This window comes from Silurus aristotelis (assembly GCF_946808225.1).
Source record: "Silurus aristotelis genome assembly, chromosome: 14".
NCBI lineage: Eukaryota > Metazoa > Chordata > Actinopteri > Siluriformes > Siluridae > Silurus > Silurus aristotelis.
Genome location: NC_139587.1, coordinates 9,951,571 through 10,095,749, shown reverse-complemented (window position 1 = coordinate 10,095,749; position 144,179 = coordinate 9,951,571). Strand labels below are relative to the sequence as shown.

The window sequence follows — 144,179 nt, the reverse complement described above, 5'->3', positions numbered from 1 at the left end:
TATCTGCAAGAGTGAAAGGGAAAGTTTAAAGGACTGTGGTGGGACCTTCTATATTTTATGGTTTAGAGACAGTGGCATTGACTAAAAGACAGGAGCTGGAGCTGGAGGTAGCAGAGCTGAAGATTTTGAGGTTTTCTTTGGGAGTGATGAGAATGGACAGGATTAGAAATTAGTTTATTAAAGGGGCAGCGCATGTAGGAAATTTTGGAGACAAGGTGAGGTAGGCACGATTGAGATGGTTTGGACATGTGCAGAGGAGGGACATGGAGTATATAGGTAAGATAATGCTGAGGATGGAGCCACCAGGAAGGAGGAAAAAAGGAAGGCCAAAAAGGAGGTTTATGGATATGGCAAAGGAAGACATGCAGGTGGTTGGTTTGAAAAAGGCAGATGTAGAGGACAGGGGGGTATAGAGATGGATGATCCGCTGTGGCGACTCCTAATGGGAGAAGCCAAAAGTAAAAGAAGATTAAACATCAAAATTCTGTTTTTAAACTGTTTTATGCTAGGAAATACTTCTAAACTAATTGCCCATGCTTAGGTATGGCACAGCTAGCATGGGGGTGGAAATAGTGATAATGTTAGGTATCTGGGCTTATTTGCCTCTGGTATCTGTGGTTAAATTTGAAATTTTACCAAATGATACTGTATAAAAAAAAAATTAAAACAGTGTAAGTGAATATGTTTCAGTACACAATATATTGCCATCAGCAACACTAAAACTAGTATCAACGCTATTAATATTGCTTGCAGCCAAAATGTAGCACTATTTGCAAAATTTCCATATATACCATTTGTGGGAAAAAAAACATATTTGATTGGCTTATTGTCAGGAATCCACCTGCCACGCCCCCTTGCTGTGGCTGTCATTGCTTCCGCGTGCTCCCAAGCTCTCAGCTCAAATCACGCACACCGGGAGCTTGTTATTCACTCTTCCCAAGCTCCTATATAAACTGCTCACTCACCCACGCTCTCTGTCCGCTATTGCATGTTCATGCCCGTCCGCGTGTGCCGGTGTGTTCGCGTATGCTCAGCTCCGCTACGTGCCGTTTGACTCGGACTCGGACTCGGACTCTGTTTTCCGGATTATCCCTGCTCACGCAGGTATTTGTGTTGGCACTGCCTTTTTGTTTAAATAAACACTGTTTGCTTTCACTTTGGCTTCCGCCTCCGTTCCCTCCTGACAGAATAACGGACCGCGAAAAGGAATAAAAAGAGGGACACAAAAAAAAAAAAAAAGAGAAAGAAAAAGACATGATCGGACTGATGCCGTCGTCCCGGTGCGAATCGCACCTCGGCGGTCGGGTGCGCTCGGCCGCGATTCAGCAGCGGTCAAGCCCCGCCTCCAGGAAAACCCGGAAGCTCGCGGCCGCTTCTCGGTCGTACTTGGCAGCGCCACGCCCCCTCGATGACGTCACGGGACTCCCGGCTCGCTTCTCCGGCAACAGAGCTGAATGGGGCGAGTTTTCACGGTGCGTGAGTGACTATATGGATTCGAATCCATCCAGTTTCCCAACGGAGAGAGCCAAGGTCGCGTTTGTCATTTTCTTTTTTGTCGGGGGTAACTCTCTCTCTTGCCTTAGAGCTATGGGACGCAAATGGAGGTGTGTTTAGCTCGTGCACCCGGTTCCTCCAGCTTCTCACCAGGGAACTCGGTATGGTCACGGCTGATCTCTATCTCCTCAACCCCGCCTCCGAGAGCACGGTTCCGCACGTGAGTCTCCTAGAGATCTCCGCCCTGCTTCAAGACCTCCAGGAGAGCTCGGCTCTGACTCAGGTTCTCCAGGGGATCTCCACCTTGCTCCAGGCCATCCAAGACGGCTCCGTTCCGCTCCAGGACCTCCCGGAGCTCTCCACTCTGCTCCAGAACCTCAGAGAGAACTCAGCTTCGCTCCAGGTTCCCTGAGGAGAGCTCAGTTCCACCTCAGAACCTCCCGGAGAGCTCGGCTACGCCCCAGGTCCTTCCAGAGAGCTCCACTCCGCACCAGATCAGCCCGGAAAGCTCGGCTCCACCACAGGACCTCCCGTAAAGCTCGGCTCTGCCCCAGAACCTCCCGGAAAGCTCGGCTCCGCCCCCCGCACCTCCCGGAAAGCTCAGCTCCGCCCCAGGTCATCCTGGAAAGTTCGGCTCCACCCCAGGACCTCCTGGAAAGCTCGGGTCCGCCCCAGGTCTCTGCTGAGAGCTCCGCCCCGCTCCTGGCATCGGCTGAGAGCTCCGCCCAGCTCCAGGCTCCTCCAGAGAGCTCCGCCCAGCTCCAGGCTCCTCCAGAGTGCTCCGCCTCGCTCCAGGACCCTCAAGAGTGCTCCATCTCGCTCCAGGCACCTCAAGAGTGCTCAGCTCTGCTCCAGGCACCTCAAGAGTGCTCAGCTCCGCTCCAGGACCCTCAAGAGTGCTCAGCTCCGCTCCCGGTACCTCAAGAGAGCACCACTCCGCTCCAGGTTCTCCCACGGAGCTCCTCTCCGCCTCCGAGCGACCCCGTGAGCTCCTCTTCGCCTCCGAGCGACCACGTGAGCTCCTCTCCGCCTCCGAGCGACCCCGTGAGCTCCTCTCCGCCTCCGAGCCACCCCGTGAGCTCCGCTCCGCCCCAGTGTCCAGCGGGGAGCTCAGCTTCGCTCGTGGATCTCCAGGCGAGCCCCTCTCCGCTCGTGGATCTCCAGGCGAGCCCCTCTCCGCTCGTGGCTCTCCAGGCAAGCCCCTCTCTGCTCGTGGATCTCCAGGCGAGCCCCTCTCCGCTCGTGGATCTCCAAGCAAGCCCCTCGCCGCTCGTGGATCTCCAGGCGAGCTCCTCCCTCAGAGGGCGCCATCATACCTCTAAGACCCTCTCCAGGCAACATATCGCTTCTGAGTTCCTGCAACCGTGAGGTCTCGTCCCAGAATTACGCTGGAGAGGACATCCAGCCTCCAGAAGCGTGTAAGGCTGGCCTGGCAGTCCCAAGGCCCTCAGAGGGGGAAAACACAAGCCCGGGTCAGAAGGGAAGCACCGTCGTGCGTCGGTTCCTCCAGCTTCTCACCAGGGAACTTGGTATGGTCATGGCTGATCTCCATCTTCTCACCCCCGCCTCCGAGAGCACGGTTCCGCACCTGAGTCTCCTAGAGATCTCCGCCCTGCTTCAAGACCTCCAGGAGAGCTCGGCTCCGACTCAGGTTCTCCAGGGGATCTCCACCTTGCTCCAGGCCATCCAAGACGGCTCCGTTCCGCTCCAGGACCTCCCGGAGCTCTCCACTCTGCTCCAGAACCTCCGAGATAACTCAGCCGAGCTTTACGGGAGGTCCAGGGGTGGAGCCGAGCTTTCCGGGCTGATCTGGTGCGGAGTGGAGCTCTCTGGAAGGACCTGGGGCGTAGCCGAGCTCTCCGGGAGGTTCTGAGGTGGAACTGAGCTCTCCTCGGGAACCTGGAGCGATCCACCCCAGGTCTCCGCTGAGAGCTCCCCCCCGCTCCTGGCATCCGCTGAGAGCTCAGCCCCGCCCCTGGCATCCGCTGAGAGCTCCGCCCCTCTCCTGGCATCCGCTGAGAGCTCCGCCCCTCTCCTGGCATCCGCTGAGAGCTCCGCCCCGCTCCTGGCCCCTCCAGAGCCCCTCGCTGCTCCAGGGTCCCCAGGCGAGCTCCTCCCTCAGAGGGCGCTGTCATACCTCCGGGACCCTCTCCAGGCGACATATCGCTTTTAAGTTCCTGTGACCGCAAAGGTCTCGTCCCAGAATTACGCTGGAGAGGACATCCAGCCTCCAGAATCATGTAAGGCTGGCCTGGCAGTCCCAAGGCCCTCAGAGGGGGAAAACACCAGCCCGGGTCAGAAGGGAGGCACCGTCGTGCAGCTGGGCCTCTCCGAGGCGAACGGAGCTGATAAAGGCACTGTGGAAGGCCCAGTCACCGGCCACGGCCCTCTGATAGTCTGGGACCTTTTCCGGAGCCACCTGATCAGGAGAGCGCGAGCCCAGAGACCTCCACAAGCGACTCTGTAGACCCGGAGTTCGCTGAACATGACGTCTCGCTCCCGAGCTCCTCCCACGACGATGTCTCGCTCCCGAGTTCCTCCCACTGCGACGTCTCGCCCCAGAGAGCCACAGAAGCCGGGCTCCTCTGAGGAGGACAAGGCACCCCAGGGGTTCTCCGTGGGTGTCGTCTCCCGGCTTCCGTACGACTCCAGGGGATGCACTCCGTTCCTGGCAGCCGCGTTGGACGGTGCTCCAGGCCTGGGCCCTGCTGTGTCCATGGGCCCCTTCCGGCTCTCTGCAGGGGTGGGCGCCTTGCCTCGGGCCCTTCCCGGCTGTTCCTGGCTCCACGGCGGTTCCGGCCGGGTCCCCTTTGAACCTGGAGGATTGGGGGGGGGGGCCCTCTTCCAAGTGCCCTGGCCCGCCGGGCTGGTGGTGGGTTGGGGCGTCCGGACTCTGTTTTCCCGATTATCCCTGCTCACGCAGGTATTTGTGTTGGCACTGCCTTTTTGTTTAAATAAACACTGTTTGCTTTCACTTTGGCTTCTGCCTCCGTTCCCGCCTGACACTTATATCTGCACACATCTGATTTGTTTGATCAAAATTTTCCATTTGGAAGGTGCACTATTTAGGGTGAGATGGTCAGAAAACTCTTTTTGGAATCATGGAGGAAGAGAATCTATAGTGAAAAAAGTTAAATTAAAACTGAATAACTATAATTAACAAAAGATACAGATAGAATTTAAAGCAACTTAACTAGGAAGAAGGTGGTCTTCATTTATTTTATAAGATCATTTTGTGTCAGCATAAGGCAACTATACCTTTAGATGCATCTAATGTGTTTATTTTTGCTTTTTTTGTATTTAGTCTCCTATCTTGCCTCTTCCTGTAATACATACATTCTAGGGTTAGGATCTGACTCTCATTTCCCAGCCTACATCTTTTTTAGCCCAGTCTTTTTCTCTTCCTTGAACATTCCTTTCAGGTGAGGGTGAATTCCTGCTGTGATTGCTATCTACCTTTTTTCCCTGTGTGAGTAAGGATTTGCCGTTTTTACCCAGACTGCAGGGAAAGTGATGATTCTCAGAAGAGAGATAATGCGTCACCCCTGCTATCAGAGCCAAACCTGTCTGAATGCAACCGCCAGTGGCAAAGGATAAAGAAAAGAGAATCCCAATAGTGAGACAGGCAGATACTGTAACCTTTTAAATAATCACCACTGTCTAATGGGCATATTTAATTAACCTTGCAAGTAAATTAATAACCGTGCTAAATGAAGAAGAAAAAGATTTTTGATTACAATTGCAAGTCTTATGGGATCCATTTCTCTTTATAATTGTGCAGAAAAAAAAGACAGGAATATTTTTTCTTCTTTTTTCCCTTTGGAAAAAAAGCCTTTTTAGTTGTTTATTTGAATGTTGTTAATATATTGGGTGATTGCAATTTGTTTCTTAATGGTTAATAAAATTGGGCTTTGTTACTTGATCCTACTTGAATGACAATAGAAAATCCCATTTTCTTTGAAAAATATGGATTAATATTTACATTTCTTTATAGAGACATTTTCTTTTATTGTAATACTTTTAGATGTCTTTAATTAGTGCACTCAATTGAAGTGGACCACTGTGTGTAAGAATTGATATGCATGAAATCATGTCTTCTCATGGTTTTGACTGGAGTTAGGGAAGTGCCAATATTATATATTTTTTGTTTCATTCATTCATTCCAACTTTTTTCTTAACAGTACTGTATTTAAAATGTTCCAAGTTTCAAGATGTAACATTTGCCTTTGCTAATGGATATGTGATGCTGCTTCAAAACTGCATCAACAAAACATTAAAGGAGAGCTCTTTTATGCTATTTTGCTAATGGGAAAGCCTTAGTTGGACACTAAGGTTTGAAAAATATGCTGAAACAGAAGCAGTTGTTGCTATTCAGACCTGTGCTATGAAAGGTGATTGATTTTCTGGGCATCTCATTCAAACTATTAAAATTACCTGAATGCACCTCAGACCACCTGAGGTTGGCAGTTTTCAACTGCATCTAGTTCCTTTATAACAAGCACTGGCCCTCCCACATGCATGAGCTTACATACATCCATAATTGGCTATAGTGTTTCAGTTTCATTTGTTTATAAATAATAGCTTGAATAATTGTGATTTACCTGACAAATTGGAGTGCTGCACTTTATGTGATTTTATGCAATACAATTTGATGTAGTAAAATTATAAATACAAATTTGGTAAGAATACAATGTACTTTATTCAATTGTTAATGTATTACAATTTACTAAATAGTAATTATAGAAGAAATTATCATTATATCCCTAATGTGAGGCTGTCTTTGTATTAAATTTAACAGTGAGACTTTTGCTCATTAGAAATCTCATATTATATCAGATTGTGTTTTCGGGGGCAAAGTCTGCTTGAGTGTTTGATGTGTTTGGTGACACATGTGGAAGCCATCACACCTGCTAACACACCATCCTTGAGCCTCCTAAATTCAGGTGTTATTCATCTAAGCAATCACACATAAAGCCAGTTACTAGGGGGAAACATCTGCTGCAGACAGCTGTAGCTCTATAATTTAACCTAGAATATAATGATAATTTAAATGTAACCATACTAGGAATATGTGTGGAAAGAAATCTTGTGTTCTCATCCACAGTACAAAGTCAGAGTGTACTGACACAGTTGACACTAGGTAGGTCAGAACTTGCTTATGTTAGAATTTGATTTGAATGTATAAGGCACTGCCCTTGATTTAGACAGATTAGAAATTAACTCTTTCTAAAATAGTTAATTGTATGTGATGAGGATATTGATGTTCTAAAATTTAAAACAAGTATTAAATAAGTAGTGTTTTTACAATTCATGTATATTGTATAGATACAGTACTTATTGCAAATGTAAAATATATAACAAGCTTGTAGAATTCAAGGGTTATATTTATATTAATAAAATTTATATTTAAGTTTGTAATCTTGCGTACCAGTGTTGATTTATTCATTACTAGAGACTCAAAGCACTTTTGTACGTCGCTCTGGATAAGGGCGTCTGCTAAATGCCGCAAATGTAAATGTAAATGTAATGTCTTTGGTGTGATAGTTTAATTCATATAACATCACAATAACAAACAAATGTGTTTAGAATCTAATTGAGAAAACGTGACATTTGAATTATGAATAATTATACATTTGGGGTTCTTTCTTAATCTTAGTCTAGCCTGTATATAGCTAGCACTTTGCCCAAATTCCCATAGGGGCTGCGTTCCAATCAAAGCTGAGAAAAGGTCCTAGAGGTGAAAGGGGATAATTATACAAAGTAGCAGTGTGTGGAGACAGTCTGAGTTTAAGGCACTAGTGTAGGTGTTTGAGAATGAGGAAGATAAGAAGCACCTCTATTTTTATCTGAGGTATATTACAGCAAGAAACATACTAAAACTAATAAATATACTTTAAGCAAAGTAGATCTGAATAATGCCACTTTTGGCAAGCACACTCCACAGGTGGGACAAGCCGAATCTTCTCTATTAATTGCTTAGCGTGCCAGGGGGCTAATTTGTTTTGGTTAGTCGATAGGGTCAACTGCTTTAAAAACACATATTACAAGACTACCACAAGATTGGATTACATTATTTAAATAAATACAGGGCAATTTGTCAATGTCACGTTAGAGGAGCTGCACTCCCCCCCTTGTTCTCATTCCCTCGATTCCCTCTGGCTTCACGCCCCTCTGGCCAACAACAGGAAATGGTAATCTTGATTGCATTAACCTCTGTTAAAGCATGCTGACCTGTATTCTCTGCCTGGCTACAGATAATGTTCCCCGAGCCTCATTTATCAATCGCCAGCATGAGCATGTTTGATTCTTAACTTCCTGATATGCACTGAGTGACAGGAGATACAGCAACATGGTCATTTCGATTTTGTTTTGGAGTATAAGACAGCAGACTGAAGTTAGTTTTGTAAATATTACATTCTGTCAGTTATATCTGTGCTATGCTTAAAGAAACAACAGGCATAATTGATTAAAGCCATGCAGTAATGACATTATCAGTATAACTCAGAATGGGATTATGACCTTTAACTACATAAAGCTGACATTTTTCACAAAAAAAGGAATTTCAGCCTTTCAAAGCTCTCTGTTGTATTAAACAGTTGCACAAGGTCAATGTATTACATTAACATTATAGTGTTGATAATTACTCACAAGCAAATGCTTTTGAAAATAAATGATTGATTTATTTTTTTAATGAGTGCATTTTTTTTTTATTTTTGTACCAGTTTCACATTCTGAAGATTTTCATTTTTCACAACTTTGTCAGTGTGAAGTTGAAGAAATATACTAAATATTCTGATATTTGCTTCTTTTGGAATGTGTTGAGAGGGAGAGTCTGCAAAGAAAAGAAGAAAAGAAGAGTTTACAAATGTATTTAATTTCTTTCTTCCTGGGGTTTAAATTCCCTATCCAGATATTTTCCTTGGCAAAGTAGCTGATCCACAGAATTGAAGCTTTTTGTAAATCAGAAAAAGAACATACATTCATATATAATTTTTTTTTTACTTTTTTGGATGTTATTGATCAGTACATCAACCCTGAAAATGTTTTTAAACTATCTTAGAAAAATATTTGATATCAAAAATTCTTGTTTAACATTTGATTAACACAGCAATGCACATTTTATAGAGCAATGCTAGAAAATGTCTGAAAGATATTAAAATCCATAAGGTGACAGTCCAAGTTTTACATCAGGCAAGAAATCCAGACGATTAATATGAATCCAATCTATTTTACAAATAACCCTGTAGACAGCAGTGTAATTACTACAGACAATCAATTACAAAGCTTTACTCCTATTCAAGAGAATGACTTAATTTCATTTATTTCCTCATCAAAATCATCAACCTGCATTCTCGATCCCTTGCCTAAAAGTTTCCTCAAACAGATTATTCCAGAGGTAATTGAACCTCTTTTAAAAATAATAAACTCTTCCATTAGCACTGGTTATGTACCTAAATCCTTCAAAATGGCCCTTATCAACCCCCTAATTAAGAAACCTTAAGTTGACCCATGTCAGCTGTCCAACTACAGGCCAATATCAAACCTCCCCTTTATATCCAGAATTTTAGAAAAGGTTGTAGCACAGCAGTTATGCTCACATCTACTTAGGAATAACATTTTTGAAATGTATCAGTCAGGATTTAGGCCCCATCATAGCACAGAGACGGCTCTAATTAAGGTGGTAAATGACCTGTTATTGGCCTCTGATCAGGGTTTTGTCTCTTTACTTGTTTTGCTCGACCTTAGTGCAGCTTTTAACACCATTGATCATACTATACTGATTGCTAGACATGATAAAGTTGTTGGAATAAAGGGAACAGCTCTCTCCTGGATTAGGTCTTTTTTGACTGATCGCTATCAGTTTGTTGATGTAAATGGTGAGTTCTCCACACTCTCTGAGGTAAAGTTTGGTGTTCTGCAAGGATCTGTCTTAGGTCCACTGCTTTTCTCTTTATATATGCTGCCTCTGGGTGAAATTATACATAAACATGGTATTCGCTTCCATTGCTATGCTGATGATACACAGCTGTATATTTCAGCAAAGCCAGATGAAAGAGATTAGCTTAACAATGTTGAGGAGTGTGTAAATACATTAGACAGTGGATGCTCGATAACTTTCTTCTGCTCAACTCAGATAGGGCGGAAGTACTTTTACTAGTACCACATGCAGCTAGAAGCAAACTTTCTGATTACGTAGAATCTCTGGATGGTGTTTCTGTTTCAGCGTGTACAGCAGTCAAAGACCTTGGTGTTTATCATTGACCCTAGTCTTTCCTTTGGGGTTTATGTGAATAATATTACCAGGATAGTCTTCTTTCACCTTAGAAATATTGCTAAAATGAGAAATATGATGTCGTTACAGGATGCAGAAAAACTAGTTCATGCTTTTGTTACATCTAGATTAGACTACTGTAACGCTTTACTGTTTGGGTGTTCGAGTAAATGCATAAATAAGCTTCAGTTAGTTTAGAATGCAGCAGCAAGAGTCCTCACTAGATCTAGAAAATATGACCACATCACCCCTGTTTTATTTAGTCTACACTGGCTCCCAATCAAATCTCGCATTAACTTTCTTTCGGCTTCTCCCATTAGGGGTCGCCACAGCGGATCATCCGCATATTTAATTTGGCACATGTTTTTACGCTGAATGCCCTTCCTAACGCAACCCTCCCCATTCATCCGGGCTTGGGACCGGCACCGAAAGTGGCTGGGGTTGGTTCCCTGACCGGGGATTAAACCCGGGCCGCAGCGGTGAAAGCACCGCATCCTAACCACTAGACCACCAGGGAACCTCTATATGGTGGTTGTTTAGTCTGGAAAAATTGATTAGATAACACAATTTTTTATTATTTGGTATTGATATATTAATATGTGAGGTCCAGTTACGAGCACGACACTAAAACAGTTAGTAGTAATGGCTACTTTTTTACTGCAGTACATGTTAGAGCCCTTTACTGTAACTTGAGGATGGGTTCCCTCTTAAGTCTGGTTCCTCTTAAGGTTTCTTCCTTATGCCACCTCGGGCAGTTTTTCCTTGCCACAGTCGCCACCGGCTTGCTCATCAGGGACAAACTTACTTAGAAAGAACATATTCATTTTTTATCATCACATTATCTGTGTAAAGTAAAGAATTGATTTAAAAACAAGTCAAATCTTTTTATTGGTAATAACCGTCTATGAACATTATGTGCCAAATAAAGCTCTTTGTAATTTTTTTTCCATTATTTTGCAAGTTATTGTTTTAAAAAACATGGCAATTAAAACATTACATCTGTTATTTGTAGTTTAAAATGCAACTGGACTACCAGCACAACTGAAAAACATTCATTTGAATGCTCCTATGCACAGTAGATACAGTAAATACACCACTTACAAAGGCTAAGATGAATTGTGGTCACAAAATTGACACAGATATTTACTTACCTAATATTAGGTATTATTAGTTTTATTAGTTATTAGTAGTATTATTAGTTAGTGCATAAATTAACCTAGAGAAAAGCAAATATATTTAGCATACAGAATATTTCATATTTCAAATAATTGTAATTTTAATGTATTTCTTTATTGCACTGTTGTATCATACAGTTTAAAACAAATCAAACAACAGTTGGTTCAATAAAAATATATGATCAACATGGCAAAAAGAAAAAGAAAGAAAAAAGTTTTTTTCTGTTGTCTGTTCTCACTAAGGATGGGAAGTAACGAAGAACAAATTCTTTGCTACTGTACTTAAGTAGATTTTTCTGGTATCAATACTTCACTATTTATTTTTTGGACAACTTTTTACTTTCACGCATTACATTTTGTACACAAATATCTCTACTTTCTACTTTTTATAAACCAGGCTCAATACTTTAGTTTTAATCTGTTTGGTGACATGATCAATATTTTTTCTTCTAATTGTGCATCATTTTTCGCCCATCAACTGATTTCTTGTTATTAAGCAACTTTTTCAACCTACCACTGCCGTATCAAATCCTGGCCATGATGCACCACAGACACAGGCTAGCCTACGAAGCTAACAATAAGCAAGGCAGAAGGCAACAAGAAGTATGGCTAATGTGGTCGAGACAGAGGGAGTCAGCAACGTAAAAATGTCTGAGAACAGAGAGATTCCTGATCACCATCATTTTTTCTGCTTGCATTGTATATGGTGGTTGTTTACAACAACTTTTTTTCGGCTTCTCCCGTTAGGGGTCGCCGCAGCGGATCCTCCGCCTGTTTGATTTGGCACATGTTTTTACGCTGGATGCTCTTCCTAATGCAACCCTCCCCAATTTATCCCGGCTTGGGACCGGCACTGAAAGTGGCTGGGGTTGGTTCCCTGACCGGGGAACCTCTATATGGTGGTTGTTTAGTCTGAAAAAATTTATTAGATAACACAATTTTTTATTATTTGGTATTAATATATTAATATGTGAGGTCCAGTTATGAGCACGACACTAAAACAGTTAGTAGTAATGGCTACTTTTTTACTGAAGCTGTAGTGTTTTCCTAACAAGGTTAATGGCATACAAATGTAAGGATTATAATTTTGACATAATTAATAAGGACAGTTTCTGTACATGACACTTTCTGTCTCTTGATATATTCACACCAATATAATTTACACATCCGGCAGTGACAATAATGCCTAAAATATACTGTAATATTTGCATAATTTTTGTACTCACGATATACAATCACAGAGGTCATATTTGCTATGTGGTGCTTTAGTAACAAACCCATACTGAGAGATGGGGATGTACAAAAGTCACTGTGTGTACATCTATAAGAGAAACATTTAAAATAAATAATCTGAGTATACAGTGCTGATCAAATAATTTTACCAAGTAAAGTCTCTCAAAACCCTAATTCTCTCAGATGCTATACATACAGCTGCTAAGGTACACTGACTAACATATTACCACAAGGTCCCAATATACCCAGTGTACTGCTAAACCATGGCTTTGCCATACACATTTTTTTGTTAAACAAAAAAATGTAAATCACTACAGCCCTGATATACCGTTTATATGTAAAAAATAAACTGGAAGATTACTCTTACATTATAGTCCATGAATGCCCTTAGAAGACACAGTGTTCTCATAAAACAGGTCTCAGCCATTCACACTACATGCAGATTTATTAGATATATTAAGAGCTGAATATAATTTTACAACTGCAAATTAGTGTATATTACTGGTGCTAATCGCCAACACCTGTCGCACGTTATCTTTCCCCTTTATAAGTTACGGTTCTGACCTCACTTGCTGAAGGATCTACTAAGTTACTACAGTGATCTACCGGACTCTTGACCGCCAGCATTCCCCGTTGGTTCAGGCTCCTTGTCCCGAATGCAAAGGATTATACTCACTTTGTAGATTATACCCGCTTTACGGATTATACCCACTATACGGAATGTACCTGCATTCTGAATTACCCCCGAGTTACGGTTGGTAACTCTCCCAGACTCGTGTGTGTGTGTGTGTGTGTGTGTGTGTGTGTGCTTAACGTTAAATAAGTTACTCTTGCTTCCTACGCGTGGTCACTGCCATGACAGAAGATCCAACCAAAATCCTTACCTTCTGCATTTCTCTTGTCTGAGGAGGCTCTTTCATGAGCCAGTAAATTGTGGAGTGCAAACGGGAGCAATTTTGGCTCATATGCCAAATTCATCGGGCAATTCACGGGGAGGTATGGGATGATAACTGCGGACCTCCACTACAGTCCCCACCGCTCTGGGAAGATCCGGACCTGAATACCGATGACAGGAGGCGCCAACCCAAGCTCCAGTCTCCAAGCTGGGGGTGCCACTCAGTTCTTGAGTCCCGCTGGGGGTGTTGCCTCACCAGAGACAGTTACCAGGAGCCACGAAGTCGTCTTACTACCGCCAGGCCAAAAGGAGTGTTCTGCTAAACATGCCGCTCTGCTCCAGTGTTCCGTTGAGGATGCCGCTTTGCTCCAGAGTTTTGCTGAGTGCGCTGCTCTGCTACAGTGTTCTGCCGAGGACACTGCCACGCTCCCGTGTTCTGCCAAGGATGCCGCTCCATTGCAGAGTTCCGCCGAGTGCGCTGCTCCGCCCCAGGGCAACAAAAAGGATGGCAAGCCACCGCCAGGCTGCGATGAGGACGTCAAACTACAAGGGCCCTTCGGAAGCCCCATCGAACTTTACAGTTCCTCAGAGGGCGTCGCTCTGCTCCAGACCTCCGCAGAAGGCATTGCTCCACTTCAGGCCCCCGCAGGAAACGTCGCTCCGCCTCAGTCCCTGTCCGACCTCAAGGATGTTTCAGCCAGGGGCAGTTTGCAGCATGCTCCGCAGTTCCCGCCACTGGCACCCGACCTTCCTCTGTTCCTTGGTGGTGCAGGCTTGTCCAGGACTTCCCTCTTCCTAGCCTCCTCCTTCAGGCCGATTCCAAAATAGCCTAAAAATATTTAAAGTGGATGTATTACACTGTACCATAATTTGATTTTAGTTGGCCATATTTGTAATCTTCATCTGAAAAATTGGAAATATAAATAGACAAGAGTAGCATGTAATCTGTTATATCTACATGTATAAGCACAGCCTCAATAATGCCTTGCTTCTCCAAGGCCAATCAGAATCATTGTGTGATCTCTTTTCCAGGTTTAATGATCCTAGTTTCAAATAAACACAGATGAGACATTCACTCTACACTGATAGTTTTCAATTTACTTTTTGTACTGATATATGTATCATAGACAAGTCCCCTAAGGGAACCACCTTCTAGAGTAGCTGGAGCATGAAATAAATGTAAAAAAAATTTAAATGCAAAAACAAACTTTTTAAAGCCTACACATTATCATGTTTTCATTAAATGCATTATATACAGATTATACGACATTATAAACACATAACAGTCTTCCATTAAATCGGAATTCAAACATGAATACTTTTAGGGCATCATAATATAATCGCTGTCGCTGATCACTTTCAAATTTGTTTATTAGTTGTTCTCTATATTTAAAAAAAAAATCTATTAATTCTGCTTTATTCCTGACTACTGTATTGCTTATAAAATAAAGAGTATCAGGGGTTATTTACACCCTCACAGTTCACCCTCACAGTGTTCACACACTGTACCATCATCTCTATCTCACACCCAGATCCTCACCACTGCTCCAAACTGAGCCATGTTTTATTAATTAACAACAAGGAATTGAATTCTTAGAAATATTTTAATAGTCTATTAATTAAGTTAATGAAGTTAATTATCATACCTGGCTTTTAGAGCTGGATAATGGAGGTTCAATGTGTTGACAAACTGCATATAGTAAAACTTTGCTCATAAAAGGAACATGTAGAATTACTGAAATAGATCTCAACCAATCAAAGCCTTAAAATGGGTGCTATAAGAAATTCCAAATTAACAGTGTTAAATCAGTTTCAGATGTTTGTGGTGTAACTGGACATCAAGTTAAAAAACTAATTTCAGCTCCTCTATTATAGATAAATGCAACCACAGTTCAGGAATTACGAGGACACCTGTCCTGTCCCTAGTACCCACACCGACACACACACACACACACACACACACACACACACACACACACACACACACACACACACACACACACACACACACAAACAAAATTGGTTTAATGATTTCTATCCAAATTAAAAGCATTTACAATCAATTCATATATGGAATTTGGTGATCCAGAGTTTCAGATACACTATTACTGTATTTCTATCACAGTACAAAACAATAGTATTACAATGAATATAAAAGTAATTTAGTAATTATTTAAATAAAACTTTTTAATTTTATTTTAGATCACTTTCTTTTCACTTTAAAATATTGTGCCTCAAAGTTTTTTCAACTTGATAAAGTTGGACAAAATCTATTTAAGTTTATCTTGACCTGGATATTGCCCCCATATGCATATTCCAGTCTGGCCACAGTTCCTGTTTGTACATGGCACCTGTCCTCACAAGTGAGCTTTTGGATATTTCACCTGAGAGTTTGTCCTGATACCCCTGAGTATTAGACCAGACTAAAGTAAACTTTCACAAGTCGCTAGAGAGGAAGGAGGTCTGAGGGAGAGTGAAGGATTTGATGTAGACTTTCCCGACAAAGGGATATTCAATCTGCTCTGCTGAGCTGTAGCCAATCCCTCTCTAGCTTGTTTTGCTTTTCCAGATGAAAGGGTAACCAGAGAAGCTGACAAGAACTTTCTTTTGCTCACCTCCTGCTTGTGCCCAGGAACTGGCACAAAGACATGTTGTTGTTGGGGTGTATTTTAACCTCGCTGTTTCTTTTTCATTTAGCAATTTCCCCTTTGGGAGTAATCAATTGACAGCGATCCAAAAATACAATACAGATGTGCCTCTTATTTGATCCACTCTCAACTTCATGAATATTATGTATTCATGATTATATTATAATTCATTTTAACCCAATGAAACTCACTAAACTATGTGTGGAAATGGAACAATAACTGTGAATTCAAAGCATGTGTTGATGTTTACTGGCAGTTCATGAATATACTTTTACAAATGGTATTTTTAGTTTCTAATTTAAATGAGCATGCCATTACATATTACTGGAATTTTAAGAACATCAAATTACCATCAGGGATATGTTTTAAGTTATAGATTCTTCTCTGTACATGTGCACACACATGCTGAAAACTTTACAAAAGATGATGATGTGGATTACTATTGACAATTAGTTTTGTTCCCTGGACCTTTCTCAAAAAAGAAAAATTTTCAAGGTTCAGCATAGTTTCTAAGTGATGAGGAATGCTAATCGTTGTTAACACAACCAGAATTACATAAATAATCTACGGTTTTATTTCAATTCTCCAAAATGCCAGAGCGTGGTGATTTACAGTAACACTTGTATAACCAACTCCTCCTAGGACTGACCAGAAGTGCATTTAGATATGATTACTGCGCTATCCCCACTGAAAGGGGCTTATAGATTTTAAAATAGGTGCATGGTAATGCTCACGAAGCAATGGCACAGACATAGCAGCACAGCTAGGCATAGCAAGGATTGTTTAGGTAGTTCTGCTTTATAGAATAGAGTCATGAAAGCAATTTGTATGACCTCTGGATTTGGCCACAGGGTGACTGCTGCATCATCAAGGCAATAGTGTATGGATTTATCACTGTAGGTTTGCAGCTCAATTACTTTTCTTGATTAAGTAAATGCTATCAAGCCTTTAAAGAAATCTATTTGTATATATTAATTTGAAAACCTCTATGGGCTTGTAAGGTGAGAATCTAATAAGCCACTCAGTGACTCTAGAACAAGAGTGAGGTCCCAGGTATTAATCTTGAAAAATGCCATATTTAATAGTGAAGTAGCGCCTACATTTACTTGTCTAGCCAATAGTACATATGTTTTGCCAAGCAATACCAAAACATACCATCAGTCTTAGAAGTAAATATTTTTGAGTGGGAGACTACCAAGGCATATCATCCATTGGAATGAGCCACATAGAGATACTTTCTGATGGGGTATAATCCAGAAGAAGAAAGCCACTGGATGGACCTCAGGCATAAGCAAGACTCTGTGATATGTAGTTTTCATACCAGACCAAGAGCCCCATCTGACCATGTGCCACCCCGGTGGTTGATATACATTACATTAATTACAAATAAATTTGTGACACTGTGTATAATGTAAATAAAAACAGAATACAATGAATTGCAAATCAAAAGTTTTAAAAAATATGACATTTTAAATGAAATGATAAGGTAATTTAAGGTGCAATAAGGAAACTTGGAAAAGGAATTATTGTCCAAATTGTCTAAATTGTGTCTGATACAGGACTTGACTAGCTGGTCAAGAGACCTGGATCTTCTTTCTTGTATTTTAATTTCATAATGTGGCAAATGCTTTCTGTTGGTTAAAAAAAGCTGATCTGCAGGTAGGCCAGTCAAGTACCTGGATTCTTATAATACAAAGCTATGCTGTTGTAATTCATGCAGTGGTAAAATATACTCTAAACATGTATATACCTATCAGCATTGATTGGGCATTTCCAGATGTGCAAGCTGACCATGCCATAGGCACTAATGCACCACCATACCATCAGAAATGCATGCTATTGAACAGAGTGCCAAAAAGAAGCCAATCAATTCATTTTACCATATTTAGGGAACAGTTCTTTTTTCTGAACTCATGCACTGATTTTCATTACAATCTGAATCAAGTATGTTTTTGATGGAGTGCCACCTGAGGGTCGGAGGATCATGGGCATCCAACATTGATTCCCCCGACCCCCCCCCCCCCCCCCCTGCCTCCTTTGCACACAGAGATTCCTGCAGATTCTTGGAATCTTTTAATGAGATCATATACTGTAGATGATTCGATTTTCAGTCTTCACAATTCTATTATGAAAACCATTATTCTGAAATTGTTTCAAAATGTGTAGTTTCAAAATGTGTGTTGTTTTTTGCAGATTGGTTAACCTCAGCCCATCTTTACTGCTGCTAGACTGTGCTTCCCTAAGATAATCATTCATTACCCAATTGTGTTCCTGATCTGTTGCCAATGAACTTAATTAGTTATAAAGTGTTTCTCCTGCTTTATATTTTTAGTAACACTTAATTTTACAGCCTTTTGTAGCCCTGCCTCAATTTTTTTGAGACCTTATTTTTTGCTTAAAATGGTACATTACCTCAAATGAAACATTTGGTATGTTTTTGCTTTTTTTTTTTTTTTTACATTTGTAGTTGGGGTTTTGTTTGACTATCACACATCTCCATTTTTCTTCCAATTCTAGAACTGTCAGTGCTCTCTAACTGAAGTATGCATTACATTTATTTTGGAATGTGCTGTTTTGAACATTTACTGTTCATTTAGACCTGATTGGTTAATTAGTCAGTAAGCTGGGTCATTGTAATTTAGAGCACACCATGCCATCAGTATTAATTTTTGCTTGTCTCAAAATTCTGAAACCTGTTTTTTTCTTACATAAGTCATCTTTCGATACAGGACCAATAAAAGAGTCCTTGTATTTTGGCCTGTGTGAATGACTGCTGGGAGTGCAGTTTTAATCACATAAATCAATTTTATTATTTTTCTGCTGACTAAAATCTAATGTTTCTAATCTAATGTAAGTAGCAACATTTTCATTCTGTTGCCTGTGAATATCAAGAAACTTAAATACATTTTAGTCAAAACAAAAAGTAATGCTTACTGCTTGAAAAGCATGTGTGGGTTGTGTGTGTTGCACCTCATCAGATCCACTGAAGTTAATATTGTGGGAATCTGCACTAATCCAATTTACCACAAAGCCCACCATTCCAAGTGAAAAGATAGAATACCAAATGAAAGAAAATCATGTTTATGATAAAACTCTGCATAAACCTTTTTTTAAGGTAAAAAAAACTCTTGACACAGAAAGTATGCTCTCAATAACTAAATAATAATGATTAATATGTTACATGTATCAACAGTAATCCAGAACATCACATAATGAAGGAAAAATTGGATGCAATGCATAGTTTATTAATAGTAAAAACATTCAAACATAAAGACAAAAAACTAGATGAAACAGTGAACAATAAAACACTGAGGCAAAGGATCATGCTAAACACCTGAATAACCAGTAACATAGACAATAAAAAAAAAGTATTGTATAAAAAAGAGACAGGGGCGCAATACTGAGGATGAAGCTGCCAGGCAGGAGAAAAAGAGGAAGGCCAAGGAGGAGGTTGTCCATGTGGGGAGGGAAGACATGCAAGTGGTTGTTTTAAAAGAGGCAGATGTAGAGGACAGAGTGATTTGGAGACAGATGATCAGACGAAGAAAAAAGACCAGACGTACCAGACAAAATATCTTGAAACTTGTATGAGTTGGATGCACAAATGCAATGAAGAGCTGGCAGTGGTCACAACAACAACCCAAAGAAGTGAATCTTATCCACATAAATAAGTTGTAGTGTAGCATTCTAGGTGAAGAATACAAGTGAAGCAACAATCATCACATTGTAAACCCATAGGCAACAAAGTTCAGGGTAACGCCCAAAGGGGGAGTGACAATCTCAGCAATGACTGAAAGAAGGGAGATGGCAAGAGGAGGAAGTGAGGTGCACGACAAAGTACAAGTGGGAGGAGCAATGTCCTCAGTGGAGCAAAAAGGCAGTGCAATGCACACAAACAAGTAAGCAGTCAGAATGATATCCACAGCTAATTATGAATGCAGATTCAATTCAATTCAATTTTTTTTATTTGTATAGCACTTTTAACAGTGAACATTGTCTCAAAGCACCTTTACACAAAAAATGTGGTGATAAAGAATGAATAAGATGGTATGTTTGTCCGAGCCAGTGGTGACTGTGAAAAGGAAAAACTCCCTAAGGAAGAAACCTTGAGAGGAACCAGACTCAAGAGGGAACCCATCTTCTAGGTGGCACTGAATGTACATTTTTTACAGATAAATGATGGTGAGGTGTGCAGTGATTAGATGCAAACTGTAGTCCTGAGTAGTGTAGCAGACTGTTCACATTAACTACAGTCCAAATTAAAATCCAAATCCTCAAAGCTCCTGTTCTTATTTCGTAAATTCATGGATCCCCAGGCCGTTGATGAGAAACCATCCGCAGCTGCAGAGAATGGCCTCCAATCTAAGAGAACATCATCCAGAGGCAGGCCAGGACAAAGTGGAGAGGAAAGGAAAGGAAAGGAAAGGAAAGGAAAGGAGAGGAGAGGAGAGGAGAGGAGAGGAGAGGAGAGGAGAGGAGAGGAGAGAGAGAGATAGATAGAGAGAGAGAGAGAGAGAGAGAGAGAGAGAGAGAGAGAGAGAGAGAGAGAGAGAGAGAGAGAGAGAGAGAGAGAGAACTAGTTTTGCTGCATCCTGTACATCATATTTTTAATTTAAGCAAAATTTTCAAGGTGAAAGAAGGTGGTCCTGGTAATATTATTCACATGAGCCTCAAAGGAAAGACTAGGTTAAATAATCACATCAAGGTCTTTGACTGCTGTACATACTGAGACAGAAACATTATCCAGAGATGCTTCTGTACGTAATCGGAAAGTTTACTTCTAGCTGCATGTGGTTCTAGTAAAAGTACTTCCATCTTATTTGAGTTGAGCAGAAGGAAGCTATTAAACTCCAATGTCTAATGTATTTACACACTCCTCAACATTTTTAATCTGATCTCTCTCATTTGGCTTTGCTGAAATATACAACTGTGTATCATTAGCATAGCAATGGAAGCGAATACCATGTCTATGGATAATTTCACCCAGGCCACTAACAAGGGTCAAGGTCAGGTTTCTAAATTAGGGGGTTGATAACCAGTTTGAAGGATTTAGGTTCATAACCAGTGCTAAAGATAGAGTTTATTATTTTTAGAACAGGTTCAATTACTTCTGGAATTATCTTTTTGAAAAAAAAAACTTGTAGGCAAGGGATCGAGAATACAAGCTGATGATTTTGATGAGGAAATAAATTAAATTAAGTCATTCTCTTGAATAGGAATAAAACTTTGTAATTGATTGTCTGTTATAATTACTGTGCTACCTATAGTTTATTTATAAAATAGTTTGGATTTATATTAATTGTCTGGATTCTTTGCCTGATATTTTCTTTATTCTACTTTATTATTAAAATAGTTCATGAAATCATTACTACCTATTGATTGTGTGCATGTTAGTGCAGTGCTTTGATCTTCTGTTATTTTGCTATCGTGCTGAATAGAAATATAGGATCATGCTTGTTATTTTCTTTGAGAGTAAAAAAATATGCTGATCTAGCAGCACTAAGAACTTTTCTATAACTCAAGATGCTCTCCTTCCATGCTATTTGAAATACTGTCAATTTGTTTTGACGCCATTTACGTTCTAATTTCTGAGTGGTCTGTGTTAAGGTGTGCATATGATCATTATACCACGGTGATCATTATACCACATACCATGATCAATATCATTTTGGTTTTTCAGACAGGTATCTAATTAATGTCTACCATTAACATGGTAACGTGGTGAGGTACTAATGCAATGACTGAGGCAGATATTAAAAGAAAGCCTTGCCCTTAAAATTGCTCCAAATATCTATAAAGCCCACATTGTTTGTACAGCACCACTCGGACATCCACAGTTCAGCGACCATAATCTTACACACCTCTATAATGTTACACTTATATGCCTTTGACAGTCAGAGGTTACTATCATTAGCTCCTGTGTGAAAAACTGTCTTCACTACCTTAGTTAACTTTTTGGAATGCTGGATAGAGTTTTGTGCACACTCTGCCTTAAGAAAAGAAATAATTATTTGCAGAACACTTGATGGTAAACGCAGTACTGGGTAGGAAGCACTCTATTTTTCAAGGTTTTTTGATCGTCTCTCTCTCTCTCACTCTCTCTCGCTCTTTCTCTCTCTCTCTATCTATCTATATATATACACAGACAGACAGACAGACAGACAGACCTTTATTGTCACTGCATAGTAGAGGTACACAGCAACGAAATTCAGTTTAGCATCTACCAGAAGTACAAATAGTAGCAATTGTGCAAAGTGCAAATAAATATTTAAGTATATGTGCAGTATGTAAATATAAGCCAAAATAGTTGGGACACTGAACAAATTGTGAATAAAAACAGAATGCAATCATTTGGAAGTTTAAAATTTCAATATTTTATTTAGAATACAACATAGATGACATATCAAATGTTTAGACTGAGAAAATGTATCATTTTAAGGGAAAAATAGGTTGATTTTAAATTTCATGGCATCAACACATCTCAAAATAGTTGAGACAAGGCCCATGGCATCCCCTCTTCTTTTTGTAACAGTCTGCAAACATCTGGGGACTGAGGAGACAAGTTGCTCAAGTTTAGGAATAGGAATGTTGTCCCATTCTTGTCTGATACAGGCTTCTAGTTGCTCAACTGTCTTAGGTCTTCTTTGTCGCATCTTCCTCTTTATGATGCGCCAAATGTTTTCTATGGGTGAAAGATCCGGACTGCAGGCTGGCCATTTGAGTACCCGGATCCTATGTGGTCTGGCATTGTCATGTTGGAAAATGCAAGGCCTTCCCTGAAATAGATGATGTCTGGATAGGAGCATATGTTGTTCTAGAACTTGGATATACCTTTCAGCATTGATGGTGCCTTTCCAGATGTGTAAGCTGCCCATGCCACACGCACTCATGCAACCCCATACCATCAGAGATGCAGGCTTCTGAACTGAGCACTGAAAACAACTTGGGTTGTCCTTATCCTCTTTAGTCCGGATGACATGGAGTCCCAGTTTTCCAAAATAACTTAAAATTTTTATTCGTCTGACCACAGAACAGTTTTCCACTTTGCCACAGTCCATTTAAAATGAGCCTTGGCCCAGAGAAAACGCCTGAGCTTCTCTATCATGTTTAGATATGGCTTCTTTTTTGACCTATAGAGTTTTAGCCGGCAAAGGCGAATGGCACGGTGGATTGTGTTCACCGACAATGTTTTCTGGAAGTATTACTGGGCCCATATTGTGATTTCCATTACAGTAGCATTCCTGTATGTGATGCAGTGCCATCTAAGGGCCCAAAGATCACAGGTATCCAGTATGGTTTTCTGGCCTTGACCTTACGTACAGAGATTGTTCCAGATTCTCTGAATCTTGGGATGATATTATGCACTGTAGATGATGATAACTTCAAACTCTTTGCAATTTTTCTCTGAGAAACTCCTTTCTGATATAGCTCCACTATTTTTCGCCACAGCATTGGGGGAATTGGTGATCCTCTACCCATCTTGACTTCTGAGAGACACTGCCACTCTGAGAGGCTCCTTTTATACCCAATCATGTTGCCAATTGACCTAATAAGTTGCAAATTGGTCTTCCAGCTGTTCCTTATATGTACATTTAACTTGTCCATCCTCTTATTGCTACTTGTCCCAACTTTTTTGGAATTTGTAGCTCTTATGAAATCCAAAGTCTCACTTTAAACATGTGATATTTTATCTATACTCTATTGTGAATAAAATAAAAAAGTTTGAGATTTGTAAATTATTCCTTTTTTATTCACAATTTGTACAGTGTCCCAGCTGTTTTGGAATTGGGGTTTTTTATATACAGTGAGGAAAATAAGTATTTGAACACCCTGCTATTTTGCAAGTTCTTCCACTTAGAAATCATGGAGGGGTCTGAAATTGTCTGAAAAGACATAATCTAAAAAAAAAATCCAGAAATCACAATGTATGATTTTTTGACTATTTATTTGTATGATACAGCTGCACATCCCTGTGGGATGCCGATGTTCAGAATAAGGGTCGAGAAAACATGTTGCCCAACCTAACAAATTAAGGTCTGCAGGTGAGAAAGTCCAGAATCCATCTGCAAATGGAGGTGCAGATACCCAGGTCACTGAGCTTATTGATCAGTACAGTAGGAAGGACTGTATTGAACGCAGAACTAAAGTCAATGAACAGCATTCTGATGTAGGTGTTGTTTTTATTCAGGTGGGTGAGGGCTGAATGAAGAGCCGTGGAAACTGCATCCTCTGCCGACCTGTTTGGGTAATATGCAAACTGGTGTGAGTACAGTGTAGGTGGTAGGCCCGCAGTGAGGTGATTCAGCACCAGTTTCCCAAAGCACTTCATAATAATAAGGTTGCGTGCAACTGGGCAAAAATCATTCAGGCATTTGGCAGCTGAATGCTTAGGCACTGGATGCTTAGTATGATGGTTGTAGTCTTCAGGCATGTAGAAACCATGACTTGGGCTAGTGACAGGTTGAAAATGTCTGTAAAAAACCTGTGGCAGTTGTCTAGCGCATGCTCTGAGAACATGTCCCGGTATGCTGTCCGGACCAGCTGCCGTGTGTGCATCCACTCTGCTAAATGCTGAATAAACGTACGTTGTTGTGAGTGAAAGTGGACTGTAAGCAGTAGTAGAGTCAGTGGTTGAGGTGAAATTTCATATGCCTTGATCAAAATGAGCAAAAAAGTGATTGAGTTTGTTTGGTAGGAAGGCACTGCTGGTTGGTTGAGATTGTGGTGAGGTTTGCAGACTGTTGTTTGCTGATAGCTGCGTGTGGTTCCTGCATGGCTAGTTTAGCATCTGTGTCTGGTGGAATGTACACTGCAGTCACAACAATGGCTGAGAATTCTCTCGGTAAAGTAAAGGGCCTTTACTTAATCATCAAATACTCTAACTCAGTGGTCCCCAACCTTCTTTGCGCCATGGACTGGATTAATGTCGGACAATGATTTCATGGATCGGTTTAATGTTGTACAATATTTTTCATGGACCGGCCTTGAAGGTGTGGTGAATAAATACAACAAAATAAAATTATACAACCGGCATAAAAACTGGTATTTTCTAAATACAATAATAAACGTGAATCCACTGTGTTGTTTTTTGTTTATTTTGCTAGCTTGGGGGTTTCAATTTAGCGGTAATGTATTATGTGTTACCGGCCGGAGCAGCCCCTTTAAGAAGGTTGCGGATGTAGGTAAGATATGTGACTGAGGCAAGCATCTTGACATGCATCAAGAGTGAGTCATAGACAGATGCTATGATAATTCAGTTATTTTCCAAAATAAAACATCGTTCAGAATCAGATAATAAATAAAACATTCATTCTCTCCCGCTTATCCATAATTCGGGTCACGGGGGCAGCAGTCTAAGCAGGCCCCTGCCTTTGACTGCTGCCCAATCCTCACAGCACCGTCCCTTACGGTCCCTCCTGCAGGTGGTGAGCCCACGGGAAGGCGGCCCCACGTCACGGACCTTGATATTTCCCTCGTAAGGGACCCCGGGAGCATAGAGGGTTAAGGGCCTTGCTCAAGGGCCCAAGAGTGGCAGCTTGGCGATACCGGGGCTTGAACCCCAGACCTTCCGATCGGCAACCCAGCGCCTTAACCAATGGAGCCACCACTCCCCCCATACATAAAACAGAAATAATGTAAGTTATGTATTCTTCCTGTGCAGCTCGGTACCAATTGACCCACGGACCAGCCCGATTTCCAGAGGGAGTCCAAAGTTTGTTGAAAGTCCTCTCTGTAGTTGTAATTGATGTCTAGTAGTGTTTGTCAGCTGTATGAGATATGTGCAAGCCTGTTCTGAGTAAATAAACTTGCAGTTAGTGAAGAAATTACAACCGAGTCACGAAATCTGGAGAGACGATGGGCCTCGCATTGTGCGAGCGCTCCTGGACCTCCTGGTGTCCCCACATCTAGCTTACCCACCAGTGCCAACGTTTTACGAAGGGGTTTGGTGGGCAGTGTCAGAGTCTTAAGGGATGATGTGACACCTGGGAAGAGATAGCTGGCCAGTGTATACTTCAACCCGGGGCATACTTCCAGTCCCACTACATTGGGGACAACGAAGATTCGAACTAAAGAGGTGTGGTGAAAATGGCTTAAACCAGGACCTGGACACCTCGAAAGAAAGGCAGACCCCAACACGGAGGTTGTGACGTAGGTCGCAGAAAGTGCTAGCTTAGTAAAACCAGCTTTCCGCTTCGCCTCCTTCCCCCCCTCGAGGAGTGCTCTCTGCTCTCGCATAGACATGCAAGCAGAATGTGTGCCGTGCAATGAGCGTGGCGCAATATGCTCAAATCATGCACAGAATGTGCAAAGAATCTGCACCAAAAGAGCCAAAATATGCGCAGAATATGCACCAAATGTGCAGAGATATGCATAGAATGTGCGCAGAATGTCGGAAATCGATCTAACATGCTTTACCTCCAAGCAAGCCTCATTGGCCAGCCACAACCTCCATACCTTCTTAAAGCCTAGCTCACAAAGTGTGACAGAGTGGGCTCCTGCTCTCTTGATAGAAGAGATGGCCAAGAGGACCAGTCTTGACTGTGAGGAACCTTAAAGGCACCTAGGTCAGTGGCTCAAAGGGAGGCTCACTCAGCTTCCGGGCAAACATGTTTCCAACGGGACCCAGAGACTGCCCTGTTAGGGGGCATGATAAGCTGCAATGCCGGACACGTAAACCTTCAGGGTGAACGGAGTCAAACCTTGAAGGAATTCCAGAACTGAGCCAACCAGGCAAGTAACTGGATTTAAGTGGTTGTGTTCGCACCAAACTATTAACAAGCACCACCTCACGGCGTACGACTTTATCGAGAAGGGAGTTCTGGATTGGAAGATGGTCTCTACCACCTTGGTGGAGAGACCAGCTTCCACAGCTCTGGGCGGGGGTGACATACTGTGAGAGAAGATCCCTCCTAGCAAGGGAAGGAGAGAAGGGCTACCAGGTCCACAAACCATGGCCTGCCTGGCCACTGTGGGGCCACCAGGAGACGGACGCAATCCTGGCAAACTCTCTCCAGAACTTCCGGAAGCAGCAAACAGAGGAAAAGGCGTGTAATAGAGAACCTCTTGATTGGCAAGCAGGTTCACCTGTACTCTGTAAAATCTCCCCTAAATTTGCTCCACCACCTCAGCATGGAGACGCCATTCCCCAGGCCTTGGCCCTTGTCTCAGGAGGGTGTCTGCTCCCTCGTTTAAGGAGCGCAGCTTCCCCTAGACCCACAAGAGGATCTAATGTGCCAACTTGTACAGGAGGTGAGATCACAGATCTCCCTAGTGGTTGATATAGGAAACCACTGACGTGTCGTTCGTATAAACCAACACAGGGTGGCCCATGAGGTCTAGAAGGAAATCCTTCAATGCTTGAAGCAAGGCCAGCATCTCTAGGCAAATGATATGCCATGTGTGATGGGGCCTTCCCCAGAGACTTCAGGCAGAGCGGCCACTCATGACCGCTCCCCAGCCCGTAAGGGATGCCAAATAGTCTCTTAAGGGAATCAATCTCTAGAGACTGACCTCTGGTGTGCCAAGAGCCGGAGCTACACTCTGGTGCATCTATAGGGGCCTCCGGAAAGGTGGTGAACCCTCCAAGTCTGCTGTGGTACCGGGTGGAAATGGGAAGGGCAATCACTGTCCTGACCTGATTCAGGGTCAGCATCTTGAACCTGAGTCTTAAAGGTAAGCAGTTCAGCTGACATAGATCAGTCTCCATCCTTTTTGGGAACTATGAAGTACCGGCTGTAGAACCCGGACTTTCTGTCTAACGGAGGGACCACCTCGATTGCCTCCTTTCTCAAGAGAGCAGCCCAATGAGAGTGAGGCGGGAGATACCAGGTGCCTGACACAAGAGTGGCTATGAATTGGCTAATAGCCCTAGAGGTCTCTTTAGATCCCCTGACAGCTAAGTCTGTGGCAGAGTGAAGCTCTGTCTTTCTAACCGCCTGAAGTTTCTCCCACGTCTAGCTCCCATAGTGGGTCAGCCTGATAGGGCTGAAGCACAGCCATGGTGTGCAGACAGCCTGCGACTTGACCTGATGAGGAATAAGTCTTGCCCACCGCACTCAAATATAGTGACACCTTGAGACTAAAAAGGTGGGCAGAGTAGGGTGAATCCAAGATCTGGACTTCTCAGTGTGCAGGTCTGAGAAATGGCATGGAACGCACAAAACCATCATCTGTAGGCTAAAGCTGATTTGTAGTTTGAAAAGTAACGTCTGCTTCATGAATACATGTTAGTGTGGATCTTCACCCATGAGAACAATGGAGCAGTAACTTGAGGCCCAGGCCACTGTAACAACTCACAGTGGGTAGATTTTATGAAAAAGGTATCAATAATCAAGTAAAAACAAATGTTTATTATTGTGCCTTTGTACGTTCCATGAGAAGGATAATTCAGCACAGAAGATGATGGGAGTAAGGTGCTCTAAAAAGAAGATAATCCATAGTTTGTCTTTATATACAGCCTTCAGGCTCTAGCTTTTTTATCCTGACCTGAGATGACATTACATAGCAAAATCCAAAGCCCTTCTTGATACAGCATATAGTGCTAGAAATTAACCACAGCATTCTGATAATTTATAAAAAATGTCTGAGCTGCCATGCTACCTTGGTTGTCCTCGCATGTATTTTTTATAGTACAGTATCTTTCATGTATATACAGTATATTATGCTTTCTGATGAGTTCACATAGAGAGGGGCCTAAACCATTCTGCCCACTTAAATGTCCATCGGCAGTCTGAATATTTCCTGATAATTTCTCTCAGCTCTGCAGTGATGAGATGGGCTTCACAGCATGGGAAGGTGCATGTGCGTGTGCTTATGTCTGCGTGCTGTGTTTAAATGGAACTTTCATTCCCTGCTGAGATATGGAAATCTGACAGTTCTGAACCCCCATCCACACAGCTGCTCGGATTCTGCTTCACTTCGGATGGCCATTAATGTCCCTGCCAGCCAATCAATACCCTCCTCCAAGCAATTTGTCTCTCCAAAATTACCTGACTGAACAAAGTTGTGTATTTTTCTCTGATCACCCTCACCTCTGCAATTAGAATGATTGTCATCATCATATCTCTCTTAGACAGTGTCTCACACACACTTGCACATATACAAGCTGGCAAAGGGCCGGCAGAGTACTTTGAGTTGCCAATGCTCTTTCATTGGGATGGTGTTACTTTGCATCTGTAAACCATTAGCTCTTGTTTAATGACACACCCATCCTTACCACCCCATCTAAATGCAGAATATTTCAGAGAATAACATGCACACAATTGCAAACTTGCATTTTTATTTCTTTGCTTGTGGCATGTTTATGCAATCATGTAAAAAAACAAAACAAAAAAATCCCATGGCCAGCCATTTTGATGGTCAAAAATGTTGATGTGAGAGGCCAAAGGGCAGAGGGGGAGGATGATTTTAAAACACACTATGATAAACCATTGAACACTAGGGCTGCAATAACAAAAAACACATAAGGTTTCCCTTCGTCAATTGTACCATTTTGGTAAACCTAATCTAATTGTAGTAACATGATACATACATATGCACGGTTTTATTTATGTGTAACTATATATACCTTACTGTACATTCTGCCTAATATTTTACAATTGCGTATATATATATATATATATATATATATATATATATATATATATATATATATATATATATATATATATATATATAGAGCGGACTTGTTGATTCAGTTTGCACATTTTTTTTCAATGACCTTCAACTTCTTGTTCATTTACAACAGTGACTGCACATTTTTTTCAATGCCATTGCCTTAGAACTATTTACTTGTACTTTTCAATCTATCTATCTATGATGTCATTAGTTATTTGTGACTTAACCTATTTTAGGCAGCTATTCCACATGCAATAGGTAGTAGAATATTGCAATCAACACCTGCAATTTATCAATTTATTCTCTCAGTTGGCCTGATAGCAAGAGCTGAAATCTGTTGAGGACTATGTGTTGAGCTTTTGATGAATGAAAATGATTCTGCCAACTTAATTACACTGTAACCTCTCAATAAAACCAGGGCTGTTACATTGCGCAACTGGTAAATAATTGGGCATTGATTGATGGCTCTTTGGATCTAGCTGCTGAGGGCTGGGTAAATAATTATTTTGCCTTTGGCCTATGCTGTGTCTAATTTATGGATGGGACCCCTTCTTGACTGCCCAATGGACTGGGTGTGGGACATGTGACTTAGCAATTGTCTCAAGACAGGAAAGGTGCCCATTTTTGGCAAATGCAGTATGCTGGAGTGGGACAGGAAAACAGATGGCCATTAATGTAGAGGGAATCAGCTGTGATGATGGAGTCTTGACTACCCTACATTTAAAACATCAGAAATTCAGATTTTTATAGTTTATAATAGGGAAAACAATACTCACTATTTTTGGCTTTTGTGGTTTCTTTGCAAACTGTAAATTATGATAATGCTAATGATAAGAAGCAAAATTATTAAAATATGCATTTCCTGTAAGTGTGTTTATACCTAAACTGATCCCTTGCCAATTGGTTTATGATGCTTGCAAATGCCTGATATGGAGAAATAAATATATAAATTATGTTGCATATATTTGTGTTGGTTCATTGCACAAAGAAAATAGAGAGAGAGAGAGAGAGAGAGAGAGAGAGAGAGAGAGAGAGAGAGAGAGAGAGAGAGAGAGAGAGAGAGAGAGAGAGAAGGGGGGGGGGGTAGAGGAGGGATATTTGAGTTTTTGCCTGTTTCTGGCCATCAAATGGATCAAACTGTTTGGGATGCTACATGCTAAAAACACAGTTGGAAAAATGGCACATATAGACAAGTTTACAACTCATGTACAAGAAAGAGAGGAAAATTATTGACTCCAGAAAACACATATTTATACCCCATTGGTCTAATCAAAAATGAGTCAGTCATACCCCTCCCCCCTCTCTCTCTCTCTCTCTCTCTCTCTCTCTCTTACACACACATACACACATTTGGAATAGGGAGAAGGAGAGAAAGAGAGTGAAAATTAATGCCAAAGTGCACATCTGTCACGGCTGTCAGTGCGAGCTCAGAGTGGGTGACATGCCCTCTAGTCAAGGGTAAAGACTGCCCACTGTTCTCCATGGAGCATGTGGAGGAGGGTTAGTGGGGCTTAGACATTTGGTTCACTAATTCTTCAAATTTCCAGAAATTACTTCTGCATGGTCCTATATTAGAATGCTTTGCTTCTGATGGTGCTATTTATAACAATAAATGTTTTTTAATCATCTGAAAATGTTCCTGATTACCTCATAGCAAACTTGACAAAACCATCATAAATATCAACGGAATAAAATTTCCTCAACTGTGGGTAACCCCACCAACAGTCACTTCACTGACAATTGCTTATGATGCAGGCCTGGCCACAGATTTTTTGTATATGGTGTCAGGTGGCACAGGCAGATGCTGGCAGACAAACCCATGCTATTAGACAAACTCAATTTTAAAGCAGCAATGGTCAAGCTATCAACAACAACACAGACTAGGCAAAACAGAAAAAGCAGGAGAAAAAAAAACAGATCCACAAAATAGAAAGGCAAAAACCTAACAAAATCACATCCATTATTAGTTAAAGACTCCTAGATTACACTCTCGCATAATGCATATTTTGCAGTAAGTGTAATCTAGGGGTAGGTAACTAATAATGGATGGGATTTTGTTAGAATGCATTTAGATATGTATCTAAGATTTAACATTTAAGAGTTTGTGAGTACCTGTAATTTCTGCTGGTCATGATTGTGGGATGTGCTGTGCTCTGGGAGTTGTAATAAACCATTGTTGGTGCCATTGCCATGACAAAATCCTCTGCTCTCCCAACTGGTGTGACTTCTATTACCTAGAGACATGAAGTGGTGTGAGATAATAATTTTTTAGGCTACCTCTTCAGCAGTGTGGCAGCTTTTTTCACCTTTGAATAAAACAGAGGACTTTGTTTGGTGAACTTTTTTCTGCACATAAAGAGAAACATTTGTGAAGGATTTGGAATGAATTTGGCCACCAGTATTGCATATAAGGAGTACAGTAGTAGTATTCTGTGTGTGCAACACAGGGTGTTCAATAGCTGGGTAGGTGTGAGAAGTTGGTCTCGGAGGTGAGTAGGCATGCATTCACTCTTACTGCTAATGTGTTTGATCTCTCAATCAATGTCCCAAGCTATAGCCCCTACAAAGCATGACTGTGGTATGATTACGTTCCTCTGTGGTTTCTCAGGGAGGGGCAGGATAGTAATAATAGAGAGTCAGCTTTTGTGTTCTACCTGCCCAGCATGTGGGAGATAGTTAGATGATTTGATCATGCAAAAATATAGTGCCCAGCATGTTTGGCCTTTAAAATGTTTTAACTGATGCCCTCTGCAACCAGTGTTGCCTATCCATATAAATATTATAGCACATAATTTTGCAGCAAGGAGAACTTTGTTATATCATAATATCATAGACGCATTTGGCTGGGGACAACTTCTGTAAAAGAAGTCCACAGAGTGGACAGGAAGGCTTACACCATTGTTTCCAATGCATTCACCTCTGCTAGGAAAAGCTTGGGTCCTTTCTAATGCATAAAGATTAGGTGCCATGCAATGGTGCTGCAACCCCTGATGAACCGCTGATAAAAGTTTTCAAACACTAGAAATCTTTGTAACTAATTAACTTGTTAGAATAGGCCAGTTAGTAATGGCTGTGACATTCTCCTGTCCATGAATGCTAGAGGTTGTCCTAAGCATTTAACTGAATCCTAAAACCATCCTGTTCCCAAGTATGTTTGACCTGAGCTGACCCAACTATTGTTCAAATTTAAGTTATAGTGTGAATATATAAGTGAATCTAACCCAAAAGTGAAATAGGCTTCTGACAACAAATACATTTCTGTAATATGCTGTATTTCTGGGTTTGCATGTGACAGTCATTAAAAAAACATATAAACAACACAGTTAAATCAGCGCCACCGACCGCCGTGAGTACACAAGTACGAAAGAGCAAAAACACAGAATTTTTAAAACATTACAACATACATTTTGTTTTATTCAATTCAAAATTCTTTAAAAATAGAGGTTTTGTGCAACAATTTACACAAATCTTTATCAGTAGAAACTGTGAAAAAAAGGGAATGGCATACTCAGTTTAGTTGGTTTCAGTACTTTTGTCCACTCTCTTAAATTTACACTTTTTTTTTTGCTTTATCACATTGTAAAAAAACGAATTCATATGATTGGTTATTGTTATGTGAGTATGAGGTGTTTGTTATTAGTTAAACAACACAGTAAACTCAGATTAATTATTATAATTATTCTTATTATAGTACATAATGTTTTCCAAACAGACTTAAACAAGGCAAAACAAGATAAAAAAAAAAAGAAACAAGGGCAAAACAGGTCAGCAACAAAGTATCTAACAAACATAACGACAAACAAACATCATAATGACTTAATGACACACGTTTTTTTTAACACATTTTGCTCATTTAATAGCAGGGATACTATGGTTGTTAAAGTGTGTGTATGTGTGCCCTGGGAGTTAGACTCTGTGGCAACCATACTTGAAAGCCACAGTGGTTGCTGGGAATTGGAGTTTCTAACCGTCTAAGATCTGACAAAATCAGGTAAGCATTATTGTTTTTCATCTCCATCTTGTATAGAACTGCACAGTTTAGACAATAAAATGTGATTGGATACTTTATGCAGCATTAAATTCAGAGCCCACAGCTCACTAAATTTCTTATTTTCCTTTTTCCCTTTGTGGGTCATCTGCTTTAGCACAGCTGAAACTTCTTTGTTGTTATTTTACAAGGATTATGAACATATGAATTCTTTGTAAGTCAGTACTATTAATCTGACATGCTGACAACAGCATAGAAACATGCAGAAATGTTCAGTTATACAGCAGCATAATACTCCGAGACTCCAAAATAGGAATTAGATCCCTTATATAAGCTGTAGTGAACTGTTTGATGCTGATGCCAGTGGGAATGAGTGCATCAAGCACACAACAAATGAAGAACGCACACATGCTCTGTCAGTAATTGAGATATACACAGAAAGCCCTCAAACAATAGCACTATCATTTCCTTTCTTATGACAAGTCTCTCAAAAGGAAAGCCACATGATCCACTCCCTGCTGCAAACACTTCTCTCCAACAGGGGATGTGATTGCTGTTTTTCCTTCACAATGAGGTTATTTTGTTTTGTCAGCTAATTCTTTTTGATGAAAATTAGCCTTTTCTCTCTCTCTCCTACTATGTCTCTTTTCCCCTGTCTGCCTGTGTTTTTGTCGGCCAGGTCTATTTTCATGCAGATCCTCTTTTGCCTCAAGCGTCCAGAAACCCACCCGGCTAAACAGCTGGCCATATTAACATAAGAATGAAAGAAGAGCTATTCCATCTTGGTGCTACTTCAAAAGGAATAACTTGATAATCACCAACTCCCAAAATTTGCTGAAACAAGGTAGCTCAGTCCCCTTGCTTAAATGGAAAATATCGAAATATAGCTTTTCTGGAAACTAGAGCATTTTGACTAGGTCCCTCATCAAATGTCTTATCGTTGTATGCTCTAATGATTTTTTGAGCTGAGAATAAAAATAGAAGACAATAGGTGTTGTAAATTTTTATTAAATTAATTACTTACCTAAAACTGGAATTAAGTGTGCTTTTGCTGAGGTTCTGCTTTTGGGACAATGTTCTAAATGTTTTTGTAAGAAAGGATTCCTATTCAGTTGTAGTTCCACGCTTCACCACTAGAGGCAGACATACAGTTTACCAAGCAATGACAAGCTACCTATGACATCACAGTGCACCGTCCTCCATCAAGAGTATAAAAGGCCAGAACACCGAGCAGCAGTCATCATTGACCAGTGGCCATTCGACATCGTGCAACCTGTCACTCATCACTGACCATTCAGCAGTGGCCTTTCAGCATGCATTCTGCATCACACAACCCACTGAACAGCAGCTAGCAGAAGACAGCAAGAATCACCTCATATACAATCAATTCTATATCCAGTAAAGTAGAGTGTTCTGAATCCTGTATCGTGTTTTTACTGACGCGCTGGGGCGAGTACAATCCCCTAATCAGCGCACACCAGATAGTGAGAATCCTTATATGGTCCTTCGAGCTAGATAGGAAAACTTCCTAACATTTGGTCCTTCGAGCTGGATAGGAAAAACTTCCTAACATTTGGTCCTTCGAGCCGGATAAGTGTGCTTACCACAGAAGTAGGATGTCAGAGCAACCTTCATGTGAGTGTGAGCTCCTGCGACGCAGAACTCAGCCCCCATCCCACCTAAGTACAATCCCCTAATCAGCGCACACCAGATAGTGAGAATCCTTATATGGTCCTTCGAGCTAGATAGGAAAACTTCCTAACAGTTTTAGTTTAACCAGAAGACAGATCATAATTATTTAAGTACACTGTTGTTATCAGCTAATTTCTGTGTTGTACTCAGTTCTTGGGTCTTCGAAACCCTGGATTTTGTTTTAATAAAAAATTAGATCATTCATTACTTCTTAAATCCGTCATACTTCTTTGCTGATTTAGTCTTATATTAGACATGTAGTATACTAATTTACATACCACACACACAATTTATAAATGGCAGATTATATGATATAATAATAAGGTGTATCTTTATATTTATGTAGATTTTATATTTATATAAGGAAGAGAATAAGGCCACACGGAACGTAAATGAATTGATTGTTGATGCCTATACCATTGATCCAACATTTCCCAAACAATTTTGCATTTGCAGTGGTTTTATTTGATTGCAGTGCTCATTAGCAACAGAGCATGGTTTGCTGATGATTCCATAGTGACAGCTGCACCACTATCTATAATCAAGAACAATTACCTCATGTTTTTTAATTATGCATGTATTTCTGTCATGATGTACAATGCAACATTTATCCTGTTATTAAGAATCAACTTCATGAATCATTTTAAAGTGTCCCACAGAATTGATCGGATTACTATTAGGATCATCTTAATAGTTCAAAGTTTGTTGTCTACATATTAATATCTAATGCTGTGCTATTATCATGTCTGATAATAGCACAGTGTAATGGGTGACACAGATGCACAAACAGAAAGAGAAGGGGGTCCAGTGCATTGTTTGTTAATTGTACTTTTTTTTATATGATTTTAATTTGTCTTTTTAATGTTTGTTGAGAACAACATAGAGATGGTAATTAAGAAATAATTAAGGAGGCTAAAGAAATTTTTATCAAGCATGGAAGATGCATGAGTAAATGTTAATTTCTGTTAGAGTATGTTAATGTATGCATGGATACTTGCTACTTCTCCAGTGTTCTGCATGCCAAGCAAGTTGCTTAGCGTTTTAGTGTTGTCAGTTTTCGATAGTCAATTTATTTAAAATATTCATATTATTCTGTTGTTTATTGAAAGATGCATTTTATATACATATTTTACATATTTACTGTTCTGTGTGAATGTTAGTTAATTCATTTCCCCTTTACTCTTTTTTACCTTTAGGGTAAATATTTGTTTCTTCAAATTTCTTCAAAACATTGCCGAAGAAAGTCTTTCACTTGGCTACACATTACATCCTGTCACTCAAAAAAGGTTGAGGAATATACTAAATATATTGAACTAAACAAAATATAATTAAATGAAACAAAATATACTACCAGCAGGAAGAACAACAAAAGAAGAAATATTTACCTTCACTGGCCCATCAATATTCTGTGGCTTAAATAGACATTTGTGTTTCCCCGGTGTTTTTAATAAAGAGAGTCATTTCATGTAAGCCTAATATTGCCAGATTTTCACCGGATCCGCAAGCAAGGAATAGTACTGATCCTAAATGTTTGCAATGTAGTGATTTTGTAGCTGGTTTTGGATTAATCCATAAAGAAATCAAAGTGCATAGCATATACTACAACCAAGGAGTTCCATACGTATAATATAGCATATAAATATCAGTCATAAAGCAGTGAATAAGGATGAAACAGAAACAATAACATGTTTGGAACAATATATAAATAAACATTTTAAAAGAAATTATTTGTTCCAAACAGGCAATCTGACAGGCTTTTGAGCAGCTTACAGTCAAGAACATTATGAAGAGGAACTTTCCCCTTCTGAACATGTCATTAGACTGATACCACCACATTTTGTGATATAGTCACGAAATTTTATCTATTAATTTGTGTCATGGACACTAAGTTCCCTTTTTTATCGTGTCACTTTCCATCTAATATATTTCAATACCAAGTATCTTTCGTGTCTTTGCCAAATTTTTTTTATTTCTGCCACTGGGCACCTCATTTGTTATGCATATATTATTCTTCTATTACTCATCATTTAATCAGGAGATTTTATTCTTGTTTTTATTGTGTTTTATTCTGTAAGCTAGTCGCTATTATAAACCATCATCAGTGTTAACTTTCAGTCAAAATATAGTAAATATATTCTCACAGTTCATTAATGAGACTACACATTTTTGCTACAGCCATCAAAAACTTTTATACTGTAAAATAAAATTATTTACTATTTCGTAATTCTAATAAACAATTGGATTTGGATTGTTTTCTCTGTTTACAACACAATTTGAAAGATAGATAGAAATGCAATTAGTAAGATAGATGGACAAAGATAGATAGATAGATAGATAGATAGATAGATAGATAGATAGATAGATAGATAGATAGATAGATAGATAGATAGATAGATAGATAGATAGATAGATAGATAGATAGATAGATAGATAGATAGATAGATAGATAGATAGATAGATAGATAGAGATGCGGCAGGAGGTGAAGAGGGATGTGGCAAAAGCCAAGAAAAAGGCATATGAGGCGCTGTATGCGAAGTTGGAAACTAAGGAAGGAGAAAAGGATTTATACCGATTGGCCAGGCAGAGGAACTGAGCTGGGAAAGGATGTGCTGCAAGTTAGAGCAATAAAGGATGGAGATGAAAATGTGTTGAATAGTAAGGAGACCCTGTTGAGAAGGTGGAGGGAGTATTTTGAGCAGCTGATGAATGAGGAAAATGAGAGAGAGAGAGAAGGTTGGATGACGTGGAGATGATAAAGCAGGAAGTGAATAGGATTAGTAAAGAGGAAGTGAGAGCAGCGATTAAGAGGATGAAGAATGGAAAGTTGGTGGGACCAGATGACATACCGGTAGAAGCATGTAGATGTTTAGGAGAAACGGCAGTGAAGTTTTTAACCAGATTGTTGAACAAGATTTTGGATAGTTAGAGGATGCCTGAGGAATGGAGTAGGAGTTAGGGAGTATAAGAATAAGGGAGATGTGCAGACCTGCAATAACTACAAGGCAAAAAAAAGTGGATAAATAAAGTGGATTAGTTACACCTTGAAGTTATGGGAAAGAATAGTGGAACAGTTGACCATCTGTGAGCAACATTATAGTTTCATGCTGAGGAAGAGCACAACAGACATATTATTTGCTTTGAGAATGTTCATGTAAAAGTATAGAGAAGATCAGAATGAGTTGCATTGTGTGTTTGTGGATTGAGAAAAAGCGTACAACAGGGTGACGAGAGAAATTGTGATATTGTATGAGGAAGTCAGATGTGTCAGAGAATTACGTGAGGCTGGTGCAGGACATGTATGAGGACAGTGTGACAGCGGTGAAGCGTGCAGTAGGAACGACATCCTGGTTCAAGGTGGATGTGGAACTGCATCAAGAATCGGCTCTAAGCCCTTACTTGTTTGCAGTGATGATGGATAGGTTGACGAATGAGGTCAGACAGGAGTCTCCATGGACTATGATGTTTATGATATTGTGATCTGTGGTGAGAGTAGGGATCAGGTAGAGAAGAGAGGTGGAGGTATGCACCTGGAGAGGTGGAGGTATGCGCTGGAGAGAAGGGGAATTAAAGTCAATAGGAGTAAGACAGAGTACATGTGTGTGAATGAGAGGGAGGGCAGTGAAGTGGTGCAGATGTAGGGAGAAGAGGTGGTGAAGGTCGATGAATTTAGGTACCTGGGGTCAACAGTGCAAAGTAATGGAGAGTGTGTTAGAGAAGTGAAGAAAAGAGTGCAGTGGGTGGAGAAGAGTGACAGAAGTGATTTGTGATAGAAGGGTATCTGCAAGAGTGAAAGGGAAAGTTTATAGGACTGTGATGAGACTTGCGTTGTTGAGACAGTGGCAATGACTAAAAGACAGGAGGTGGAGCTGGAGGTAGCAGAGCTGAAGATGCTGAGATTTTTAATTGTGACTGATGACGATGGACAGGATTAGAAATGAGTTTATTAGAGGGACAGCAGATGTAGGACGTTTTGGAGACTTTCTTTCAAATGTATTTTTAATTTTTTTTAATATAGCACTCACATGGGATGCATACAACATAAATATTATTTAAAAGAACAATATGTGGCTTGAACTGGCACAAAACAATAAAGTATTTAAACAAACAGAATTCAAAACAGTGATAATATTCTAAAATAGTTTGCCATAAATAAAAATAAATCTAAACAGATAAGCAAACAAATAAGAACAAATAAGAAACATAAAAAAAAACATAAAATGTAAGCTTCAGAAAATAATCAGGAGGTAACCCTTAGAGCGAAATCATTATTCTTTTTTTATTAGTACAGGTTGTTTTAGCATATATTGCTAAATATAGTACTCAAATAGTGCTCTTATAAAGTGATGAGCAAAGAGAATCATATAATTGTTTTAGATCAATAATAATATTAAAAAACATTTATAAAATACCATATACCATCCAACTCCTTTGACCCTGATTCCCAAATCAAAAGCAGTACATTATTTTTATAATAAAAAATTGTGTTGTAAACAGAGAAAAAATTCTCAAAAATCCTTTGCATAATCACATTCCAAAAAATAAATGTAATATTGTTTATAAGAATTACAAAAAAGTGAAGAATTAAAGTTCATAGTTAAAAGTTTGTTCATCTTGATTCATTTGTATTCATTAATCCACCACTGATCTCACTAAAACTTTCTTTCGGCTTCTCCCGTTAGGGGTCACCACAGCGGATCCTCCGCACATTTGATTTGGCACATGTTTTACGCTGGATGCCCTTCCTAACGCAACCCTCCCCAATTTATCCGGGCTTGGGACCGGCACTAAGAGTGGCTGGGGATGGTTCCCTGACCGGGAATCGAACCCGGGTCGCAGCGGTGAGAGCGCTGCATCTTAACCACTAGACCACCAGGGGACCACAACCACCACTGATCTCACTAAAACACTTTATTTCTCACAATCAAAAGAGAAACAATTAAAACTGATCATGTCAATTTTCATAACATCTTAGTGTTGAAATATAAAGCACAATATGAGAGATGAGGATATAATTAAAAGAGAATCGGCAGCAGGTCCTCAAGGAGTTTTAGCTGGTGTCTTCACCATAGTAACAGTCGATAAGGCTCATGTTAGGTACTGTAGGATTTACTGCTAGATTTTACACAACAAACTTATGGATAAACGGTATTTCTCAGATTAGTAATGGCAGTATTTAGAAGCGATTGCCGTAGCATAAATCTGCAGTCTTGTTAATTAACTGGGAGAATATATTTTGACTGGAAGGAACCACGGATGATGGTTTATAATTGTGAGTAGCTTACATTCTATTTATAGAATGTAAGCTACATATCTATTTTATATCTATTGATTCTTGTCCATGAACAAATTAATTCCGTGACCATATCACGAAATGCCGTGAAACTGGGTTGGAGATACACTGGAAGGTTCAGTTACACTAGAAAACAACACATTAATTGGCTGCCTGGCTTTACATACCATGAACAAGTATGCTGTGAATGCTAGTATTGTAGGAAAACTGGATTGATCTCAACATCATATCACATGGCTCTTATATATTTGTTCTACCTTTAAGCTCAAATTAAATCTTTTATTTAAACCATCTCCCTCAGGATGGTATGGGGAAGTCCTAGTTTTAGTTTTAGTTACACCCAATTTACAACAAAATAGCTTAATCAAATCTGCCCCAAACTGGAAACCTTGCAATTATTTAGGAACACCATGTTCTTTAATATACTGCTCAAGAATACAGTGTACAACAGTTAAAGCCCTTTGGTCTTTCATAAGGTTACAAATTCACATATTTGGTGAATTAGGGCTTAAGGACTTGAAGAACTGAAACATATCTATACCCTGATGGTGTCACAGGAAGCTAAGTAATGTCAACTGCCACCTTTTCAGAAGGATTACTGGTAACAATAGTCTGTAAGGGAGCTATTCTTTGAGGAACTGACATAGCTCTAGTGTGACATGCAAGACATTGCTGGCAGTAGTCTCCTATGTCTCTAGTTATTATTAGACAAAAGAAATGTTCTTTGGCCCAGCAAAGTGTCATTTTATGACTAAGATTTCCCAGCCTAAACATGTACAAATTTTAACACCTAGGGTATAGTTTCCCTGGGAATGACAACATGAAGAGTAGGTGACTCTTTTAGTTTATTACAGGAGAATGGTAAATTTTGCCATCCTGCAAATGTAGATTATCAAACTGTTGCTAGTATACTTAATAAGCTCAGCTGAACCTTTCTTCACTGACCAAGTGTATTATAATTTTTCTGATATTGGGGCATATCAACTGACAGAGTTTGAGAAAGATCTAAGGCAGCATAAGCAGAAACATGGCACTGAATTCCAAATGTCTTATTTTGTGTGGATATGTGTGGCCTGAGTTAGGTTGAGGAGTTTGTAAAAAATGTCTGACTGACTAAACAATCACCCACCAATCCCTGTCAAAGATGGACCAGTTATATTCGGCTGTGCTTAACACATTACTACCTTTTTAATTCCCTGCTGAACAGAGCCAATGACATGGTCGGAAGAATCATTGGGAAAAAAAAGGTTCACCTGAAATCAGGGTAGGTAATATTCAATTCAATTCAATTCGATTCGATTCGATTCGATTCGATTCGATTCGATTCGATTCGATTCGATTCATTTTTATTTGTATAGCACTTTGAACAGTGGACATTGTCTCAAAGCAGCTTTACACAGATAATGTGATAAGAAAGAATGAATAAGATTGTTCTTTATGTGTCATTTTGTCCATAATGAGAAAGCTGGTGGCGAATGTGCCAAGAAAAAAACTCCCTAACATAATAATGGAAGGAGATTATAAAACATTGTGGCAAAAAAAAAACTTTGATAAAATGGCAATGATATAAACAGAGGCCTATGAAAGCCCTAACCTCTGTGGGTGTAGTAGAACGAGGCCAGGCCAACACTTTCTTGCTGAAGTTGAGGTCTGGTTGAATGCCATCTTTGTAAACCACATTTCCTAGAAAGTACAGACAGAGTGCATACAAGCGGACATTTCGGAGTTTGTAACCTGTCTGTCGTAGTGTGCTAAGCATGTCTATGAGATTAACAATGTGATCTTTAAACATCTTACTAAAGACTATTATGTCATCAAGAGAAAACACAGTCTTATTAAACATTATTAAGCATTATTAAGGCCCACTGGTATCACCTTGGAGTGATAATGAGTAAAAGCTATTTTCTTCTTACTAGTATCATCCATTTGGATTTGCCAATAGTGACTTGACAAGTCCAGCATACTAAACAAGGTAAGTCGACAAAGGGCAGCACATGGCAGTGAATGTGCATCTTTGACAATAATAGGGTTTAAACAAATGTAATCATTGCAAGATCTGTAGGAACAGTCCTTCCTACAAATCAGAATGATTGGGGAGGCCTGTAGGCTATGGCTAGGCACAAATAAGTCAGCATCAAGACTTTTCTGTACTTGTTTCAATCTCTGCTAAATGAGGAACTGACACCTGTAAGAGCAGGGACACATTACTGCAAAATGGCAATGCTTGTACAACAGTAAAACAGGGCATCCTGTCCAAAAGTATTTAGGGGTTTAGGTGGCCAGTGTATTAGGTGTTTAAATATAATCCTTCACCTTCATTAATACAAACTGTCATCATTATTGCATTATCATAGAATCACAGACTATGCTGGGAACAAAGTGGAAAACTGAAGATAGTCTAACTCCACAAAGTCCTAACATCAGTGGGGAATGGTCAGGGGCAGCAAAGCCTTCTCTGCTATCTCAGAAGCTAGCTGGCCCAGAATAGTGTCAGCTTTTTTCCGTCCTCTGATTGGTTGGTCAGAGAGAAACTGTTACAGCCAAGTATGACTGGCAAAACACATATGTAGCACTCTGCACACATTAATACATCTGAGTTAGACTTTTTTATGCCTATGGAGGAAGAGAATTGTATTTGGTCTCGGACATATTTAAAAATACATTTTGAAGAAAAGCTAGACATCGTGAGAAGAGGTCGGCCAACCCCAAAGCTAGCTAGCTTGTCTCAGCTAAGGAAAGGGTTTGTTTGCCACTTCCAGACCAGTGAATACAAGCGGTACCACTGGCTTACAGCCTCTGAGGAGCGGTGCAAATTATGAGGAGGCATTATATATGTATGCTAGTTTTTAAATGGTTCCAAGGATGTCTGCTTATACAGCTTGGTTAGGTGTTTGTTAGAGTTCACAGTTTTGATTGAAATTGTTATAACACCCATAAGGGGACCTTTAGCATTTTCTTCTTAGTGGGGTACATATGAAGAGTGAGCACTGCAACAGTACTGAGCCACTAAATCGAAAAAGCCTTTTGTAAACCCAAGTTTAAAAAGATTTAAATCACATTGTTTGTATGAACAAAAATAAATACAGAAATATATATAAAAAAGTTCTATTGAAAGACTTGCACATGCACAGAGTAACGGACTTTGCTTATAGGCAAGCTTAAAACACCCACTCCATGATCGTCTAAATACACTGCCTCTTTTAATTACTTTTTTACTATTCCCCTCTTCATTTGTTATTAATGCTCAACTTTTTGTAAATAATTCTTCCTGTCTTTAACAGGTTAATTAAAGTTGAGTTGCAAGTTTCAACAGCTTATAAATTAATTCTGGTTATAGAAATGCACACAAGACAAATATAATTTTACCTGATCCTCCATCTACTTTTATTTGCCCAAAGCATGTTTAGGTGGTATATATAGTAGGTTTAAAAAGGTGTATGATAGGCAGAAAGGGAAATGTGATTTCTGCCAATGCTTTGTGTGAGTCTATCTGGACTAATGTATAGATAGTTAGTAGAATGTGGATCACAAGTGGATGTGGTGGATTCATTTAATGCCTCATTACTCCTTACTAGCTGATTTCAGACCCCCTTTTATACAATCCTGCTCACAAGCAGAAGAAAATGTCATACACACAGGGTAGATGTAGCTGCTTTTTACTGTCTTTATACTTTTTTGCTACCTTACTGTTTTCCCTCACCTAATTTTTACTGTGTTACTTGACAAACTTGCTCAATTATCATGACTTTTCTACTGCATGAATGTTCACAAGAAGACAGGAACCTTCGCACAGTTCAAACAAAATCTTGTGAAAGGATCTAATTGGGTGGAGCTTGCCATAGTAAATGTTGTTGATTGGTCAATCTCTTGACACACCGAATGACATAACATACTTGCCATTCAAATAATGATTGCACCACAAGTAAGGTGTATTTTTGAGTATTCTTTTTTATTTCTTAGTGACTGTACTGTCCACGTGGTTCATTGTTTTTTATAAAAAAAATAATAATTATTATTTTAAAAACATGAAAAATTTGCCAGATTATATGTTGAACATGTTTGTCATGATGCACCATTCAGGGATACTATCCAATATTAATGAGGAAGAAATACATTTTAGTCATGTTACAATTTAGTTTCAGGCTGAGTCCAACTGTTTGCCTGACTTCTAATTTACTGTTATTTTATTTCAGTGGATGAACAGTATCCTTTGAATGGTCTATGTAAAGATTCTTTATTAATATTAGGAAACTAGAAATCGGGTATTTCTCCACTAAATAAAAAAATGGAATCTATGGAAAGGAGAGCAAAGCACTTTCTTGAGAAAACCAGTGAGGATAATAAGAAGAGGACCTTCTATTCAGATTTAAACAATGCATTATAATCAATTAGCCATGCAATGTAGACAAACAAGAGATCTTGACAAAAAAATTATTTGCTGCTGCTAAAACAACTACTACTACCGTTATTAATAATAATAATAATAATAATAATAATAATAATAATAATAATAATAATAATAGCCCTTTCCTGTTTGCAGTGGTGATGGACAGGTTGATGGACGAGGTCAGACAGGAGGTGGAGCTGGAGGTAGCAGAGCTGAAAATGTTGAGGTTTTCGTTGGGAGTGACGAGGATGGACAAGATTAATATTTTGATATATAGATTTATATATCATTTAGAAATTAGTTTATTAGAGGGGCAGCGCATGTAGGATGTTTTGGTGACAAGGTGAGGGGGGCGAGATTGAGATGGTTTGGACATGAGGGGAGGGACATGAATTATATTGGTAGAAGAATGCTGAGGATGGAGCCACCAGGTAGGAGGAAAAGAGGAAGACCAAGGAGGAGGTTCATGGATGTGGTGAGGGAAGACATGCAGGTAGTTGGTGTGAAAGAGGCAGATGTAGAGGACAGGGTGGTATGGAGACGGATGATCCGCTGTGGCGACCCCTAATGGGAGCAGCCGAAAGAAGAAGAATACCAATAACAATAATAATATTTTCCATTATAGTGCAATCAATGTCATAGAACATTCAAATAAGCATAAAAGAAAATAGTAAAAAGACATAGAAAGACGAAAGGGAAGGTGGAAGAAAGGGTATGACTATATATTTTTAGGCTCTTGTAGTGTATTGTATTTTACTCTTTATAGGCTACTCTATATAGTTTCTACTTACTGACTAAACATGAATTCAAATTAAATTTTTATTTATTAACTAAGAAGGTTTTTAAAACCATTTGGGTAATTCCAAGTGTTTTGGAAGTCAAAGTACCTGGACTTGCCATTTATCTGTGGGGCTTCATCAGTTCAGTTATATACGAGAAATCATATATCAGTCTTAGCAAATGGCATCCAATCATTGTGCACTGTAGTTTAGCGATGGTGCATGGCACAATCGGTGCTCTCTGCGGCTGCATGAGGTTTTTAATCGTCTCTGTGGCCTGACTTGCAGCACCAATGTGCATCTTCAGAGTTAGTGGAAGGCAGCCACTCTGCTGAAATGTGCAAATGGCTTTGCGTGGATTAATGAACTGGAAAGACTGTTGAGCTGCATTGAAAATGAGGTTTACTCTTAGCCCTGCTTCTCTCTGCAAAGAAAAAAAGCATATTCCCCATTAGCTTTGCCCCCAAGATATCCAAGCAAGTAAAAATGCGTGCCTTTGTTCCAGGTTTGGGGCCGATAAATGCTTTCTGTATACCATAAATGTCACAATAGGGTAACTTTATCAAGAGCAGTATGGGGGAGGAGAAAAGTGGTGGGTGGCAGGAAAGGCAATTTCCATACAAAAGTAGATGTGTCGATTTAAGAATTATGGTATTATTAGTGGGGCAGGCATGTAGCTAACAGGAAAACAACTTGATTCATTATATTTCCAGGGTTGCATTACCTCTTTGCATTTTTTCTCCTCTAACCAAGGATGTTGATACTATTTAAGTGCAAATGATACTGGGCTTTTAGTGAGCACCCAACAAACGTATGTACTTAGGGTATTTTACCTTTTTTTAGCCAGTGCCCTCAGCTCAGTAATTACTCCCTAGTATAAGTGAGACTAGTGTGACTGTCTCACTAGAACCCCTGAAGCACCAATAATAAACACTGGCCTCTTTTTTAGCTACACTGCATGCCACATTCTGTGGATTATTCAAAAGCTTTGCAAGTGTAGTCAAATCACTGTGCTGCAATTCTTTGTAGTTTCACTGTTACAGTTGCAATATAAAATCCTATACTGTGTTGTATTAAATCTATTCAATATTTTTTATTAGCAGCAATATTAGGTTGAAAAATTGCCAGTAATTTAATTAAGTGCAATCTATATGAAATAAAGCTGTAATGCTTGACTAGCATAGTTCACAGTCATACAGTAGCATAATTCAAAGTTTTACCTTTGGTTATTAAAAGTGGTTATTGTAAACAAAAAGTGTTTAAATGCAAAAAAAAGTAAACAGTATTAAAAAAATAATAATTTAATGCCGCTTGGCTAACTTATAGTATATATTTATATTAAAGTTTATGTTTATACTAACAGCATAACATTTTATTATCTTTTATTGCATGCCTGTACCCATTCCTATTTTAAGTTAAGCTGTTGATTATTAAATAAAGTGCTCTTTTTCATTATTTTACCTAGCATTATCACAACTTTCTGATGAATAAGAAAGGCAATCGAATTCCTCATTGCTCATATTACTGGTGATTACAGTAATGTCCAAATAAAGCTAAATCTTGCAAGAAGTTTGGAAGACAAGCAAACTGCATGGTTTGTTTCTAAGACATCCAAAAATGTTCTTCAGTTAGCATTTCAGTGATTGCTCCTAAATCGATGAAAAGGGGAAAAATATCCCAGACCTAATCATTCCAATCTACCTGTAATGAAAAGCTGGCAGTGATGACAGCAATTATGGAAACAGGGTGGAGAGAAATCAGCACGAGGGAGTCAGGGACTGAATGAGAGAGAATATGAGTGAAAGCACGTGTGGAGGTGCAGAAAGCGTGTGAATGATAGGGACGTGGACTATCTCCTCTAATCAGTTTGAACTTGATGAAAGCTCACTGCCTTGCATGTTAAGAAGCATGATCAGGGAAGTGAATTGCACCAGAGTGCTGAGCCGTAACCGATGACCAACCAAACATAATGAAAAACCTCAGAGTGCACATTCTGAATTGTGTGATTATATTCAGGTTAGCCAGTCTGTGTTTTAGTAATATTGTTCTGCTTGAGGGCAAAGATCACTTATCTAGTGTCAACAGGAGAGAAGTGAATCTTTCTCTTCCTCTTCTTACTGAAACTTTTGTCATTATGTTATGCAAAATGTATTTGAAAATGTTTAGTTGTAGAATTTTTCTGCTAAACTAGAGAGCTAAAGAACTTGTAGAGCTAAATAAGCAAACAATATAACTATTGTGATATATTTGACTGGTATTTCTACTATTAAATGAATTTGTATAAATTATCATGTGATTATATGCTGCAGTTCTAGTACCCCTTAATTTGTTTGATAATTTCCTTCACACACAGGAGTAGTTATGGTGTATTTTTAAATGTCTTATTTCTTATTTGTAATTTTAAGTTTACTATAGGTATTTTCAGTATGCACAATATTTGGGATTTGTTATTAACTTTTTTTTTTTTTTTTTTTTTATATACTGAGAGGATTGGATCCGATCCCTATGGAAATGGTGATCCTATTATTATTTACTAGCAGTCAGCTAGCTGACTAGCAATACCATGAATGGCCATACTAGCATATGAATGGCAAGATGACATACAGCTGTTTATAAAGTATATATACACACACACCCACACACACACACACACACACATTTATATACATATACTTTATATATATATATATATATATATATATATATATATATATATATATATATATATATATATATATATATATATATATATATATATATATATATATATATGTCAATTAGTTTTTGTTCATCATATACAATAGATACATTTTAATGTTTTAAAAACAATGTGTTAAATTGAAGAAAACTAGTAAACCTATGCTTATTGTTTAACCATAGCAAGATGAATCGGATGTAACAGAGGCTATTTACACATTAATAGTACACTCATTTGTATGAGTGCAGATGCTCTTACTAAATTCTTACAAAAATAAAGAGTTTGCAGCAATAAACAGTGGTTGCCTGACTGTTTCCCTTTCTCTATAATCTATTCAAAGTGTTATTTTGGCCACACACTTTTCATTTCATTCACCTTCTCTATTCCTGCACATCTCAGCCTCTAATGGAGCTATTTTGGTTTCATAATGCAATTTCCCCCCTTTGCTCATTCATCCTCCATGCCGGTGCATACAACCCACTGTAGACCCTGAGACATTTGAAATAAGGCCCCTCGGCATAATCACTGTCAAGCCAAATAATGCTCTCCATTTGTTTACAGGTTTCCGAGCTGGACTTATTATCGGTTGGCTTCACCAGTTTTCACTAATGCCCCGAAGAGTCATTTAGAGTCAGACAAGGTTAATTTGCAAATCATTAAGTTATATTATTGCTACACGGGTGTATAATTTTTGGCCATTTTTTTTTTATCACACTCACTGTGGCAAGCTAAGGCCTTTTGTGATTTGTAACAATCGAAGTGATATTCCTTTTGTTAGTACTGACAAGGGGTGTACATTAGAGGTTAATTAACAATCTCTGACAAGCTGTACTGGTGGGTGGACACAATGATGGGTGGGTAATGTTGGTGCTATGTGCATGTCTGAAGTATGAAATCGGAAAACATTCAACAACCCTTTTCTATGTGAATTATAATTCTAGAGGCAGTGTATCTGTGACTTTAAAACAAAATGCAAAATATAAATCTGTAAGTCTCTTGAGAACATACTGCTCAGCTGTAAATGCTGTGCCTAGTTTATATTTGTAGGGATTTAAGTGGTTTGTTTCAGGCATGTGGAACAATAAGGCCCCCTACTGGAGACTCTGTTCTTGTGTATTTACACATCACAATAAAATAGATTGTCTGTTAGTATTGTGATATATACCTGGATTGCTTGTTCCTTTTAATTACTAGAGCAAATTTTAATGACATTTTATGGTGTTTATTGTGACTTTCCTGACAGCAAATGAGAACATACAGTCCATTAACTGAACACTAGTTCATAGTGACCTCATATTCTGAGGTAATGTTTATTAAAATTTCAATATGGGAAAAAAATGGTTACTGTATAGAAAAAAAAAGAAAGAAAGTCCACTAAAGCTCTACCATGAAAGATTAAAAGTGTTTACTGGTACATCTATACTTTATAAAATAAAGTAATAATTCCACATCCATATTTTATTTAAAAATAAAACTCAATTTAGTAAAGCAAATGCAAGTCCCCTGACTTTAGGTTACATATAGTGACAATAATTAATTGCTTAAAAGCAGTCAAGGAGCAAAATATTTATGCAAAATGTTCGCTTACTTCAAATATAACTAGTTAACATGTTTGACATAGATAAAATCAGATATAAAAAATTAAGATTTGTTCATAAGAATTTCACAGTCTACCTGTGTTTATAGCAAATATATGATTTGACTGTGAATGCGATACAGATGTAATTATTTGTTAGCGATTAGGCCTCATAGTTCAGAACAATCAACCAATCATGTCTTGGCTTAACAATGGGACTTCCACTAAGTGGACAATATGCGTCAATTTGATTTAAAGCCTTCTTTTGTCCACAATCCAGTTATGGCACTCTCTCTTGCCCTCTACTGAAACTAACACTTAGTTTTAAAAAGCCTCCATCAAAACTATCCTTCATCAAAGCATACAGTACTCCAAAAGATTTTCCAGTATATCTTGCAATCAGTTTTTTTTTTTTTGTTGTTTTTTTGCTTGGCTACTTTGTTTGGTTAATTCAAAAGCTAAATGACTTCAAAGTTGGAACCTCTGCCTGCTTTAATTATTCCCCTTTTAGGCAAAACCATCCTTCAGGACAGTGTGTTGTGTCAATTAGCGGACACAACAGAATTATAATTACAAAGGTGCCAATGACAATTACATGCCATGTTGAAATGCTTTTGTGACCCTGCTAGGTAGAGAGTGCTCCATTCGCATGTATATTGATGTGAGTGCACATGGGAGCACGAGAAAATCAGGCATGGGCACATCAGACTGTAAGAGGGTTCATGATGCTGTGACTCTGTGAGTGTGCATATGTATTCGGTGTGAGAGCCTATTAAAGGCAGCTCTTCAGCCATCCATTAGCATGCCTTTCATCCTTTTGCAAGTTTGATCGCTTGGCTTTTTGAAGAACATGAGAACATTGTTTTCCCTCGTTATTTTTAAACTGACATTTCAAAGATGATGGTTTGTGATTTGAAAAACTAAATCATGCTTGGTTTAAACATGATCCTTCATAGATCTGTGATCAGTGTACGGTGTTTTTTTTTCAAGGAGGGCAGGTGGGGTTGAGGTGGATTGGGGTGCTTTTAGGGACATTCACCATCACAAAACAAGCTAATCATTTCAGCTTAATTCCTCATGGTATTTATTTTCTTTTTACTATAGTATTTTGTTTGGTACAGTGTTTTTTTTGTCCTGTAAAAAAGAAACATCACTAAATCTTATCCACATTAAAGTGGAATATGTGTTGGAATATGTATGAGCGTGCAAACTTCATGTTCTGCATTTCTCTTGAATAGAATAGAATAGAATAGAATAGAATAGAATAGAATAGAATAGAATAGAATAGAATAGATTTGTTAATTTTAAACAACAATCTTTTCACATGTTTAAACTACCATCCAAGTTTAAACGTGTTCAGTATTTTTTCTTTTATATTCAGTTTTAAAATGTACATAAAAACAAGTGTATGAAAACCCCACTAGTTTAACACTCAAACACTGATTGTATCTGCCAAATCACAGATGATGCCAGTTGAGAATGAGTGCACTGTATAAAGAAAGCCTGGTGGAATTTGTAGAAAGTAAGCTATTTTATGTGTTTGCTGAAACACACTAGGAGCCAGGTGCAGATGTATGTAATTACAAACTTTTATTCTATAGGGGTTTGGCATATTCAGTCCGGTAAAGAAAAACAGAGCTAAAACAAGTGATTTTAAACCCAAAGTCACATAAGATTAAAAGCTTAAAATAAGAAACAAGGAAACAATCCAGGGGAAATAGACAAAACAAAGTAAAACAGTACATTTCCAAATATAGAAGAAACAGAGGAGTATAAATACCTAATGTATAATAACAAATAGTAATATATATTATTATGCACCAACTTAACATTGTTAAGCGAAGTATACTGAGAAAAATGACCTAGGATATAATGTTACAGCAGAAACATCTTAATGACTGGACTATTTAATGGATCTGTTGTCAATAGCTGAGATGTTAGATATGATAAACTTACATGGACTGATCAATACATTTGAAATGTATATCTGCATTCTATTTACTTATGTACAGCTGATTTGGGACAATGTCCATTGTTAAAAGAGCATATGGTAAGTTTTAAAGGCCAATCTGACTTTGGACATTAATAAACAGTTCCAGGACTGGAGTTAATACAGAAAAAATAATAAACAACAAAAGTGGCAAAATATTCTATTTGGCCTGCAGAGAGTGGAATACTGGACAATAATTTGTAAAAATGTAAAGCTCTATATATGCTGTTTATTTATTTATGTTTTTACTATCTTCTTCTTCTCAGTGGATCATCCGTCTCCCTACCACACTGTCCCTCACCAGATCCCTATACCTCCTTCTTGGCTAACTCTGCCACCTCCAGCTCTGCCTCCATTCTTTTTGATAATACCACTGTTTCTAAAGCATATAACATAGCAGGTCTCACCACAGTCCTAAAAACCCTTTTACTCTTTCAAATACCCTTCAATCACAAATCACTCCTGCCACTCTTCTCTGCCCACTCCACCCTGACTACACTCTTTTCTTCACTTCGCTAACACACTCTCCATTACTTTGCACTGTTGATTCCAGGTACCTGAACTCCTCCAACATTTCCACCTCTTTTCCCTGCAACCGCACCACTCCACTGCCCTTCCTCTCATTCACACACATATACAGTTCTCTGTCTTACTCCTACTGACTTTTATTCCCCTTCTCTCCAGCACATACCTCCACCTCTCCAGGCTCTTCTTAACCTGCTCCCTACTCTCACCACAAATCACAATATCATCCGCAAACATCATAGTCCATGGAGACTTCTGTCTCACCTTGTCCGTCAACCTGTCCATCACCATCGAAAACAGGAAAGGGCTCAAAACTGATCCTTAATGCAGTCCCACCTCTACCGTGAACCAGTCATTCCTACTGCACACTTCACTGCTGTCATACTGTCCTCATACATGTTCTGCACCACCCTCACATACTTCTCTGCCAGACCTGACTTTCTCATATAATACCACACCTCTCTCGGCACCCTGTTGTATGGTTTCTCTAGATTCACCAACACACAGTGCAACTCTGACCACCTCTATACCACTCCATCAACATTCTCAATGCAAAGATTGCATCCATAGTGTTCTTCTTCTGCATTAAACCAGACCTCTTTCCAGATGTCGCACCAAGTACCTTCCTAGCTGTCTCTCATCACTTCTGCAGTAGTTGCCCAAACATCCAGCACCTCTTCACCATCACCGAGCCCCTGTCTGACCTCTTTCCTGAATCAAACACTACAGTCTTCCTTTTTCTGCTTCCACCATCATATTATTTTTGCAGTCATCACTTTCCTCCTCTTTCTTTCACCTTTAAAGCCATCATACAGGTCACCATCTGATGCTGTTAGCTACTGATATCTACCCAGATGAGGATGGGTTCCCTCTTGAGTCTGGTTCCTCTCAAGGTTTCTTCCTCATGCCATCTCAGGGAGTTTTTCCTTGCCGCAGTCGCCACTGGCTTGCTCGTCAGGGACAAACTTACTCATAAAAAACATATTCACTTTTAATCACCAAATTATCTGTGTAAAGCTGCTTTGAGACAATGTTCATTGTTAAAAGCGCTATACAAATAAAAATGAATTGAATAAAATTGATAGCTACACTGTCCCCTGCTACCACCTTACAGTTTCCAATATATTTCAGGCTGCATCTCCTGCATAGAATATAGTCCACCTGTGTGCACCTTCCTCCACACCTTCCTTATACTTCAATTATACTCAATTACATTTTATTTGTATAGTGCTTTTAACAATGGAAATTGTCCCAAAGCAGTTTTACACAGATAATGTTGTAAGAAAGAATTAATAAGATTGGTATTTAAAAATGTAAGTTTGTCCATGATGATCAAGCTGGTGGCAACCGTGGCAAGGAAGAATTTCCTGCGATGGCATAAGGAAGAAACCTTGAAAGGAACCAGACTCAAGAGGGAACCCATCCTCATCTGGGTGGCACCAAATGTCCATTTATTACATTAGGTACATATACGTCTTACATGTTACCCTATGCTCCATCTTCTTCTGTGGAAATGTAAAATATGTATTCACCACTGCAATTTCCATCCTTTTCACAAAATCTACCATCTGACCTTCCACACTGCTCTTCTTAAAGCCATACCTACCCATCATCTCCTCATCACCTCTGCTCCCTTCATCAACATGCATATTGAAGTCTGCCTCAAGCACCAATCTTTCTTTCCTGGGTACACTCTCTATCACGCTATCTACCTAACTCAATCATCATCCTATCGGACACTTTCTCTTCCTTCAGGATCACCCCTACACCACTTCTCTTTCCATCCACACCATGATAGAACTGTTCAAACCCACCTCCAATGTTCCTGGCCTTACTCCCTTTCCACTTGGTCTCCTGAACACACATGTCTAACTTTCTCTTCTCCATATCAACTTCCTCTCTCCCTTTACCAGTCATAATGGCAACATTTAAAGTGCCCACCCTAACCTCCAATCTCTTACACTTCTACTTTTCCTGCTGTCTCTATTGATTTCTTCACCCTCTCCTTCTCCTCCTTTTGCCAACAGGAGCCCAATTTCCACCGGGACCCTGGTTTCGACTGATCTGGTATGATATTTAGGTTTATGAGCCGCTTATTTGATTTTGCACGTTTTATGCTGGATGCCCTTCCGAACTCAACCCTCCCCACTGGCCTTGGGACTGGCACTAAAAATGTACTGGCTTTGCAACCCTCATGACTGGGTTATGTTTTCATTATCACAGTATCTAAAATCAATCATAATAATTAGTCATACTTTAAAATCCACTGACAGGTAAATCAAATGACTTTGATTATTCCGTTACAGTAGCACGTCAAGGTGATGCAATAGATTAGACATTAATTAAATAGCCAGCTGTCAAAGCTGATCTGTTGAAAGCAGAAAAAATGGGCAAGTGTATAGATCCAAATGACTGTGACAAGGGCCATGCTGTGATGGCTAGAGGACTGGGACAAAGTATCTTTAAAATGGGAGATCTTGTGAGTCTGGTTACTGTAGGACAATATATTCTATATATACTCCACAAGAAAAATATTCTTTGTCTTTGTCATGTGTGTGTGTGTGTGTGTGTGTGTGTGTGTGTGTGTGTGTGTGTGTGTGTGTGTGTGTGTGTGTGTGTTTGTGGGTGGTGTGTTGGGGACGTGTGGGGGTTTGGGTGTCAGAGTTTTTTTTCATGTGTATGTATGCATGCATGTGTGTGCGTGTGTTTGTGCTAGAGATAAAAGGGAGAGAAAGAGGAGAAAGATTAGCTCATACGCCCACCCGCTGTGCTAACTGACCCGAAGCATGACAAAGCTGATTATGCACATGATCAACCACATTCCATAAAATGCCTTCTAATGCTTGCAATTTTTTTGTGTTGCTGTGCAAATAATTGAGATAAACTGACACTGAGATTGGATCATATGGCCAGAGATCTCCAGTGGCCTTAAGAGGCAGGAGACATCTCTACTGTACACAAACTTTGTCATTAAAAAGACAGCTGTGCATTTATCAAAATGCTTTGCTGTGAAAAGAAGGGATAGGATTTTCATTAAACAATCTATTTCTCTTGCATTTGAACTGAACTGCAAAATTTGGTTACTTATTTTATCTTGCAAATGGTTCTGTGAATGTCACAGTTGCCACATAATTGTCTAATTTGTAATGGCTGTATGAACTAAAACCCATTAGCACCTATCACATTTGCCACCCCATGTCTAAAATTCTAGTAATGTCTCTAATTAAACAGATATGAGATAAACTTTCCAGCACAGCATCATAGGACACTATTTGTGGGCAGCATATGTGTAAAATAAGAATATGACAAATACATATGGCTGTACTTCAGAAATAGGATTGTGGTGCATTTATGTGAAGAAAAAAGATAAGCGCATGTCTAGTGTTTAATGCTGTCTAGGCCAGATAAAGATTAAAAACTATAATTCAGACACTGAAGTCAGTAAAGAGGAAATAATAAAGTATTTACAACTTTTTATTAGTCATACAAATAGTGTATATTACAAAATTTAATGAACAATTAGGTGTTAGTAATTTATCTCATGTACATATCTCATAAACTACTAGATAAATAAAGATCTTATGTCAACGACTTTTGTAGCAAGTGGTACCTGTACAAGTTGCAATATCAGGATTCACTACACATCTAAATCCAAATCCAAGCATTTGATTGCATACACATGATTCAGTCACTATCTACAAATTACCCTCAATATGTCTTCCTATGCAGTAGAAAAGAAGACCAGAGAGAAGCATCAAGGGGATACCAGCCACTGCAACAATGAACGACCAGCCATATTGTGTTTCCAGATGGGCACCAGGGCAAGTCCTTCCTCTCTCCTGTAGAATATATTGTCTCACATCTATAAGCTCCATCCATAGTATGTACAGACCCACCAGCACCAGGAAAAGGCATGCTGCAGATAACAAAGAAATACAGAGTGTCAGTAATTATGAGTGTCTTTGTCTATTTCTTTCACATTCATATATATATGTGTATATCTATCGTTCCTACTGCACGCTTCACCGCTGTCACACTGTCCTCATACATGTCCTGCACCAGCCTCACGTAATTCTCTGACACATCTGACTTCCTCATACAATATCACAATTTCTCTCGTCACCCTGTTGTACGCTTTTTCTCAATCCACAAACACACAATGCAACTCATTCTGATCTTCTCTATACTTTTACATGAACATTCTCAAAGCAAATAATATGTCTGTTGTGCTCTTCCTCGGCATGAAACTATAATGTTGCTCACAGATGGTCAACTGTTCCACTATTCTTTCCCATAACTTCAAGGTGTAACTAATCCACTTTATTTATCCACTTTTTTTTGCCTTGTAGTTATTGCAGGTCTGCACATCTCCCTTATTCTTATACTCCCTAACTCCTACTCCATTCCTCAGGCATCCTCTAACTATCCAAAATCTTGTTCAACAATCTGGTTAAAAACTTCACTGCCGTTTCTCCTAAACATCTACATGCTTCTACCGGTATGTCATCTGGTCCCACCAACTTTCCATTCTTCATCCTCTTAATCGCTGCTCTCACTTCCTCTTTACTAATCCTATTCACTTCCTGCTTTATCATCTCCACATCATCCAACCTTCTCTCTCTCTCTCATTTTCCTCATTCATCAGCTGCTCAAAATACTCCCTCCACCTTCTCAACAGGGTCTCCTTACTATTCAACACATTTTCATCTCCATCCTTTATTGCTCTAACTTGCAGCACATCCTTTCCCAGCTCAGTTCCTCTGCCTGGCCAATCGGTATAAATCCTTTTCTCCTTCCTTAGTTTCCAACTTCGCATACAGCGCCTCATATGCCTTTTTCTTGGCTTTTGCCACATCCCTCTTCACCTCCTGCCGCATCTCCTTTTATCCATCTATCTATCTATCTATCTATCTATCTATCTATCTATCTATCTATCTATCTATCTATCTATCTATCTATCTATCTATCTATCTATCTATCTATCTATCTATCTATCTAATCTAATCTAATCTAATCTATTTGGTGTTTTATGCAGCTCAGATTGTCCTTGTAATAATTACAACCTGTATATTATAGGGATCTTTTTATCCAAGATTAGTTTACCCCAAACTTCATCACTGGTAGATCTTTTAGTTATTTTTTTCTCCAGTGGCCAAACTCTTACAGTAGAGTTTAGTAAGTTTAGTCATCTTTCAGGATGAATCTGTACTTAAGTTACTTCCCAGGAACTCGAGCTGTGTCAGAAACGCTTTGGGAACACCTCTGCATTGTCCAGTATATTCAGGTATCATCCTACTATCCTCCTCCTCAGCTGGGGCAGGGTTCTTCTTCGTAGAGAAGAAGGATAAATCCCTACGCCCATGCATCGACTTCCGGGGTCTCAATGCCAGCACTGTCCGGAACCAAAACCCCTTGGCGCTTATGGCCTCGGTGTTCGAGCTCCTGCATGGTGCTACGGTCTTTACTAAGCTGGATCTATGCAACGCATACCACCTGGTGTGTATCAGGGAGTATCATGTCGTTCTGCCTTACAAACGCCCCAGCCGTCTTTCAGCGTCAGGTCCTGGAAAGACTCCTTAATAATGGGCCCTACGTGAAACCGGAGAAATGTGAATTCCACACCTCACAAACCTCGTTCCTGGGATACCTGTTATCAGCCGGAAAAATCCAGATGGACCCTGCCAGGATCTAGGCCATCCGGGATTGGCCAGCCCCCACCTCCCGCCACCATCTACAAAGGTTCCTGGGCTTCACCAACTTTTATTGCCGCTTCGTCAAGGGCTATAGTATAGCACCCCTCCACCACCTGACGTCCTCCCTCCGCTCATTCCTTTGGGGCCCTGAGGCTGAGGAGGCGTTTCTCGAGCTTGACGATTCACCATGGCACCCATCCTCATCTTTCCCGACCCAGCCCAGCAATTTGTAGTCTAGGGAGACGCTTCCGACATAGGTGTAGGGGCTATGCTCTCCCAGGTCTGTTCCGAGAATAACCGGCTGCATCCTTGTGCTTTTTTCTCCCGAGACGCGCTTCTGGTAGCCTTCATTGTAAGGGACACCCAGGACTTTGTAGCAGCCTGCCGTGACTGCGCCCGACACTAGAACCCTCGTGGCCACCCTGAGGTCTCCTTTGGCCCTTTCCTTCCACGTCCATGGTCACACCTTGCCATGGACTTCGTTACCGGGCTGCCCCCTTCCAATGGCAACATGGCCGCTATGACGGTTATTAGTCGGTTTTCAAATGGGACACTTTATTGCACTACCCAAACTGCCATCCGCCAAGGAAACTGCCAAGCTAGCCCTCCATGGATTTCCCAGAAATATTGTCTCGGACCGCGGACCTCAATTCTCGGCTCAGTTTTGGAGAGAGTTCTGCCACCTTCTGGGCATCTCGACCAGCCTCTCATCCGGATTCCACCCCCAGACAACCGCGCCTAGCCCCTCATTACCGTGTCGGACAGCGAGTATGGCTCTCCACTCGGGACCTTCCCCTTAAGGCCACCTGTCGGAAGCTCGCCCCTCGCTTCATCGGCCCATTCCCTATTTCCAAAGTTGTCAATCCCGTGGCCCTCCGACTCAGGCTCCCCAGAGCACTCCGGATCCACCCTACGTTTCACATCTCCAGGGTTCAACCCGTCCGGGCCTGCTCCCTAATGCTAGTTCTCACTGAATGGGCTCTCCTCTCACTCTGCACGCTCGCATTTCTGGCGTGGCTCTCCCTGCTCCCGGCACACTCGCGGCATCCTCCTTGGATCCTAGACCCAAATAGCTGATAATGCTGTCATGCTAGTCCTGCTGGGGTCCCTACAATGGGGGCGGGGATACCATGCTAAATACCATAAATGTAAATGTAAATGTGCTTGCATCTGGATCCTATTTAACAATATTTATGTATATTTATTAATATTTATTATAACAACTTTTATGTAACAATAAGTATACCTAATGATACATGTTTTTCTCTCTCTCCCTGTGGCCCACCCTTAACCCCCAGCAAGTTTAACATTCTCCTGAAGCACCAGTGATCCTATACATTTCTTCATTCCAGACCTGCATGATTCCTCCTGATGCCCTGCATTTGGATGGTGTTCTTTTCAATTGGAGACCACTTGCTGTTTCTGTAGATCCATGAAGATACTGAGCAGGGTTATATTTAAGATTTGGATTGTAATTAATATAAACAGTCTGCCACAATGTCATAGGACTACATTTGCTATGTACAGTTATTTGGACTGATTTAAAAATTTTAAAATTAATCTACTTACTTCTGTAAAGCTGTTTGTGAAAATTACAATTGGTAAAATCACTATTTATATAAAATTGAATGGAAATTATTGTTTAGGTGATCATATTGGCTTTAGTTGCCACATTATTAAAAACAAAAAATACAACCACACTTCAAGACAGATGGGATGCTCTGTGAAATGTAAAAAAAAAAAAAACAGAACACAATGATTTGCAGTAGAACATATACAATGTTTAAACTGATGTTCCAAGAAAAAAAGGTATTTAATTGAAAAATTTTGAATTTGATGGTCACAAAATCTCAAAGGTCTCAAAAAGATTATACATAATTCTTTAACAAAATGTAATGATATAGTATCATATATAATTGGTTATCATATAATTTGTATGCACTTTGCATTTTCTTTACACAAATAAAAATACTAATTAGGTTCTATGGTTTTGTGTGTTTTGAGTATTGTGAAAACTCAAAAATTGTTTGCAGTTTTTTATTGTTAAATAGACATGCCCAATGCAATGTGTACAATTATAGACATCATATTTGCAGCTGGTAGGCTCTAGTTTCAGTGATGTGTGTGCATTTGCATTTTAAGCACTCTTGTAATCTGGACTTCTATTTCTGTTGACTCTCAGATTGGTACTCATGCACATGCTGAAGTACATGATGTTGCTACAAAAAAAAATTACTATGTGCTTTGTACCTGCTGTGATGAGAAAAGCACCACCCGCCTTGTAGAGTTTGTGGCTGATGAAGGGAACTGCACACACTAGCAGGAAGCCCCCGGTCACACTAGCTACAATGGCCAGGATTATAAGCATGGTCCAAAATCCACGGAAAACTAATGCACACAAACACACACAAAAACCCACATTTTCATAGTCTTTGAACACAACAGGCATAGGAAATACTACATTTGTTGACGTGTGTTACAGTGCTAAATGTTTATTAAGAAGGTTGTCATTTGCAAATATTCTGATTCTGTGTACTGAAAACAAGTACTGTATAACTGATAGCAGGTAAATTATGTTCATGGCAAATGGGTACCGCAAGTCACTGTCTGTCATTCAGTTCTTTTAGAAGAACTAGCCATTTATAGGCATCTGGAAAGTGCTGTACACCAAGCCCAGAGTAAATCACAATTACATACTATACGTGTGTTAACATGAATGCCAGAGTTTAAAGTGATTCCAAAATATAGAGCAGCTTACTTTTTAACCTTATGGGTTTTACATAATAAATTAAAGCAAAACAGAGAAACATTAACTACTTATTATTGAAATCAACAAATTATGTAATTATGTATTACTTGTTACCAATTTTTGTTTTTTTTATTTTGCATAAAAGCAAGAAAAATGCAAAAATTTAGTTTAAATTGATATGATATTTTAACTAGAATTAAATTAAACTCAAGTATACAAAGAAACAAAAATTAACATCTAATGTAGTATTATTGCTAATTACTGGCAATAATGTTTGTCCTTTGTTTGTTGCCTTCTACAATTGTAATTTTTTCATGCTCATTGTTGTCATGCTAAGGTTATGTATTCTTTTGCTTGTGATTTGTTTCTTTGATTTGTGTTCAAGGTTTGCATATGATTAACAATTCGTACTTACATCTGCTTCCTGCCTAATTGAATGACATGATGACATGTCACTTATTTAGCAAATAGGCAGCTGTAAATGTAAATAATAATTATTATTTTTAAGACAGTCCACATTTTAACAACTAGTACAAGAAAACAAAATGAAGTTAATTAAGTTCTGACTAGTTCGGTTCGTAAAAACCACATGCAGATATGATAAGTACTGTATAGCAGGATTAAGTTGTTTTAGATTATTACATGTTCACAAGTCACTTGAAAAGACTATGTACTCTATGTTGATACTAGAAATCATGATCTAAAACAATGTGAGTTGCTCAATGGGTGTGTGAAGAATTTAAAAACCTAATTAAAATGCCAGGGAACCCTTCAAAATCTGCAAAAACAAGGAAAAAAGGCTGACTAATTAAATTTGTAAGTGTTCCCCATGTAAATTTATTGACCCACAGGGGCTTGAGAACAGTTAAGCATGAATTAGTCCAATAGTTCAATACCTTTTTATTTGTATAGCATTTTAACAATGGACATTGTCTCAATGTAGCTATACAGAAATAAATATAAAACATTTTGCAAAATGTTATTTTTTTTACTACTTATTCTGTATTTGCCAAGTTGAGCTATCATGCTATGCTAATGGATACAGTTTGTCCCATATTCAATGGTGGACAAAGTACACAAACCATGTACTTGACTTAAGGTTAAGATACACTTTATAAATTTTACTTCAGTAAAAGTACTTCTTATAAACTTTAACTTGAGTAAAAGTACAAAAGTATTTGCCTTCACATGTATTTAAGTATCCAAAGTACTATGATTTATTATGGCTATAATTATTGTCATTATTGTATTATTATCATTGTCATTGACTTGAAATGTAGTGAAGTTAAAGTAAATGTCTCCCCAAATAAAAAAATACTTTAGCAAAGTAAAAGCTACTTAAGTACAGTAACAAATTACATTTACTTCATTACTGTCCACCAGTGCCCACATTAAATGTTTAATCATATTATTGTTGCTCATTCCACATCAGTTCGCTCTCCTAAAATTGGAGAGGACATGGCTGCCACAGACTTCCCATATCACCTCCATTTATAAAGCAATGATATAATCTTGTTTATGTGAAGTAAGACTGCTCCTGAGCAGGTTTGAATTTATGGATCTGTTGCTATGACAACAAATCCAGCAAATCCAGATAAGCTTGAAGAAACAAACAACCCCCAAATCATGTAAAATCATCAACAATAAAATCCAGCTAATTTAGTGATTCAAATACAACAGTGGTAAACATCAATTATTGAAAAATTATGGAAATGTGGAAACCATGTCGTAAAAGCTGAGGTTACATACAAGTGCTGATTAGCAGTGAATGTAAATTAGGTGCAGTGATACTGTGATGTGACATGTGAGCATGTGCAGTGGCTAATGGGAAATGTAATCTCTGTCCACGAAACTTTACTTCCCATGCTATACCTCTGTTTCCGAATATGGGAACCTTGGACAACAACACCTATATAAAACATTCATATATCATATTTCATTCAATGTTTTTTCCCTAGTTTATTATTTTTTTGCCTTGTTCACCTGAGCTTATAATTTTTTTAACTTTACCTTGTGATTTGCTATTACCACTGGTGTTTAATAAACAACACAGATAGAAGCAAGAGGCACATTTGATTGGCAACAGCACAGAGACATCTAGTAGTAGAGCAACAACAGCAAAAAGCCAAGATAGAGCAGCTAATCACCACACTGGCAACACCGATCTCAACAATGACAGAAACATACTTTTATAGATCCTTTATCTATTTTTTGGAAAAACAAATGCAATTGTACTTTACAGAACAAGTCAAAATATCTAACAAGCAGATCATTAACCTTTTCTCCAACAAAACACTTATGCGACAGCCATACAGGACCTTAACAGTGAGCATATTTCTTTGTAAAACCATTTCATATAGGTGTTCTGGCATGTGTTTGATCATCAGATGGAAAGGATATCAGTAAACACCTCCTATCCATAGCCCAGGGAAAACATGATATGGGCATAACTGTTCTGCTGACATGAACATATGCTGGCATGGCTGGAATGAGGCTGCTCTGAAGGCTGCTTACCACCTTCTGTTTAGGATTGGTCTTGATTGATTAGGTTCATTTCCCTGTTATACTATCAACCTGGATTGTGCCTGGAACCATGCCTGTGCTTGTTGTCAGACTGAAGCCTCATTAGTGAAAGACAGACACATTTTTAATGATTGATTGATTGATTGATTTATTTATTGATTGATTGATTGATTGATTCATCGCAAACTCGGAAAAGCGGATTTTTTGTTTATAACACTGTCTGGTCACTCTGACATAAAGCCAAGATTAGTGGAGCATTGCAGTTATGTTCGACCAGCTGTAAGTGGAGTTCTGGTTGTTCCAAATATCTTCAATTTAATAATTATGAGGCACAATTTTAATACATTTTCAAAGTTATCAAAAATCAGATTTTTTATTTTGTTTATGGAATATGTAAATTGGTAAACAAAAAAATGGCTTGCAGCAAAACCAAATATGAAAAAAATAAAGGGTTTTGAATAATATTTTTAATGCACAGTATAATATACAGAACTGTTTATGCTTAACTGTTGGGTTTACATTTTTATATTTCTTTTTTAGTAGCAATAATCTTCTTAGAGCAAATATTTAAACTTGATGTAATCTGTTATTGATGAAGATTTTTTGCCTTGAAAAGGATGAAGGCTGAAGGTGAAACTGCAGTTTGCATTCTTGTGACATCATCAGGACCCACTACTATAATAAAGTTGCTTTCTAGTAAGCAAAGTTTAATGGCTGTAAAGCAAAACAAAAGCAGTTGGCCTTTTTGGTTGCAAGCCCAAAGAGCATATTCCCCCCAAACCCTAGGGGGAGCCTCAGAGGAGGCTTGTGGTATTGACTTACACATGTTCAGCATGTTGGACTTTACCATCCACATTTGTCACTGCACATAAACCAGTATGGTGGAGAGTTGCCATATATACTGGCCTACAGTAGGTGTTCTACTTTAAGAAATAGGATTTCAATTCAGAAGAATATGATCAGATACATACAGTGTTCGGGCAGCATACACCAAGATGTTGTGATTTTTCTTTTGAAACCAAAGTGATACACAGCATGTGTTTGCAGACATACGGCCTAGGGCAAGGTGCTCATAAGGTATGTGTAGTGAAGCCCAGGCAATATATACATAATGGGGTAAGGTTGGCTCTTTGGCCAGCACATCAGCGTTTAGGTAAATTTAGGCTACCAACTAAATACTTTACCAGCGAACACAGAAATGCTTTGATCTTTAACCTTTCACAATTTCAAAGCTTGCTTATCTGTCAGTCTCTAACCATATTGCAAAGATTGGATACTTTTCATATGAAAGAAGATTAATTATTTAAATAGATCCCTGAAAATACACACATATATATATATATATATATATATATATATATATATATATATATATATATATATATATATATATATATATATATATATATATATATATATATATAGCTTACCTAAATGTAAAACACATTTCTGGATCCATTCCATCAACACATCAAGTTATTCATTGCTCTACCTGTCAAAGATGGACAGCCAGTTGGGATCTCTTGTTATGTCTTTGCTCCTCTACCACTTATTCATCCAATTTAGTTAATGATTCAGCAAATAGGCAACAGAGGCCTGCTTGTAACAATGAGATGGCCCAATGTGGCTTCCACTAGTTGCTAGCACTCAGGCCTTCCCAAAGCCACAATGATGTCAAAGATAGGTGGTGATATTTTGCATTCTTTGTCAGATCACCAGGGCCTCAAGATGTGGCTATAATTATCAAAAAGTGCAATGATTTGGCAATAAAGTAAAAGCTTATCAGTGCAAGAGCCTCTAGCGCTGGCCTTAATGCGCCTTTTTAAGAAGAAGTTGTTTCTTTGAATTGCTTATTTCTTTGTGCTAGTGATCACTCCAAATGAAAAAGGAAGAGAGTTGTATATTCTGCTTTGTGGACATTAACCTTACATTTACATTTACATTTGCGGCATTTGGCAGACGGCATTATCCAGAGCGACGTACAAAATGCTTTGAGTCTCTAGCAATGAATAAATCTACACTGGTACGCAAGATTACAAATTTAATATAAATATAACTCTTGAATTCTACAAAGCAAACTTGGAAAGTGATCATTTAAGTGTTTCAGGAAGAGGAAGGTCTTCAATCATCGCTTGAAAATAGCCAGAGACTCCGCTGTACGGACATCTAGGGGAAGTTAATTCCACCACCTCGGTGCCAGAACAGAGAAGAGCCTTGAAATATACTTACCTCTCATTCTAAGAGAAGGTGGTACCAGTCGAGCAGTGCTGGAGGATCTCAGACAGCGTGGTGCAGTGCGAGATGTGATGAGGTCTCTGAGGTAAGAAGGTGCTGGTCCATTTCTGGCCTTGTAGGCAAGCATCAGTGTTTTTAATCTGATACATGCAGCTACTGGAAGCCAGTGAAGGGAGCGCAGCAGTGGGGTGGTGTGGGAGAATTTGGGCAGATTGAACACTAATCGTGCAGCTGCGTTTTGGATCATTTGCAGTGGACGATAAGCGTTCAGGAGAAGATCTGTCAGCAGAGAGTTGCAGTAGTCAAGTCTTGAAGTGACAAGAGACTGAACAAGCACCTAGGCAGCCTGGGTGGACAGAAGTGGACATCCTTCGGATGTTGTAGAGAAGAAATAGACAGGAACGAGCCACATTAGCGACATGTGAGAAGAAGGACAATTCATTGTCCATAGTTACCACAAGGTTACGGGCAGTGGCTGAAGGGGAGAGCAGAGAGTCATGAAGAGTTATTCGGAGATCTTGACCTGGAGATAAATCACCTGGGAATCTTGAACCTTGAATCTTCACCTTACGTTAAACTTGCATGCATTTTGCAAAATAATTTCTTCACTTAACTTTATCAATGAGTTTATGACTTAACTGGGCATGAGCCCACAGTATGTTTGATTATGTGCCTAGTAGGCTACATGCCATACAGTGTTCATTTGGACATCATCTATCTGGTTCTCAGATGTGTTCATCTGCTATTGAGGTAAGCACAGGTTCTCTTGTCTAAGTAAAGGCTTGTCTACTGATTTTTTAAAGTCATTACCTTTGCATACTAGTGGATCCCTCTCATTTATTTCTCCTCCTTATTTAGAGGAGTGCTATTCTAGCAAGTTTATACTGTTCTTTCATGGCATCAATTATATATTTTACAAGGTTACCATCACTTTTCCCAGTTGTGTTCATCTCCTGTAATCTTTCAGGACAGCACTAATTTGGGTCCTTTTCCATATTTCATTAATTTCATATGTTATGTGAAACCTGTAGTGGCTATATGCAATTGATCCTTTTTTAAAAAAAATATTGCATCATTCTTTTTTAGGAAAATCACAGCATCCATGCACACATGCTTAAGGAAGTATGCACCTGCTTCATGCAACACTGGAGACTATCCAGGGTTTATATATCAAATAGGTACCCTTTTGTACTTTCAGATCTCAGAAGATATAAAAAAAAATTCCAGAGAACAGATATTGTGAAAAAAACAAACCATTTGTAAAGCAAATATTTTTTAATCCAATTATGTCTGCAATTTGAGCTTTTCAATTTTGTGTAGATGGAGTTCATCTTACCTGCAGTAGCATCATAAATATAATGAGGAACAGGTCCAACTGCAACAGGTAGAGGGAAGAGGTATCCATGTTGACACAATTTCAGTCTTGGCTGGTTAGCTGTGAAACACAGAAAAAGTTTCATTATAACCACTGATAAGTAGAGTTAGCAGTTAATCTTTTCTGATGACTTCCTTTGTATCAAGTCAAATCAAATATTAGAATTGCAATAAAACTGTCCCCAGTTGTCAAAGATACCCTCATTCTGTTTGCTCAAACATTTCTGTGCTTTCTACATAGATTACTTTGCCACGTTCATGGAGCAGTGTACCACCATTGAACACTCCATGAACTTAGAAACAACCCCAACAACAAGGAAGACAACCCCTCCTCCCAGTGACCAGGTGTTCTGTCTAACCACAGCTGAAGTGAGGCAAACTCTATGCAGAGTTAACCCACGAAAGTCTGCTGGACCAGACAACATTCCTGGCAGAGTGCTCAGGGAATGTGCACAACAGCTAGTGGAGTGTCTTCACCGACATCTTCAACATCTCCCTGAGCAGCGCCATTGTTCCTACGTGCCTCAAGACGATGACCATCGTAGAGAGCTGTCTGTTGGCAGCATGTAGCATGAACCGGCTTTCAATGCTAATATTTACTTTTGCTTTTACTTAGCTTACTTATATGTTTTTGTTTTGTCATGTGTCTCTTGTGTATATGTTTGGTTCATTCATGTCATGTCTCCACTCCTATCCTGCTATTGTTTAGTGTGTTCACGTGTTGTCTTATTCACAGCTGGTCTGACTTTTGCATTTTATTAATGTGTTTCGATATTCAAAACTTTGTTTCCATTTTCTGGTCACAAAGTAACCCGTTCAGTCTCTGTTAATTACCAAGCAGTCTGTTCATTGTTAATTTCTGTTTCTCATTCACAGTTTTGTCCTCTAATTTTTGTTTGCTAATCACCCAACCTTAGCTTGGATTACATCTTTTCATTTGCCTGTTTTATAATAAATATTAATACCCTGCACAAGAGCAGTAAAAATATACAAATTACCTGAACTCTAAATGTAATCTAAACATATAATTGATCTACAGAAAATATGTAGATATAGTATGAAATTCCCTGAATTGTCTACTCTAGGTGGTTATGCTAATGTCCTGTTCTTACTATATACATATAATTACTATATACATATAATGCATATAATGCAACAAACAACTGACTTGAAAAAAGGAATATAGTCCCTCAAGTAACGTCTGAGAAATTTTTTTCATGGGGTGTGTGTGTGTGTGGGGGGGGGGGGGTTTGCTCTCTTGTTTACCTACACCTGTATACCTAGGCCTGTTCATGCATATTGTGACCTTGATTCCAGACCTGAATTTTGAAAGTGTTGTCTCTGAGCACCTTTCATATATCAAGGAAATATTTATTGTTATTGATTTGTTGAAACTGTATATTATTAAACCACTCATTTGAGTTTCCAATTCTATGCAGGAAGTATGAACAATTATCTAAGTGAGTGCAAAATATCGCACCCTGTCTGTTCTCTTTACAAAAGCATAGCGTTTTGTTATTATGAGTGTAAAACAAAAGTTAGACCCTTTACAGATTCGAATGATGTATTGCTCTTATCTGTATGATCAGAAAAAGACTGAATAATTGAAGTTCATTTCGCTGTTATGAGGAAAAAATGGCACGAAAAGTGCTGCCGACCCCCAGAGGGTTAATTGTGTAAACTAAAATGTTTACTGATAAAATAAATAAATAAATAAAATTCTGTGGATTTTTTTTTTTTTTATCTAAGTAAAGAAAGAACGTCGTAAATAAACGTGTGTATGTTTATTTAATGATTTGTTTATATACCAGGATGATACACCAGTGGTAGATTAAAAAAACGTGCAATGACAGGAAATAGGTTGATTGGCTGAAAACGATGAATAAAGTATCTATCTATCTATCTATCTATCTATCTATCTATCTATCTATCTATCTATCTATCTATCTATCTATCTATCTATCTATCTATCTATCTATCTATCTATCTATCTATCTTTTTCTGATACCAGAAAAATCTACATAAGTACAGTAACAAAGTATTTGTACTTCATTACTTTCTATCTCTGCCCTGCACACACCCATCTGACCTCCCAGAAAAATACATTTATGCTACAGATGAGTGCACATTCTACTTTCTTATGTTCATGCTATCCATTATAAAAAAGACTACAGGCATGCTGTGCACAACAATGAAAACCTAGGGCAAGAGGTGGGAAAGGTAAAATGAAGAGGAAGATAACACTTTTCGAATCAATTAAGAGCAATATTGATTCTATATTTAATCAATCATAAAATGAACAAGCAGGACAGAAAGTGCATCCCAATATGAGCCATTAACTTTAGCAAAAAAATTTGAAATGAACAAAATCCAGTTATGTTGGTAGGTGGAAGCTTAGTGGACTTCGGGTGTTAAGATTGTGAGTTTAAATCCCAACCACATCAAGCTGCTGCTCCTGGGCTCCTGAGTAAGGCCCTTAACCCCATAGCTGCTCAACTGTATAAATGAGATAAATGTGAAATGCTCTGGATGAGGACTTTGGCCAAATGCTGTAAATGTGGGTAAACTTGTTAAATCTGTTTGCATTTTTGAACATGACCTTTAACTGTCTGAGTTCAGAGAAGACCAGCAACTTGTGGGTGAAACACAATCTTTATTCTAGAATGCACGGCTGAACTAACAAGCAATACACACTGGAGGACAATAAAAATCTTTAAAAATATACTGTCCACAATCAATTGTTTGGTGATATATGTATATGAGAGAAACGGTATAAACATGTGAAAGAGATATGCTACTTGTAAGTGCCTTTGACATGCATATATATATATATATATATATATATATATATATATATATATATATATATATATATATATATATATATATATATATATATATATATATACATATATATATATATATATATATATATATATATATATATATATATATATATATATATATATATATATATATATATACACATTTTTATATACAACAAAATAAATGTTATAAACAACCAAAACAAAAATGTTTGGTATATCTCTTTTTTACAATTGTATTTAATCAAAGAATCTTGTTTTTTGATTTGACCATTTATACCAGCAGTAATTATTATTATTTATGTGGCATTATTTTGTTTGTTTAGATGGCAGTAACAGGAAAGGATCATCATAAGGCATGTAGATATGGTAGTGTAAACAAACTAAACAAACTAAGGGACTGATGCCCCAGACGACAATACTAAAACTGCTTTACAAATGATGTATTAAAGACTCATGGTTTAATTGTATTACACTCAGATGTGTTTTTTGGGGCTGTCCCACTGGATGTAGAATTATGATGATATATTTTCTGATTTGGTGAAAGTGGTGTATAACATTTGTGAGAGAATTAAAAAAATAAATAAATAAATAAATAAAAATTATTATGATTTTAATATCATGATCATGTATATGATGATATATATGTTTCAATTACTGAATAGAACAGCTAGTAATACATTGTACATTGTAATATCATGATCATGTACTGTATATGATGATATTTAGCTTTCACTTACTGAATAGAACAGCCAGTAATACATGTTGGGTGAGGTCAATCTGGAATAGACAATGCCAGAAAAATCCCTCATGATGGAGAGTGAGAAAGGAAAGGCTTGAATCTGACAACTTTGAATCCTGGAATATAAATAAATAAATTAAATGTAAAAAAAAAAAAAAAAAAAAAAAAAAAAAAAAGTTAAATTGCTTTGTTTGAACCATCTTTTAAATGTGCAGTTTCAGACATCTAGACAAGGTAAATGAGAGGGTGAAAAATGTAACAATCCATTTTTTTTGTTGTTTTTTTTATTTTAGTTTTCCACATATTGACACTATATGACTCAAGTGGAGAGGCCTATGACTGGCTGGAATAATTTAAAGCATCACCTAATGTCACAACCTTTCTAAAGCACTTGGAAGTGAACCGCTATTTTTGAATAATTTGCTGCATTTTTGGAGACATGCGTCTGAGTGCTGTATGGGTCATTGCCAACACAACCTTATAAGAATTTGTGGTCTGTGGCTCCTTAAGCATACATATGATATGATTCAGCACACTGGAAGCTGTCAAAAAAATGATTAATGAGGTAAAGGAACCATATGGTTTTTAAAAATTGTAAAGGACAGATTTGTAGAATGTATTAATAATGTCTAGTTAGTACACAAATTCAAATATTTCTTATCACTTTTTTTTTCCAATAATGTTTATTCAAAGAATCTTGATGCTTTGTATAAGTTCTATAGCATTATATTATTTTGATTTTGTCTGTTTAAAAGGTATTAGAAAGGAAAGAGCGTCATAAGGCAAGGAAATATGGTTGTGGTCTCTGGCCGATCTTGTGCCCCAGACAACACAATAATTTTTTTTTTGTTGGGACAATGTAAACTCACTGCACAATATAAAGTATATATATATATATATATATATATATATATATATATATATATATATATATATATATATATATATATATATATATATATATATATATATATAAAACTAAACAGATCCGCCCACTTTGTCCCAGCCTGCCCATTGATGGTGTGCTCTTCAATTGGAGGTCACTCTGTGCAGCTGGGAATGGTTTCACATCAACGGCCTGGGGATCCATGAAATTACGGAGTAACACAGGAGCTTTGAGGATAGATTTGGATTGTACTTAATGTCAAACACTGACCCAATACTACAATTTGAATTTGATCTCAATCACTGCACACCTCAACATCATTTAGCTGTAATAACTGGACATTCAGTGCCACCCAGATGAGGGTGGGCTCCTTCTTGAGTCTGGTTCCTCTCAAGGTTTCTTTCTAATGCCATCTCAGGGAGATTTTTCTTGCCACATCACCACCGGCTTGCTCATTAGGGACAAACTTACACTTATAAAGAACATCTCTTTCATTCTTATTAAATATTTATTGAATTGAATTGAATTGAATTGAATTGAGAGAGAGAGAGAGAGAGAGAGAGAGAGAGAGAGAGAGAGAGAGAGAGAGAGAGAGAGAGAAAGAAAGAAAGAAAGAAAGAAAGAAAGAAAGAAAGAAAGAAAGAAAGAAAGAAAGAAAGAAAGAAAGAAAGAAAGAAAGAAAGAAAGAAAGAAAGAAAGAAAAATATGATCTTTGGTTCTATACTTACCCACACCGATATACATTTCCATAGAACTACTCCACTAACAGGATGAGCAGTTAATCAGTGTGGGTGAGTGTAGTAGCAAGGATAATCTTTTACAAAATATGTAAATAAATTTAGCAAAAATGCTTATATTTTTGGCAAACAGTTCAAATGTGCATGTTTGTTTCCAAAATCACCACTTTTGCACAACATGCACACTTTCTGCTCTCTGTGACTGGCTTGTCAGAGTGTACTGTCACTTAAATAAGAGATAGCACTGGGATTTACTTTGTGCCTTCATTTTTTGTCATAATTTGGTTTACTATGATTGTTTTGAGGTTTGCTCTTCCCAGTGCAGTGTTGTAGTAGTGTACTGTATGTTACTACCATGTTGCCATATATTACAGAATAAAACATAAAATAAATGTCATGTGCCAATAATGTCATGGTTGTCCCTGGCTGCATAAAGCACTATAATAAAATAAAAAGTCAATCATAACACTGCTATGCTTTTAGTAAAATGGACCCTGAACATTTAAGTTGTACAATGCACAAAGTAGTCTTTTTCCAGCAGTGAGTTATCAGTAATGGCAAAAAATAAATACAATTAAAGAGAGAAAAAATGTCAGAAACATTTATTTATTTTATTAAATTTTTCATTTAAAAAAAATAAAAAAAAAAACTAGACCAGAAGTCTGGATTATGTCATGTTGTGTACTGGTAAAAGTGTTTAATATATGATTTCCATCATGGCAACCATTAAATATTTTTATTTAGGTAAAATAATACAAACTCAATGGTTTCCTCTTAGATAATAGAATCCTATTAAGGATGCTAATTATATTCATTTATTCAAAGAATCCCAGAAAAAAACCAATGAGTATAGATATGAGTATACTATATGTAAAGATATAAATTGTTACTTTACAATAGGGTTTAGTTTCATTCAGTATTTCTTTCTTAAGAGCTGAAGTCTTAGGAGCACTTTTATTCTTTGTATTCACAGGATAGTGTTAAACTGTTTGGCTCTATCCATCAAAAGCACCTTTCCTTCCCCAATGAAATAAAATCTTTTGTGCTTTGTTAATATGCAAGCATTAGCACTTTTGTTGTTTTATCTTGTATTTAAAACAGTGAATTAAACATGTTTTAAGATAATAGATTGGTCTTACAATAAAAAAAAAACCTACCAGTACTTTCAGTCCTGTCATATTCTTGCTGTCTCAGTGAACCGTGTATAGTGTTGATAATTAAACTGTATGAATACTGCAGTTAAATACTTTTCAAATCAAAATAACTTACACCAGTGGGATAATGAACTGCTGATTTGTGACTAAACATACATTCACAAATCTTTACATAATTCTTTCAAGTTTAACTTTTTTAAATTAAACTAGCTCATACTCCAGAAAGGCAGAAAGGTTTTTATTAACATCTATTTAAGTGTTAATCTAAGAGACTGTGTATTACCTCTGTGCTGTTGGTCTGGGCTATAGTGTATGTTGTTGCCCTCAGCTGCTTGAACCCCTCACAGTCATCACTTGCTAGGAGCCAGTAATCCGTACCAAACGCCACCAAGAAACATAAAAACCCTGGAACCCCAAGCAACCCCCCAACCAGAGCAGCAATCCCAGTCTTCATGCTTTATCCAGTCAAAGGTAGTAAGAAGGCCAAGGATAGTTGTTCGGCACTGCACCAGGCTGGTTGTGTGTCTGTGACTGGGGTGGTGAAGGGGTGGGAGGGTGTTTTGTGGGCTCTGGCTATTTTGGGATGTGGACAAAACGGGCACTGTGGTGTTAGTTACCCTAGGCAGGCTAAAGTTATTCTCAGACAAGGGTCTGGAATGCTATGAAAAAAAAACTTAAGCATTTTTTTATTTAAATTTTTTTTTATTTAGGCAGCTTTTGTTCAAGGGCCTGTCCACTAGTGATATTAAACTACTGTTTCATGTCGAGTCAAACATGAATGTATAAAGAATTACATTTGCTTAACTTTTCTTTGAGTATCGCTGCATTTGCACAATGTGTACGGTTTAGGCTCCATCTTAATAGCAATGGAGGCAGAGGATCATGTATAATTCTGATGGAAATGCCAAAGTTAATCTTTTTTCCCTCTTTTTGCTCAAAACGCTAGTTTTAACATTTCTAATCAAGGTTTATCTCATTAAAATTGTCTAATAATTAAGTGTTATGGAGTGAAATAGTGTTATTTACTCATTTAAATCGATTTCGTATAGTGTTCTTTGGGTTTTTACTGGGTGGAAGGGGCGAATCAGAAGGTCGCGACAATTCGGAACTCGCGACCGGTCTTGGTCCCTAACCCTCGCGAGCTACGAGGTTCCACTGTACTGCATTTCAAGCTTGTGATTATATGATTGAGCATTTAATAATAGGTCTACTATGAATAATAAGTCTATTATTTAAAATACATAAACGTTTTTAAATAATATTCTGCAAATATGAAGGGTTCTATTGCCCTCTACTGGGTAGTAGTGGTATGTGTACAAAATAGGAAACATCAAGTCGAGTCAAGAGTCTGTTGTCATTTCAACCATATATAGCTGACACAGTACACAGTGAAATGAAACAACGTTCCTCCGGAACCCTGATGCTACATACAACAATAATCACAGAAACAGAAAACACAGGGCTAAGGACTAGTAAGTGTCCTCGCCACATAAAGTGCATGTGTGCAACCTGGTGCAAACAGTGCAAAGACAACACAAGACAGTGCAAGACAAACAGAACAGTGCAAGACAATAGACAAAACACAAAATAGCTCCGCCAGTAAACCTGTGTAAAGAGACAAAGTGAACAGTAGCAAAAATGTAAACAAAATGTTGTGCAAAGAGCAATAGCAGCAATCCAAAAAAGATGTGCAAAAAACGGCATGTAAACAGTTTATGGTAATGAAGTGATGTAATGTGATTGATACTGGGCAAAGTGAGTACGAGTGTGTGTTGAGTCTGGGTTGTACAGATCAGTCACACAGTTGAGTGGTGTAACATAATAATAAAGACTGGGAAGATTATATAGTCCATTAACAAGATCAGTTAACAATCCAGAACTCTCCAGAAGATCAATTAGAAAGAAAAGAAAATCACCAGCCAGCTTACTCGAAATACTGTACTTATGCTAATATTTTACACCATTTAAAGCGATGTTTAAAATGAAGATTCACTGAAGCTCTTGGCCTGTGTCTGTATAATTTAATGAAATTATTTGCTTGATTTAATATATTGTATAGATCCCTATTACACTACAAAAATTCTCTGAACAGTTGGAGCATAGACTCCAAAACACTTATGAACACAGGTGTGCTGTGGCACTGTATGTTGTGGGGTGGGGCCTCCCAGGATCAGGTTTGTTTGTTTAGGAAATATCACAGATGCTTAGATCAAGATTTGGGAAAGTTTAAGTCACCTTTAACTCTTTGCCATATTCCTCACACCATACTATTTTCTGTAATTTGTGCTACATTAGCTTTTCTGTGTAATCAGACCTGCTCCCCACATCAGTAAGCCTTGGGTGCCCATAAGTCCTGTCATAGGTTGTCCCTTCTTGAACTCCTTTTGACTGCTGCCTAATCTACTCCACCTCTTAACATGCACTATTGTACTGAGATAAAAAAAATTAAAAAAAATACATTCACTTCACCTGTTAGTGGTTTCAATATTATGGCTGATTGGTATATATTTCAGTAAATCAGTGTTAATAATGCATTAGCAGATGACCATAAGTAATTAAATGTATATCACCACAAATATGTAACAGTTTTATTGTTGTGTCCTTCCATGTTTTTATAGAAAAGAAAAGAAAAGAAAAGAAAAGAAAAGAAAAGAAAAGAAAAGAAAAGAAAAGAAAAGAAAAGAAAAGAAGAGAAAAGAAAAGAAAAGAAAAGAAAAGAAAAGAAAAAAATGTCATTGGCAAAGCATGCCTTTGTTATATACACATAGATAAAGACAAGCACAAGGATTACTGCTTACTGCTCCCTTTTTCTTTTTTTTTTCGTTGCTGAAAGAACATGTTTTTTTTAGCAAAGCAATGCATAAGGTCACACAGGTCAGCCTTTCATTCATATCAACTTTAGAATGAAGAAACAATGTAACCTCAGTAACTCTGACTAGCTTGCATTAGATGGACTGGTTTGAGTATTACAGAAACTGTTGATCTGTTGAACCTGACTTCACTTTGTGCACAGGTTCATTCAAACTAAACAGTTAAAGATTTTAAAGTGTATCCTGCTTTGATTCATCTTCAATTCTGCTACAGCTTGCAAATGGTATGATATTTTGCATCAATATTCGGCATCTGTGGACATGATTTTCTGCTGTTTGACAAAGTCTCTATGAAATGGTTCCAGTATACATCAATATCCTCTCCGGTCAACAGATCTAAATCCAGCAGAGCACCAGGTGGGGCAGAACAGGATATTAGGTGCATGACAAAAACAAACACACCAACAAACTAATTACATTATTAAATAAATATGTGTCATAATTATCCTGTGTTCACATATGCAAATATTAACCATATGCCAAAAGTACTTTTGTTTTGTTGAATAATGCTTGCCCTGCTGAATTTTCATGCAATTTTTTTTCTTCCTTTGTGCTTTTTCAAAATGCCTGAAGATTATCTCCTAGCACAGATCAGTATAATAAGAGTTTAATACAGAAAGAAAGAGATTGCTTGCAGTCTAGAACAGCTAATAAAAAATAATATAGTGAGAAGATTTATACCTATGAAGTTTACAAGACCAAGAGTACAAGACCACATGTACTATGCGCCCAAAGGTTTGTTGAAACCTGACAATCACACCTACGTGAACATGTTGAACAGCCTTATGCAGAACCTTCTTCTTTTGGCTTCTCCCATTAGGGGTCGCCATAGCGGATCATCCGTCTCCATTCTACCCTGTCCTCTACATCTGCCTCTTTTGAACCAACTACATGCATGCCTTTCTTTACCACATCCATAAACCTTCTCCTGGTCTTCCTCTTTTCTGCCTTCCTGGTGGCTCCATCCTCAGCATTCTTCTACCAATATAACCCATGTCCCTCCTCTGCACATGTCCAAATCATCTCAATTTAGCCTACCTCACCTTGTCTCCAAAAGGTCCAACATGCACTGTCCGTTTTAATAGACTAATTTCTAATCCTGTCCATCCTCATCACTCAAAACAAAACCCTTAACAACTTCAGCTCTGCTACCTTCAGCTCCACCTCCTGTCTTTTACTCAATGACACTGTCTCTAAACCATACAACATCGCAGGTCTCACCCCAAACTTTCCCTTTCACTCTTGCAGATACCCTTCTATCACAAATCACTCCTGCTATCACTCTTCTCCACCCACTCCACCCTGCCTGCATTTTTTTTCTTCACTTCTCTAACATACTCTCCAGTACTCTGCACTGTTGACCCCAGGTACCTGAACTCCTCCACCTTCTCCACCTCTTCTCCCTGCAACCGCACCACTCCACTGCCCTCCCTCTCATTCACACACGTGTACTCTGTCTTACTTCTACTGACTTTCATTCCTCTTCTCTCCAGCGCATATCTCCACCTCTCCAGGCTCTTCTCAACCTGCTCCCTACTCTCACTAAATCAAAATATCATCTGCAAACGTCATAGTCCAGGGAGACTCCTGTCTGACCTCGTCCATCAGCCTGTCTATCACCACTGCAGACAGGAAAGGGGCTCAGAGATGAACCTTAATGCAATCCAACCTCCACCTTAAACCTTGTCGTTCCTACTGCACACTTCACTGCTGTCACACTGTGCTCATACATGTCCTGCACCACCCACACATACTTCTCTGACACACCAGACTTCCTCATACAATACTATAACTCCTTTCTTGGCACGCTTTCTCTAAATCCACAAACTCACAATGCAACTCCTTCTGACCTTCTCTATACTTCTCCATCAACATTCTCAAAGCAAATAATGCATCTGTGGTGCTCTTCCTCGCCATGAAACCATGCTGTTGCTCACAGATGGTCACCTCTTCCCTCAGCCTGGTTTTCACTACTTTTTTCCATAACTTCATGGTGTGACTGATCAACTTAATTCCCCTGTAGTGCAGGTCTGCACATCTGCTTTCAAAATCTGGTTAAAAACTCCACTGCCATCTCTTCTAGACATCTGCATGCTTTTACCGGTATGTTATCTGGACCAACCGACTTTCCACTCTTTATCCTCTTAATTGCTGCTCTCACTTCCTCCTTACTAATCCTATCCACTTCCTGCTTTACCATCTCCACACCAGCCAACATTCTTTTGGATTTTCCTCATTCGTCATCTGCTCAAAATACTCCCTCCATCTTCTCAACATATGCTCTTCACTAGTCAACACATTTCCATCTCCATGCTTTATTGCTCTAACTTTCATTGCTCATCCTTCCCAGCTTGGTCTCTCTGCTTGGCCAATCGGTACAAATCCTTTTCCCCTTCTTTAGTGTCCAGCTTTTCATACAGCTCCTCATATGCCTTTTCCTTGGCTGCTGCCACCATCTAATGCTGTTTAGCTACACTGTCTCCTGCCAACACCTTAAAGTCTTAATCTTCTACAGGTTGCATCTCCTACATAGAACATAGTCCACCTGTGTGCACCTTTCTCCACTCTTATACGTCATCCTATGATCCGCCTTCTTCTTAAAATAAGTATTTACCACTGCCATTTCCATCCTTTTAGAAAATCTACCACCATCTGCCCTTCCACATTTCTCTCCTTAAGGCAATACCTACCGATCACCTCCTCATCACCTCTGTTCCCTTCACCTACATGCCCATTAAAGTCTGCCCCAATCACCAATATTTCATTCCTAGGTACACCTTCTACCTCTTCATCTAACTCACTCCAGAATTCCTCCTCACAGCCCACTTGGTATGAAATTCTGATTCATGATCCACATATTTGATTTGGCACATGTTTTACAGTCGATGCCCTTCCTAATGCAACATTCTAGTGAAACTGTGTGCTTCCAAGTTTGGTGAATGCTAAAGTGTTCACAAACTTTTGGCTATATAATCTACCTATTATACCAGAAACAATAATTTTAAAAGATTAGTTATTCTTGCATGGTTAATTCAATTATATAGTATATTTAATGTGGTTCTGTATAAGAATGATTTATTGACTGCTAGTTATGGCTTTAGTTTGTGACAACATGTTTAAAAATTCTCGAGTAATCTGAGTTAGCCAGAGAACATGCATGCTAATTTAGCTAGCTAGTTTGCCTACTGTTAATAATTTACTAATCCTTTGGTGCTATGGCATATTCTTATGGGTTTTGCTATTTTACATAAATATTTAATGAAAACAATTCAACAATTAATGCAGATTAAATCTGACACTAAAATACCTACCACTTACAAACTTTATATATATAGTATTAAAAAGTATAAAAGTATTTACTTTTTAAACTGTATTATGATAGAAAGAACCTGGTAATAATTGATGAACGTACATCTAAAAATATTTATTGGTGTTAAAGTTCCCTTTCAACATTTTAAAATCAGTTTATTACAGGATATTATTTTAAATTGTTTAGATTAAGAAATGTATTTAAAAAAAAAAATTATTTTAAAGAAGTGTATTTTTTTTTTAAGTGGACAACCGGTGGAAGCATTATGCTGTTCATTGGATCTTGAATTTTAAGCAGATTTTTAAAAACAATTTGAGCACTATATACGGGAAAGTAATAAATAATAAAAATACGAAAACTAATATGGCCTGCATCCATTCAGGAAACAGGAAACAGACAGCTGGTTAACCATATCCTGAATCAGTTTAAAGTTACAGTTTAAGTCACACTTCCTCAGCAGAAAACCCACTGCCTGCTTAGTGTAAACTGTAAATGTTCTTTATATATATATATATATATATATATATAAAGCAAAGCAAAGCTGCTGTTGGTCAACCTGCAGTACTTAAAGTGTCATGTCATTATAATGCCTAAATGATTTCCTCTGGCAATGGAGACCATTCATTTCTATCTCCTCGTCCTGCTGCCATCTGACATTGTGTTGACTAAATCTAATTTTCCTAAATTGTTCTCTTAGCCACACTATAAGTGCTGAAAAGAAACTTCTTGAATGCATATGAGTGAGCAACAAATTCAGGAGAGAAAATCCACTGTCTGTCAGCAACCATTTTGCTCAACCGCCAGTCATGTCCATGGCACAGCAGCACTGTGTCACTGAAGTCAACAGTGGCATAGCTTTATGAGGACAAAATGTTTTCAATTTCTGTACCCAATCAAATAGGTCATTATTGTATCTGTGAATTTGTGGATCTGTTTATCGAAATGAACATACCATCAGAGGTGTGGCATGTTAGTGGCAGTGGCAATAGAGGTGGCAGTGGATGATAGTAGCCTCCCCCCTGAAATAAGGTCTGTCACTCATATTGCTGCCCCAAACAAATCTCAGACATCTCATGCTCCTGTATGTACTGTATCAGATGACCCCTACCCCCACTCAGCCAACTAATCTTTTTATTTACAGTAAACATATTATCAGCACTTTTATATATTCACTTAAATGTGCATATTATTAACAAAAAATATGAAAGGTCATTTGGACCTTCTGGATCTTTTTGTGAATATTCCTTGACCATGGCCAATTCGTTGTGATTGCTGGTTTTATTTACAAACTTCAACTTTTTCTTTAGTATTTTAAAAGTCAGTTTCTGACGCAATGTCACTGTACAGCTGATCAGCTCAGACTCAAAGCAGCATACATACATACATACATACATACATAAATTTAAAGTCTTAATGTGTCACACCGCTCACACTGTTTTGAACTCAGTACAAAACTGGCTACAAATAATGATTTATCGTCAAATAGCACTGACACAAATCCTCAGAATAAGACTCCTTTTTCTTTTAATCATTATATATAATCATTATATACCATAATATAATATATATAAATATAATCATTATAATCAAAATACATGATGAAATCTCATATAGCTGCATCACGAGCTGCGCTTTCTTTGCGTGCCTGTTTAGCTTTTCACTTAGCAGCCCCCGAGAAATGCATTCGTTTTAGTTCCATCAAATCAGTATGCAGAAAAGTTGAATTTTGTTTATCACTGTACACAGTCTCTTCATGCATACATATTAACTGGTTCCACTTCAGGTGAATGAATTTTTTTTTTATTCAAATGGACAATGAGCCTTGTCTTACGCAGCCTGTCTTGAATGATGACCTAGTGTATAGATTGTTACAGTTATAGAGGCCCCATCCAAGCCTAAGACCCAAGGCAATTGCGTGCTTTGCCTATAGATAACACCATTCCTGGATTTAATAATAATTAAAAAAAAAAAATATATATATATATATAGTACTAAGTTATTGTAATCTTTAAAAATCCTCACAAAAAGGGGAATATTTTGCTACACTTTTACCACATATTCTGCACCAGGTTCATGTTGATAAACACAGTAGTGAAGGTAGTAGCTGAAGTAGCTGTATAATTCATGTATTATAAATATTAATGAACATGGGAGAATTACATATGGATATTAATGGCCAGCAAGTGCTCTAAATGAAACCAATAAATATTTATAATCATCTAATAAACATTGATGAATACAGTGCATCCGGAAAGTATTCATAGTGCTTCACTTTTTCCACTTTTTATATTTCAGCCTTATTCCAAAATTGATTAAAATCATTTTCCTCAAAATACTACAAACAATACCCCAAAATGACATTGTGAAAGAGGTTTGTTTGAACTATTTGCAAAAGTATTAAATATATAAAACGAAAAAGAAATAATAATAAATCACATGTACATAAATATTTATAGCCTTTACCATGACACTCAAAATTGAGTTTAGATGCATCCTGTTTCCGCTGATCATCTTACCTGTCTAAGTGTTTTATCAACTTGATTAGAGTCTACCTGTGGTAAATTCAGTTGATTAGACATGATTTGGAAAAGCACACACCTGTCTATATAAGCTCCAACAGTGAACAGTGCATGTCATGAAGTCCAAACAATGGTCTGTAGACCTCAGAGACAGGATTGTATTGAGGCACAGATCTGGGGAAGGGTACAGAAACATTTCTGCAGCATTGAAGGGGATGTTATTCAGTGGCAGGAACTTGGAGACTAGTCAGGATGGAGGGAAAGAAGAATGCAGCAATGTGCAGAGACATCCTTGATGAAAACCTGCTCCAGAGCAGTCTGGACCTAGACTGGGGCGACGGTTCCTTTTCCAACAGAACCACGACCCTAAGCACACAGCCAAGATAACAAAGGAGTTTCTGTGAATATCCTTGGGTGGTCCAGCAAAAGTCCAGACTTGAACCCGATTGAACATCTATGGAGAGATCTGAAAATGGCTGTGCACCGACGCTCCCCATCCAATCTGATGGAGCTTGAGAGGTCCTGCAAAGAATATTCGGAGAAACTGCCCAAAAATAGGTTTGACAAGCATGTAGCATCATACTCAAAAAGACTTGAGGCTGTAATTGATGCAAAAGGTGCTTAAACAAAGTATTGAGCAAAAGGTGTGAATACTTGTCCATATGACTGTTTTGTTTTTGTTTGGAAGATTTCATACGTTGCCATTATGGGGTATTGTTTGTAGAATTTTGAGGAAAATAAAGAATTTAATCCATTTTGGTATGAGGCTGCAACATAATAAAATGTAGAAAAAGTGAAGCTCTTTGAATACTTTATGGATGCACTTTATTAAGATCTGAAGATTTTCAATTACTAGAGACCTGCCTCAATGAGCTAATGATAAACTACTAACAAAGAAATCTTAAATGTCCTTTCAATTTTGTATCAAATTTTATTTTAAAGGAACACCATATTGTGGTAAACAGAGATTTAAAAAATCAAGAATTTTTCCATAATTTAGTGCCTAGGCCCTTTTGACTCTTCTGTATTGGAAATGCGAAGTACTGGAGAGCTAAAGTTGGAGCTGGCCCGCTGACTAATAGTTTCCTGACTTTGTCTAGTCTCTGGTTCTAAACTTGAGTCTATGATTAGAGGTTGGCTTAGTTGAAGAAGGCTGGTCTGGTGGAATGGAGATAGCAGGCTGCATCCTGGGGAAGAACCAGGATATGCTAGCCGTTCCTGTATGTACTGGCTGTAAACCTCTTGTAGCTTTTTGTCCAAGTATCCATTGAGCATGGAGTTAGTTGGTAGCTCCCCATTGAGAGTAAAACTGCTGTCCATGACCAGGTAGCCATCATCAGGGATGTCATCCTGCTTAAGCGGAACTGACGGAGGAATGGGTTTAAGTTCTTGGGAGAAGTTAATCATGTCTGAAATATGCCATTCTTGTAGTTTTGGAGAGTGAGGATAAACCTGTTTACTTTCTGTGATGCTAGTAAGTTGTGGGAATAGGGATAGATTACCCAAAATAGTAGTAGATTGATCAGGTTGACGTAGGCTTACATAGGGCTTTTCATCGTGATTTGACATGAATCGATCAGGTCTTTGGCGAAGACCTTTGGACTTAGATGGATTCTGCACAGGCTTGACATTTGATCCTGGATCAAGAGATAACAGAATACTTGTTAAGGGAGCATTATATGGCTGCATACAGCATGTGCGCTATGTTAAAATATGATGTTCTTTTAAATGTTGGCAAATGTTCTTTTCAGAACTTACCTTTAACCTGTGCAAGTGTGTAGGACTCAGGAACACAATCAGCAGAAGGAGAGAATGATGCCAACTTAACGTCTGGAGAACATATAGCCTGCTCACGGTAGTTTAACATGAATATGAAGCTCTCTCCCAGCATTTCTGATCAAACCTTTGACTACAACAGGACCACTGTAACATAGTAGCAGGTATATTAGTATATAAACTATAGTAGAAAGCATTTTACAGGATATAATTTAAGTTACAGATATGTTGCAAACAAATTAAATTACAAGTTATAAATCTTGATAATGTAATGAAATTTAGCCAGATTATTTGCTCTATTGCTTCCCTAGGAGGTAACAAAGAATTACACAAAATGTAACCAACCTATTAGCAGATCATTTGGAAAAAAAAAAAGTTTTAAATATAAATATATGTTCTGAATATTTAAATATATGGTCCTGTTTCCACATATTTGGCACCTATGAACATATCCCTCACCCAATCATATATAAATACATTTCAACATCTGCAAATAAAAGCATTAAGAATGCTAACTTCTTACCAGAATTATAAAAATTTTATGAGGATTTGAGGTGTATTGAAGCACAAGTTGGTGAAGTGGTGATGAAGTCCTTAGTTTTGTTGTTTCTTAAAACAAAAATAGCAGTATATATCCATGCATGAGCTTTCTGGTCTATGAAAGAGGAACGACTGCTAAGTTTCCAGATTTAAACATGTGGCAGGTTACGAAACATGCAGATCCCTCATTTTGCCGATAGTGAAAGAAAGAACCTTCCAGATTTAAGTAACTTTTTAAAGTGTTTAACAGAAAGTATTTTCTTGCAGAAAATTGGTATTTCCCTGCAGCCATCATTGTAATGATGCAAACAAATAATAAAAAAAAGTGAACCTTGCAATTGAAGATACTTTTCTGAAAATATTTTGTATATAATATGTTTTGTTTTTTAATTGCCAAATAAAAGTTTTATCACCACAGGAGAAAATATTTGTGGAACTTTAGGACTGACTTTAAAGTTTCAGCATACCCAGTGTTTGCATGGGCAAATGATTAGAACTAACCTAGACCACACTCTAATCTTTTTTGTAAAGATTTTTAATCAATACCACCCATAGCCTTTATAATAATAAGCCATCTAGATGAAAAGAAAGAACAAAAGAAAAGTAAGAAACTTTAAAACAGGGCTGGATTCCAACTGCAGATGCAGGTGAAAAATGCAATATGGGTAAATTAAATTTTAAATACTTTAAATAGTCACCACTGGCTCATCAGGGACAAACTTACACTTATAAAGAACATCTTATTCATTTTTATCACCACATTATCTGTGTAAAGCTGCTTTGAGACAATGTTCATTGTTAAAAGCACTATACAAATAAAAATCAATTGAATTGAATATAAACAAATCCACTAAATAATGGCAGAATATATGCAGAAGAATGTTAATTAAGGAAGTACAAATAATTAAGGAAAACATGTGGTGATAGACATGTTTATTGAGCTCATTTACAGTGCTTTGCTTAAAATTCCTTTCATGAACTACATGAACTACATTGTACTAAATAAATACTTACAATACATAAATGAATTGTAAATAAATACAGAATGATTCACAAATCTCATAAAACCACATTTAATTCACATGAGAACATTTAAAATCTTCAAACTGAGGAAATGTGCCAAAAAAAAGAGGTATTTCAAAATGTTTTTATTTGATGTCCATAACATATATCAAAAAAGTTGGGAAGGGACAACAAAGGCTGTTTAGTAAGTGCTACTAAAAAGAAACAACTGGAGGAACGTTTTGCAACTAGGTTAACTGGCAGTAACATGATTGGGTATATACAATATCGTAGCGAGTCAGCCTCTTAGAAGTGAAGATCGTGAAAAACTCTCAACAAATTTTTAAACAATTTAAGAACAATATCCCTTGATGTAAAATTGCAAAGACTTTAAATATCTCTTAATCTACAGTACATAATATCATTAAATGTTTTTTAATCTCTAATCTTTGGGCCCTAAGTTGCCACTGGACTGAAAACAGGCATGATTTTGTAAATGAAAATCACTTCAAATCACCTTTAGAAATTATTGTATGTTAAGAGTGCCTTTCCCTAAATGCAGGTTAAAGCTTATCATGCAAAGAACTTGTTTCAGAAATGCTGCTTTTATTTACGGGTCAAAGCTCATTTTAAAAGACAAATTAAAACCATGAATGTGATGTCTACTGTACTAAGGGGGAGAGGAACCACCTGGTCAGTGCTCATTTCCAAAGCCTGCATCTCTGATGGTATGAGGGTGCATTAGTGCCTAGGAAAAGAGCAGCCTGCATATGGAAAGACATATACAGGTTTAAGAGCATCATATGTTGCTATCCAGACAACATGATTTTCAGGAAAAGCCTTATATACAATGAGGAAAATAAGTATTTGAACACTGCTATTTTGCAAGTTCTCTCACTTAGAAATCATGGAGGGGTCTGAAATTGTCATCGTAGGTGCATGTCCACTGTGAGAGACATAATCTAAAAAAAATAATCCAGAAATCACAATGTATGATTTTTTAACTATTTATTTGTAAGATACAGCTGCAAATAAGTATTTGAACACCTGAGAAAGTCAATGTTAATATTTGGTACAGTAGCCTTTGTTTGCAATTACAGAGGTCAAATGTTTTCTGTAGTTTTTCACCAGGTTTGCACACACTGCAGGAGGGATTTTGGCCCACTCCTCCACACAGATCTTTTCTAGATCAGTCAGGTTTCTTAGCTTAGAAACACGGATTTTGAGCTCCCTCCAAAGATTCTCTATTGGGTTTAGGTCTGGAGACTGGCTAGGCCACACCAGAACCTTGATATGCTTCTTACAGAGCCACTCCTTGGTTATCCTGGCTGTGTGCTTCAGGTCATTGTCATGTTTTTAAGACCCAGCCTCGACCCATCTTGAATGCTCTAACTGAGGGAAGGAGGTTGTTCCCTAAAATCTCGCAATACATGGCCCCGGTCATCCTCTCCTTAATACAGTGCAGTCGCCCTGTCCCATGTGCAGAAAAACACCCCCAAAGCATGATGCTACCACCCCCATGCTTCACAGTAGGGATGGTGTTCTTGGGATGGTACTCATCATTCTTCTTCCTCCAAACACGTTTAGTGGAATTATGACCCAAAAGTTCTATTTTGTTCTCATCTGACCACATGACTTTCTCCCATGACTCCTCTGGATCATCCAAATGGTCATTGGCAAACTTAAGACATGCCAGGACATGTGCTTGGTTTAAGCAGGGGAACCTTCCGTGCCATGCATGATTTCAAACCATGACGTCTTAGTGTATTATCAACAGTAACCTTGGAAACGGTGGTCCCAGCTCTTTTCAGGTCATTGACCAGCTCCTCCCGTGTAGTTCTGGGCTGATTTCTCACCTTCCTTAGGATCATTGAGACCCCACGAGGTGAGATCTTGCATGGAGCCCAAGTCCGAGGGAGATTGACAGTAATGTTTAGCTTCTTCCATTTTCTAATGATTGCTCCAACAGTGGACCTTTTTTCACTAAGCTGCTTGTCAATTTCCCCGTAGCCCTTTCCAGCCTTGTGGAGGTATACAATTTTGTCTCTAGTGTATTTAGAAGGCTCTTTGGTCTTGGCCATGTTAGTAGTTGGATTCTTACTGATTGTATGGGGTGGACAGGTGTCTTTATGCAGCTAACGACCTCAAACAGGTGCATCTAATTTAGGATAATAAATGTAGTGGAGGTGGACATTTTAAAGGCAGACTAACAGGTCTTTGAGGGTCAGAATTCTAGCTGATGGACAGGTGTTCAAATACTTATTTGCAGCTGTATCATACAAATAAATAGTTTAAAAATCATATATTGTGATTTCTAGATTTTATTTTTAGATTATGTCTCTCACAGTGGACATGCACCTACGATGACAATTTCAGACCCCTCCATGATTTCTAAGTGGGAGAACTTGCAAAATAGCAGGGTGTTCAAATACTTATTTTCCTCACTGTATATTAGCAAGACAAAACTATACTGCATACATCAATTACAACAATGTGGGCTTGTAGTAGAAGAGTCTGGTTGCTGAACTGGCCTGTCTGCAGTCCAGACCTTTTACCAATTGATAACATTTCATCAGGACATGAATATATCATAAATAATGACAGAAATATGACATAAAATACCCAGGACTGTACAACATTCCTCTCCAAAAACTCCAGTAACTGGTATGCTCAGTTTCCAGATGTATACAGAAGAACACAGAAGTACACAGTGGTAAACATGGCCCTGTCCCAACGTTGAAAAGATTCAAAATCATCTATTTTATTTATTTATTTTTTTTTTAAACAATTTAAAACTTTTTCTGTGTTCCATTGTGAATAAGAAATTGGTTTATAAGATTTCAAATAATTGCTTTCGGTTTTTAGTTGCATTACTTTTTTGGAACTGAGATTATAAACAAACAAACAAACAAACAAATTAATAACTGTGACATTCAGCTCAAGAGTTTTAGTTAAATTAAAATTTCAGTAACATTTTTATTTGTATAGCGCTTTTAACAATAGACTGTTTTAGACAGATAATGTGGTAAAAAAGAATGAATAAGATTGTTCATTATAAGTGTAATTTTGTCCCAAATGAGCAATCCGTTGGTGAATGTGGCAAGGAAAGAAACGTTGAGAGGAACCAGACTCAAGAGGGCGCTCATCCTTATCTGGGTGGCACTAAATGTCCATTTATTACAGCTAAACGATGTTGAAGTGTGCAATGATGGTGATCAAATGCAAACTGCCATCTTGAGTCAGTGTAGCAGACTGTTTAAGTAGAGTAAAGTCCAAATCTATCCTCAAAGTTCCTGTGTTATCCCCATGCTGTTGATGTGAAACCATTCCCTGCTGCACAAAGTGGCATCTAATTAAAGAAAACACCATCCAGAGGCAGGCTGGGATGAAGCGGGCATATCCGAGGAGAGGAGAGGGCAGGAACAGTGGTCACTGGTTTAACTCGACCGAGAGAGAGAGAGAGAGAGAGTGTGTGTGTGTGTGTGTGTGTGTGTGTGTGTGTGTGTGTGTGTGTGTGTGTGTGTGTGTGTGTGTGTGTGTGTGAGAGAGAGAGAGAGAGGGGGGGAGGGGGGAAGATTTGGATTAATAAATATCCCTATTGTTGTATAGAAGTTAAGAACACTGTGCAGTTGGGGACTCCGGCAAGACTCGCAATGTCAGCATAACTAAAAGGGAAAGTCAGAAGGTAATGCAGACATGAGGGATCTCTAGGATAAGAGAAGGCCCACCACAACACTGTCAATAAACCTGATTGAACGTGTGTGTGATCGGGACGACAGCATACAAATATCTCAGTTTACGGAACACTCTATATCCATGATCCCTCCAGATCTGCTCCTTTACCTAAGATAAACCTACCGATAAAATATAGTTTTATAGCTTGACTAAATAAATATGTTTTCAGCCTCGATTTGAACACTGACTGTGTTTGCGTCTTGGACACTAATTGGAAGGTTGAGAGAGAGCTGTTCCCTTTATTCCAACAACATTTTCTAGTCTAGCAAAGAGGATATTATGATCAATGGTGTAAAGAACTGCACTAAGGTCAAGGAAAACAACTAAGGAGACACAACCCTGATCAGAGGCCAATAGCAGGCCATTACCACTTTAACCATCACTGTCTCTGTGCTATGATGGGTCCTAAATCCTGACTGATACATTGCGAAAATGTAATTCCTAAGCAGCCTCTATAGAGTTTATAAAAAATTTTTGAAAAAAGATTTGAGTTCTCGTGGCAGGTAGGACATTTTGGAGACAAGGTGAGAGGCTAGATTGAGATGGTTTGGTCATGTGCAGAGGAGGGACATGGGGTGTATTGGAAGAAGAATGCTTAGGATGGAGGTGCCAGGCAGGAGGAAAAGAGGAAGGCCAAGAAAGAGGTTTATAGATGTGTTAGGAAGCTGGGGTCAGAGCACAGGGTCAGCTATGTTCCAGCATCCCTGGGGCACAGAGAGTTAAGGGCCGATCTCAAGGGCCCCAAGCATGGGAGCTTGCAGCAAACTACAGACAAATAACAATGTTCTCTATGGAAAGAAGTAAATTTTTCTTTGCAGCTCTTCTATGCACAAAAATGTTATTAATTGTTTTAATGATGCTGCACTCAAACATGCAGTGTCCATGTATGAGAGGCCTTCAATTGTTTAGAAGCTACCCTTGCTTCCTTTGTGACTGAATTACAGATCTTGCTCTTGGAGTGATCTTTGCTGGGTGACCTCTACAGGGGAGGGTAGCAATAGATTTGAATTTTCCTCCATTTGTTCACAATATGTCTAATTGTGGATTTGTTGAGATGCTTAAGGGATTGTTTTGTAACCTTTTCCAGCCTGATGTGCAACAACTCTTTTTCTTCGGTCTTTAGAAATCTCTGTTGTTCATGCTGATACATGAACACATGAGAAGATCAGACTTTAATAGATCCCTGCTCTCATGGACACCTGATTGTCATCCCATTGCTTGAAGACAGATAGACACTAATTTGACCTCCAAATTAACTGCTAATTTTAAAGAGTCACATACTTTTGCCACTCACAGACCTATGTAGAAAGAAAAAGACTGCTAAAGGGTGCACAAATGTTCAAGCACTACTGAATCTAATACAATGCCACATCACACTTTTTAATTTTTATGTATACGAAGTTAAATCTCTATTTAAATTTAGACATATGCTCTTTTTAGTTGAACAGCATTAGCATCATTAATAACTGGTTACCAGTTACCAGTAGGTTGCTAGGTCTAACTTAAATCAACAATGATATGCACTGATGGCTAATTTAAACAAAGCCTCTTACTGAAATATGAAAACTACATAATAATAATAATAATAATAATAATAATAATAATAATAATAATAATAATGCACTTGAAGCTGGTCACTTAAATATAGCCAGGGGTCCAGTTCATTTCCTTAGAGTTTAACTTAAGCAGAAGTTGAGAGATTTGCTTTCTGCTGTCTCTGCACCACGGCTGTCAGACTTGTTAGTCTCCATCTTTCTTGTCATTTTAAGAGAGTAGATTCCAGGGCACCATTTTTCCACATTGGTATTTATTTCTTTCTTTTTACTGAGTAATATGTAATTTTAAATGTAGTGAACAACATATACCGTAATTTCCAGACTATTAAGCGCACCCAAATATAAGCCTGAATTTGACAAAGATTTTTATTTTGAACATAAATACGCCGCACCTGTCTATAAGCTGCAGGTTCCTACACTGAAACTAATAACCTTTACACAGGCTTTAACAAAAGACAGTGGCTGTTACACGGCTTGTATCTAAACAGTAGCCTACCAAGAAAGTCATTGTTCACCGTCTTCCTCCTTCCTTTCACAACAATTTCTCTCGGGAGTTTTTCTTTTGGCATCATCGTGCGTTTAAAAATTACCATCGGTGAAGCTTTTCTCCCGATGCCGTGCAGCTCAGAACACAGGTGAAGTGCGTTTTTTCCTGCCTGGTTGTTTTTAGCATGACGAATGATTCGCATTTCCTGTTGACAGTCCGAGTGAGCGGCAGGTGAAACGTCAGAGGAACATCATCCATATTTATGATGTGGTGCGGCCCAATTCACTGGGAGCGCATCTGTTTTAATATAAAGAGTTTTATTGGTTCACTTTAACCCGTTCGGGGTTCGAAGCGTGGGGGAAAAAGTAGCGGCTTATAGTCCGGAAAATACGGTACTTAAACATGTATGTGTGTGTGTGTGTATATATATATATATATATATATATATATATATATATATATATATATATATAATCTATCTATCTATCTATCTATCTATCTATCTATCTATCTATCTATCTATCTATCTATCTATCTATCTATCTATCTATCAATCATAGTGAAACATTTTAATTAAAACAATGCTTTATTGGCCTGCCCCACTTCAATAATACAATTCTTCAAATGTTTTTGGCATATTTTCTATTAGTTCACAAAATAGAAAAATGTACACAATTAAGACACTGTAGAATGAGTTAAAGGTACACTAAGTAATACATATGCTGAACTAAATATAATTACAATAATTATAGTCGGTATTGGGACCTCACATTTAACAAATAGTGCATACTATTATTCCCTTAAAAGACAAACATATTGTCATACTGAGATTTTATAACCAAACTGAATTCTGGTTTTAGGGAAGCTACCAAGAAACTACTAATTTCATACAAAAAAAAAAAAAAGAAAAAAAAAGACTAAATCACGAAATATTTATATTGTTATACTTACTGTACCTTTAATGTCTCCAAAAGCTCAAACACTGACTGACAAGAATCTTTTGAGACAATATAACAAGCGTAAAGCTAAAGCACAAGGGACTAGACTTTATGCTAACAGAAACTAGAACAAATAATAACTACCTATTGTAGCCCTTTAGCATAATTTAACAGTTTTTTCATTTTTTTATTTACTCAAACATGAATATACAGTAATCATTGTGATGAATTCTAAGTGCGATTTGTATTAAAAATGCAGGCACTAATCAGTCACTTGCTTATGGCACATCATAAATGAATTACATCATACGAATGTACACAACGAAGAACTTTTTTGCAACCTCACAACAAGGAGGATGGAATGTAACTAATTCAACAGCAGAGTCTGTAAGACCGTAATTTGACGAGGAGATTGGTGAATTATATGAATTTAATGCACATAACAGCGTGTTGCATCTGAATAGGTTAGAAATGAATCAGTGGGGTGTAGTTGCAGCCTAGGAGATAGGGTTAGGGTAGGGTAGGGTTATCGCGTAATCGATGATGCGGTGGACTACTTCTGTTCTTTTTTCGCTAGAGCCTCTGCTTCCTGAAAAGAAACATATAGAGTATTTAGCCTAAGCACAACAACAGCAATATAAAGATTAATTAAGGTTTATCTATTAAATCAACAATGCAGCTCTTCTGCAACATGAATCACAATCAGACAGACAAATAGTAGCCTTTGAAAATGACTGAATAAAAAAGTTTGTATCACTCTACAAAAGAATGGAGAATAATGGCTGTATACAAAATTGCATTACATACATTTATTCAGATTTCACACAATCAGAAATTAGAAGCCCTTCTGCACATCACACACAAAGTCCAGCACATCCTGTTTTTACAGCTTATCATCAGCACCACTATGATATTTGTATCATATATTAATAAAACTACTGAAATATCCTGTTTAAATGTTTATGTGGTTACAAAATTCTACTCCACGATAGTTCATGAGGAAAAATGCCAAATAAAACGTGGATATTCCAATCCTCCCAGTTCAGTTCCTCAGAAGGCTGCTAGGGGAGGCTATAGTAACATCATACTTGAGAAAAATATTCATCAGGCCCTAGATTATGGCTTGGACTTTAGATCAGTTTTTATTAAAGGGGAGAGTGAGATGGACATTTGGAATGAAGCCAGTGATTTTAGACCCACTCAAGCATAGTGCTGACCTTTAGTCGGGGCAGCTTAATTAACACTGGGACTGCTGGGAATTCGACAGTGCCATTACTCTGCAGGGTTGCACACAGCTTGCCAAATCCAATAGGGTGGCCAGACTCAGTTGTGTTATTGTTTTTTTGCTTGAGTCACATTCCATTGAGCGGGGTTTGTTAATAATATGCAAGGTGGGAATAAAGAGCTCTGTTCTGTTCATATAATTCATATTCAGACCAAAATGCATACCTTAGAACCTGGGGGAGCAGTCAAGCCTAGAAAAGCATACACAGCATTCTCTTCTCGTGCATCAAAGAAGGCCTCATAGTTCTGTGGGAAGTGAGACATTTCATTTTACATGAAAGCATGAGTCACAAAAGCAAGACTCTCTTCAAAGATTAGGTAAAGAAAATAGAGCTGGGCAAAGTTTTGTGTATTATTAATTTGCTGAGGCAAAGCCAACCTAAGAACCTGATTTAATTTGTTTAGCTGTGGGTAGGTGGATGGCTGCTTCTGTGTGTATGTGAAGCCAAGAGCCAGTCTACTTCTCCAGTTTTAAACTTATAAGCACACTAATACAATATATTTAAAAACAGTACTGACCCCACAGTATCTCTCTTCATTGAAAATCTGAGGTGGGAGGGGGTTCCCTGTGGCAGGTCGGGAATCTACTGGTACATTTTCCCGCATCCATTTCCTGTTCTCTTCATTGGCTGCAATGTCACATTCCTCAAAATTGATCTTATTGGCTGCCAGGAACCCCATGACATCCTGCTGCTGTTTCTTGATCTATGAGGGAAAACAGGGAACGAAGGTTAGGCCAGTGTGCTTATGACGAAGGACTGACCTCAGCACTGTTGCAATCAAAACAAGACATCCCTTTGTATAAAAATGTACAGAGGTAAAGTTTTTATTCACTATCTCACTTCCTTCTCTGTATAGTATGTTTGTCACTGCCAAAAATTAAAACAAAAAAATAGAAAACTAATTAGAAAGAATAGCAACTCCGAGGTAGACATTTTACTGTTTATGTGTAGACCTCTATGATTTCTAATTAATTAAGTCATCGTAACGCTACTCTACTGATAAATATTATGCATATTTCCTTAAATTAAACCAAAAAGTATAATTCTGACTCTGACTAAAACTGTGTATATAAAAACCTGTGTGTGTCAGGCTCAGGAGCAGAAGATGTGTAACTTCCATGTCTTCAGACCATGCAGCTTGTATAAGCATATTAATAATTTTGGCATGTACAAAGAATGATTTAAAGTCACCTATTTGAAAAACAAGCCCATCGTAAATTGATCATGACAGCTGCTACAGATGTGATACTCATTAATATAAAGTTGTAAGGGTTTGTATGTAAAGGCCTGCAATAAATTAAGCATCTGTACTACAAGGCAAATAAAATAAAATATAATATTATATATATATATATATATATATATATATATATATATATATATATATATATATATATATATATATATATATATATATATAGAGTGCAGTAATATATATTACAGCAGCTATCAATTATTTTAGCAATCGAGTATTCTACAGATTATTCAAACGATCAAGTTACTTGAGGAATCGTTTCAGCACTAAAATATAATATAATATAATATATATATATATACATATATATATATATATACACACACACACACATATATACACATACATACATTATATATATATATATATATATATATATATATATATATATATATATATATATATATATATATATATATATATATATATATATATATATATATATATATACACACATACATATACATATACACACACACACACACAAGTTAAATTGTAATTAATCGCAACTTAATCGCACATTTTTATCTGTTCTAAATGTACCTTGAATTAATACTTTTCAAGTTTTCAATACTCTAATCAACATGGGCATGGACAAATATGGATGCTTTATGCAAATATAGGCTTATTATCAGTAAAACCATACTCTACATAGAACATGAAGACTAGACAGGTTTCAAAGGTCATAGATGTTTTTCAAAGAACTGTACATGTCTATTAGACACATGAAAAAATATAGAAATACCAGGTTCCTATTACTCTCTTTCCATCAAGTGTTTTGCAATACGTGAACACAATTAGTATCATTGTACCAAACATTTACATTTATTTTTTTGTTTATACATTTTCACATAGTCAGTAAAGACACCTAATATGAAGAGGGACTGATGATCCTGATGATGATGATGATGATGATTGTATTATATTATCAGTATTATCTTTAGTATTAGGCTTGTAGTAGAAGCATGATCTGTGCACTAACTAGTGTTTTTCATCTGAAAGCTACAATCATCGGGAGGCAAGAAAACAGAGTAAGAAAGACTATTATTCTTCTATAAAGGTAGAAAATGGCATGTCATGCACTATTGAAAGTGCAGTCTGGTCCAACATTAGGTTTCTGTATATAGCACTGTTCTTTAAACCACAAATTAAGCTTCGTCTGCTTATAAGTGCAGCCACAAACAGCACATGTTGTTTAATTAATTTTTAATGCAATTTTAACATGCTCCTGCCTGAGAAAAACAAACACCATATAAACCTAACATCATCTCTCGCTTTGTGAATTTGAGGCATCACAACACTAACGAGACTGAGGCTTGTCCTTAGAGTCAAACAGAATATACATTAACATGGAAGAGCCGAATCCAAAATAAATACATCCAAAGAAAGTTTGGTTTTATTTAACAATTTTTCTTTTTTTTTTTTTGCACTACAAAGGCCACAACAAGGGCCATGCATTAGAAGCCAGAAGGCACTTAAAGTAAATTTATGATTTATGATATGATTCTCTGTCTGAACCAAAGAAATAAAAGCAAACTATCTGTACAATACTGAATTACATAGCATCATAATTTTTTTCCATTGAACCGCATTGTGTTAAATCAAATCGAAATCGAATCACACTGCATCGTAATCAGTAGCTGCTTCATATGTATCTTGAATGTATCTTATCGTTGGCTATGTATCGAGATGTGAATTGCATCGGCCTCAGTCACGGAGCTGTGCAACTTTATGTTTCGCATTTCTTCCCCCTAACTGTACCTGAACCGTGACTTAAAAACTGAGGTACAAACTGAACCATGAATTTCCCGTTACACCTCTAATATATATCTATTAGGGCTGTCAATCGATTAAAATATTTAATCACAATTAATCAAATGATTGTTATGAGTTAACTCGTGATTAATTGCACATGTTCATCTGTTCTAAATGTATCTTAAATTTTACGTTTTTAATACTCTAACATGGGCGTGGACAAATATGGATGCTTTATGCAAATAGTGAAACCATACTCAATACTCATAAAATTAGATAGATAGCTAGATAGATAGCTAGATAGATAGATAGATAGCTAGCTAGCTAGCTAGCTAGCTAGATAGATAGATAGATAGATAGATAGATAGATAGATAGATAGATAGATAGATAGATAGATAGATAGATAGATAGATAGATAGATAGATAGATAGATAGATAGATAGATAGATAGAGAAATGTGAAGAAAAAACCTAAACAGTTATCAACATCATCATCAACAACAAGGTAAGGGTGAAGGGATCACAATCCACCTCATGTTAATCAAAGACACTGAGAGCAGAAATATAGAGCTAAGAGACAAAACAAAGTAAAATCATCCGGACTAGAATTTCCGGAGAAATAGATAAATTTGCCACAAAAATATTTATATCTTGAGATTACTCTCTACCAGTGGATATAAATGACAAAATGTGGAGAAAAACAAGTCCTGCTTCATAGCATGATCCAAAACAAAAAATCTAATCTGTGAAATATGAGAAATTCTTGTGGAACTCATGTGGAACTCATAATGGTAGCAGCAGAATTAAATCAGAGGTCTACAGAAACATTCTGTCTGGCAATTTAGAGAGCAATACATCCAATTTAATTGGAAGAAACTTCTTAATCACCAGAATAAATTGACCCAAAACTCAACAGATGACTTAATCATGGCTAAAGTTCGAAGGTTTTAGACTGGTTAAGTCACCTTAAGGTAAAACAATCAAAATGAGCATGCTAAATCGAGAATCCCCCTGAAACAAACAACTGAATAAGCCTGTGGTAAAAGCCTGGCAAAGCATCACAAAAGAGTCACAATGAGTCACAGGCTTGACAATTATTGCAAGCAAGAGATATATTTAACCAAAATTGTTATTTACTTTAAGCAATTCCGGATTTATCTGTTCTTACACTTTTGCTCTCTTTCAAAAATCAGGATGTCTGATACAAAATAGATCTATGCTTTATATTGTTTAACACAAATTAAAAATTAAAATGCCAGAAGTTCAGATATTTGATTTCATATTCATTATTTTATCTCAAACCAAAATATCTTTCAGTTTACAGCAAAACACAAAAATGACCTTGATGTTCCAATATAACCCAAGTACAGTCAGGCCTTAACTATTTGGAAAGTCACACAATTTCCATGTTTTTCTTTATCTAAAAATCCAACAAAATGGATTTGAAATATAGCTATCAAAATGTAAGCGAAGTTTAGAATTTTAGCTTTAATTCAAGTGGTTTAGCAAAAGATGTTGCATCAACCATTTAATGTAACCTGTTTCTGACTAAGAGAGTTATTAAAGTCTTATCTTATTTATGAATCTAGCTGCAAGATGGACAATTTTACTGATATAGAAATGCAAAAGAAAAAACAGGTTTTGCTCACAGTGTAATCATCTGCCATAAATGCTGATAAAATTAGAATATTTTTGCATAGCATATGTTGTTCACCAACCATGACTAATAAACAAGAGCGGTTCCCTTGAACAGCAACAGTCACTGGCTTCTCAGTAGAGTGGAGGAGCATGAAATGAGAGCAACTCTATATTATTGCTCAAGGACATAGAGGTGATGTACAAATGGACACCTGGCCAACATTGTGACCATCAGATACATTAGTCACTGGGCCAGACGAGGGTCAGATGGTGCTCTTCCCCTTTTAAAAAAACAAAAACAAACAAATGAAAAAACAAAACAAACAAAACAAAACAAAACCTGTGCAGGTGGGCCACCTAAATGAAAGCAACTCCCTTGTTCATGGTTTATTAATGTTTACTAATGCAGTTGAATTGGAACCTTAATGTAAAATGTCAGGGGGGATAAAAAGCAAGTCTACTATAGAAGCATTAACATAATTATTTAAATGCACATATGTGGTGTGATCTCATTATAAATACACTTGTACCTGGATGGCCTATGGGATGTTAGAAAACATACCTAAACAAACAGATTGCTATAAACAAATAAGTTGTCAAAACAAGTTTAAGACAAAGTTTTGGACAAATATCAATTAGGGTTTCTCCAAATATATTGCACAGCACCCATTAAATTAACTATTTAAAAAGTATACTAGGCTTTCTAATATTCTAAAGAGTTCTAGGTTGGATCAGTACAAAATATTGAAATTGTGAAACATGAATACATGCATACATACATACATACAATAACCTGATCAGTTAAATGTGGCTGACAGGCTTTAAGGCACAGCAAAAGCAGTTCGGATAAGAAGTAGAGAAGAATGACCCTAGAAGGGGAGACGGAAACCACCAGATCTTTTGGGATTAGGCTAAGGGAGGAGGGAGTCAGTTGAACACAAACCAAATAAGGCCTGCAGTGGAGAGGTTAGCAGTAGCCTGCTCCTAAATAAATAAAACGCCACCAGACAGACAGGCATAGTGCGATGAGCAGAGGACCAGCAATCAGTGCGGTTCAAGCATTCAAATAATACCATATAACCATAAGTCTATCAAACAACTGTTTTAATATGAAAATGCATAAGCATCACAACACATACGAAGTTTGTTTTTGGCACAAAAAGATAAAAAAATATAAGCTATCTGCTACTTCCATCTGACAAATAAAAAACCTATTTGCCCATGTAAAAGCATGTCAAGATGAGGAGAGCACTCAGAAAATAACAGCAGTGTTGTTCCTTGGATGGTTATGGAATGTCTGGAAATGAGTTGCAGCATGAACTCAGCAGTTGTTGCGCAAGTTCAAGCTGTCCTGAGAGAGTGAAAGAGGATAGCAGCCTTTCCCTTCACGTCAGGCTTTGGGTGAAACCACTCACAAAATAACCCATTTTACTGACGCCAAGGTGAATCACATTTCCCAGTAGGAAGAACCCAATGTTATTTCAAATATACTTGAAATTAGCCCAATGCAATGTGCTGTTTAAAAGTGCCTTCTTTACATACTTCCTCTTGCCTGAGAAGCAATAAACAAAGTCAAGGCAGACAAGGGCCTTAATATACTGAGCACAAAAATGTTAACAATAAATAATATTAAAAACCCAATCCCTAGCTTTTGCAGATATATTTCCAAATGATAAGCACTATATAGCTGTGGAAAGAATGGAAAGAGGGAATTGGAAAAAAATTTAATCCCATAATCTTATGATGTTAATGATTGATTAGTGCAGTTATTGCTCTCACAGAAAACAGAACAGTTTATTACTGTATTTGTATCTTCCATATAATGTTAGGTAATATTTTAAGGTCACTAATGTCTCTGAAAGTCCTAAACTGGCTACATAGTCTGTTTAACTCAGTGGTTCTTAACCTTGTTGGAGGTACTGACCCCCACCAGTTCCATATGCGCATCCACCGAACCATTCCAATGATGGCCAAGCGGGGCGTCATCACAAATCATATGAGTCGGGTGTGTGTCTTGACCTTCGCCGAACCCCTGAGACTGACTCACTGAACCCCTGGGGTTCGATCGAACCCAGGTTAAGAACCACTGGTTTAACTGTTACAGCTACAGAAATAAAAGTGAACCAGGATCAATAAAGCCTCTGTAATGGCCTGCGGTATTGATCCCCTGTACTATAAATCTCCATGTCAATAGAGGGACTACATTTATATCTATTAGAAGCAGTAATTTAGCATTTTTTGTAACAATCTTATAAAAATTCGAGTTTATACATGTTGCTGTAGTCATATAGCTGCAATGTTTAACGCTGGTTGCTTAAAAAGTATGGCAATGTATGAATAATAAAGGAATAATAAACTAGGGCTGCAGCTATCGATAATTTTAGTACACAAGTATTAAGATTAATCGAGTAATCAGATAAGTACATTTTCTTTATTAAGGAAAATACTAAATATACAAGAGAAAATAAGACAGGAGTCTTACTTTAAAAAAAAATTACATTATTGTGGATTATTATTGCTGAAATTGCATCCAAGAATATCTGTGAAAACTAAACTCATTTAGTGCATTTAATTGACATATTACATCAAAATGCAAACACAAATATATAAATAGAAAATCATAAAAATGAATTTTTAAAAAACTTTAAACGTTTAGACGTTTTGATGTTTCGCCTTCATCCGTGACTCCAGTGTCCAGTTTTCTTTTCATGTGCTCATGTATCACTGTGGTACTATCATGCCACACAAGCTTAGCTTGGATGACTTGGGACGCACACTTTCCCTGCTGACGGTTGACCCTGTACTCTCTGCCATTTTGCATGCAGCTGTGTTATCTTGCCATCACGTTAAAGCATAACTTGAGCAGCCCAACTAAGCATTCGTTGATTATAAATTTTATTTATTTAATTTTATTGATTATACCTAGTCAGGTCTGCATCCTTCACATTTCAGCAACCATTAAAGTATATATTCTTAAGGGACAATACTATAGAAATTAAACTCGGATATATTTTTTGAGTAGTTAATGTGCAGCTTGTATAGCAAAATAGACTTGCTTCCCTCTGAACAACATACAGTGATAACAGCTGTATATTGTGTAACTATGCAAAGCCTCATATCCTATTCATCATGTTCATGTTTTTGTCTGCTTGACAGCCCCATACAAATTTGTGTATCACTAAAATTTGGTGCTTAAAGTACAATTCTCTCATACTGACCACTGGATGTTACACATGGCACCTCATGGCAAATCATTTTTGCTCTTTACAAAAATGGCCTAGGCTATAAGAAGATCCTTATACGGAGTAACAGTTCAGTGGCCAGAGTCATATAAAGGTTTTCCACGGTGGGTTCCCCTGGGAACAGGCCTTGCAAGGGTTGATCAAAGAAGTTGAGGCCTCGTGCTGTGCATCAGGTGCAGAAGTTGGCTTTAAAAAAAAAGATCCATGAGTGCTGCCACCATTGCTTTAAAGGTTGCAGAAGGCGGAAGGTCTGCTTGTCAGTGCTCAGACCATTCGCCGCCCACATGGCAACAAGTCGGTTTGCATGGCCTCTTCTGAAGCTGGCTCACAAGAAAGCCTGCAGACAGTTTGCTGTAGACAACTTGTCCAAGATCATGAATGTCATGCCTACAGTAAAGCATGGTGGTGGTAGCATCATGGTCTGGGGCTGCATAAGTGCTGCTGGTACTGGGGAGTTGCGGAAGGCAAACATGGATTCCAACATGTACTGTAACATTCTGAAGCAGAACATGATGCCCTCCATTCAGCAACTGGGCCAAATGTCAGTTTTCCAGCATAGTGAAGACCACAAACACACCACTAAGATGACAACTGCCTTGAGGAAGGTGATGGAGTGGCCAAGTATGTCTCCAGACCTGAACCCTATTGAGCAGCTGTGTGGCTTCCTCAAGCGGAAGGTGAAGAAGCACCATGTGTTTAACATCCAGTATCTTTGTGAGGTCATTATGGAGGAGTGGAAGAGGATCCCAGCAACAAGCTGTGAAGCTCTGGTAAATTCCATGCCCAGGAGGATTAAGGCATTGCTGGATAACAATGCTCACACAAAATATTGACACTTTGGGCACAGATTTGACGTTATAACTTGTGTACTCAATTTTGTTGGCAGCTATTTAGACAATAATCGCTGTAAATGTAGTTATTTTCAGAGGATAAGTACTGCTATACAAGCTGCATTTTGACTCTAAAATATATCCAAGTTTCATTTCTATGTGATACTACCAAATAAATAATCACATATGAACCAGTAAAGTCTTGGTATACATTGATAATTTCTTTCACAGAGGAGACTGGATATTAAAGTGTGTTAATTGGACTGATCATTTTTTATCTAGTGTGGTGTGCATGGTACATTTCCAGACCGAAGTATTTAGTTTTCTACAAAACTACTCTTTCTAAATATAACTAAATATAAATAAAGTCAAACACACATATGCTAATTATAATTAAGCAGAACTTGAATGTAAGAATATGAATGCTTTTTCAGTTCAGTATTCATTCTACACACCTTCATTTCAGTGTCATACAATGTTCCATTTTGAAAAAATGCCTTTTTTTTTTTTTTTTTACATAAATGACCTACTGTTCCCACTTTGATTTGTTTACTAGTCAGAACAGTTCCACTTCCTTTAACCGTCACTAACTGACGATCCATTCTATTCAAAGACCAATAATTGTATCAATGTGTTCCATTGCTAGAATGAAGCCAAGATCGGCCTTGTTTATGAAGTCAACTATGTTTGTTTTAAGGCTACCTGGCCTTCGTTTCATATAAAACTACTAGTTTACATTACATACAACTAAGTTTAGAGTTGGCTTATGTAAAAATAGAGGTCGACCAATCGATCGGCCCACTTGAATAATTAGGCCATTGTTTGGCATTTTCAGAATCGGCAGATTGTGCTGCAAATTAGGCAGATTATTAGGAAGACGCATCTCACCCACCAAACTGTACATGTACGTCAGCTTGGTGTATCCTGGGCTTTAAGTTCTTATACTTCTTACTTAATTTTGCCATATATTTCATATGATGCTAATTTTGGAGAAGGAATGCAAGTAACTTTTTGGAACTGTATTGTTAGCGATCCATCAACCAGCTGTAGTTTAGGCTACAGGGACCAAAACCTGCTAACGAATGCACTGATTGGAGAGGCTTGTGTTGATCAATAAATGTTTCATTTAAGCAATTTTCTGAATCACATCTTATTAATTAAATGTTAGATTTTATGAGATTAAGGCCCAACTTATAGACCAAAAAAGCGGCATCACATTTCGGCTATTGGCTGCCCTGGTTTCTTAATTTTGCCCAGAGAAAAACCCATATTGGTTGACCTCTAGTAAAAAATGTGCATTGGCTTATTACATATAAGACTCTGTTCTGTGGACTGTGTTTCATGATCTTTGTAAGACCATATGGAGATTTTAAGGTTTGTGTTTATATATTTCTATCCAGTGTTAAGTGGCTTTATTGCCATTTCAACCATATACTTGTACAGTACACAGTTAAACAACATTGGGACTACATTAACCAATAGCATAAAAAACAAGAGTACGTTTTTATGATTTATAAAATTCTAGTTATATTCTGTTCTATTATTGCATAAATATTATTGCCTTTCCAATTAGTGTGGCTAAAAGCCAAGGGCAGTAGGAATGGAATGTGCTTTTTACTTTTACACAAAATCATTTAAATATGTAAAGTAGCTAGCTTGGTAACTTGTAAATTAGCTCTAAAAAAAGCAAGGAGGTTTTTTCAGTTGTTAAACAGACAGCTAGTAAAATTTACCTAAAAGCAAATGCACCCGAGAACTGGATAATTTTATCTGATCCTGAGCAAATATCTGTAAAATTTCCTTTTACATGCCTCTCATGCCAGAATTAGAAACAGTTCTTTGAGCACATTGATTTTTGTCTTTGTGGATTTTAGGTTTAATCAAGACTGCCAAAATATGAGAACCCAGTCGACTGGGCACAACATAACAGTTAACACAAATGTAATATACTTATTTCAAAGTATGTCTAAACACCAACAAGGATTTAAATGATGTAATGACTCTAAAACTGAATCACAAATGCCTGTAAAGCTTGTCTGTAATTAATAAGTCCATTTTCTAGCACTGTTGTTTGTATTTCCATGATGTAATTGGTGGGTGCACCCACAGAAACACTGGCAGGCTAACTCCAACTCTATCTTAAAGCTACATGCACTTTTACTTACCAGAGCAGTTTGCCCCATTATCATGCGCCAGAAATTGTACTTGGGTTGCTGCTATTGCATTGTATACGTGGGACTAATGGGTAAAGGCTCCTAAATGAGAGCCGATGGCACAGGCCATATGCAAAGTATAATCTACATCAGTCTCATGTATGGTTGAATTCCCTATATATTCCCTGTAATAATCATATATATATTATATATTATATATATATATATATATATATATATATATAGAGAGAGAGAGAGAGAGAGAGAGAGAGAGAGAGAGAGAGAGAGAGAGAGAGAGAGAGGTGTGTCAGAAATTTCTCAAATGGTTCTATTATTATTATTATTATTATTATTATTATTATTATTATTATTATTAAAGGTTCTTTACCTTTGAAACCATTAAAACATTTTTACTCTTCACACTCTTCAATCTCTTTTACTGCATCCTTTTATACAGCATTGCAAAACCCAAAAATGCTCAATTTAAAAAACAAATCAAATGATCTAGCGAGGGTCAAATTTCATGCAGTCTATTCACCCAAGTCCTGATCGCCATGTTTTTAACAATTGGGCCTCACAAAACTCCTATTTGCTCAAAACTAGAAGGTGTGTCTTAATGTTACATAAGAGTCAATCCTTGGAGCTTAACACAGATAGTTAACTGACCAAACTAGGAGGAGCTAGCTAAACTCATGTCTGAAGCCTGGAGTAGCAGGTTGCTGTAGTATATGTCCAGAACAGAACATGCAGATTTCTATAGGTTAGTTATGCTTGAGCATTTAACATTTGGAAATCCCTCTATAGCAAACTTCTAAAGACCCTCTTTATTGCTATTTTAACATGCCATCATTTCGTGATCAGGTGACAACCATGACAAAGCTGAATGCATTAAAAAGTACTTGTATCACCTCCAGAAAAGCCAATAAAGGGTCAAATTAAATGCAACAACAGTTGCCTCTACAGAATATAAACTGATGCATACCCACAGTGACAGATCAGGAAGTAGCTGCATCACTATGTGCAAAATATCTCTTCAATGCCATATATAGAGCTATTTATCTCTCGACTTCCTGTACTGTTTAAAAAGAGAATGAGCCTGATTTATACATTTTTATAAAGGTCTTGGTTTGTGTCTCATCTACACAACATTTTTATACACACGATTTGCAATAAATAGAAAATAAAAACGAAATAGTTGATCAAGAAATCAGGCAGTCTGGTATACAGCTGCACGATGCTGGAAAGCTGTTGAGATTTGGAACTGCAACCCGATACCATGCATTGGATGCTAGCTGCTGCTTCACATGTACACCTTTGAGATATGGTTAGAAAATGAAAAGTTGCTTTTATCAATCATTAGCATCATAAATACACGACTTCGAGGCTTACTGAGGTTGATCCAGATGACGACGCGATGTAAACTTTGATCACCATCGTGCTCGGGTTTCCAGGCTAAGAAAGGAGAAAACAGGGATAGCTTTGGAGGCTGCTGAAATGTGTCCTATCCTCCTTAAAACTGTGGACTAGTGTTCTTGCCGACGGAGGAGTATGCAAGTCTCGCTTAGCTTCGCGACAGACTTCCCAAGTTCCCCGCCTCCTCTCTCTTTCACACACACACACACACACACACACCCCACCCCTCGTCTGCTAACACCGGAACAATACACTGCTAACGTGTGCACAACAGGCTACACTATAGTTATAATATACTGCTGCCTTTACACATGCATAATCGAGCTTTATGTTTCAAATAAGATTGAAATCCTTACAGAAAATTAATAAGTGAATTGCATGGCTGAAATACAGTATTTTCCTTTTTTTGTTTAAACAAAATAAAAAAACATTACAATGGTACACTAGTTGATCCCCCCCTCCTTTTTCATGTTGTTATATGCAATACATGTACCTAACCCTGGTCCTGGAGTATGCATTGTCCTGCATTGTTTGGTGATTTCCATTCTGCCAAAACCTGATTTGTTTGAATCAACTAATTTAACAGCCTTAGAGTTCAACTATATTGTGTTAAAACAGGGAAAAACAAAAAACTAAAATGTGCAGGACACAAGGTACTCTGGAACCTGTGGCTTTCACAGAATGGGGAAAGTGATTATCTCTTGTGCCCATTTATCATTCTATTAATTTAATCAATTGTTCATTCATTCATCTTCAGTAACATTTTGAGTATAAAGACAGCTTGTTTAATCTAACCATGTTTCTGTTCAAAAGGCACTACAACCTGCATCTATGGCAGTATATTACACTATTTTATTTAATAGTTTAACTGAATCAAAGTGTAATATTAACTATTATTACCAAACCCCTTGTTAGACATGTGCATCTTGACAAGTCTCTGTATTGAAAACTGGTATCAGGTAAAATCAGGATAGATTGTGTTATCATGCTATAAAAACAATTATATTAGGGTTGGTCTGACTACGTACCAGCTGAAAAAATACAGACCAAGCTGGTGAAGCTGGTATATGGAACCCTCTTTTAACCCAGCCATTTTTAAGTAATTAAAAAAAAGTGTGCCTAACAGGTGTTTTCTATGTGCCTTTTAGATTGATTCTTTAAATAATTCTAAACAATTAAATGCACTGGATGTCTCATGGCATTCAGAATAAGTCCTATGTTTCATGCATGAAGACTGTATTTCACCATTGTGAAGAAGACCAAATAGTTTTTGGGGGGAGGGGGGTCTTGGGGGAACAAGCCATTTTGAAGCTGAGGAAATAGTGAAGATCTGTCAGAGCTATTGATCAAGCACTCGGAATAACAAGTAAAATAAAGGGGGGGAAAAAACACTGATGTACTTAGAACAAGGAAAACAATGCCAGTTGTTGATAGGAACTTTGAAAAGAGTATTGAAGTCAGTGACATAACCAACAATCCCCCCATGGCAAGGGTAACGATATCATAATTCACCAATCGAAGAAGACTTATTGCCATTACTGCAAGATGCAATCCACTCACTAGCAGTAAGAATCAGAAGGCCAGATTGGAATTCATGAAGAAGTAAAAAGATGAGGCACAAACCTGTAAAGCTTTAGATTAACCTCTCCTATTTATGATGCGCCACTTTCAGAATGTCAACTTTCATTTAATGATATTTATTATTATTATTATTATTATTATTATTATTATTGTTATTATTATGTATTTATTATTTTTGTCATAAAATAATGTTTGGCTAACTGGTGTCTGGTCTGATTGTTTGGTATAGGCTACCAGTAGTTTCTTTGTTTTTAGAAAATTTTTAAAATATGTTTGTAATGGCTAGGCCCAAGGCATGTGCGATTTCCTTATTTTCTCAAAGCAACTTGATTTTCTCCCACAGACAACTCTCTTGTCTTTATGCTGGTTTGTTCTTTTTTTTTTCAACAGGATCAAACCAAGAGTAGACATACAAATGTTTAAACAATCAGTTTAAACATGAAGCACCAAGCAAGACATGCCAGTCACATGTTCAGTCTTTTTGATGATTCGAAAAACAGCAGGGATCAAATATATTTGCCATGTTTTAAGTGGTTTAACACATCTGAATGGAAAAAAAACCCCGTAATGCTGACGTTGTGATCTCAAACCCAAATGTCTTCAGCATATAGCAATTGACGTTGGCATTCCAGTACGTCCAGTATTATGAGCCCCAACCTAAAATGCTTAATAAAACGTTGATTTTGGGCCAGTTTAATGAACATATATATTCATAAACCTTAAAACATGCAATTTTAACTAATGCATGTTCTAACAGATGTCACACTATTGTCATTTCGAACAATTACTACATGCTGAGCTCTTCGTAGCTCTAGTAGTATTGATTTTAGTTAGTTTCTTTTTCTTTTTTATTGAATTTAGATCGTTAGTAAATTGCTTTCGAGAGATTGTACACGTTAGTGAGGGTGAATGATGCCACCTACAGGCGCCTTCACAGCCCCTCACACAATAAGTGTTGTTCTTTAATCCTGTGAAATTGGCCAAAGAAAAAGACCAGAATGATTGCACCGGGTGATGAGGGCGCCATTTTGGACCTTGGCTAAATATACACGGTGTAAACCTATAGGAAGCCTTGTAATCTAATGGCTCTCGAAACAATGCAGACTTCCTTCAAATATCCATCCAAATAAAACAGAAGGCAACTAGGAACATATGAAATGCGATGCAATTTCTCCAAGTGAAACAGTTAAACTGAGTAACTGAATAACTTAATGACGTTCTCCTTTCTTGCTCTGCTGTAACTAGCTTTTGGCGCGTATGAGGAAAATACCGGCTGGGTTCTTCTTCTCCGTACGCGGGCCTCCGTTCTGAGTGCTGATTGGTTGGAGTGACCATCAATCAGCTTTTAGCCGCTCCCCTCCCCCCATTCAGCCACTAGCTGTAATGTTCCTGTGTGTTTACTACTGTATTTAGGATAAGGACACGGTCACGTATATGTCCTGAGTCCTCAGCAAAAAGTCTCGGTTTTAGATTTTTTTTTAAACACCTTTTTAGGAATCCATCATGCCCAAAAGAAAGGTATGTAAGTCCACGGTTTGTGTTGATAGTTTTACTTGAAAGCATTGAAGGAGTTAGCTATTGGTAGCTCGCTGTTTATTGTAAACCTGGGTCCACAAGACTTTAGATAAATTCACGTTGTTTGCAAAATAACTCATTTTCGGTCGTATTTGTATCCGTTTTAATTTACTGCGTAAAAAAACGATCTTATATTTGAAATATTCTTTGAGAGTGCACTAGTATACTGTTTCTCCAGCAGCCTTGCGCGGTGGAGTCTGAAATCTAGTTTTGGTCTCCATGCTGGTAAAGCAGAAGCAGCCATGCTTTTACAGTTCACTGTGAAAAATGTCTCTGAACAAACGCTGTTTTTATCGCCTCGAACCTCTAAATGGGCTTTAACTGGGCTTAAAAAATGGCGCAGGAAATGTCTTTGCAGTTGCACTCGCAAAGGTCTACTTTAATGGCGGCGAAAAGATATATTTGTTGTTTTTTCCCTTTGTTCGTGCTGGCAGATGGCTGCAATGGCTGCCATTTGTCGGCAGATGGCGCCTTGGGCTTTCGCGTCGGCCCCTCCCCCCTAGGGCCTGGAGTCGATTGCTAAAGATGATTCTCCGATTCCGTCGTTTGGGAATTTGGAGGAGTCGACTCTACAACTTTGTGTCGATTCGGCAAATAACTCGGTTCGAGAGCATATACAGCCAGAAAAGACTTAGACTGGGTGGGAAATTCCAATGTCACTATTAATAGTTTCATAATAATAACAATAACAATAATGACTTGTAGCAGTCAATTATTTTGTTCTGTAATAAATTACACACAAGTCAAGTTTTAGTAATTAAATAGGTAATTTCAGATGAATACTGTTGACTAAATCCACAAAATAAAAAAATATTGAATATAGAAAAGTGCATTTGCAATTGGTGACAAATTTATAATTGGAAAATTTGTTATTAAATTCCATGATCCATGGTTATGCTATTATTTTCATCTTACTAATATATTTCCCCCCCCCCCACACTGATGTCTCTTTCAGCAACAGGGTGCTGAGGGTGATGCAAAGGAAGAGGTATACAAACTTTTTTTCTCTCCCCATTTGGTCCCAATTTGTTTGACTGAAATAACCCGCACCTAAGTTTTCCTTCCATTTGTTAAATTTTCTGGTTAATTTACACATAGTTGTTCACACAAAACATACATCAATATATCAAGTTATTGGTGACGAGTTGAATTTCTTTCTGCCTTTTCAGCCCCAGAGAAGATCTGCACGGTTATCTGCAGTAAGTCAACAATAATAGTTGTTGCAAAATAATTTGCATGCGTGTCCATCAAAGTTTATTTTAGCATTTACTTTCCATAAAATGTAAAATGATTTTGTTACTAAAGTTAACTTGAGTATTTGAATACATTTTCAGTAGTTAATGTGTAGTGAACTGTTGTTTAATTTACAGAGACCAGCTCCTCCCAAGCCTGAACCAAAGGCAAAAAAGGCAGCTAAGGTAAATGCAAGTTAATAATTTTGCACTTCCTCTGAAGACATGATAGCACTGAATGATTGCCTATAAAACATTTTCATTAGGAGCATTTCAAGACTGAATTCATGTTCATTTCATATGTATCTTTTTATTAATATTTTTATATAAAATTGAATTTGCATTAATGTGCAGAAAATTGCACACAATTAAATTTTTAATTAATCTTTAATGATTTGTTTATTATTTTTTAATTTATAACCTCGCGTATGTGTTGGAATTACTGAGCACTGAAATCTTTTTTTCCCCTGACAGAAAGACAAAGTGGTTAAAGACAAGAAAGAGGACAAAAAAAACAAGGGCAAGGGCAAGGAGTCTACAGAGCCAGAGGCAAATGAGGAGAACCACTCAGAAAACGGCGATGCCAAGAGCAACGCGGTACTTTTTTTAAAAATTGGTTTTCTATATTTATAAATTTGATTTAATATCGGTCAGATCAGTACGAGCTGTATCAACATTTTAAGAGTCCTGAGAACTCTAACTTACTATTTGACAATACTTTCATGGTCTAAATGTTCAACCAAATAAAAGAACTAGTTATGCTAGTATTATTTAATTGACGCTCAACTAAAAAGTATAGTAACATCAATAAGTTACAAATATTTTTTTTTATAAATATAATAAATAAATTTAAATAAATATAACAATTTAATCATCTATTATAAGTTTTTATTTGTATTATCAATAATATTGGTGTTTTTAGTTTGAAGTAGAAATGGCTAAAAGAGTTCTTTACAACATGTAACAGCTAACCCACTTTAAGTTTTTGATGTACATTAACACGTGTTTTCTAAACATGTTTCTATGGTGTAATTAAATATTCTCTTTATTAGAATACTTTAAACTTTTTGAAAAGATGTCTTTTTTGTCAGAGCTGTTCAAACAAAATATTTATAAAAAAAAAAGTCCTGTGATAAGAATATATTTAGGTGATACTGATAAAAATAAACTATTTCTGTTTAAGCAAAGATGAACATATTGATAAGGAATACTTCTCTCTTTTTTTCAGGCTGAGGAGACTCCAGCAGAAAACAAGGAGGAGGCAAAATCTGAGTAGCACCACTGCCTCACTTCAGCTGTCTCTCCCTGTCCAGTTCCCATTTTTTCTTCCACCCCTCAAAAGCGCTCTCACTCATGCTGATGCCCCTCTCTTCAAGGCATATTGTTAACAGAGGAATATTTTTATCAATGATTTTATAAGTATCAGTACAGATTTTTAGCACAAACTAAAGCTGAATACCTTACCTTGCAGATCTGCAGCAGTAAAATTTAGTTTCTGCAAGATGAACACACTAAATTCTTTTTTTAAAATGTCATTGTGAGTGTTGATGGCTTGTTTTGGTTTAGTAAAAGCATAAATGCTTCTACAGTTTTGAGTGCTTATCCTATTTTTGTTTCCCCCCAGTCTGCCCCTTTTCTCCCCTGTGTCCGACCTATATTACCATATAACAAGTGATACATTTTTTTGCTCTCTTTTTTATTTTATTTTTTTTTTAAACCTTATATATGTGCAGTGAGTCTACTTTCTTTTATCTCTTGTACTAGATTTTTTTTTTTCCACTTCAGTGTAGGATGGAGGAATACCAGAAAAAAACATCTAAAAACATTCCAGGGCAGAGATACATGGCCTGATCTTTACAATCTACCCTGCATTAGTTCAAAAACAATGTTTTATCAAGAGCAGCTCACCCAAGACTATGCTGTTATGTAAAATTTTCTAAATGATGACAATTTTTTAGGATGAAATTCTAATATTTACTGAAGTATGCAGGTGTTCATGTACCCTAGCTGACGTTCTGGATGTCTCTTAATAAATGAAAACCTTTGAATTTTCCTCAGCTTGCTTCTTTGCATGATTATCTTCATGTTTTGATTTTAGCAATTGATTTATTGTGCAGTGATTGTACCTTTTTAAAATCACACCATATTGCATTGTAGACTGTTCCTGCTTGTTATTTTGTCAGTATAAATTGATAACATAAAATATCACACACACTACCTGGTCAAAAACGCTGCTGTTATGATTGGATCATTATTGCTGTGAGTACAGCTGTTTCAGCTGCCAACAATTCTTTTAACTCTAAATGATGCGGTGTATACATTCTCATTTTCTAACAAACATGTCTGAAGATGAATCCTGTGGTTTTGAAAATGATCATGTGTTTTAGGGGGAACAAATTAATGGCCTGCATCAATGAAAGAAAATAGCCTTTTGCTAAAATCCCTTAAATTGGCTGAAGAAAGGTCTAATGTTTTATTAAAACCTGCAAAGAGTAGTGAACTTTCAGTGTGGAGAAAAAAAATGTTGGAACAAAAATGAGATTAGAGATCTTTAAAATGCTTGGTGAAATCACTTACATTTAACAGTAAACATTTATGAAGACTATTTCTACAATAACAATGCCATGAGAACTTAAGGATTGGGACTAAATGGCAACAAGGAACCCATTTATTAGTAAATCAACTTTAAAAACTAGACTTCAGTTTGCTAGGTAGCATAAAGATTGGACTCTGGAGCAATAGATATACATCACATTGTCTGAACATAAACTCAGCAGCACCCTCAAAGTATCCTAGTGTATTGACAAATCATGTTATCTGTTAGATGTATGCTATCTGCAATGACTTACAGTGGGACAAAAAAGTATTTAGTCAGCCACCAATTGTGCAAGTTCTCCCACTTAAAAAGATGAGAGAGGCCTGTAATTTTCATCATAATTACACTTCAACTATGACAAAGTGAGAAAGTCCTGAAAATCACATTCTGATTTTTAAAGAATTTATTTACAAATTATGGTGGAAAATAAATAAGTATTTGGTCAATAACAAAAGTTATATTAATACTTTATGTACCCTTTGTTGGCAATGACAGAGATCAAATGTTTTCTGTAAGTCTCCACAAGGTTTTTACACACTGTTGCTGGTAGTTGGGCCCATTCCTCCATGCAGATCTCCTCTAAAACATTGATGTTTTGGGGCTGTTGCTGGGCAACACGGATTTTCAACTCCCTCTAAAGATTTTCTATGGGGTTGAGATCTGGAGACTGGCTTGGCCACTCCAGGATCTTTAAATGCTTATTAAGAAGCCACTCCTTCGTTGCCCGGGTGGTGTGTTTGGGATCATTGTCATGCTGAAAGACCCAGCCACATTTCATCTTCAATGCCCTTGCTGATGGAAGGAGGTTTTCACTCAAAATCTCAAGCCCCATTCATTCTTTCTTTTACACGGATCAGTCGTCCTGGTCCCTTGGCAGAAAAACAGACCCAAAGCATGATGTTTCCACCCCCATGCTTCACAGTAGGCATGGTGTTCTTTGGATGCAACTCAGCATTCTTTCTCCTCCAAACACGACAAGTTGAGTTTTTACCAAAAAGTTCTATTTTGGGTTTATCTGACCATATGACATTCTCCCAATCCTCTTCTGGATCATGCAAATGCTCTCTAGCAAACTTCAGACGGGCCCGGACATGTACTGGCTTAAGCAGGGGGACACGTCTGGCACTGCAGGATTTGAGTCCATGGCGGCGTAGTGTGTTACTGATGGTAGCCTTTGTTACTTTGGTCCCAGCTCTCTGCAGGTCATTCACTTGTTCCCCCCGTGTGGTTCTTGGATTTTTGCTCACCGTTCTTGAGATCATTTTGATCCCACGGGGTGAGATCTTGCGTGGAACTCCAGATCGAGGGAGATTATCAGTGGTCTTGTATGTCTTCCATTTTCTAATAATTGCTCCCACAGTTGATTTCTTTACACCAAGCTGCTAACCTATTGCAGATTCAGTCTTTCCAGCCTGGTGCAGGTCTACAGTTTTGTTTCTTGTGTCCTTTGACAGCTCTTTAGTCTTGGCCATAGTGGAATTTGGAGTCTGACTGTTTAAAGTTGTGGACAGGTGTCTTTTATACTGATAACGATTTCAAACAGGTGCCATTAATACAGGTAACAAGTGGGGGACAGAAGAGCCTCTTAAAGAAGAAGTTACAGGTCTGTGAGAGACAGAAATCTTGCTTTTTTGTAGGTGACCAAATACTTATTTTCCACCATAATTAACAAATAAATTCTTTAAAAATCAGACAATGTGATTTTTGGGATTTCTTTTCTGATTTTGTCTCTCATAGTTGAAGTGTAATAATGATGAAAATTACAGGCCTCGCTCATCTTTTTAAGTGGGAGAATTTGCACAATTGGTGGCTGACTAAATACTTTTTTTGCCCCACTGAAAACTGTGTGAAAAATTAGTGATTCTGGAATCGTGAGGCCAAAAGGTCAGAACAGAATCCTGACTTTAACACGACTTAACGTTTTTGGAATGTGATTTGACTCTCATGTGCTTAATACAAGAGCTTGGCCAAATTAATAAATAAATAGAGAGAGAGAGAGAGAGATGGTTGTGTACCCCCTTGATATTTCTTCGCCACATCTCAGTGCTTTGTCCCAGAATAATATGCTCTTTGATGGGGCTGTAGCTCCTGATGTCGTTTGAACTGAGCCTGCCTGCCTGTCACTGGACAGTGCCAATGCATGATGTTGATAAACAAATGACCTCATCTGTGCTATATCCTATTATCAGAAAAACTAGAAAATTGTGAAAATCTGTGGTAAAAAAAAAAAAATAAAATCAGAAATTGAAAATGACTATCCAGGACTACTGAATTCTGCTTAATCGTAGTTAATAATGTAAAAACAGAATAAAATAATTAAAGACTGTAATTAATAGCTTTTATGTTGCTTATAATATAGAACTTGAAAATTGACAGTTTACTCTAATCAAAAAATGGTTTGTTGTTAAATAAATAAATAAATGCAGCATGTTTTTCACAGTTCTTTTCTTGGACCCTGCTGTGCATTGCCTTGTGGACAATACCAAAATGATCCGCTTAAAATGAGTGAGATTGTCTTTTTAATACCTTTTTGCTTGTTTCTTGCTGTAGAAATCTAAAAATTTTGTTTTGTTTTTTTGTTTTAATTTTTTTTTTATACCTTAAAATCAATCACATTTTTTTGTGGTTTAATGGTTGTCAAAGACAGAACCTAATAATGGCTTGCTTCACTGGCACAAACAGCTCATTACACTACATAATGGCAACAAATCCCAAATGCATATGCCACACTTAAAACCAACTCTAAAGAGGGAAAAACACAGACCTAGTCAAGGAACAGCTGAGCAGACAATTTAGCAAATATATGTAGTCCCTTTAAAATAAAAGGAGCAGTAGTGGTTTAGTAGTGTAGAAAGTGCTATAATACCTACACTGTACTATGTATTACTGCATACATTTATAATTATTTTGCTAATCTTATCACAAATAAATAACTAGCTAGCTAACTACTAGTAACATAATTTTTGTTTTGACAGTAGAATGTGACTTTCAAATTAGACTATAAGTTAAAACTGACATCTGACCATCACACTGAATTTGTGTTGGCACAAAGTTAGAACCACAATTGTCTAAACATTTGTTTACTGAAACTAAGGTTTCTAGACATGCTCCAGAATGGTATTGCCCCTGTGCAAAGTGATATCCATAAAAACATGGTTTCCAATGTCGGTGTCGAAGAACTCTAGTGGCCTGCATAGATTCCTTACTTCAACCACATGATGTTAGAATGAAATTGAACCTGAATGGTGTACCAGCCATTCTTTCCAAACATCAGTGGACCAAATTCACAAAAAATTATTTTAATATAAGAGTTAATTATAATGATTGGAATCAGCCATCAAAGAAGTTAAATATTTTCATTGATATTAACAATATAACAGTATATGAATCCCACAGAATAACATGCAAATGTAAAGCTTTCATATCAGTTATTAGTTGCTATTGCATCTTCTTCTTTCAGCTGCTCCTGTTTGGTCTTTGCTACAGCAGATCACCCATTTTCATATCACTCTGTCCTCTACACCTGCCGCGTTTAAACCAACCACCTGCATGTCTTTCCTTATCACATCCATTAACCTCCTCCTTGGCCTTCCTCTATTTTTTGCCTGGTGGCTCCATCCTCAATTTTATTCTATCGATATACCCTATTTCCCTCCTTTGCACATGACCAAACCATCTCAGTCATGCCTCTCTCACTTTGTCTCTAAAACACCCTACCTGTGTGGTCCTCTAATAATCTAATTTCTAATCCGGTCCATCCTCGTTACTCCAGATGAAAATCTTAGCATCTTCAACTCTGCCACCTTAGACAATGTCTCTGTCTTTAAACTTTACCACACAGCAGGTCTCAACACAGTCTTATAATCTATCTCTTTTACTTTTACAGATTCCCTTCTATCACAAATCATTCATTTAACTCTTCTACACCCCCTCAATCCTGCCTGCATTCTGTAAACAAACAAATTAAAAACTCTACTGCTTTCTCTCCTGAATATCTATATGCTTCAACTGGCATGTCATCTCGGCCAACTGACTATCCACTCTTCATCCTCTTAATAGATGCTTGCACTTCCTCCTTAGTAATCCTATGCACTTCCTGCTTCATTATCTTCATATCATCCAACCTTTGCTAATGAATTTGCTATTGCATAATTTCACATTTTCTTCTTTTTTCCACACTCTTCCCTAAACACGCCTTTCCAAGGTATAGCAAACCTTGATACATGATAACCTAATGTTTAAAATAAATTGTATTTTGCAGAAATTTGTGGAAATTTGGGAACACAATTTAAAGTTGCTGGTTTATTATACACTGTACACATTACTGTAAATTTATAATAATTCAAACACAAGAATCAAAGAGGTTCACAGGAAGTTGCAAGAGCCTACAATAATATGCAGCCATGCATGATAGTTAAGTCACATATAGTGCATATAAAAGGTAAGCAGAATAAGCATTTGGGCATATCTTTTATGTCTTTCTGTCTTTTATGTCAGTTCACTGCCAATCTTATTGTACATGTGCATGGACACATCACTGACAAAATATGAATGGTTTCATGAGTGCGTAAAAGATGATGTCTAGTGTGTAATTGGCTGTTATTGTTCTGCTGAGCTGTGGAATCATGCCTGACATGTCCTCAGTGCTGTATGAATGAATCACTTCTATCACCCCTGCTCTCTGATTTCTGGAAAACTTTGAGTCACCGAAAAAAAGGCCTAGTCAATCATCACATCTTCCTCCATGACTATACACCCACCATTAAATGATTTGATGCATGAGACAAGGCCACAACTTTGATGCCTCTATTTGCCATTTTTTATAAGCTAACAGGGGAATTGAGCATCCAGCATAATTGAGAATCAAAAAAATTTGTTTTCAGCTACTTCCCCCACCTAAACATTTGGTGGCATGATTCACCCACACTTTTGCAGACATTTTCAATTCTGTCAGCTATCTCTAGGTGGCAGTATGGTTCTGGCTGTAATTGCAGTTTCATCCCTGTAGATGGCCTTTTATAGAAAAAGAGCCATCTAGGTTGTTCAGTGCAAATGCCTTTGATACAATGAAGTCAACTCCCTATTGTAATCGAATCTCACTTAGATCATGAGACAACATCAGTCACCATTCCCTGATTTACATGCTGTTTTCCCACTAGGGAGTAAATCCAGGGCTGGTCAATCAGATTTAAATGGATGTGTCTCTGAACATTGTAGATAATTGGCATGAATGCAACAGCATTAGTCACATATATGAAGAACATTGAAGATGTCCATAAAAAGGTTTTAGGATCTTGTGAAAAAATTGATTCATATGTAATTGTCACCTTGTACTGAGAGGCATCTTTTTTTTTTACGGCTAATGTAAGCCTTTAATCTCCTTCCATATTGGGTGCCATTTTGGAGAAGATTGATCCTAGAAGTGTTTATGAGCTGTGAAGTATCACATAACAGCATATTATTTCCATTAACAATCTGTGTAGCTGTTAATTATCCTCTTGGTTTAATACACATAACCATGATCAAGCTAGACAGCATTCTAATTAAAAAATATAAGTACATTTAAACAGTCACCAGTGGCCATTTATTTTAAATCTCGATTTTTCAAATGCTTTTATTAATTAAAGAAGATGGGTGAGTGAATTTAAATGCTATCCAGTGAGACTAGTAAGACAAAACATAATAATACATCAATATCATAGATGTTTATGTTCATGCATAATCAGCATAACCAGAATGGCTTTTATAGAAGGATAGCTAAAAAAACAAGCTGCACTTCTTAGATCTGCAAAATTGCACCTGAACAAACCACAAAAGTTATTAAACGCTTTGGTTTGGTCTGAGGAGACCTGATGATACAAACTTATTTTTAGTGAAGAGAAGAAAGAAAAATATCAAGGTGTTGAAATGGCTAAGTCAAAGTCCAGACATCAATCTCTCTAAGAAAGCAATGTTGTAAAGAATAGTGGACCATAATTTCTCCCAAATTATGTAATCTCCTGCAGAAAAGATTTACTTCAAGTTATTGTTAATAAGAATGGTTCTACATGTTTGCAAAATTTTAGGATGTACCCCCCCCCAACTATGTTTCTAAATGCTGGATTATTTGTTTGTTTGCTTGTTTGTTTGTTTGTTTGTTTGTTATAGCAATTTACTCTGGGGTTGATGCAATTTGTTTGTTATTTATACAATTAAGAAATTTTATTAATTTTTTAAAACAACTGCTGTTTAGGCATTGATAAATAAAAACACATATTTGAAAGTGAACCTGTTTCTGTACATATTACAAATATGTGCTCCATCCCCCTGGATTATTGCTGGAAAAAAATTGCTATTATGATTATATTTATCTGCTGACATGAGGATTTTATTTATTTTTCTACTGTTTAGCTTTTTTATATGAAACATCAATCTAATAAGAAACCATTAGAAGAACACGGGCAAGTCAGTTCTGGATGAAGGAATAATACCACCCATCATTTTGGCTAAACAACCCATGTGGAATTGACACTGAAGAAAGAGGGAACAAAGCTAACATTTTAGTAGTAGTAATTCAAAGGGTGCTTTTTTGAAGCATCTAGTTATTGTTATCAGACTCTGTTGTGGAAATACAGAAACTACAGAAGCAGATTGAGGAATGTTGAAGGTTGGTAGCATTTCAGTATACAGTATAATATTAAATGTTGCAGAATTAATCTGCCATACATTATTTGTGTGCAACATGAAAATCATCTTTAACAATTTATCTGCTGGAATTTTATTGGAAAACATTTGTTGCTGCATACAATATTGTGTTACAAATGCAAAGTCTGCAAGGTGATTGTGTACAAACTGACTTCCCTCTCTTCTTCCATGGATTCCTAATTTCTAGTTGGGGAAGCATTTTGCCAGAATTACATTGATCTTATTTATATTTATCTTTAATCTTATTTAAAATTGAGTATTTCCCCCCAAAAAATGTAATTTGTGAAAAAAAGGAGAGAACTACTGTGCTAGAAGAGAAAATTCTAGCAGCCTGTAAAAGGTGATGTTACCCTAGTCAGAGTGTCAGGCCACTGAGATGGCACTTTTCTGTGATAAACTAGATGATAGGTGAATGAAGAAAAGTTGTTTGCCCCCTCCAAACCAGGGTAAGAACCGTGTCATTTTACAGAGTGGCTTATGTCTCTTTGACACTGCTGAATTGTCTCCAGTTTGAAATTTTTCAGGTTTCTGCAGGGTTATCATGACCTCTGAGAATTTTATGGAAAATTATTTCTCTGGTTTGTAATTAAATTACAGCAATTTTATTACATTAGCTGGCCAACTACAGTCTTTCTAACCATATTTACCTTGGTATCATGGGTTTCATGACATATTGTCTTATAACAGCTTTCTGGTTTTGTTAAATAAATATAAAGCCACTCCGCAGCAATTCGTTTCCTTCTACATAAATTAATTATATTATGTAGAAGACAGCAGTTAGCTTACTATTAAATTAAATACTATCCAATAATATTCGTATAGCACTTTTTAACAGTGAATACTGTCATAATACAATTTTGTATATATATATTTTTATTCATGAATGTATCAACACTTGATGGTTGCAGAGAAGCAAATATAGATGCACTGTAAAAAAAAATAAAGATGCACTGTAGAAACTACACTGAGATTGTAGCTGGCATGGTGGTCATGGCATTCTTTTCTGCTGCATCTTTTTGCAGGTAAAATATTCAATCACATAACCCTAACCCTAACCCTAACCCTAACCCTAACCCTAGAATTGTACAGGTATGAAAGTGCAGCATAACAATGGCTTATTAATAAAATAGCAAATGAATCCAAATCAGCAGGCAGAATCCAAAACATTAAACATGCAACAGTTGGGCAATGAACAAAACCACAAACAAGACAAAATAATAACATGAACATGAAATTCAAAACAAGATCATTAAAAAGGAAAATTGAGAAAAAAAGCTGCATTCATAATTTGTTTTTTTGTAAATACTCCTAGTCTAGTACCTTATTCTTCTCAACTGGGTTAATGCATAGAATCCACCAAATACAAGACATGGTAAACATAAAAGAATTACTGTCATTCATGCCAAAAATACTAAGCTCAGAGTTCTGTTCTTTGTCCCTAGTAAAATTTGTATTTTCTTTAGACAGCATGTGTTTATTTGACCTACGTTTTTTTATTACACTATTCAATGACTGACTACATGAACATAAAATCTGGGCTAGAAAGAACCCCAGTCTCAATTCTTCATGCCAATCTGTATTTTTTTATTATAAGCATTTATGTTGTTTTTGGGCTTGGTTATACAACAACTTGGATATGTCCACTTTAAGACATTGATCTTTATCTGACAGTGCAATTGTGCATACTACTTTTATTAATTAAATGTTTGTTCTTCTTTATTAATTGAGGAATTGAGGCATGCCATACATTCTTACATTTTCCTTTTGCATCAGAAAAAGGATAATAAAAGTAATTGTTCTCAAAGCCATTGGCTCAGGTGTTGTAGTTAATAAGGTATAAGATTGACCTTTGAGAAGAGCATTTAATTGCTCCTGTTTCTACAAAGCAGCTGGACACAGGCCTTACAGATTTCTTATGGATATGTGTCTGCATGATTGCAATTGTGAGTGTCTACAAAGAAATCTGAGAAAGCTTTTAAAAATTATATTATTATCCAACATTCACCTAATATTTCAAAAGCAACAAAGGTCAAGTTTTTGCAAGGACACTGACTTTGGCAAAATTACTTTTCAATGTTCTGTCTTGGTTAGCTTTTAGTGTGCAGCATCTACTTCAGGAAAAAGAGGAAACTAATGAAGAGCAAGCAGAGTGTGGTTGAGGAATCTTTTATCCGTGTAACACAGACAAGTGTTGGAGATGAGTGGGCATGAGTGACGTCAATCAGCAGTCCCCTGGTAGCTACTTATGTGTCATGTTCAGGATCCACCTCATGACAATGACATCCTGAATTGTCCTTACAAAACACTGCAAGACAAAGGTGCAAGCTGTAGCATTGTTCAACAGCTGGCCTGGGGTCAGTTATTTGGCAGAGTGAATGATACTAAAGATGGAATTGATGTGATATGCTCTAGGCTAAATGTGTGAACATTGTAATAAAAAAAGCCTAGGTAAAATAAACACACGCTGTCAAAAGAAAATAAAAATTTTACTAGGGACAAAGAACATAACTCTGAGCTTAGTATTTTTGGCGTGAATAAATGTGTTTCTTTTATGTTCATCATGTCTTGTATTTGGTGGATTCTATGCATTTACCCAAATGTGCAAACATATTAGGCATGTGTAAAGAAATGCTTAAAAAATAGTTTTCATTTTATTCTTATTAATTTACAAAATTTAAAATGAGTGAACAGAAAAACAATCTAAATCAAATCAATATTTTTATACCCTTAAACCAGCCTAAAACTAGGTTGAAAAAAAAAAAGCTAATAAGGTGAAGTTGTTGAAGACAGTTTCATGTCACAGGCCATACACCATAGCAAGACTGAGCACAGCAACAAGACATAAGATAGTTGTGCTGCATCAGCAAGGTCTCTCCCAGGCAAAGATTTCAAAGCAGACTAGGGTTTAAAGATGTACTTTCAAGTTATTTTTGAAGATGCACAAAGAAACGGCTAATGTTGAGGATCGTAGATGCAGTATTCGGCCAAGGAAACTTAATGCAGCAGGTGAAAGACACACCATGCTTACTGTCCCTTGATATTGGAAGATGTCCAGAATTGCCATCAGCAAGGAACTGGTGGAAATCACTGGGAACCAGATACACCATCTACTTTCCAGAGATGTCTGATCAGAAATAGTCAAAATTGATTTTCAGAATTTTTTATTGTGCACAGAGATTTCTCAAGATTCTAGAAAACTTTTGATGATATTATGTACTGTAGCCAATGAAATATGTGAAGTCTTTACAAGTTTACATTGGTGAATGTTTTTAGACACATTCTAGGTCTGAGGACAGATTGGTCTGAGAAACTTGTAAGAAACTCTCATCATGACCAATAAAATAAATAAACAAATAAACAAATAAATAATAACAATAATAATAATAATAATAATAATAATAATAATAATAATAATAATTGCCAACCAATTAACCTAATTAGTTGCAAAATGTTCCTCCAGCTGTTTCTTTTTTTGCCCCTGGCCCAAAGTTTATAAAACCTGTTGCAGACATTAAATTCTAAATTACAGTTTTTTTCCCCTTAAAAATGGTACATCTCTTTAGTTTGAATATTTGATATGTTTTCGATGTTCTACTATGTAAAAGCTACCAATGCGATGCGATGTGTTTCACCCCATTACAATGCAGTGCGATAAAACTTGCTATGCAATTCAGTATTGTACAGATAGTTCACTTTTATTTCTTTGGTTCAGACAGACAGCAAATCATAAATTTACTTAAGTGCCTTCTGTTTGTGCAGCTTGTATAGCAGTTGTGGCGACTCGCCGCTTCATCGGGCTGAACACAGACACGGAACACTTAAATCAGGGGTTACAGTATCTTTACTGGGGAACTGAAAGTAAAACGAAGGGGATAGTGTTCTGGTAAGGTCTGTAGTAAGGGGAAATAGGGGAGAGAGTCGCTATTAGTCGAGAGCCTAAGGTTCTCCACCTCACTGTCCTCTTATAAGCATCGCCGGGCTTGAAGACAGTGATGGGCCACCACTCCAATTGAGCTCCAGCTATGTCTTGTAAGGAGGCTACACCTCCTTGTTTGCTGCGCTGGGATGCGCCGCCTCAGCGCTGTCCCTGCTGACGGTTGAGTTCGGAGCGCTTGCCCCTTTTGGTACATAAGGTGGAGGCCCGTCGTCACACAGTATAGATTTACTTTCCTCTGAAAATATCTCAGCATAAAGCCATTATTGTCAAAATAGCTGGCAACAAAAGTGAGTACACTAGTATGTGATACAGTAAGTGATAACAGCTGTACGTTACTTAACCATGCTAAGCCACATGTCCTATTCATCATGTTCATGTATTTGTATGTGCTTGAAAGGTCCTAACATTTTTGTGTATCTTGTATTAGTGCAGTTGAAATTTGGTGCTTGGTGCTTTGAGTATAATTCAGCTATTTCAAACCATTATCTCATCTCTTTTTAAATCTGCCTCAGTCATTGCATTAGTACCTCACCACGTTACTGTGTTAAGCGTACATCCACGTCAACTACAGAGTTTTATCAATAATCTGCCAAAAATGACGATATTAAATAAATCTCCGTCTGACCCCGCAGAGCTTGACTGGGCCACTGAATACCTAGAATCAACGTTCCGTTACACTCTAGCTGATGTAGCTCCCCTTAAAAGCAAAATGCTCAGGGAGAAAAAATTTGCACAGTGGTATAATGATCATACTTGCACCTTAAAACAGACTACTTGGAAAAAGAATGACTTAATTTCATTTATTTCCTCATCAAAATCATCAACCTGCATTCTCAATCCCTTACCCTTAAGTTTCCTCAAACAGATAATTCCAGAGGTAAATGAACCCGTTTTAAAAATAATAAACTCTTCCATTAGAACTGGTTATATACCTAAATCCTTCAAACTGGCAGTTATCCACCCCCTAATTAAGAAACCTGACCTTGACCCATGTCAGCTGTCCAACTACAGGCCAATATCAAATCTCCCCTTTATACCCAAAATTTTAGAAATGGTTGTAGCACAGCAGTTATGCTCACATCTACTTAGGAATTAAATTTTTTAAATGTATCAGTCAGGATTTAGGCCTCATCATAGCACAGAGACGGCGCTAGTTAAGGTGGTAAATGACCTGTTATTGGCCTCTGATCAGGGTTTTGTCTCTTTACTTGTTTTGCTCGACCTAAGTGCAGCTTTTGACACTATTAGTTATATTATACTTGCTAGACTTGAGAACGTTGGTGGAATAAAGGGAACAGTTCTCTCCTGGTTTAGGTCTTATTTGACTGATCGCTATCTGTTTGTTGATGTAAATAGTGAGTTCTCCACACTCTCTAAGGTAAAGTTTGGTGTTCCGCAAGGATTTGTCTTAGGCCCACTGCTTTTCTCTTTATATATGCTGCCACTGGATGAAATTATACATAAACATGGTATTCGCTTCCATTGCTATGCTGATGATACACAGCTGTATATTTCAGCAAAGCCAGATGAGAGAGATATTAGACAGTGGATGCTTGATAACTTTCTTCTGCTCAACTCAGATAAGATGGAAATACTTTTACTAGGACCACATGCAGCTAGAAGCAAACTTTCCGATTACGTAGAATATCTGGATGGTGTTTCTGTTTCAGCGCATACAGCAGTCAAAGACCTTGGTGTGATTATTGACCCTAGTCCTTTAAGGCTCACGTGAATAATATTACCAGGATCACCTTCTTTCACCTTAGAAATATTGCTTAAATTAGAAATATGATGTCGTTACAGGATGCAGAAAAACTAGTTCATGCTTTTGTTACATCTAGATTAGACTACTGTAATGCTTTACTGTCTGGTGTTCGAGTAAGTGCATAAATAAGCTTCAGTTAGTTCAGAATGCAACAGCAAGGGTCCTCACTATCGTCCTCAACATCGTATATCTGCAATAAATGGACATTCGGTGCAACCCAGATGAGGATGGGTTCCATCTTGAGTCTGGTTCCTCTCAAGGTTTCTTCCTTTGCCATCTCGGGGAGTTTTTCCTTGCCACAGTCGCCACTGGCTTGCTCATCAGGGACAAACTTACACTTATAAAAAACGTTAATTTTTTATCACCACATTATCTGTTTAAAGCTGCTTTGAGACAATGTTCATTGTTAAATGCGCTATACAAATAAAAATTAATTTAATTTAATTAAATATGTACTGTGACATTCTGAAGAAAAACATGATGCCCTTCCTTCAGAATAGCAGTTTTCCAACATAATAACAACCCCAAACACAACACCAAGATGACAACTGCCATGCTGAGAAAAATGAAGGTGATGAAGTGGCCAAGTATGTTTACAGACCTGAACCCTATTGAGCACCTGTGGCGCGTCCTTAAGCGAAATGTGCAGAACCGCCATGTGTCTAACATCCAGCAGCTCCGTGATGTCATTATGGAAGAGTGGAAGAGGATACCAGCAACAACATGTGCAGCCCTGGTTAATTCCATGCCCAGGAGGATTAAGGCAGTGTTAGATAACAATGATGCTCACACAAAATATTGACACTTTGGACACAGTTTTGACATGTTCACTTAGGGTGTACTCACTTTTGCCAGCTATATTCAAAGTAATAGCTGTATGTTGAATTATTTTCAGAGGACAGTAAATCTATATTGTTAAACAATCTGCACGCTAACTACTCTAGTATATGTTCAAGTTTTATTTCTATAGTATAATCCCTTGAGAAGATTTACTAAAATGTTTAAGTGTTAAAGTGATGTAATAGTGCAATTGTACTTAGTTGTGCATATGAATGTTGTTTCTTTTTTTTTTTTCATTTCAAATAACAGAGCAAAGAATCTATGAGATATGTTGTTTTTTTCTTTATAAAATTGCTGCAAAAGCAGTAACTCTGCAGGAGCAAGAGCACTGTGTCCTGGCATGTATTCAAAACCGAATATAGCACCCCAGGTCAATTGCACATCAGAACAATAATGATCATAATTCCTGACAATAACAGACTTGCTACTGCTATCCTACCTTTTCTTATTATCAGAGCCATGTGGCAAAAAGTTTTGAACATTCTGAAAAAAATTATTTGCTACTCCTCTTACGAATTATGTACAATTAACACCTCATTTGGCATAAAAGCACCATGACATTACTTTATAGTGTAACACTACTGCTAAAATAATTTATAGGCTCACTGATAATAAAATGCATTCTAGATACATAGTAAATCAAATGCAATATTTAGAGAAACTAATAATATATCATAACATATCTAGCAAGAAAAACATATGTTACTTTCTGTTTGATATTAACACACAAATAAAACTTTTGCAAATATAAGTTTTTGTTTCTGTTAGGTCTATGCCATTACCCAAACAATCTACAACATTGCCATCTTGGATGACAACTCCCAACATACTTACAATTATAGTTACAATAAACTATTCTACTGATTACACCTGGACTCAATCACCACACTCATAAAATCCAGTCAATGGAATTCTTTATAAGTAATTTTATAATTAAACCTCCAGCAGAAAAAAAACTATGACATTAGCTGTTGTTGAATGAGTGGTGCCACAGGCTAAATGGCACCAAATATCCATTCAAAGTATTTATTACCCATCAAGACAGTACCACTTTAATATATAAAAACAGTGAAACAAGAAACTTATTAATTCCCTTAAGATATAATTTACATTGTTGTTTGCATATACATCAAGAAAATGTCTTAAGAAAATACATTCAAAAGGGTCTTGTCAGCTAATGTTGCCCAGAATCGGGACCAGGCATGTTAATCAGCTTTCAGCTATCAACTAGTCTGCATGTAGTAGAAACCTTGGAAGAAGCTTTGGAGTGTTTTGGACACTCCAAAATTTCCAGATGCTGCATTTCTTTGAAAAGCTTTTAGAACAGCTTATTTTAAAGTTTTGAGTACTACCACCTGGAGAATGACTTTTTTCAATCACATTGTATCATATTTAAACTACAGTCTCAACAGAACTCTTGAGCACTAATACAATGCCCCCCTACGTAGATCTCTGCTCTGCCTCTAGCCACCCCATTACATTATATCTGTTCTGTTCCTGTTGAAGATTCCATCCTGGTGTGTTGCCTAACCTCAACATCCTGCAGGTGAGCAGTGTGGTCTCTTCCCCATGAGATGCTTTTGTGTCTCTTGTATCTCACAGACCTGGAGATGAAAACGGGCAGCTCAACAAGTGACTGCCGAAGGGTGTAGAAACCCTTCTGCCGCTTCTCAGACCAGACATAAGGACAGTCTGTCTGCTGAATTCTCTCTCTTTTCTCTCTCTCTCTCTCTCTCTCTCTCTCTCTCTCTCTCTCTCTCTCTCTCTCTCTCTCTCTCTCTCTCTCTCTCTCTCTCTTCGGTCAAATTAAACATGTTCCTGAGGTACCAGTTTCCACTATTCCTGCTCCTCTCCTCTCCTCTCCTCTCCTCTCCTCTCCTCTCCTCTCCTCTCCTCTCCTCTCCTCTCCTCTCCTCAAATCTGCCTGCTTTGTCCCGGCCTGCTTCTGGATAGTGTTCTCTTCGATTAGAGGCCACCCTGTGCAGCTGGGGATGTTTCACATCAACGGCCTGGTGATCCATTAAATTACCATGAGTAACACAGGAGCTTTGAGGATGGATTTGTACTGTACTTAATGTCAATAGTCTGCTACAATGACTCAGGACTACAGTTTGCATGTGCCACCCAGATGAGGATGGGTTCCCTCTTGAATCTGCATTCTCTCAAGGTTTCTTCTTTTTCTATCTCAGGGAGTTTTTCCTTGCCACAGTCACCACCGGCTTGCTCATTAGGGACAAATTTTTTATTTTTATTTTGTCACACTCATTGATAGTGATGATGATTACAGGTTTGGGCCAGAAAGGGAAGGTTGCACAGCGCTTACATTAGGAATATAAAGTGAGACTATGCTAAGGTCCAATATGCTTTTAATAGTCTTTAGAAAATACAAACCCAGTGTACAGTGATCTTGCATGTCAGTCACCCATGCATGGAATGACACAGATAGTCCTCACTGTTTTTAGTCATGTAGTTTTTGGTTCTATTGCTGTCCCTACTGGGGAAAAAGAAATAGTTTGTACCAAGGTGTGATTCAAAATGCCAATCTGCTGTCCATGGCTAGGTGTGAAATGTGGAATATATCTCATTACAGGCTAATGTCCTCCTATCTACATGGGCCAGTTTTATTTCCCTGCATTTCACTAAACTGGTGCATTGTCTAATCAGATAGCCTGGGTGACCAAAAGTGCCCCAGAGGGTGATTTACTTATTTTTGCTGCACTCACTAATGGTGGTACCATCTCCAGATCCATTATGTTCTAAATGAACTTACTCGGGGCTTAACATTAAAAGGCAGACAGCTGCATCATCAGTGAGGCAGAATGCTAACTGTAGAGCTATATGAATTTTGAACCAGCCTGGACCAGCAGTTCAAACTGTGCTTTAAATGCATCTCAATCTGTCTTACTGGAAAACTTGGTTTAATAGCTAGTGGCTGCTCCAAGTCTCCACCGCAAACAACTTTGAGCATCGCCACCATGTCTGCCATCTGTCTTGCATCCTTAAGTAATAGCAGCATGCCGGGCCATGTGTGTGCTATCGTGTTGACACTATTTTGTTGGTGTAGCATCTTACCATGTGAAACAAAAGGTGAATCTTCAGCGCCTTGTTACATATCAGCATCTCTTTCAACTAGCCACATTGTTTGAGGCCCAGTGTCTAGCTCCAGTCAGGCCATATGTCCACATGCATTTGCTTTTTTCTCTGCAGTCATCAATGGCACCTTCAGCTCATTTTACTAATACCAGACATGCTCTTGTGGTCATCCTGTCTCTATTAACAATTATGGGTTACTGTTTTGGCCATAGCCCAAAAAGGACAAGATAACAATTTCTTGGGCTCCACTTCTCAACCCAACTTACTCAACTCACAAAAAGTTTCCCTATCACTCCAGAACATACCTCCCAGCCCCACTCACAAGGATGCACCAGATGCTGTCAAACATTCTTGCAAACCCTTTAAAAAACCTGATTCTAAAAAAGTTGGGACACTGTACAAATTGTAAATAAAAACAGAATGCAATGATGTGCAAGTTTCAAATTTTAATATTTTATTCAGAATACAACATAGATGACATATCAAATGTTTAAACTGAGAAAATGTATAATTTTAAGGGGAAAATAAGTTGATTTTAAATTTCATGGCATCAACACAGATTAAAAACATTGGGACAAGGCCATGTTTACCACTGTGTTTACAGTAGCATTCCTGCATGTGATGCAGTGCCGTCTAAGGGCCCGAAGATCATGGGCATCCAGTATGGATTTCTGCCCTTGACCCTTGTGCACAAAGATTGTTCCAGATTCTCTGAAGCTTTGGATGATATTATGCACTGTAGATGACTTTTGCTTTTTTTGTGCAATTTTACTCTGAGAAACTCCTTTCTAATATTGTTTCACTATTTTTCACCACAGCATTGGGGGAATTTGTGATCCTCTGCGTATCTTGACTTCTGAGAAACACTGCCACTCTGAGAGGCTCTTTTTATACCCAATCATGTTTCCAATTGACCTAATAAGTTGCAAATTGTTTTTCCAGCTGTTCCTTATATGTACATTTAACTTTTTATATACATTTAACTTTTCCAGCCTCTTATTGCTACCTGTCCCAACTTTTTTGGAAAGTGTAGCTCTCATGAAATCCAAAATGAGCCAATTTTTGGCATGACATTTCAAAATTTCTCACTTTCAACATTTGATATGTTATCTATATTCTATTGTGAATAAAATATAAGTTTATGAGATTTGTAAATTATTGCATTCCTTTTTTTATTTACAATATGTACAGTGTCCCAACTTTTTTGAGATCAAATTTGTATCTCCTATCTAACTTTTAAAACATTAATGTTTTAAAAAAAAACAACAACAGCTGACAACAATAGTCTTGTATTTCAGAAAGGTTTATAGATATACTATCAGAATCTATAGAGCTACCAGTACTATAAAGCTTGTATGTTGTGCATTTGTCAAAATAGGCTCTCTTAATCATGCTGCATAGGCCATATCTAATTATTACTATAGATTTTTTTTTAATGTAAATAAGAAGAATTACGTGCATTGCAAGGTTTTAGAGTAGGATCCATTAGCTGTTAAATCATGCCAAATGTCTGGAAATTGGTACAGCTGGTTTCAGACAAAAACTATTCTCATCTACCCTATTTTAGGAAATAGAAAAAATATTATTAAGTTTTAGCAAGACATTTAAAGTTATATAAGAATGGGAAATCCAGATGCAAAGGCATAATTAAAACAGCCATGGATCCAGTAAATGAACCAATATAAAACTTCTTAATTGGTCAAATAATATGTTTTATTTCTATAAAATACAATAATATTACATTCATACTCATTTAAATATCTTCTTCTTCTTTCGGCTGCTCCCATTAGGGGTCGACACAGCGGATCATCCGTCTCCATACTACCCTGTCCTCTACATCTGCTTTTTTCACACCAACTACCTGCATGTCTTCCCTCACCACATCCATAAACCTCCTCCTTGGCCTTCCTCTTTTCCTTCTTCCTGGTGGCTCCATCCTCAGCATTCGCCTACCAATATAACTCATGTCCCTCCTCTGCACATGTCCAAACCATCTCAATCTCGCCTCCCTCACCTTGTCACCAAAACGTCCAACATGCGCTGTCCCTCTAATAAACTCATTTCTAATCTTGTCCATCCTGGTCACTCCCAACGAAAACCTTAACATCTTCAGCTCTGCTACCTCCAGCTCCACCTCCTGTCTTTTACTCAATGCCACTGTCTCTAATCCATACAACATCGAAGGTCTCACCACAGTCCTATAAACTTTCCCTTTCATTCTTGCAGATACCCTTCTATCACAAATCACTCCTGCCACTCTTCTCCACCCACTCCACCCTGCCTGCACTCTTTTCTTTACTTCCCTAACACACTCTCCATTACTCTGCACTGTTGACCCCAGGTACCTGAACTCCTCCACCTTCACCACCTCTTCTCCCTGCAACCGCACCACTCCACTGCCCTCCCTCTCATTCACACACATGTACTCTGTCTTACTCCAACTGACTTTCATTCCCCTTCTCTCCAGCGTGTACCTCCACCTCTCCAGGCTCTTCTTAACCTGCTCACTACTCTTACCACAAATCACAATATCATCCGCAAACAACATAGTCCAGGGAGACTTCTGTCTGCCACTGCAAACAGGAAAGGGCTCAGGGCCAACCTTTCCCTTGAACTAGTCTGTCGTTCCTACTGCACACTTCACTGCTGTCACACTGCCTTCATACATGTCCTGCACCACCCTCACATACTTCTCTGACACACGTGACTTCCTCATACAGTACCACAACTCCTCTCTTAGCACCCTATCATACGCTTTCTCTAAATCCACAAACACACAATGCAACTCCTTCGGACCTTCTCTATACTTCTCTATCAACATTCTCAAAGCAAATAATGCATCTGTGGTGCTCTTCCTCGGCATAAAACCATACTGTTGCTCACAGATGGTAACCTCTTCTCTCAGCCTGGCTTCCACTACTCTTTCCCATAACTTCATGATGTGACTGATCAACTTAATTCCCCTGTAGTTACTGCAGATCTGCACATCTCCTTTATGCTTAAAGATCGGTACCAGCACACTCCTTCTCCATTCCTCAGGCATCCTCTTACCTTCTAGAATCTTGTTAAACAATCTGGTTAAAAACTCCACTGCCATCTCTCCTAAACATCTCCATGCTTCTACCGGTATGTCATCTGGTCCAACCGACTTTCCACTCTTCATCTTTTTAAAAGCCTATCCACTTCCTGCTTCACAATCTCCACATCATCCAACCTTCTCTCTCTCACATTTTCCTCGTTCATCAGCTGCTCAAAATACTCTCTCCATCTTCTCAACACACTCTCCTCACTTGTCAACACATTTCCATCCCCATCCTTCATTGCTCTAACTTGCAACACATTCTTCCCAGCTCGGTCCCCCTGCCTGGCCAATTGGTACAAATCCTTTTCTCCTTCCTTAGTGTTCAACCTCTCATACAGCTCCTCATATGCCTTTTCCTTGGCTTTCGCCACATCCCTTTTCACCTGCTGCTGCATCTCCTTGTACTCCTGCCTACTTTTCTCATCACTCTGTCGATCCCACTTCTGTTTTGCCAACCTTTTTCCCCTTATGCTCTCCTGCACTTCCTCATTCCACCACCATGTCTCTTTGTCTTCCTTTCTATTTCCCAGATGTCACACCAAGTACTTTTCTAGCTGCCTCCCTTATCACTCCTGCAGTAGTTTCCCAATCATTCAGCACCTCTTCACCACCACCAAGCCCCTGTCTGACCTCTTCCCTGAATCTCACACTACAGTCTTCCTCCTTCAGTTTCCACCATCTTATTCTTCTTTCAGTCCTCACTCTCCTCCTCTTCTTCTTCGCCTCCAAAACCATCCCACAGACCACCATCCGATGCTGTTTAGCTACACTGTCCCCTGCCAACACCTTACAGTCTCCAATCTCCTTCAGGTTGCATCTCCTACAGAGAACAATATCCACCTGTGTGCACCTTCCTCCACTTTCACGTAGGTCAACCTATGATCCTCCTTCTTCTTAAAATACGTATTCACCACTGTCATTTCCATCCTTTTAGCAAAATCTACCACCATCTGCCCTTCCACATTCCTCTCCTTAAAACCATACCTACGCATCACCTCCTCATCACCTCTTTTCCCTTCACCTACATGCCCATTAAAGCCTTCCCCAATCACCAATCTCACCATTCATAGGTACACCATCTACCACTTCATCTAATTCACTCCAGAATCTTTCCTTCTCCATTTCACAGCCGACTTGTGGAGCATAAGCACTGATGACATTTATCATCATCCCTTCAACTTCTAGCTTCACGTTCATCACCCTATTAGAAACTCTCTTCACCTCCACTACACTCTTACTGTATTCTTCCTTCAGAATCACCCCTACACCATTTCTCTTTCCATCCACACCATAATAGAACAGTTTAAACCCACCTCCAATGTTCCTGGCCTTACTCCCTTTCCGCTTGGTCTCCTGAACACACAACATATCTACCTTTCTCCTCTCCATCATATCACCTACCTCTCTCCCTTTACCAGTCATAGTGCCAACATTTAAAGTGCCCACCCTAACCTCTACTCTCCTGCACTTCTCCTGTCCTTGCCGTCGCTGTAGACGTCTTCCTCCTCTCCTTCTCCTTCGGCCAACAGTAGCCCAATTTCCACCGGTACCCTGTTGGCTAACGATACCTGTGGCAGTCGTTGTTAACCCGGGCCTCGACCGATTCGGTATGAAATTCTTAATCGTGACCCGCATGTTCGATTTGGCACATGTTGCACTGGCTTGTGCCTCCCTAATGGCTGGGTTTCATACTCATTTAAAAATAATTGAGTCAAACTTACCTATTGAATTGACAGCATTTCTCTGCCGAGGTAGACCAACCAAATAGCTAAAATAAAAGGTGATGGTAACTCCGCTCAGAAAAAAGTTATGGGAGATAGACAAGTTTTGTGAACTTCAGAAACCTGAAAAGGGAAGAACATTTAGAACCTAGATTAAAATTGGTTAAAGAACTGATCTTAGCTAGATTTGTTGTTTGTACAAGAATAACACTTTTGAGAACACTCTCATTAAAATTTTTGGAGATTTGACAGAGGTTTTCCGCGTTGTTTCGGAGTGGTTGAGCTATTGGTTTGCAGGACTGATTATTCAAGGAACAAATCAGATGGCAAGCCACCCACAGAATGGATTGGACTGAGATTTCTTCTGATTCGCATGGAATAAAAGAGTTCATTGATTGGATGTGGACATCTAAAATTGTAATTACTGTTCAATTAATGGTTTTGGATTAATGTACTGAAATATATCTAACTGATTGTCTTCATGTTTTCTGTCTGGTATGTACCTGGGACTTCATGCTGAAGGGGTAAATTATCCAGAATATTAGTAAACCTGTTCTCTAAAAAAAGCTAAGAGGAGGAGAGTCAGGAGAGAAATCCCCAAACAAAATCCCTGGCATATTATCTATATACTATTTAGGTTCCCTGGTGTTCTAGTGGTTAGGATGCACTCTCACCACTGCGGCCCGGGTTCAATCCCTGGTCAGGGAACCAACCCCAGCCATGAGGGTTGCACAAGCCAGTGCACTCTTAGTGCCGGTCCCAAGCCCGGATAAATGGGGAGGGTTGCATTAGGAAGGGCATCCAGTGCCAAATCGAACATGCTGATCATGAATATGGATGATCCGCTGTGGCAACCCCTAATGGGAGAAGCCGAAAGAAAGTTTATTATCTATGTACTATTTGAGTTCCATTACGTTTTTTGTATTGATATTGCAATTAATATCTTTTTTTTTCTATGTGCATAAAGAATTCTTATTTTCTTTTTCTTGCCACACAACAATATAATTTAGATTTTTTCTAAATTTGTGTGTGTTTTCCAGCCTCCTGTGACACCAAAATCTTCTGAGGGCAAAACTTCTGGTATTGGGCAAAACATTACTACCTGTTACTTACTTTAATTGTATTATCGTATCATACAAGTGTTGGCAAGCCAGCAGCCATGGAGGCAGAAAAACACTAAGGTTTACATTCAAATCTTGTTACAAACCCCAAAACACCCTGAGTTAGTCATTAGTGACCCTTATGACACATTTGCTAAAACTGTAGTTCAACCCATGGCTAACATCAAACTATCAACACAGCCTCCAATAAAAGCAGCTGATGTGAAAATTAATTCTGTTCCATTAAAGCCAGCTTCAGTGAGTCCTGTAACTCCCTCAGTTTCTGCTAGTGATCTTAACCCACCTGAAATCCAAAGAGTTGTTGTAGAACACATTGTGCATCTTTTGCAGAATTTATGACTATGCTACCCACTAAAAAGGAACAAACATGCTTCCAAAAGTGCACGGATTAAGCAGCATTTAGGGATTGGCAAACCACATGCTGCAATACAATCCCAGACCATTCCAGAAACAAATGAAATAGCGCAACTTTACTCTGTCACCACCCAACTGTCCAGTCAAATAGCTGATCTTTGAAGTCATCTTACTACTCTGATATTAATCCAAAAGAAGAATAAGCCTAACCCCAAGCCTAATGTCTCTAACGGATGAGCCAAAAAAAGGCATTGAGCTGCCCAAAGATGAATGTTAGGCCACAAGCAAACGGCCAGTTTCCAGGCCCAAACCAGGCTATTGTTTTAAATGTGGGGAGGATAGACATATTGACACTTCTTCTGCAAATGAACCTAATCCCACACTTGTATCAGAAAAGAGGAGACAATTGAAAAAGTGTTTCTGACTCTAGTCACATGGCACAGTTCCTGTTGTGGGACAAACAGGGACTAACAATTACCAGGCATGCCCCAAACATTAGAAAATAATCATGGCTCAAACACAACTCAAGCTACATCATCTTTTCCTACCCAACGGGTTGATAGGTACTAAATGCACTGCACAAATAATTATTGCAGGATCTAAATGCAATTGCTTATGCGATAGAGGTTCACAAGTTACTACTATTTCTCAATCATTTTATGATAAGAACTTGCTAGAACAACAAATTCATCCCTTAAACAACTTATTAGAAGTCAAGAGTGCAAATGGTCAGAATATACCTTATCCATCTACATTTAAGTGACCATTACTTTCTCAAAAGACTTTCCAGGAGTTGACATGGAAGTACCCACCTTGGCATTGGTCATTCCAGATTTTTCTTCTTCTTCTCAACCATCTGTGTTAGTTGGTACGAACACTTTGGATAGGTTGTACAAAGAGTTTTTCAAGCACCCAACCTGCTACTTTTCCCCAACTTATGTGTACAAACAAATACTCAAAACTTGGAGGAACAGCAAACCCAGAATGCAGAGGGAAATGTGGGGTATGCTTAGCAGGGAACTGCCCAAAGATCATCTCAGCTGGCCAGAGTGCTGTTTTTAATGGCATAGTTGCTGCTAGTTGCTGCTAGTGCTAGCTGCTAATTGTTGAACATCTCTCTTCCGCCCTGCCAGGAGGATTAATTGTTAAAACCTATGTAGTTACACTCAGAGAGAAGCGACAGTGCCACTTACCAGTAGTGACTGAAAATCCTACCATTCATGACATCACAGTTCCTTCTAAGAGTGTTTTAGCAGAATTGAAAGCTGTTTAGTTCCCAAAGCAACAACCTGAAAATATAACCAAAACACAGGACCCAGGTGCTTTTGGTGACTCACTAATTTTAGAAGGGTGGAGAAATAGACTTTCCACATGGCTCCAGACTATGTCAAATGTTTTCTTTATGCATCCTCAGGATTTTGGGTGTACTGATAAGGTCAAGCATAGAATAAACCTTGCAGATGAAACACCTTTTAAACAGCCTGTCCACCCAGATAATCGAGAGGCTGTTAAAAAGCATCTTTAAGAGTTGCTTGATGCAACAATTATAAGAGAATTTGAATCCCTCTTTTCCTCACTAATTGTTGTGGTGCAGAAGAAAAATTGTGCATTGACCATCGAAAATTGAATTGGCAAACCAATTAGGGATACATATGCCCTTCCAAAATCGGAAGATACATTTATGGCCCTAACTGGATCGCAGTGGTTCTCTGTACCTGATTTGAAAGTAACAGAAACCGATAAAAGGAAAACTGCATTTGTGTGTCATTTGGGTTCTATGAGTTTAATCGAATGTGGCAAGGAGCTCCAAAATCTTCAAGCACATTTCAGAGGATCATGGAAAAGTGCATGGTAGACATTAACCTCTTAAGTCCTCATTTTTATAGATGACATCATTGTCTTTTTAAAAGTCTGCAGGAGCATGAAGAGAGACTGGTTAGAGTTTTGAGTAGGCTCATGGAATATGGTTTAAAATTGACTCCAGAGAAATGTGTTTTTGAACAGACGTCTGTGAGGTACTTAGACCATATAGTCTCTGTACAAGGTGTGACAAACGGATCCTAAAAAAAGCTGTCCAGTATCCAAAACTTTGAAAGAACTTAGGTCCTTTCTCAGGTTTATTGGCTATTATCGCCGATTTATCAAGAATGTTTAAAAGAAGGTGAGACCAATAAATGAGTTAATGGCTGGGTATCCCACAACCCAAAAATCTTGTATGGTAAAAAGTGATGTTGGGTATAGAACCCCAAAAGACCAATTTGTTGTCAGATGTACTGCTACTTCTCAGGAAGCGTTTGATTTAATGATCAAAGAGCTTAAAACTGCACCAATTTTGGCTTTTGCTGACCCAAGCCTGCCTTACATCTTACATACAGATGCGAGCACAGCAGGGTTTGGTGCTGCTCTGTATCGGGAGCAAAATGGAAAGAAGGGTGATTGCATATGCAAGCCAGGGAATCTCAAGGAGTGAATAAAAATATCCCGCTCATAAATTAGAGTTTCTTGCTCTCAAGTGGACGATGGTAGAAAAATTAAATGATTATCTCTATGGTAGCCGATTTACCATAATGAGAGATAGCAATCCCCTAACTTATGTGCCTTCCACATAGACGCAACAGGGTACATGTGGTTATCTGCACTTTTGGCGTATAACTTTAGGCTGCAATATAGGTCAGGAAAACAAACATGGATGCCGATGGACTGTCACGACAACCACATGCAAAACATGTAAATGAAGCTTTCTCTCAAAAAAGAACAGAATCGTATTTTTTTTATTTTTTGAGAAGCATTCATTGTGCTCTAGTAAACAGGAAGTCGGCCGTGAAGTTGTGCAGACCATATGTGCTGGTTGTCTCATGCAGCGTGCTGAACTTTTAGAGAACTTGCCGGTCGCTTTTGTTAGTTCCTTAGCAATGCATGCAGATGCAGGGCCTAATGTATATGCACAGGAAGAACAATGTGGAGGGTTACCTGTTATTCCACATCTGTCTCAGTTAGAAATCCAGAGTTCGCAGTTAATAACACTGATCCAGACTGGAGAAAGTCCTTCTACTACAGCCATTGTACAGCAATACTACTGTATAGGTAAAGGACTATCGCTGGAAAGACCAATTGCCAACTGGTTTTACCAGAAAAGTTTTAGGAAAAGGTACTTAAGCAGTTACATGATGACTTTGGTCACATGGGCAATGAACGTTCCCTTGATATGGTCCGAAGCCGATTCTATTGGCCTAAGATGGCTTCGGATATTGAATACATGGTTAGGACATGTGGTAGGTGCATAAGGAGGAAGACCTTACCTGAAAAGGCTGCACCCCTAGTTAAAATTATGTTTGTCTGTCCCTTGCAATTAGTGTGCATGGATTTCCTTGGAACCTAAAAGGAGTAATGTCAAGGATATCCTAGTCATTTTTTACCATTTTACATATTTAAGTATGCATTGGCTACACCCACACCGAACCAAAAGTCCAAAACTGTAGCAAAATGTCTGTGGAAATACTTTGTCTGTCATATGGATATCCTGAGATATTACATAGTATCCAGGGTCCTGACTTCAAATGTTTGGATCTGATCAATGAGCATGTGAATTAGCTGGAGTACGAAAGGTCAAAACACACCTTCGTAGCTTAGTGGTTATGAAAATCGACATTGGCTCTGAAGGTCATAATTTCAAATCCCAGCCACACCAAGTTGCCACCTGAGGGGCCCTGAGCAAGGCCCTTAACCCCATATCTGCTCAGTATGAATGTGATAATAGTAAGTCGCTTTGGATAAGGGCATCTGCCAAATGCTATAAATGTAAATAGATCCCCAGAGTAATCCTGTTGTGAGATTCATACTTTTGAGTATGTTAGGAACCCTGTAGACAAAGAAAAAGTGTAAATGGAAAGACTACATAAAACCTCTTGTCCATGCCTATAATTGAACCAGAAATAAGACCACTGGATTTAGTCCATATGAATTAATATTTGAGTGGCAGCCTTAGCTTTCCGTGGACTTAACTATTGGTTTACCTCTGAGGGACAAAGAGGAAATTTCACATTCTCATTATGTAAGAATGCTTAAGTTTAACCTGGAGGAAAGTTTCAGAATTGCATTTGAACATGCTAAGAAAATGGCAGGGAAAAACAAAGCATGTTTTGATAAATGAGTAACTGTTTCACAATTGCATAAGGGAGACAGAGACAACAACTGAATATTGGAGCAGTAGTTGAACCTGTAATAGAACAACATGTGTATGAAGTAAGGAGATCTTCAAGATATAGAGAAAGGCCAAATATATTGACTTACCCTGAACTGGGAAATCCTCTTGTGACAATAGTTCAGTCACTTCTTCAAGGTCTTTATACAGCATTGGTAGAGTCATTTGAAGATATCACATCTGCAGAGGTGGCAAAGTACACACATCATTCACTTAAGTAGAAGTACAGATACTAATGTTTTAAAATATTTGAAGTACTGACTAAACTTTTTTACTTAAATTAAACTAAAGAAATATGAGCTCTGACATGTACCTAAGTAATCCTTTACTACTACCTGTTTTAGTGTCATGCTGGTACCTGGACCTCACGCCATATTAATATTAGGGTTGTCAATCGATTAAAATAATTAATCACAACTTAATCGCATATTTTTGATCTGTTCTAAATGTACCATTAATGAAAACTTTATGTTTTTAATACTCTAATCAACATGTGCATGGAGAAATATAGATGCTTTATGCAAATGTATTATTATTATTATAACTAAACCAAATTGACCCCAAACTAAACTTTTGCTATGTTTCCACACGAACGGTTAACCAGGTGATACGGGAGAAATGTTACCACTTCACACTCTCCTATGGATTATAAGAGACTATTCGATGGTTTATTTAAAAGTAGACATTCTATTCATATATTTATTATGCCTATGAGGTAAGTATTTACTGAGATTCAGGTTGTTTTATTTATGTTTTTGTGAAAAGAGATGACAAAGACGGCCACTTGTTTATTTTCTTTATTTTTACAAAAGCACAGCATTTTGTTGTTATTATGAGTGTATACAAATAAAAGTAGATCCTTTATAGATTTAAATGATGTATTGCTCTTATCTGTACGATTAAAAAGATGTGCGCATCATGGTGGATTTTGGTGCTGATTTGAGACTTAAGCCCCAACGCTGCCCACCAAGCACTACGGATCTGGCCCTGAGGGCTACCAAGAGACCGCTAAGGCCATTGGCTGGTCTATGGCCACCCTTGTGTGTAATGAGAGGCATATTTGGATCTTTCCGACAGGGATGGGTCTGTGCTCCTGGACGCCCCGCTGGTGCCGACCGGCCTGTGCGGCAATTCGGTTAATGCGGTTGTAAACAGGAGGCCAAGAAACAGTCCAGCAATTCCTTCCACATTGCCCCCATGAGGCTGCTTGGCGGGTGCAGCCCACACCACAACCCGGCACCTCCCAACATTGTGTGGTGCACAAGACAGCGATCTCGCCTTCTGTACAAGCTGGCATGGGCCTCCTTTTCTTGTAGGCAGTGTATATTCCAGGGCACTTAAACCAGGGAGCGGACTCCCTCTCGAGGCAAGGGCAAAGGCTCGGGGAATGGTGACTTCACCCCGATGCGGTGGAGCAAATCTGGGAACAATTTCACAGAGTTCAGGTGGATTTTTTGCAACTCAAAATACATCACACTGTCCCCTCTGAATTTCCCTGACATTTCCAACCCCTCTGGTACAGGTGCCTGTACGCTTTTCCCCCTGTTGCACTGCTCCCAGGAGTTCTGGGGAGAGTTTGCCGGGAGAGAGTTCTGGAGAGTTCTGGAGAGAGAGTGCCCAGCATGCCCAGTCGAAAACTGGTTAAGTAGGACATTTTTGCAGTCAGCAGTTTGATCAGTTTTATTTGATCTAGTGCCTGCTTGTGCGACTTGGTTTCAGTGGCTTACTCTGTTCAGCTTGTAAAAAAGTTGGCAAAAAATTGGGGTTGGCATGTACTCTGTACTACCATGTAACAATGTTAACTGATTATTAAGTTTAATAATTTTTTTCTTTTGTTATATTTTGTCATATTTTGTCATTTAGCCTATAACCAATAAAGTCTGAAATATTTCTACAAAGATGAAGGTTTTCCCTCTTTCTTTTTGTACTTCCATGAAATGGTACAGGGGTTCAGCTAAATTCACTTGTACAGAGTTCAAATAGCTTTACAGCATCCAGACACTAGAGGGCGTCAGACACATTTTGGTTTTGCATTTCAATCTGTGACAGATTTTGCATACCTGGTAAACAACTCGAGCAGTTCTAGAACAAATTCACTATGTTTGAAATCAGTTTTCGCTGCCATGCTATTACACATTTTATGTTTATAGCTTCATACCTTTATAACCTGACCATGTTTATAGTGTATGTCTTAGATTAAACCCTTGAATAGAATGACTACATTTACTAAAGTGCAGTAATATTTCATCAGTATTTCTCTGTACATAAATGCTGGGAGGTAAATAGTAATGCTATATTCCCTAGATTTTATGTGTGGATCCTATTCTAATATACTAACTTGGCCATTGGGTTTAAAATGCCAGTGGCCCATGTGGTCCTCTATATTGTTGTTAACGGGAAAGCTGAAAGACTCCTTTGCTCCACTGCTCAGAGTAAGTACATTACCCTGATGGAAGTGAGAGGACAGTAAGTCTGTGAAATGCTGGTCTTTAAAGCAAGTCTAACAAGCTCATTATCCCATAAAGGAAGCTACAGTTTTTCATAATTCTTTCTTTTTTTTTTTTTATTTTATTGCAGCTTAGAGCAACTAGTTCTCTCAGAGACATCAGCAAGATGGAATTCCTAAAGGGACCTCTTATTCTTTACTGTCTGAAACATTAACATTTCTTATTTTTGCCAATAAAGATATACCCTCAGTAAAGCTAGAATACCAAAAGTTTGCCTAGTTGCATTAATTATATAGTTTAAAACATTCTATTTTACATTTACTACTGATAGTCAAAAGTGTTATTTATTTCTTTGCATCAGTGTGCCTCATAAATTACTGTTATATAGATGTATACATTACAATGTACATATACAATATACATTATGACTTCATGTTATACAAGTATCTAAATTAATAGCTGTCTGATAATAGCCTCTCCTGCCCAAATGCTCTAATCGTATTACTTAAAATCTGTACTTGTATCTTTTTGTTTTTGTTTAAGCTAAAATTAAATTAAATGACTGCTATCTATTGCAGCTATAAAATGAAACTTGTGAGACTGTCTACAACAAACTGCTAAATGATGCTATTGACTGTTTTTCTTTTAGGCACTGAGGTTTTGGAAAAGAAATCAGAAAAGAAATCAAGCAGATTGTGAATAGATGAGAGATTGAATGAAAAACAGTATTCCAGCTGTACAAGTCAAGGGCCCATCAAGCAAGTTGTCGTAGCAACCGTGTCTGAGATTTTGAAAAGAGCTTTTAGCATGGACAAAACATTTTACTTTATAATAGACAGTAAACATCAGTTACGTCATTTAGTTTTATGCGAGTGGAAAAGTAGGCATCATATCTGAATTGTGGATGAGCACTCCCTTATTTTCTTCTTTTGATTAGAACTGCATATGTGTAGTAATATCTATGGCTGTCTGATAAAACCTTATTTCCTTAAGTATCCTTCCACTGAGCAATAGAATAAACAAGAGATTAAGGGGTAGAAATAGAAGCAAATCTACATTAAAAGTGAAGAGAAATGAGAGGGCCTGAATATGCATTAAGGATAGTGATTTTTTGTTCAATGTTAATTGCCTTTTTGGCTTGGTCCTTGTTAAATTGCTTTTTATCTCAGCACCTTGTTTAAACTGTAAATGTTTCTGGAAGAGTTGAGTCATCTCAAGGCCTGAGAACATTTAAGCATGTCAGGCAATACTGGCATCACAGAACAAGTGACAGATACAGTTAAATTTTACAGTTACAGTTACTTTGTGAAAGGTATAGTAATAATCAGGAAAGTAGAAAGTAGAGTCATAATCAGGAATTTCCTTACAGCAGAAATGTACCACAAAATGGTAGGAAAAATGGGGAACTTTCTAAGAAAAGTATATAGAATATTGTACTTAAAATCATTTCATGGGATTCTTGTCTTATGATCAGCAATAAATGTTTTATAATAAATATCGATTACTAAAAGTTGCCCCTGCTTCGACAATGAAGATTAGCAATAACAATATTAACAATTTACAATAGTGTTTGGTGCAAAAACAAAAACTGACTTACAAAATCAATTGCTTGACTAAAAAACACAATACATATGAGGCTTCTCTCTGGACCTGAATGACTGATCAAGAAGCCCTACTTTTAAACAATTTCTCTGACTTTATTCTTTTGGCTATACACTTTTAACTGACCTAACATAGATTGCAAACTTGAAATATTCAGAACAACATTTGGCAATGTATTCAGGCTACATCCTTTTTCATTGCATGATTAAATCATGTCTTCATTCATGAGAACCATACAGTATTGCTCAGTATTATATGTGAATATACATAGTAAAATCACCAGTGGTGTACATGCGATGGATAGATTTTTGTCTGCTTGACAGCCCCATACAAATGTGTGTATTTTGCATTAGAGCAGTTGAAATTTGGTGCTTTGAGTACAGTTCTCTCATACTGACCACTGGAGATGGACTAGGCTATAAGAAGATCGGTAACACCTCGAAACTGAGTTACAGTACAGTGGCCAGTGTCATCCAGAGGTTTTCCAAGATGGGTTCCAGTCGTAATAGGCCTTTTGTAGTCCTTTTGAATGTACAGAGTGGAGCAGAAGTGTTTCGCTACGGAAGGCAGAACGCTAAGCAATATGGCAATAAGCAGTAAGCACTGAGCAGGACTGGATGATCAGAGATCAGAACGTAACGTCAACAAATAACGTACTACCCCTTTGTAGTACCGATACAGGGCAAACTACTTTAAAAATCATTTTTATCGTGCATCTAACATGTAATAAGAAACAATGTAGTAAGTTTCATGAGGATCCGTACTGTTATTTCGAAGAGTTTACAATGCGTGAGAAATCGCGTTTTTTGCGAGTTAGCCGCGATCCAGGGCGAATTTTTCAAAACCCTTTCTTAGTGAGCACCTA

At 37.9% G+C, this 144,179-nt stretch overlaps 4 protein-coding genes and 1 long non-coding RNA gene across 5 annotated transcripts; 2 read left to right on the top strand and 3 right to left on the bottom strand.

Moving 5' to 3' along the window:
• Positions 1–1,266: 1,266 nt before the first annotated feature.
• Positions 1,267–2,862, top strand: LOC310737421 (uncharacterized protein; the record flags this gene model as incomplete). The annotated part of the gene is made up of 3 exons (XM_083561750.1): positions 1,267–1,476; positions 1,637–1,897; positions 2,230–2,862. The coding sequence occupies 3 exons, from the start codon at positions 1,267–1,269 to the stop codon at positions 2,860–2,862; spliced, it is 1,104 nt and encodes a 367-aa protein (XP_083417876.1).
• Positions 2,863–55,716: 52,854 nt separating this feature from the next.
• LOC310736698 (transmembrane protein 182-like) lies at positions 55,717–73,714 on the bottom strand. The gene is made up of 5 exons (XM_083560465.1): positions 73,462–73,714; positions 70,400–70,517; positions 66,797–66,895; positions 60,204–60,341; positions 55,717–56,176 (listed from the first exon to the last, which is right to left on the bottom strand). The coding sequence occupies exons 1-5, from the start codon at positions 73,630–73,632 to the stop codon at positions 55,956–55,958; spliced, it is 747 nt and encodes a 248-aa protein (XP_083416591.1). The 5' UTR covers positions 73,633–73,714; the 3' UTR covers positions 55,717–55,955.
• Positions 73,715–82,564: 8,850 nt separating this feature from the next.
• On the bottom strand, positions 82,565–84,336 carry LOC310736547. Its single transcript, XR_014536573.1, has 3 exons — positions 84,177–84,336; positions 83,636–83,800; positions 82,565–83,514 (listed from the first exon to the last, which is right to left on the bottom strand). It is a non-coding gene; the product is annotated as an uncharacterized lncRNA (long non-coding RNA).
• A 7,204-nt stretch (positions 84,337–91,540) lies between these two features.
• On the bottom strand, positions 91,541–105,783 carry sh3bgrl (SH3 domain binding glutamate-rich protein like). The gene is made up of 4 exons (XM_083559924.1): positions 105,460–105,783; positions 93,715–93,900; positions 93,361–93,441; positions 91,541–92,500 (listed from the first exon to the last, which is right to left on the bottom strand). The coding sequence occupies exons 1-4, from the start codon at positions 105,502–105,504 to the stop codon at positions 92,465–92,467; spliced, it is 348 nt and encodes a 115-aa protein (XP_083416050.1). The 5' UTR covers positions 105,505–105,783; the 3' UTR covers positions 91,541–92,464.
• Positions 105,784–105,958: 175 nt separating this feature from the next.
• On the top strand, positions 105,959–111,923 carry hmgn6 (high mobility group nucleosome binding domain 6). The gene is made up of 6 exons (XM_083559923.1): positions 105,959–108,582; positions 109,595–109,627; positions 109,809–109,838; positions 110,010–110,057; positions 110,346–110,468; positions 111,100–111,923. The coding sequence occupies exons 1-6, from the start codon at positions 108,568–108,570 to the stop codon at positions 111,145–111,147; spliced, it is 297 nt and encodes a 98-aa protein (XP_083416049.1). The 5' UTR covers positions 105,959–108,567; the 3' UTR covers positions 111,148–111,923.
• The last annotated feature ends 32,256 nt before the right edge of the window (positions 111,924–144,179 follow it).

Bases quoted from the DNA above. Each gene is read 5' to 3' on its own strand.
- LOC310736698 (XM_083560465.1), bottom strand. From the start codon at position 73,632: ATGAAGACTGGGATTGCTGCTCTGGTTGGGGGGTTGCTTGGGGTTCCA. The intron at 66,896-70,399 runs GTAAGTGAAAGC...TGTGTTTCACAG, and splicing joins ATTACTGGCTGTTCTATTCA to CTAACCAGCCAAGACTGAAA. The intron at 60,342-66,796 runs GTAAGATGAACT...TGTGTGCATTAG, and splicing joins TATTTATGATGCTACTGCAG to TTTTCCGTGGATTTTGGACC.
- hmgn6 (XM_083559923.1), top strand. The intron at 109,628-109,808 runs GTATACAAACTT...CTGCCTTTTCAG, and splicing joins AGGGTGATGCAAAGGAAGAG to CCCCAGAGAAGATCTGCACG. The intron at 109,839-110,009 runs GTAAGTCAACAA...TTTAATTTACAG, and splicing joins GATCTGCACGGTTATCTGCA to AGACCAGCTCCTCCCAAGCC.
- sh3bgrl (XM_083559924.1), bottom strand. From the start codon at position 105,504: ATGGTGATCAAAGTTTACATCGCGTCGTCATCTGGATCAACCTCA. The intron at 93,901-105,459 runs GTAAGCCTCGAA...TTTCCCTCATAG, and splicing joins CGTCATCTGGATCAACCTCA to ATCAAGAAACAGCAGCAGGA. The intron at 93,442-93,714 runs GTCAGTACTGTT...CACTTCCCACAG, and splicing joins ATGAAGAGAGATACTGTGGG to AACTATGAGGCCTTCTTTGA.